The sequence below is a fragment of the Salvelinus sp. IW2-2015 genome, linkage group LG30 (genome assembly GCF_002910315.2).
Source record: "Salvelinus sp. IW2-2015 linkage group LG30, ASM291031v2, whole genome shotgun sequence".
Classification (NCBI taxonomy): domain Eukaryota; kingdom Metazoa; phylum Chordata; class Actinopteri; order Salmoniformes; family Salmonidae; genus Salvelinus; species Salvelinus sp. IW2-2015.
In genome coordinates this window covers 1,988,178-2,116,250 of record NC_036869.1, presented here as the reverse complement: position 1 = coordinate 2,116,250, position 128,073 = coordinate 1,988,178, and the positions used below count along the sequence as shown (strand labels likewise).

General features: G+C 41.9%; 10 protein-coding genes, 1 long non-coding RNA gene and 1 pseudogene across 24 annotated transcripts in view; 6 read left to right on the top strand and 6 right to left on the bottom strand.

Annotated features, from left to right (window-relative positions):
- Positions 1 to 11,226: 11,226 nt before the first annotated feature.
- Positions 11,227 to 28,806, bottom strand: LOC111955213 (uncharacterized). Of its 2 annotated transcripts, none has more exons than XR_011474422.1 (2): positions 28,351 to 28,806; positions 11,227 to 12,118 (listed from the first exon to the last, which is right to left on the bottom strand). It is a non-coding gene; the product is annotated as an uncharacterized lncRNA (long non-coding RNA). The 2 variants fall into 2 exon arrangements; XR_011474421.1 differs by lacking the exon at positions 28,351 to 28,806 and adding an exon at positions 22,706 to 23,316.
- On the top strand, positions 23,642 to 26,604 carry LOC111955212 (homeobox protein Dlx6a). Its single transcript, XM_023975360.2, has 3 exons — positions 23,642 to 24,687; positions 25,337 to 25,530; positions 25,841 to 26,604. The coding sequence occupies exons 1-3, from the start codon at positions 24,375 to 24,377 to the stop codon at positions 26,081 to 26,083; spliced, it is 750 nt and encodes a 249-aa protein (XP_023831128.1). The 5' UTR covers positions 23,642 to 24,374; the 3' UTR covers positions 26,084 to 26,604.
- Positions 28,807 to 30,525: 1,719 nt separating the features above from the next.
- On the bottom strand, positions 30,526 to 32,413 carry LOC112067876 (homeobox protein Dlx5a). Its single transcript, XM_024134703.2, has 3 exons — positions 31,954 to 32,413; positions 31,373 to 31,557; positions 30,526 to 31,122 (listed from the first exon to the last, which is right to left on the bottom strand). The coding sequence occupies exons 1-3, from the start codon at positions 32,315 to 32,317 to the stop codon at positions 30,811 to 30,813; spliced, it is 861 nt and encodes a 286-aa protein (XP_023990471.1). The 5' UTR covers positions 32,318 to 32,413; the 3' UTR covers positions 30,526 to 30,810.
- Positions 32,414 to 38,411: 5,998 nt separating this feature from the next.
- Positions 38,412 to 73,036, top strand: LOC111954951 (protein argonaute-2). Of its 7 annotated transcripts, none has more exons than XM_070436063.1 (20): positions 38,412 to 38,668; positions 40,272 to 40,319; positions 49,839 to 50,019; positions 52,886 to 53,006; positions 53,280 to 53,461; positions 53,807 to 53,943; positions 54,289 to 54,423; positions 54,677 to 54,764; positions 55,010 to 55,157; positions 55,374 to 55,493; positions 55,721 to 55,843; positions 56,936 to 57,069; positions 57,306 to 57,490; positions 57,741 to 57,900; positions 58,411 to 58,501; positions 59,028 to 59,222; positions 59,548 to 59,682; positions 59,789 to 59,890; positions 60,216 to 60,415; positions 60,763 to 73,036. In XM_070436063.1, the coding sequence occupies exons 1-20, from the start codon at positions 38,644 to 38,646 to the stop codon at positions 60,869 to 60,871; spliced, it is 2,619 nt and encodes an 872-aa protein (XP_070292164.1). In that variant the 5' UTR covers positions 38,412 to 38,643; the 3' UTR covers positions 60,872 to 73,036. The 7 variants fall into 7 exon arrangements, with proteins under 7 accessions (XP_070292164.1, XP_070292163.1, XP_070292162.1 ...); XM_070436062.1 differs by having other exon boundaries at positions 59,028 to 59,234; XM_070436061.1 differs by having other exon boundaries at positions 56,933 to 57,069; positions 59,028 to 59,234.
- Positions 40,535 to 43,840, bottom strand: LOC139023273 (piggyBac transposable element-derived protein 4-like; annotated as a pseudogene).
- A 4,496-nt stretch (positions 73,037 to 77,532) lies between the features above and the next one.
- LOC111955313 (chromatin accessibility complex protein 1) lies at positions 77,533 to 82,255 on the bottom strand. The gene is made up of 3 exons (XM_023975515.3): positions 82,015 to 82,255; positions 78,472 to 78,595; positions 77,533 to 78,145 (listed from the first exon to the last, which is right to left on the bottom strand). The coding sequence occupies exons 1-3, from the start codon at positions 82,165 to 82,167 to the stop codon at positions 78,066 to 78,068; spliced, it is 357 nt and encodes a 118-aa protein (XP_023831283.1). The 5' UTR covers positions 82,168 to 82,255; the 3' UTR covers positions 77,533 to 78,065.
- A 3,574-nt stretch (positions 82,256 to 85,829) lies between these two features.
- On the top strand, positions 85,830 to 90,923 carry gatad1 (GATA zinc finger domain containing 1). Its single transcript, XM_023975501.3, has 5 exons — positions 85,830 to 86,277; positions 86,460 to 86,582; positions 86,686 to 86,745; positions 89,573 to 89,756; positions 90,309 to 90,923. Exons 1-5 carry the CDS (start codon positions 86,098 to 86,100, stop codon positions 90,476 to 90,478), a joined length of 717 nt encoding a protein of 238 aa, XP_023831269.1. The 5' UTR covers positions 85,830 to 86,097; the 3' UTR covers positions 90,479 to 90,923.
- A 3,976-nt stretch (positions 90,924 to 94,899) lies between these two features.
- LOC111954705 (protein naked cuticle homolog 2) lies at positions 94,900 to 103,671 on the top strand. The gene is made up of 8 exons (XM_023974591.1): positions 94,900 to 95,128; positions 95,239 to 95,265; positions 95,364 to 95,449; positions 101,326 to 101,386; positions 101,638 to 101,732; positions 101,995 to 102,090; positions 102,208 to 102,487; positions 102,635 to 103,671. Exons 1-8 carry the CDS (start codon positions 95,104 to 95,106, stop codon positions 103,132 to 103,134), a joined length of 1,170 nt encoding a protein of 389 aa, XP_023830359.1. The 5' UTR covers positions 94,900 to 95,103; the 3' UTR covers positions 103,135 to 103,671.
- Positions 103,672 to 104,898: 1,227 nt separating this feature from the next.
- LOC111954774 (leucine-rich repeat-containing protein 14B) lies at positions 104,899 to 109,504 on the top strand. The gene is given in 12 exon segments (XM_070436001.1): positions 104,899 to 104,907; positions 105,251 to 105,425; positions 105,428 to 105,488; positions 105,490 to 105,517; positions 105,519 to 105,539; positions 105,823 to 106,305; positions 106,308 to 106,426; positions 108,667 to 108,767; positions 108,770 to 108,898; positions 108,901 to 109,020; positions 109,023 to 109,077; positions 109,079 to 109,504. Coding segments are annotated over 12 exon segments (1,449 nt in total). The 3' UTR covers positions 109,227 to 109,504.
- Positions 109,505 to 109,853: 349 nt separating this feature from the next.
- On the bottom strand, positions 109,854 to 111,974 carry LOC112067737 (cytochrome b-c1 complex subunit 7). Its single transcript, XM_023975048.3, has 4 exons — positions 111,878 to 111,974; positions 111,104 to 111,172; positions 110,804 to 110,970; positions 109,854 to 110,055 (listed from the first exon to the last, which is right to left on the bottom strand). Exons 1-4 carry the CDS (start codon positions 111,894 to 111,896, stop codon positions 109,978 to 109,980), a joined length of 333 nt encoding a protein of 110 aa, XP_023830816.1. The 5' UTR covers positions 111,897 to 111,974; the 3' UTR covers positions 109,854 to 109,977.
- A 233-nt stretch (positions 111,975 to 112,207) lies between these two features.
- mterf3 (mitochondrial transcription termination factor 3) lies at positions 112,208 to 119,241 on the bottom strand. Of its 3 annotated transcripts, XM_023975046.2 has the most exons (8): positions 118,977 to 119,241; positions 115,946 to 116,320; positions 115,691 to 115,843; positions 115,248 to 115,437; positions 114,544 to 114,691; positions 114,293 to 114,364; positions 114,033 to 114,194; positions 112,208 to 112,474 (listed from the first exon to the last, which is right to left on the bottom strand). In XM_023975046.2, exons 1-8 carry the CDS (start codon positions 119,101 to 119,103, stop codon positions 112,280 to 112,282), a joined length of 1,422 nt encoding a protein of 473 aa, XP_023830814.1. In that variant the 5' UTR covers positions 119,104 to 119,241; the 3' UTR covers positions 112,208 to 112,279. The 3 variants fall into 3 exon arrangements, with proteins under 3 accessions (XP_023830814.1, XP_023830813.1, XP_023830815.1); XM_023975045.2 differs by having other exon boundaries at positions 115,691 to 116,320; XM_023975047.2 differs by having other exon boundaries at positions 115,691 to 116,320; positions 118,897 to 119,015.
- Positions 118,516 to 128,073, top strand: part of LOC111955017 (phosphatidylserine synthase 1) — a 22,885-nt gene continuing 13,327 nt past the window's right edge. For 2 of the 5 annotated variants that reach the window (XR_002876060.2, XM_070436226.1), the window contains exons 1-4: positions 119,274 to 119,557; positions 119,863 to 119,954; positions 120,267 to 120,311; positions 120,416 to 120,540. Coding sequence is in view for 4 of the 5 variants with exons in the window: in XM_070436226.1 (XP_070292327.1) it covers positions 119,379 to 119,557; positions 119,863 to 119,954; positions 120,267 to 120,311; positions 120,416 to 120,540 (441 nt within the window). In the remaining variant the exon portion in view is untranslated. Of the gene's footprint in view, positions 118,656 to 119,272; positions 119,558 to 119,862; positions 119,955 to 120,266; positions 120,312 to 120,415; positions 120,541 to 128,073 lie in introns of those variants that run through there. The other 3 variants (XM_070436227.1, XM_023975051.2, XM_023975050.3) reach the window with 3 other exon arrangements.

Sequence of the window (128,073 nt, the reverse complement as noted above, 5' to 3'; positions counted from 1 at the left end):
TCTCTCTCTTTCTCTCTTCTCTCTTCTCATTTTGCCTCCGACCTGCCCTTCTCCTCTCTTTCTCTCTTCCTCTTCTTCCTACTATCTTGCTCATCCCCTCCTCTCAATCTTTTTTTTCAATCTCTCTCTCTCTTTTCCTCTCTTCTCTCCTTCTGATATTTCTAATTATGCTCTCTCTCTCCTTCTCTTTTCCTCTCTCCGATCCTCTCTCTCCTCTCTCTCTCCTTCTCTCTCTCTCTCTTCTCCTCTCCTCTTCTCTCTCTTTTTCTCCCTCTTTCTCTTCTCTTCTCTCTTTCTCCTATTCTTGCGTCTCCCTCTCCTTGCCCCTCTCCTTCTCCCTCTTCGCTCCTTTTCCTCATATTGCCTCCCTCTTGTACCACCGTTAACTCGCCTAGACCCTAACACAAGATTCCAGGTCCAATCATGAAATATTCTCGCTGGCAACGATGCCCACCACAGGGTTTTTTCCCCCCAACTTTACTCTAGTCCTTGGAGAACAAAACAACACATTGCCTTGTTCTCTCCTTCCTCTTAATAATGCACTATAAGTTGATAATTATACGTTGAGCCTTTTAACATGTTTCTTTGGTTTTCATGGTTGTCAGAGAAGAGAAAACCATTGACTTGACTTGCCTCGTTTGGGATGGGCTGTTGAGAGTGACTACAGCTAAAACTCCCGTCAGGCTTGTAAAAGTGAGGAAACAAGCGCGGATCAATTCTCTCTGGTTGTTAGAAATGTGTCCAGAATCCACCAGGCAATTACAGCCTTAGGGCCATTGAGGAACCTCATACGTTGCTCCTAATCATTCCATAACTATTGGCATATTGCACCGATTAACGGGCTCTGCAGAGAGAGCGCCACCGGAGCCCGCCCAGACTTATTGGGTTTCTCTGTGGTGAAGGAATCGTTAGATAGAAATAACAGTGTTGGCTGACACTGAAATGTCCAAACATCCGTGTCTGCTCTGCCAAGGAGGGAGGAAAAAACCGCCAAACGAACGATCCTGTGCCAGAATCTTGCGTTGACATTCTTGCTCTGTTTTGGCTGAGTTTGCAAGTCATCTCTTCTTCGTTCGTGAGGACAAAAGTAAGTGATGGGTCAATGTTCATTTTAAATGATGTTAGTTTGATTAGGATGTTTTAATTGGAAAATATCGAGTTTCAGATCAGATCCGGAATTGTCTGACTGATATGACTCTAACCCTGGTTGAAATCATTGTGTTAACTGTTTATTCATGATAGGATATTCTTTTTCTCAGACTAGATCTCTTACAGTGCCATCTTGTGTACCAGTCATGAACTAAACCTTTACCATGTTTATTTTGAATGATTAAAAACTAACCTGCGCCTTGCTTAGTGATGTCATGTTCTAGTCTAGACCACCTGCAAAGGATTTTGTCAATTAGAGTTAGATTCTGACTTGTTGGGTCAAAAGGATATATTTGACAAGCTTTGGGAGTCTGGAAAGCAGTCAAACTCTTGGTTAGGGCCTGGAAATAGGACTGATGGTGGATTTGAATGTTGTCTTCTTTCGATCATGGACTGGATGTGGATGTGCAAATCAAAGTCCACGTTGTATGTACTGTAAACATCTATTCCAGAGAGAGAGAGAAGAGAGAGAAGAGAGAGAGAGAGAGAGAGAGAGAGAGTGGAAGAGAGGAGAAGAAGGAGAGAAAGAGAAGAGAGAGAGAGAGAGAGGAGAGAGAGGAGAAGGAGAGAAGAGAGATAGAGAGGAGCGAGAGAGAAGAGAGAAGAGAGACGAAGAACGAGCTATGGAGAGGAGAGATGAGAGAGAGGAGAAGGAAGAGGAGAAGAGAGAGAGAGAGAGAGAGAGATACGGTTCATAGGAGAGAGAGAGAGAGAGAGAGAGAGACGAGAGAGAGAGAGAGAGAAGTTTAAAGAAAAGAGCAAGCGTTGTTACAGGTGTGTGGGCGAGTGTGATTGCTGCCGATTACATCCCCTCTGTGCAGCCCCTCTAGACTCCAAGTCCTCCATGCTAACTTATTGCCTGTTTCCTCACCCCTGCTGCCTGCTGACCCAGCGCTTAGTGCTTAATGGACTGCTTCAAAACCCCTCGCTCCACCACCACCCATAGACCTACCAGGCCTCTAGCCACCAGCTGACAGATGACCCTGTCAGAACAAAACACTACACATTATCCCCCCCTCTTAACTCCCTCTCTCTCTCTTCTCTCATTCATGTGTATACTCTTCTCTCTTTCTAAGTTCTACCCCCCTCTCTCTTTCTAACTCTCTTTTCTGCTCTCCCTCTTACTTTCTCTCCCTCCCCTCTCTCTTTCGCCTCTTTACAGGTGGCTCTGTCCTGGCGTTCCTCCCACCACCCCAGGCCGATGGCTCTAAAGCACTCCTCTGGGACCCCACCAGAGACCAGAGACCAGAGAACCAGAGAACCAGAGAACCGAGAACCAGAGAACCAGAGAACCAGAGAACCAGAGAACCAGAGACCAGAGAACCGAGAACCAGAGACCAGAGAACCAGAGACCCAAGAACAAGGACCAGAGAACCAGAGGACCCAGAGACCAGAGGACCAGAGACCCCAGAGGACCAGAGACCAGAGAACCAGAGACCCAGAGGACCAGAGACCAGAGAACCAGGCATACCATGGTGCTGCTCTCTTCATGTAAATACAGCTCACTTGAAATTGAATATCTGAGAAAAAAGCTGTGGCCCACTACACAATTTTTTCCCCTCTCCGTCTTCTTTCATGGCAGTGTTATGTTTGGCTCTCCTCAGGACATATGTCATTGGGAGAGTGCGTGCAGAGGCTGGATATATAATGCTACCTCAAAGCAGGCATAAAAAAAGGGGGAGATATTTATTAGGTAGCACTTTAGCTGCTGTCATGAGTGCATGTCAGGCCTGTAAAACAAAGTTTGAACGAGCACGTCAGAAAAATATAGTAGTGTAACTACTGCTGTTGCTGTTGGTGCTCCAGCAGAGAAATCCCTCACTCACAAAGATGTCCTTGGTTTTGCTCTGAATTTCATACATTACATTTACTGTATGAATAAATTGTGACTAAAGGGTTTCTCCTTCTCCCATCTTGTTCCTAGCGAGGTATGTATTTGTTGTAATCAAGTGGACATAGTAGTGTTTGTCCCCTGGTGCCCACGCCTCCTCTAATAGGAAGGGGATGGGTTGCAACCCAAATTGCACTCTATTCTCTATATAGTGCACTACATTTGAGTCCTATAGACCTTGGTCAAAAGTAGTGCATTACATAGGGAATAGGGTGCTTTTTGGGACAAGCACATGGAGTGAGTTTGTATACACCAGAAGCGTCTGCTAATGCATGATCATTTATGAAGGCCGTTCTCTTGGTGGTTATGTAAGCAAAGGATTGTTTAATTTTCTGCTGGAAGCTAATAAATCCCAATCTCAGGTTGGTGTGAGTGACTGAGCGTGTGCATGAGGTACCTGTCATTGTGACTAAGATCAGCTCTCCCCTTCAGCCATTTGTCCCTTTTGCACATATTGGTCAAGGGTGTAAGCATTTTGAATTGTGTCGTATTACGCCGTACTCTGTGTCTCTCTGCAGCTCATTTTCAGAGGTAATCCCTTCCTCTTTTTTCTTTGTGCTCTTCCTCGCGTTACATCTGCCTCTTTTGTCTTTCTCTATTATCTCCTTTGTCTTCCATCCTAACTTCCTCTCCCTGTCCTCCCCTTCCCTCTCCACATGTTTGAATATTAATCATTCCTTCCTCTTGTATGTAATAAAATCCCCATATGTAGAGAAACGCTGGCTTCCACCTATCCAACCGTATTGGATCAGTAATTCATTCAAGGGAAAAGAGGAAGAAAGGATGCATGTTGTAAGTATTTCACCAAGGCCCTATTCCCGTTTCTCCTCCTCCCTGGCCTGGGTGAGAGTGTGGCTGGCTGGGCTGTGGCTGGGCTGTGGCTAGGGTGAAGGTGGTGCCAGTCGAGGGCACGTGATAAGCATTACCTCTGCGAGTTTGGTCCAGATGATTATAGTTTAGAGGTTTTTAATGCTCATTAACGGTTCTGGCTCCTTCAGYGTGACTACATGGTCGTTCTTTACTCCTGGCTGCTGCAGACCCCGTGGCAGAAGTCCCACTACATCGCTCTTAGAAACCACACATATGCGCATGTGTGCACGCAAACACACACACACACATACTCACACATACATGCATGATGCACACCGGCATGCTTTCTCTCTCTCTCTCTCTCTCTCTCTCTCTCTCTCACACACACACACACACCACACACACACACACACACACAAGTGGAGCCCTGCAACACCTACACAATTTCTACACAACTCACATACACAACATTTCATATGCAATAGGCCGTGTTTAATCAAAAAGGTACCCAGGTTTCAGAGATAGTTAAAACATAACATTATCCCTGCGAAGGGAGAGACTAGGCTTGAATTGGAATGCATTTGAGTATCTTTCCGGTTCACACTGTAAACGTTATTTATATTTCAAACCTGTATTCTCACAGCATAACCTGTAAACCTGATTAGATTTAGGGCTGCACTCATCTTGCTCATAACTATGTATTTGCACAATATAAAGGGAAAACAAGTCCTTGACTTGAGTTTTCTGAACACATCTCCAAAACAGAAGCATCCTTGACAACTGAATATTCCTCCTCCTATGTCTAACGTCTTCCAGACATGAAGAAGACCAACATAAAAGGGGATGCATTAGAATATACAGTGTATAGTGATTTATTGATGTGTTACTAATGGTTACCTGTCAGAATATGGCAATTGATTTTACATCTAGTCTTCACGCCCCTTTAAGACTTTATGTATTGGTCCCACTATAAACCAACAACAACTTAGTCTTTATGAAGCCTTAATAAACCCTTCAAAAGACCTTCATAGATGCTACACAAATCATTTATAAGCAAATGTCATACTACATAGAGGGTGGAAAAGTTCTTTCCTGGAAATGTCACAATGACTGTGTTATATGAATACATGAGTGTGTAGAATTTTGCTCCTGTGTGAGTGGCCATTGAGCGAGTGCCACAATTCCCAGATATTATCCAGACACTCTAAAGCCTCCATAAACCTAGACATAGAAAGCTGCTACTGGTATTTATATAAGACCACTTAAATAAACAACTTTTCACACGTTATGTACAATTTGTCACAGAGAGACTCAAAGTCATGAATTAACTCAATACTAAAGTCATGAATTAACTCAATACTAAAGTCATGAATTAACTCAATATTAAGTCGTGAATTAACTCAATACTAAAGTGCATGGCATACAATTAACTCCAATACTAAAGTCATGAATTAACTCAATATTAAGTCGATGAATTAACTCAATACTTAAATCATGCATTAACTCAATACTAAAGTCATTGGAATTAACTCAATACTAAAGTCATGATTAACTCAATACTTAAAGTCAGAATTAAACTCAATACTAAAGTCATGAATTAACTCAATACTAAAAGTTCATGAATTAACTAAATACTTAAGCTGTAAAAATTGTGTTTCATTGCTATATAAGCCTACACATTATCACTATATTGATGCCAATAGTACCAAGAAGGGTCATGGACACTATTAAGAAAAAATGTGCTATCTAGACCTAAAGGGTCCTTGGCTGTCCCCATAGAAGAACCCTTTGAACAACCATTTTGGTTCCAGTTAGAACCATTTTGGTTGCAGATAGAACCTTTTGGGTTCCATGTAGAACCATTTCCACAGGGGGTTCTACATGGAACCCAAAGGGGTTCTACCTGGAACCAAAAAGGTTTCCACCTGAAACTAAAAAGGGTTCTCCTACGGGGAAAGATGAATAACCCATTTGGAAACATTTTTTCTAAGAGTGTGGTCTTTAACAAACCATGGCACTTGTGTCCAATTACTGTGCATCCATTCCATTCAAATAGCATCTTCTACTTGAGTTTCAAGTTTATTTTAAGATACTATGACATAATATGGTTTAATATTAGTAACATTGTTGTCATCAGCACAGTGCCGTGGCCTTCAAAGCACATAAAGCACATATTTTCCACACGGTGTTAATGAGTGTAAATGCGTAAATGTCATCATGGTAAAAGCAGCATGATTACCTACAGTATATACAAATGAGAAAAAGCTCTATTACGTTATTAAATGTATGGCTTTTCTTAGCTTTTTATGAGCCACAGTATAATGCAGCCCCAGCTCAATTTAAATCTCCACCCGGCTATATGTCCTAAAGCTCTCTTCATTTAGAATAAATAATTTGCTGCTGGCTGCTGCATACTTCACTGGAGACATTTGAGCGATTAAAAAAATATATATCTTAAAGGGCTCCGTCTGTGTTGGTCAATAATCCTAACAGAAATCCATAAAAACAGAATTCCTCACAGAGTCTAAAATATGATTTATGACACTTCGCCCCTAAAGCCTCAGACCCTTCCCCTTTAAGTTGAATTAGCAAGAGCCGGTAGCTTGAAAGTTCTCTGCACAGCAGAAATGGTAGCCTTGCGGCCTTGCGCTCCTTCTATTTGTTTTGAGTATCAAAAAGAGTGTTGTCGTTGATGCCAGACCCTGAGACATGGAGAGGAAGGGTTTGACCAAACCATAACATGGACCTGCCCACTAATCACAGGGTGCTAAACCAGTTCTTGATAGCTGCTGTATTTATGAACAGGCCGAATCAGCAGGGGACTTAGAAAATAGTCTGCTACCAACTAAGGCCGTCGTGCCTATTGTGCTTCCCTTGGTTAACACAAGGCTTCATGGTTTTCTCTCTGTTTCTTGGACTTGTTTTTGGAAGTTGCATCAAGATACTGTATGTCACTCTCATGGTCTGATGTTTCTCCTGACCATGTGATCAGACCAAGAAAGACTCTTGGCTTTAGTTATAGCCTTTAACTGGAGTTTTTCTTAGTCAGGTCAAGTGGCCAGGAAATTCCCAGACCCCGATTTATTCTCATTGGTCAGATTTCTACACTCTATTGTCTACCATGGGTGAATGGGTGTYCATTAAATTAAGTTTAGATATTTCAAATGTCTCTTGCATTAAATCCAGGTGAAACTGATACTGGTGCATTAACACAGAGCTTTCTCTCACAGCACTTAGCACTCTATTAGTCCACTTAGCCGCTCCAGGCCTGGAAACAACTGTTCAACATTATTTTGGCTGGCTACTGTCTCTTTCTTTACACACGTTTTCAGTCCAGACTAGACCACTACCCAAGCAGCTCCTCCCATAGCAGCYCTCACCGCTCTGAGGTAAAGTTTCCTCTTGGTACAGATCTAGGATCAGCTTCCCCTCCCCCAATCCTAACCGATGACCTTATTGTCCCCTTCTGTCTGGGCTCCAGTCAGGTGAGTGTGGAGTGGGATGAAGTTGCTCCAAGATCCTGATCTTGGGTCAGTTTTGCATTTCCTCCACAAATGGTTATGGGTAGGATCGGGGAAAATGCAAAACTGATCCAAGATCAGGGTCTAGGAGCAACTTAATCCCACTCCTCACTCACCTGCCTGGAGCCCAGACAGAAGGGGACAATAAGGTTATCCAGAGAGAAAGAGAGATGAGAGAGAGACAAAAAGAGAGTGATAAGAAGATGGACTGAGGAGAAATATAGGACAGAAGGCAGCCGGAATCATCATAATTAGTAGTCAGTGCCCCTCAACCCCTAGTCCTTGGACTACCTCTGGTCCTTGGACTACCTCTGGTTCTTTGACTACCTCTGGTCCTTGGATTACCTCTGTTCCTTTGACTACCTCTGGTCCTTGGATTACCTCTGTTCCTTGGACTACCTCTGTTCCTTGGACTACCTCTGGTCCTTTGACTACCTCTGGTCCTTAGACTACCTCTGGTCCTTTGACTACCTCTGGTCCCTGAGATGTTGCTGATTGGTCCCTCAGGAGGCTAGCTGTCACCAGTTGATCCAGTTCTCAAGTGCTAGTATTAATCCAAGCTGTTATCAGAACAGTACAGTATGTACTCAGCTACTGTGTCTTACAACTATTAACACTGTTCTTGTCTGGCAGCAACTCCAGAAGAAGTATTATGGTCGGCCTCCAAAACGAAACACTCCCAACTCCAGTACTTCATCAATGGATCTGATTGATGGTCAACTCTACATCAAACAAAGATTCAGTCTGCAGGTTTATGAAGCATCTGATTCTGATAGGATGCGGGTGAACCCTCCCCCTCCTCTGGGTCTTTTGTTGATTAATTAATACCACAAGTGCAGCAGGCCACGCTTCAGTAGATTTATTCAGCACAGAAGGCTAATAAACATATTATTGAGAAGACAAGGTTGAAAAATGGCAAAGGGACACATCAGGTTTGTTTTGGCCTGGGTGGCGCTTGTTCCATTCTCCAGAGAGCTGCAGATTACTGGTCTACCGGCCACCCTTTATTGACTATTCAATGTGGGGGGAAAAATGGCTTTGTATAATAACTAACCAACCCTATGGCGGAAAGAAATGTTGGCTGCTGTTTTTGTGCAGAACATAAAAAAGAGAGAGAAAGACAGAAATAGAGAGAGAGAAAACGTTTCTGACTGCAACTCATAAACCTCACTTTATTTAGACTGACTCGTACACATTATTTGTTCACAGGGAAAGCTTTCTGTCTCAGGGAAATATGTTCCAGCGTTTTCAGCTATCTCTGTGGGGGAGGCGAGGGGTAGTAGGGGGGTGGAGGAGGAGAAGAGAAAGGGTTGGTTGGATGAACTCTTGCCAGGTGTTGTTGCCATGGCATTCCATTAGGTGACTCCATAGAGCCTCATCAATAGCTGAATGCCAGAGGGAGGGTTCTGAGGAGTGACTGAGTGGTTCTAGAACGTTCATCCTCATCTTCTGGAGCAGTGCATCATGACATGTGATGGCTGGAGGAGGCATCAGCCACTGGAGGGTTGGCTTCTCACTGATGTTAGGTGTGTCTCTGTCGATTCTCCACATGCTGGGGAGGATGTGCTGCTGAATGATGCTTGTGTTTGATTGGGTTTGAGCATCTCAATTAGATCAATTATGTGCTGTGTGATGGATTGTGGGTAGGATTGTCTGGATGTATAGGGCCAAGGCCATGAATGTGAAAGGTAGTATGGATTTAGCTTTTTATGTAAGATTTTTTTGGGGTGCAGCATTATTACATGTTTGGCAGGATCTATTTTACATAAAGCCTATGCCTCAAATTCAAAATATCAGTGTCACTTTGTTTTAATAATTTCATTACCATGCATGATGCGCTAAAACATTATCCAGATTAAGATTCAGATTATCAAACCCTTAGTCAACAACAGTATATCCATAGTCTTGAAGTTTGGGGCATATTATGATAATTAGCAAATTATGTGATATTGTCACAAATGTGATGATAATTGATATACAAAACAGCCCCATTAGTTCTATCCGCCTATTCATACTAGCTCAGATGATATAGCGGTAACTGTGCATATTACAAAAACTGAATAAGCCTCTCTCATAGCTAGTCTTAGCAACTGTTGCTATGTGTAACATTGTTGACCTCTACCTCTCCCTCACTCTTCAAATGAGGAGGACAAGCCCATCGCGTAACGCTGTTGAAAGCTTTCCGCCGCCAGGCCTCTGGAGCCAAGCGATGACCTCTGACCCTCTTCTCCATGTTTCCTCATTACTTTTTAATGTATCCACGGTTACTTTAGCTGCCTTCCACACTATTCTCCCTGCCTGGCAGCCTAGATCTTAATGGGAGGAAGCACCTCGCTGTTCTTCCTTTGCATAGGGTCTACAAGCAACACACAATTTGTGCTTAATTTTTATTAACCAAAACAGCTAGCTTCTGGTCTGCGTTGCCAAAGCTCTCCCCAGGCAGACGGCCGCCAGCCCTATTTCCTGCCTGGTGATGACAGAATAAGCCCCTGCAACAGTAGGAGACCAGGATGCCTCAGAGGCCCTGGGAAATGCTGCTGTCGTGTGTGAGTGCATGTGTGTGTGTATGCGCGTGTGTGCGTGTGGTCTGTGAGATAAGGAGTGTCGTCTCACCAGCGGTGGTGTTTTGAGCTCTCTGAAATGCATTCACTATCATAGCGACGTCGTGTTTACCGCAGTGGGAGGCAAACACGGTGTCACAGAGGAGAGCCGGGGAAATGTGAGACACAGTAGAATGAGCAAAATACATACATTAAGACTCTCTGTATTCACTCCAGCACACAACAGAGATAAAACTAATTTCAATATAAATGGAAGACATGTGTGTCTTTTATGTCGGCTTTTTGAACATCACTTATGCTCACCAAGGAAATCTCAACTAGCAGAAGCTTAGTTTTGCTTGGAAGTCAGGATGTCAATGTTAATTCTCTCCCCGTTGCTAAGGAGACACTCTCTGAGAGGGCGATGATTTCATCCCCCTGGTCACCGAAGCTTTCAGTCAAAGGACTCTTTCTGTGGACAGTGTTCTCAGTGATGCAGAAATCTCTCTCTCTGTGTTGTGCAATCAGATACAGAGGAACATCTCCAAATCAGGGGTTCTCTCTGTAGGCATTGAGACCCGACACAGAAGGCCGCTATTGATTTTCTAATGGTGGAAAACGTCCCCCCTGCAAGCCTATTTAGAGTAGTTACTTTACGGAGTGCCTTCTCACCGGGATTGTCATGCCGGTGTGACGATGGTAGGCTATAGTTATCATTTCCCCTCACATACAGTAAGCAACGGCTCAGTTTCTTTAAGTTATCAGTATCAAAATGCTGACAAGGAGAGAGACACATCAGCGGGGAAATTGTCAACTTCAAGACAAGTTGCTAGGGAGCTATTGTAAACACTAAACATTTCAGGCTGTCAAACGTTCAAAGGTGGAAATCAGTGACACAAATAGCTGTTATGCACTGCCTTCAAATGAGCCCTCAGTACTTCACCTCTCTGACTGCCCCGAGCTGCCACTGAACATTCTGTAAAGGTCGGAGTATGGGGAGGCTGGAAATGACACATGGCATAGCACGCATACTTCCACTTCATGAATATCAAGAGAGTTGTTCTCCCTCTACAGGGATAGAGGAAGTAATATACAGTATATCTCCATCTTTGTGTGTACCTGATATTGGTCTATCTTCATTGTTATGTCTCTACCATTGGTATGCATAATGTATAGTACCTTTGGAGTTGTCCTTTGGTTCCAGTCAAGAGTCCTCAGAGGCTGCTTCCATTGCACCACTGTTGTCTTTGTTTACGTATAGAACCACAGAACACACGGCCCCAACATGCCCAGTCTTAGTAAAGAGAACTGAGTATCACATTCTTTTCTGAACTATTTATTTAGATTTAATACAATTAGATTGAAATATTAAATATTACATTCAATGCATTTCAGGAGCTGTAATATTATTAAAAGAAAAAGCATGTCAGAAAATAGTTTGTCTTCATTCTACACAGGCCTACACAAATAGATTGAAAGTATATGTGGTAGTAGAATAGACGCAATATTGCATTCAAATGTGTACTGAAATAAGGGTATTTATTACTCATTATTCAGGTATTCAATACTTATCCTTTCACTGTGAAAATAATTTTATTTTTTACCAAAAAAATCATTTTTACAAAGAATAACATTGCACATAACCCAGCCCAATCACTGGAAGTAAAACAACATATAAGACGAGACCTCAAGTGATGTCAGCTAAGTCCATATGCAAGTGACAGAGAATCGAGAAAGAGAGTGCGGCTAAGCAAAGGACAAGACAAAAATGACAGGGAATTTTGCGCCTGAATCCTTTTAGTAGCCCAGTGACACATGAATGAGTGGAGAAAGAAAGAGAGAGAGGAAGGACGGAGAGGCAGAGAGAGAATAAGTGAGAGAAAAAAAGTAGACAACCAATTTGGGAGTAATGCAACTAAAAACAGACAAGTGTAATTTCATCCATCTGGGCTGATGTGTAAAAGCGCTGCGCCGAACATTCCCCATGATTCCCACTGATTGATCTCCTCCCTGGACTGAAACACCTATTATTAGCCACGAGCCTAATAGCACCAGGATGGCCCGCCGCTCTCCGAAGGGCCAATTCTCTGGTCGGTCATCTCTCCCCTCACTCTATACAGCTGTGGAAACCAACAAGAGAGAGAGGGGGTGGGGGAGGGTGGGGGATGGAGTGAGAGAGCGAGAGAGGGAGTGGGGGGCGAGGAGGTCTGGGTGAGAGTGGGAGAGAGAAAGGGGGGGCAAAGTGAGGTGGAGGAGATTGAGAGGGGGATGAGGGGGTGGTTGGAAGAGAAATAGGATGGAGATGGGAGAAAAGAGAGGGATAGGAGGATTGGGTGATGAAGAGAAAGAGAAATATAGGGTTGTGGAGGGTGACAGGCAGTTGTGGTGGTAGTGGGGTAGAAGTAATTAAAAACATTCCAGGGTTGAAACGGAGAGAAGAGAGAGTGGAGAGATGGTGAAACAACAATGAGGAGCGGGAAATGCAATACAAACGGTTAATCATACAATTTGATTGAAGTATTTGCCATTTATCTTCTTATGTCATGATATTGAAACAACAAAATGTCTTTGTTCCATTTCAATCATTGCATTTCCCGTAACGATTTCACCCCTCATTGTTCTTGTTCAAATTCAAGTGGAGTTGTGCTCAATATTTATTTTGTAAAACGGTCAATTCATTTAAGAAAATGTGAAAACACTCTGACTTCTAAAGATTTCATGATTGAAGCTGCAATTGGACGTGATTGCCATCATGATGACAGTACTCACGTGACAGGAAAAACAACCAGCCCTAATAAATGTGGTTAGACATAGCTTACTCCTACTCCATATCAGAAGTTGGCTGGCTTTCTTTACATCTAGCTGGACTGATATTAGCTTTACAGGTTATATAATACAGTATACCCCACTCTGAATACAAAGACAGAGGGTCACCAATTTGTTGAATGCATCAAGATAGTATCTAGTTTGCAGGTTGATCCAATGCAACCACTCATGTTTCAACCCAATGGAGACCAATGGTGTCATAGCTACATGTATGTAGTATTGAAATATTTGATATGAGAGAGGTGAATGAGTCATTTTTGGTTGTTGTTGCATCATTGACTTTTGGGTAATCGTAGTCATGATTTAAGGTCTTTGGTCCTTAGTTAAGCACCCATTCAGTCTCTTTTGAGTATTTTTTAATGAGCCCTTTGGTGAAGTTTGTTGCATTTCAAAGCACACTGATCACAATGATTGGCTAGTTGGGTCAAATGGCCAGAAGTCTAAAAGTCTAAAACCCTCAACTTGAAAATGGCAGTTGAAACTAATGGAAATAAGAGCTTGGGTACTAAGGCAATGCATTAATAACTAAATGATATGGCTAGCAATTCCAGAGTGACCATAAAACCAATGCCCTCCTTATTCTGTGATCCAGAGCTCCGAAAGTCAAATGTAGTTTATAATGGTTCAATCAGTAGTAAGGCTGGTTGGAATGGCTAGCTCGCTGTAACTTCATTCAGTAAGGCTGGTCTGAATGGCTAGCTCGCTGTAACTTCATTCAGTAAGGCTGGTCTGAATGGCTAGCTCGCTTTAACTTCATACAGTWAGGCTGGTRMGAATGGCTAGCTCGCTGTAACTTCATTCAGTAAGGCTGGTCTGAATGGCTAGCTCGCTTTAGCTTCATTCAGCAAGGCTGGTCTGAATGGCTAGCTCGCTTTAACTTCATACAGTTAGYCTGGTCTGAATGGCTAGCTCACTTTAACTTCATACAGTAAGGCTGGTCAGAATGGCTAGCTCGCTTTAGCTTCATTCAGTAAGGCTGGTCTGAATGGCTAGCTCGCTTTAGCTTCATTCAGTAAGGCTGGTCAGAATGGCTAGCTCGCTTTAGCTTCATTCAGTAAGGCTAGTCTGAACGGCTAGCTCGCTTTAACTTCATACAGTAAGGCTGGTCTGAATGGCTAGCTCGCTGTAACTTCATACAGTAAGGCTGGTCTGAATGGCTAGCTCGCTGTAACTTCATACAGTAAGGCTGATCAGAATGGCTAGCTCGCTGTAACTTCATACAGTAAGGCTGGTCTGAATGGCTAGCTCACTTTAGCTTCATACAGTAAGGCATAACATAATGAACATAGTTTCCTATTCTACAGGCATTGTGGCATACATAAGTACATAAGTGTTTACAAACGTTATCATCTGCATAGCATCAAGTCTCTCTTCCTCTTTTAATATTAGCCACGTGCAGAATGTCATTCACCTATATTACCTTATCTACCCTATAAGCAAGGCACAATAATGTGCATTCCTCACACTTGCTGTTTATCCAATGGTCACACTTTTGCAATTATCACCTTTCTCTCTCTCAACCAATGGCCATAAATCTTGGAATGTATTTATATGTCAAATTTACCCATGTTTTCTTACTTGCTGCATTACAGGAAAAGAAACCGACAACCCTCCACCTCCCCACCACCATCACCAGCTAAGGCCCATCACTGGAACTCCTTCCTCCCAGCGCGGGGGGATTGGATGCCAGCTGCCCCTCATAGGACTACCTGCCATAACAGCATCTGGCTCCGAGCTCGGAGATGAGGCCATTCCCCAAACTATTTCATATTGAATTTTGCCTCTGTTGTTCATTCAGTTAATGAACGACAAAACCTTAAACTCGATTGAACATATTTTCTCCAGATCCTGTTGAGTCCAGTTAACCCACCTCTATAAAGAGGAATATTAGGCTGTATATTAATGTATTGTCATCTCCATCCATTTTGTTGTGGCTTATGTCTTTTAGGAAAATGTATATTTAGCATTTTACTGTAGCATTGGGATATGGACAAATAAGACTATTTCTCCTAGAATGTACGTGAAAACAATAAATGCATTTTGCAATCAAAGCCATGGTAACTTTAATTCAGCTTTCAAAACATTGGCCATGAGTAAACTCCTTGTTCAAAATGCAGTTTCAGGTAGGTGTTTTGGGGGGCGGTGTAGACAATAGTTAGGAAATATAATCTGACAACTCCTGCATTGTCGTTTTTATGAGAACCATGGCAGCCCAGTGAATGAGTTGGGCTGTCAGTCACAGTGCACATGACCAGGTGTGAATTTTTTTTCTTTGCTTTTTTCCGCCTCAGGTCACTCTGTGCTCTTAAATTACATGCTCCTTTTGTTATAGGCATAAATGCATTGTGTGTGCCACTTCCTCAATGGTTCCCACTTTAGTCAGTGCAAGTTCTCTTGTTTAAGCAAATGTAGGTCAATTTGCTCAAATTTGATTGTGAATTGTGTTTTCTGCTAGGTGCAACTCCTGTTCTGTCCAACTGCAATGTGCCGTTGGTTCTGTTGCATCAAGGATTTTAATTTCTCTCAATTTTGTTGAAATATTTTTCATTTTCGATGTTATTCAAATGTAAGCCTTTCCCAACCACAGGAATATTCCTTATTTTACTTTTTAGAAACGCATTGTAGGCTCCTTTTTTTCTGAAAATGTACAGAAATGCGATTCTCATAGTAATTTTGCATAACGGTCTGTTAGCCGTTATCCTCTCTACTGAATAGTGTAATATGTTTATGTTCCGTACTGTATGCCACATATATCATTAGGTCTGAGGTTTTTTACATTACATCCGTTCACTTATCCCTTCCAGTGGTTACAGCGTGATGTAGATTACTTTACCCACAACAGCGTGGTGCAGGCTAGAGGATTTTACCCACCAGTCGACATGCATGCACAAGCAACTCAGTCATATCAGAATTTAGCTAAATTCTGAATATGATGAAAAACTGATTATGATAACTTTCTAGTGAGAATTTAAAGGTTTTAAATGTTTTTTGTTGTTGTTTTTTTACCTGCCCAGCAACTGTGAATTGGGCCTAGTTGTTTTGTTTTTAAACTACAGCACACTGATGTGAAAACTGTTGATTTATTTATGTGCACTATCCCAGTCCCCATCAACTAAATTGCATAAATATGTTTCATAGTTTTCCATATCCATCTTCCCAACGTTTGTTACCCATTCGTTTGTTTTGTATTTACTAAAAATGTAATTACTTCTATTTTCTGAGATGAGGACAGCAGACCTTACTTTATCAAACCCCAAAGTGTGCACTGATCTATCTATCTCGTGAATTACCAGCTCATGACCCCAATTTAGCATCCCATGATTTGTCATAGAAGTATTGTCTCTCGCACCGTGAGCCATGCTGCACAGTGTATTAACTATTAATACACTCCAGTGATTGTAATACATCGCAGTATGGAGTAGAGATGGCATTGCGGACAACTTTATAAGAATACCCTGTTGGAGTTATAGCCACCTGCCTGTTCAGACTCAAATATGCACAATAACTCCTCTTCAGTGGAAGGCCCCGCCGCGGGATCTCCGAGATGAATATGTAGATTTTTTTGTTTTATAGTTGAAGATCAAAGGTGCAGTATCGTAGTCTGCGCGGATTAAAGGGTTCTTCAAATATGATCAGTTGCAGCACCATATTAGCCTAAACTCAAACCAGGAAAACGTTTACACGGGGAGCCTACATGCAAATAGGCCTGTTATTGTCACATGATTTCTGCTTTGTCACCCGTGTCCGTGTGTGTGTGTGTGTGTGTGTGTGTGTGTGTGTGTGTGTGTGTGTGTGTGTGTGTGTGTGTGTGTGTGTGTGTGTGTGTGGTGTGTGTGTGTGGTGTGTGTGTGTGTGCGTTTTGCCGTTTGCGTGCAGGAGCTAACAACAATATGTAATAATGTCATAATACAGTGTAATAATTCTGATGTTAATGTTATGTATAAAATAATTAGCCTATATTAATAGAAAATAATGTATTCGATAGCAATTCTATGTGAATATATGTGAAATTGTGAATATGTATATATTGTTTTGGGATGTAGACTACAACAGTGATAACACTATTGAGGCATTAAAATATGAATGTAGCCGTGACGTTTAGGGCACCATTGACAGTTCTAGGATTTTCGCACACATAGGATTTTTTTAACCCAAAATATGTCATTGCATTTATTGTTGACATTTGTAAGTTGCACGTACTAGGCTATGCATGCTTACTATTCTTCAAGAATGGCAAAAAAATGTATATTTACAGTATGGATATAGAGGATAAAAGACATATAACACCAATTATATTTCAGGAGGTTTGGAAATAATTTAGCTATTGCCTTTGAAGTATATTAGAAGGATATGTGATTTGCAAGTGTTAAACCGAAGGCCTTACCGCTGTGGCTGCAAACGAAAAAATTACGAAATGAAAAAATGGCTCACGGCAAGAAAAGGAATCTTTGTTTGTCCCCCTTTGTTTACCAGGAGGACTTCTTCCTCCCATTTTACTAATTCATTTTAATGGCTTTCAAACTGGAAAATGGAAATGTTGCTCTTGCCCTCTATTTCGACAGCAGCGTCCTGGCAACATAACACTTTTCTATCATCAGGGATAAACGGCATCGAACAGTACATTCTGATAAAAAAAAACACATGATTGCTGGCCTTCCTGTCTGTCATCTCTCGGGGAAATCCTCTCCTTCAAACCCGAGCTGTGTGCTGTCAGACCTAATAATGCCGCGCATTAAGTCGAGAGAGAGAAAACGCATCAAGAGGGAAGCCACAGTGTTCTTATTTGTCCCCGTCGAAGATAAAAGGTGTTCGGCTCAGCCAGCAGCATAATTACGATTAATTGCTGCGTAGACATCTTGGTGGAATAAATCGACCAATTTGTAAATTAGTGATAGGCCTGACTCATTATGCTCTTCCTGTAAAAAACACTATGCAAATAACGTTAGGCCATATTGTGAGATGGGTTTGTATTTGCATAACCAATATGACCATCACAATAAGTAAATGTTTATCCTCAGTATAGGCTATGTGTTTACTATTAGATAGACATTCACTTGATATAAACCATCAGGGAGAAAGTCAACCTCATGATAAATTCATTTGGGAAAAATGCTTGTTTTTTAGATGTTGGGTTGGCACCTAACAAATGGTGTTCATGTAGTGACCACTTTCTCATATTGACCATGAATAACCTCAACAAAACAATGTATTCTGAGTGTTTCGGTCATTCACAATTTGGAGAAAATGATCAGAAAATCGCTTTATTGGTGTTTCTTAGTTGTTCGTTCGTTTCCAAAGATCGGTCTTAGCTTCAGGCTGTTTCAGTCAACGGAGTAATCATTAAAAAAGTAAACATCGAGTGTTTCCAGAGATGGCGAGAAGAAGAAACAGGCGAGCTTAATTAGAAAATGTGGTTTGTGTGTGTGAGTCACCTTTTAGTGCAGTAGTTTGGACTGTGTTGAATAAAATCAATTTGACTACAGAGGGTAATGGTGCAGCTCCTTGTTAATGTTTAATAATTGAGGCCAAAACTAGTTTTTTTTCGACCACACTAATTGCCAGTCAGTCCCTAGTTGTAGCCTATACCTTCACCTACCTATCCTGCTGTTATGCTATTATAGAAATCGTAATGTTTGGGTTGAGTCTTCCTTGTATTATATGATTCTGATGATTGAGAAAGATCCCTTGGCTTCAATTGAAATGAGTCAGATCAGTGAGTGTAACACAGGGATGGGCAACTTTGATGGGGTTGGAGGACACAAAAATATCTGAACTCATGAGGGGCCGCAGTTGCTCAAAATATTTAAGTTGTAGAGTTGATTTCGTCCAAATCTACACATTTTGCCATTAAGTGTAGAAAAAATGTTGCTGTTTTGCGGCAATTCTATACATTTTTCCATGGGGCGGAGAGAAAATATAGCAATTTTATAATTCATTTCATGCACATTTTTAAGTTTTAGAGTTRATTTCGTGCAATTATACTCATTTCGCCATGGGTGGAGAGGAACATTTATAGCTTTTTTGCTGGGGGGTTGATCCGAGGGCTTTCACCGCCAGCTGCCCATCCCTGGTGTAGCCTATTCATTTTAACATGTAAATAAACAGCAATGTTTTGTTATTGTGACCGTAATACTGTATASTCTATATGGATGCCTGGATGATTTACGTTCCAAACTTTTACGCAGAGTCGTTGTGCGTAAAAGTGCGTAGGTTTTGGTGAAGGGTTAGCCTAGCTCTGCTATGAGCAAACAAGGAACGCCGTTTGGTGATGTTTGGGGGACTGTGGATGCTCATTGCTCCCCTTCTGATGGATATTACGGTCGGTGACCCTCGTTAGACAGCTGTGTTTCGGTGACCCATCTAAGACAGCTGCGTGTGGTATCTATCTGCGTTCGCTTTCCCCTCGCCACTTCCCACACAAAGTAGCGGTGGAAATCCATCGACGCCTGTAAGTCTGTGAAGAGCCTATGGGTTTGAGTTCTGGAGAAGAGAGACACTTTTAAATGCTTCTGCTGGACTAGACTGGCAAGTCCCCACGTCCCAAACGTTTATGAAAACAGAGCTCTACAATCAAGGAGGTGACATTGCATACATATATCTCTGCAGAGATATGAATGTGTTTTCTGCGGGCTACATGTTAACGCTCAATTACGATTAAACATATGTCGATATGTTCAACACAGAGAAAATCGTCACAAACACATGTGACTCAAAGACATACAGACACAGACACACACACGCGCGCAGACACACACAGATGCGACAGGCTAGCATAAAGACAGGCAGCCATAGTCATACACACATGCACGCATTCACACACACACAAACACACACACACACACACACACACACACACACACACACACACACACACACACACACACACACACACACACACACACACACAGTTCCTGTTCGAAGAGACTTATAAGGCAATAGGCCTTTACCTCAGTAATAATGTTTGATAGTAACCACTGTTATTATTATTATTAGTCATAGTAGTATTAATATTTGTAGTATTAGTATTATTATTAGTAGGCTATAGTATTTATTTTAAAATGTGTTGTATAGGCTATTCATATTGTGCATTATGTTTCTCTAAAAGGCAGACTTTTTGTGCAAGTAACTCATGCAGTTGCAGTTTAGGAATCCATGCCTATTCCCAGTGGTTTGACGTTTGAGTGATTTTAGAGAGTGATCTATTACCGTTTGTAGGACAGCTTGAATTAAAGACCACTTCTGTAAATCATCACAACCATTGATTTCAAGCTGAAGGTCAATCACCTACTACTCAGCCCAAAGCTAAAATATTTTTTCATAGCTGCCATTTGATCATTATAATATAAACATTTGGTCAATTTGAGGCATAATCTCCCCTGAATTAGGCCCCAAAATAGAAATAGCTATAGCCATTTAGGTATTGAAAAGAGAGCAACATATGTAACTATGCCTATCTATTTTTTACATGTATGTGAGTATGTAGCTATGTACGTATGCCAAGAGTATTCTCACAGTCTCATGTCAGAATTAGAAATTCATCCATGTTTCTCAAATGTCAAATTTCAAATTTGTTCCAAATGTCAAATTTCGAAGTGTTTAATTTTAAGCTTAGGCATTAACTCAAAATGTTGGAATCAGAGGCAGATGCTTGTGCCCATCCACCATCCCCGTCCACAAGGCCCTAGCAAAACCGAACCCTACTTGAAGGTAACAGCACTCACTGTTGCCCCTAGTGGCCGGTTTCCACGTCATCGCCCGAGGTCCTCAGACATGGATGGACGTCGAATACTGATTTGTATCACAGGTGATCTAGCTGTGTATGTATGTACAGTACCAGTCAAAAGTTTGGACACACCTAATAATTCAAGGGTTTTTCTTTATTTTACTATTTTCTACACTGTAGAATAATAGTGAAGACATCAGATATAACACATGTGGAATCATCTAGTAACCAAAAAAGTGTTAAACAAATCAAAATATATTTTAGATTTTAGATTCTTCGATGTAGCCACCCTTTGCCTTGATGGCAGCTTTGCACACTCTTGGCATTCTCTCAACCAGCTTCATGAGGTAGTTACCTGGAATGCATTTCAATTAACAGGAGTGCCTTGTTAAAAGTTTATTTGTGGAATTTCTTTCCTTCTTAATGCTTTGAGCCAATACGTTGTGTTGTGACAAGGTAGGTGTGGTATACAGAAGATAGCCCTATTTGGTTAAATACCAAGTCCATATTATGGCGAGAACAGCTCAAACAAGCAAAGAGAAATGACAGTCCATCAATACTTTAAGACATGAAGGTCAGTCAATCCAGAACATTTCAAGAACTTTGAATGTTTCTTCAATGTTTCTCAACATCAAGTGTTCAGAGGAGAATTGCTGAAAATAAACCACTACTAAAGGACACTAAGAAGAAGAAGAAATTTGATTGGGGCAAGAAACACAAGTAATGGACATTAGACCGGTGGAAATCTGTCCTTTGGTCTGATTAATCCAAATTTGAGATCTTTGGTTCCAACCGCCGTGTCTTTGTGAGATGCAGAGTATGTGAACGGATGATCACCAAATGTGTGGTTCCCAACGTGAAGCATGGAGGAGGAGGTGTGATGGTGTGGGGGAGCTTTGCTGGTGACAGTCTGGGATTTATTTAGAATTCAAGGCACACTTAACCAGCATGGCATCCACAGGATTCTGCAGCGATACGCCATCCCATCTGGTTTGCGCTTAGTGGGACTATCATTTGTTTTTCAACAGGACAATGACCCAACACACTTCCAGGCTGTGACCAAATAGGAGAATGATGGACTGCTGCATCAGCTGACCTGGCCTCCACAATCACCCAACCTCAACCCAGTTGAGATGGTTTGGTATGAGTTGGACCACAGAGTGAAGGAAAAGCAGCCAACAAGTGCTCAGCATATGTGGGAAATCCTTCAAGACTGTTGGAATAGCATTACAGGTGAAGCTGTTTAAGAGAATGCCAAGAGTGTGCAAAGCTGCCATCAAGGCAAAGGGTGGCTACTTTGAAGAATCTAAAATATATTTTGATTTGTTTAACACTTTTTTTAGTTAATGCATGATTCCATATGTGCTATGTCATAGTTATGACATCTTCACTATTATTCTACAAAGTAGAAAATAGTAAAAATAAAGAAAAAATCTTGAATGAGTAGGTGTGTCCAAACTTTTGACTGGTACTGTATGAATGTATGAATGTATCTATGTATACTTTATGAAATTGTTCAGCATCAATATAAGCAAATATACTTAATCTGAAAAAAATTATGATTATAGCAATTGTGTACATTGCATTTATAGCTTACTACTTAGAAATATAAATGCACCACATCATCATATTTGAAATGTTATGTTTCCCCCAAAAAAACGATAGCCTACGTCCATCATCACACTGTGTCCTCAGAACATTTAAAACAAACAAATCCAGTGATCTTTCATTATTTTCATCACCTCAATAATCTCCACTGGTGTACAGCTTCCTATCACGCCTGCGGGACACTATACGTTACATTTCCACATTTCACAGAAAACATGTTCGGAGGTCATACAACTGTCACGGTAGGTAGGTGATGCTTCGGTCTCTCCAAAAGGTAATGAATTATAATATCTTAAGTGTTAACTAATAAAGTACCGAGATAGTGAAGCAACAGCACGGAAAAGCCCCTCAATGTTTGGCTTGTGCCATTCAAATCCGATTAGATAAGGTATGGATCTGGTTTCTGTCCTGCGTGTTGAGGTGAAACTCGGGATGAGGCATTCAGGGATGGCGACGTCTAGGCTGTTATATCTCAGGTAAAGCCTGTTCTAATTCCCTTATTTAGGTTCCTAAGAATTGCACTGATTTAATTTATCTGAATAAATACATAAATCCCCATATAGCCTTTACCAAGAAAAATACGAAAWATTGTCAAATCTATCATGCAGAAGACGTGTCTTTCTCTGGGGTCTCTTACCTTTATGATGTCCATATAGAGGTATCCTAAAATGTCTCGTTTTTTTATGAAGGCCTTGGTTTAAAATCCGATATCAAAAGGCATTTCATATATTTCATATCTACCAACTGTCTCTGTGCTTCTCGCTTGGTCCACTGCTGGAAAATGATTATCCGGCTGGGTTGTGCACTTTTTAAATGCCACAAAGTAAATAACAAGCCTGGCAATAATAGCAAGGTACCAAGTTCTTGTTATAGAAAGGGAGAAAATTGAAACTAAACGCTGCATTTAGACAACCATTTTTGATAAGAGGATAATTGAGGCGACACTGGCGTATAATTAGGGGATAATTTATGCTATATACAGTTTTATTCCACCTTCCCAAAATAAACCCAGTCCATAATCATTACAGGCGAAATGGTCTTAATTTTATAGCTCCAATTGGAATGATGTGTGGTGTTTAATCAAAGAGGTTTTGGTTTTAAATGATTGCGACAATAATTGCCTTTTCATCACCATTTTGAAATAAATTAATGCCACACTTTGGGAAAAAACGTGTTGACGATAATGAAAAAAGAAATAATGTGCCTATGTGAAAGTAAATTTAAAGACCGTTTTATTGCATTTGCATTGATAGTTTATATTGCAACAGATTTTGCCAAACCGCAAACTGTATAATTTGCATGTATTTCATACACTCTTAGAAAAAAAGTATCTGAATTGAACCCAAAAAAGATTCTATGCTTGCTTCATATATGGCACCCCTTTAGGTTATATATAGAACCGAAATTGGTTCCATATAGAACCCTATATGGAATCCAAGGGTTCTATGTGGAACCAATTTTGGTTCAGTGAAGAAGAACACATGGGGTTCTATATCGAACACTTAGGGGTGCCATATATGAAGCAAGCAATAGAACCCGTTTAGGTTCTATCCAGAACCTTTTTTTCTAAGAGTGTAGGCCTACTGAATAAAGGATACAATCGGTTAACCACGACATCCACTCTTCCTATCTGCAATAGGACTGCATTGTTGTTGTCATCTTGTTGATTTGTTGCATGTCATTTTCTTTGAATAACCTAATCATTACGACAGTATGGAAATTGTGTCAGTATATTTCCAGGGTGGTGATACGGTGTGTTCAAAATTATATTCGTTCGTTAGGCTAAATCAAACCGTGGGCTGTGCGTAATTTGGGGTTGAGGATTCATCCTTAAACAAATTGACTATTCCAAAGGGCTTCTATAATTATTATACAAGCTTCTTGTGTTTGACTATTGTCTGTAGGACTTAGGTTATCCTAGTTGTGGCTGCGGTGGGAGTTGGTAAGGTGGGTTAACTTGCGCTGAAGTCTCCGTGAAGCACACAACTGATGACGTTGGGTTGAATGACCAATCGGAAGGCGCTGCCCTTTGGAGACAAACCATTTTACTTGTAGTGTCTGCATCAAGTCTGGAAGCAAGGATTCAATTTTAACAGAATCCACCTTAAATCTCTGCCTTAACTTTGCGCTTAACTTTGCGCCATACCGAGTGAGAAAATCAGAGGAGGAAAAAAATCGAAGAAACTAAGAAATTCAGGTGTTAATGGGACAATATCTGTCCGTTGAGGAGAGAGAGACAACAACACAGCGAGAGAACCCATTTGGACTTGAGAGAGGGGGTGAGTGCTCTCAAGGTAGAAAATTTGATGATGACCATGACTACGATGGCTGACGGTCTGGAGGCTCAGGACTCGTCAAAGTCTGCTTTCATGGAGTTTGGTCAGCAGTCTCACTCACAACAGAGCTCTCCGTCGATGGCCGCCAGCCACTACCCGCTGCACTGTCTCCATTCCGGGTCGCACCCAGCTCACCATCAGCACGATAACTCTTCGTACTCCGGAACAAATTCCTACAACAGGTCGCTACCGTACTCCTACGTGAGCCACCCCCACCACAGCCCGTACCTGCCGTCCTACCACAACAACACAACTGGCGGCCAGGCAAGGTTAGACGGCACAGGTAAGACTCTTTCCATTCATGAGAAGAAATATGCTGAATGTCGTTTTCATGAACAGCGATAAAAATGCGAATGCTTATTTATTTCTTATCAAATCGGTCAAGAACGAGATAAAGCCAAATAAACGTCCAGCAGATCATTGAATTTCGAAATAATTTTGAAATTGTGTCTGAATTACATGTTATCTGTTGACTCGTTTTTTTTCTACATCGATGTTTATTTCATGGTGTCTCTTGCTTTAGAACACTCCCCCAGATCCCATTCTATGGCCATGCTTTGCACGGGGTATAATGACAAAAGACGAATCCTCACGAATTATTCTTGGAATTAGGCGGTCTACTCGCTTTGAAAGTTGTAATTAGCATTTAATTGACATGTCATTATGAGCAATATCCTAAATATGACAGAGGATTCAAGGATGATTACAATCAGATTGAGCAAATGTGACATGTGAATATGTATTAGTGGTCTGGATTTAATATAACTAAATGTATCATATTTTCCTTATTAGATAGACCTATTTAGCCATTTAAATTGGAACTTATTATAATCTACGAAATGAAAAAACATGCTTTGGGGAATTCTTAACAATTTGTTGTGTAATATTTTTGGTCTTATGTAGTGGACTAACATTGCCCTTTTTTGTTGCAGAGCAGCAAAAAACAACAGTGATTGAAAACGGAGAAATTCGTTTCAACGGGAAAGGCAAGAAGATTCGCAAACCTCGGACGATTTATTCTAGTTTGCAGCTTCAAGCTTTAAATCATCGTTTCCAGCAAACACAATACCTTGCCCTGCCAGAACGCGCTGAGCTGGCTGCATCTCTCGGACTAACACAGACACAGGTATTTACAACACAAGAATTATTATACAGAAGGGTATAAATTATGGTATTATTATTAGCCATTTATTATCATGTATTACTCGTATTATTATTAGGCATATATCATTAGCATGTATTATTATTATTACTACCCAACAATTGCTCTGGGTGTTGTGTTGCATTGTAATACTGTCTTGTAGATGTTCTAATAATATTCAACATTTCTATTGGTCTATAAGCCTATTTATTAACATGTTAATTAATACATATTTTAATGATTGTAACATTATCTGTTATCTGGTCTTCCGTTGCCTTCCTGTTATCTCGTGCAGGTAAAGATATGGTTCCAGAATAAAAGGTCAAAGTTCAAGAAGCTGCTGAAGGCAGGTGGCAACCCGCAGGAGAGCGACCCTACTATGCCTAGTTCCATCGGCCTGTCTCCCCGCTCTCCAGCAATTCCTCCCATATGGGATGTTTCAGCGTCCAGCAAAGGAGTAAACATGGCGGCCAACGGCTACATGCCCGGTTATTCTCACTGGTACTCCTCCCCACATCAAGAGACAATGCAGAGATAGACTGCGCAAAGGGCGGGGAGGCCCGAGGCCTGACTCGAGACTTTCGAACCTTTATAGTTTTACCTGCACAATTGATTTCCATCAGCCTCGAGACAAAAGTGTTGTCCCATTCGAACAGAGATTCCTTGGCGAAAGGGTCTGCTTGTGAAGGATACTTGGGGACAAAGTCTCTGTGATATGACACACGATAAAGGAACTAACCGTATTAACTTACCAATGACTGTTCAGTGGGATTGCCTTTGTTATGCTTTCATTCATGTCAACATCTGACTGTCAATATACCAAATATAGGCTATCACTGACATTTAGCCCAACACTTGGGCACGGAATGGAGTACACTTGCGGGTTGAACATTATGCCATCTTATATTGTTGAAATCTAAACTTCACTTTGACTGAGTGTTTTTCTCGAACATGCAAAACAAAGCATTCTCTCTGTATATATATTCATCAATTTTAGTTGTACATACACTTTTTATGTTTTGTCTTTCATAAATGGAGTAAACCTTGACTTAAAACAAAGTTTCGTGTTTTGTACTGAAAGATAACATGATTGATATATGTCATACATGACTGATGAGCCCTTCCTTGTCGAGGTCCTATGGACGGTCTAAAATGTAGGTCCCATAGGTTTTTCATTCAAATATTACAGGCTATCCATCATAACACTATGTTTCCTCTTCATAAAATATAAATGTCCAACGCACTACAAACGAACAAAATAGCCTATAGTCAAATACATTAAACAACACTTGAGGAAATGAACTTACCCTGTTCCGCTTTATCAATTTATCCCGCTAAAGATGGTCGCTCCATGTCCAGTTAATCTTGTGATTTTCTGCCTCAATTATTAGAAGTATTGACAAAATGTTTTTCTCCTCTCTGCCTGTCCTAAAGCAAGACGCTAAATGCCAAGCTCCACGGGATCGATCTTTAACAAAGCATCCAGCTGCAGTCCCGTTCAATATGAAGGAGATATTTGGGACAATTTATGTGTTTTATCCAAGTGAGGCTTTTTTTCCATTCTCATAAATGCAGGCATAATTAGGGTAATTTTTGATGCAAGCCCGCTGATTACAACGTTTTTACCGTCAAAGATAATTACCTGTAATTTTCTACCACTTTTAATACTAAAAGGCATCTTTATTTGGATTTGAGGTAGCACAGACGGAACAAAAGAGGGAAATTATTAGGTTATTCATATACAAATTGCTGAGAGCAGTGAACGGTTGGGATATTATCTGAAATTACAATGTTGAAAAGAAGAATGTGAAAGTGTCTGCAGCTGTCAAATCGTGGATGCCCCACTGGCACACAGTATACCTGCATGGGCCCCACTTAACTATATGCCTATATTTGCAAATATATATATATAGTTTGATTTATTGCCCAAACTCTCGTAAACAACCTTTCACTTAAAAAGTTCCTATATTTACCGAGAGTTACTCGTAAAGCAGAAAAGTGCGTGGTGTGCGGAATTTCTTCTACCAAAGTATTTTCACACCCAAAGGACTGCCCGCAAATCACTTGCTTTTACAATAAATAAGCTTATATCGTCATAAATCTGTCATGCATTTTAAAGGATATTTTGAAAATCGTTGCAATAGGAAGAGTCAATGTGCATCAGAACTGTGAAAAGGCTCAAACAATGCACATGTTTAATATTATGTAAGTCAATTGATTAATATTATATGAACAAAAATATAGAGCTCAGATAGAAAGCAGCTGGAAGTGACAGAGGGAACAGAAGACATAATGAGAAAATCAGAACTAGCGCTAGAAAGGGGGGGTAAGGGAGGGAGGGAGGGAGATGACAACACTCCTGTGTGGTTTTCTGGCCAAGATATAGATTGATGCAATATGTTCCAGGATAACCTGATCATATTTGATCAGTTTGGCTTCTTGATTGCAATTGATGATGAAATCTGAATTGGCAAAGGTTCTCTTTGCATATAGGCCTATGGAAATAACATTGTCCGAAACGCCTGGCAAATACATAGGCTAGAATGAAAGTCAATATTTACGGGCTAGTGTTGAATGCATGCTTCTCAGATTTGATCCATTGTCGTTGTTTTATTTAGCGCGTAAGACATGGGTTATTTATCACAAAAATATAAGAATATATTCAAAATGTAACCTAGAATAAGGTAGGTTAAATACCTTTAGCCTAGGCTATACAAAACGAATGCAATCGGTATTTAAAAATTCTAAAACGAAAGGATCCAACAATCTTTCATCAAGTGATTCACAGAGAAAAAACAGCCTTACCTTCATATGATTCTTTAGCCTACAATAGTGTTAGCAGTGGTCAAAAAGGTTGGACTTCGAATGGGAACACTGTCTGCGACAGTACACGGTTCTAGTGCTCGTGGTTGAGTAAGCATATCCAGGTGTGAAAGTGCTTGAACACCCCGGTACCTCTTATATATTGCCTGCAAAATTAGCTGTTATTACTGTCACTGTTTAGTGATGGTGAGCTAGAAAAAAGCCTTCTGCAATCAAGAAGCAAGCGCATCTTTGCAAATTATAGGTAATTGTCAATGTCCAGATTATGATAATGGAGGCCTAATCCTGGAGTATAATTATTTTTGAGTGTTACGGTTGAAGCTGTCCAGTAAAGCTAACTGTCATTATTTAGACTCGATTTGTAGGGGAGTGGAACATGTTCAGTTGGAATTTAACGTGGCTCTTGATATAATGGCATGGTGTGTGCGTGCGCGTGTGTGTGTGTTGGGGGACGGGGGGTGGAGGGGGCATAAACAGTAATATGAAAATCAAACGTAGAGTTCTCGAGCACTGGCAGTGTAATTATGGGACCACGTGCACTACGTCGAGGTTTCGGATTAGCGTTCAGCAAACCATTTTATTTTTTGCACAATGATTTCAGCTGAACATTCCCAAGTGCATTAGTTGTTTTCTACGGCTATATTCAGCCAGMACAGTCAGGTCCGTGGGAAAATCAGAGGAGACGGGCATTCAGTTGCATGCACACCATGTTAACATTGGTGTATTGTTTATTATGCATTGTGTATCCTTAGGTCAGATGCTTCGCAACATTATTTTGTGTCCAGGCCAGATTTAGTTTGTGGTAAACGTGTCCTCTCCCTGTGTGTGTGTGTGTGTGTGTGTGTGTGTGTGTGTGTGTGTGTGTGTGTGTGTGTGTGCGCGCGCGCGCGTGTGTGTGTGTGTGATTGTTTCTTGGTTGATTCGTTTAAATAGGCTATTGGTGCATAATGATAACATGTTTTATGTAAAGTCTGGAACAAGAACCCAATTACAACACATTCATAGGCCTTGATTTTCGCTTCAGTGGAGTATAGTTTGTTTAGTGGTATTCAGTGGCAATACTCGTTGTAGGAGGCCTACTGCTGGTAGTTAATGATATGTTCAAATGTTGAAGATTTTATTTTACCCGGAAGGTCTGACGGAGGTGGGCTGTGGCCGGGAGTGGCAGAGCTCTGGAGCCGGTTTGCCCCCACAGGAATGCAAATTGTCTCAGATCTTCGTACCGCCCATTCGCCTCCTCTCTGCCATTCAAAGCAACTAATTCTAGGGGACAAAAAGAGAGCACGGCTGCAGACTGTCTGCCAGACCGACACCCACATTCTTTGGGGGAGGTTGAAATCCAGATGCAACTCCAAAACACGAGACTGAAATGTGCTAACATGATTTAAAGAATAGGCATAATAATAATACATGTATAGTAGAATTAACCTGCAAGAAAATAGTATCAACAACAATGTCTGTATCTTTACAATAATCTGATTTAAATCGTGTGAATTATTGATTATTTTGTTTGGTTTTACATCTCGTTCACCACGGACAACAAGAACAAACTAAATAATATGTTTTGTTATGACTGTTTAATAAAGTAGTAACAACAGCATACCATTCCTTGAATATTTGTCTTTCAGAGGAACATCATTTACAACTCTAATAATGCAATAGTAGGCCTGTACCTGCAATCAATTCATCCACATTTAACTGGATGTCAAAACCAATAGACACTCATAAACTATGATGCTCTCTTCGATACGGTTCTGTTTCAGTCCGTTATGGATCCGCTCAAAACATAATGTACTCTGGGCATGTAATATGCGCATAACCATAAAACAGGTTGTAGTACTAAACATGAATAACTACATGACATGACACAAAACAAATCCAGCCTAACCTTTTGGCATACCAGCAGGTAACTCCCCCTGAGAATTCCGCGCTTGTTGAAAATGAAAAATAGCCTACTTGTAGGCCTATAGCTTAAGGTCAGTATACACATCTCCTTGTTGATCGTTTTGTCCCCAAATTAATATTTAAAGTCAATCACAAATGTGCAGAACTGACCAAATATGTCACGCAGACAGCCCAGGCAATTCATCTCGAGTTTGATCTGTACGTGGATTTAAAGTGTCTCAGAATGTGGGCAAATTTTGTAATGTTACGGGGTCATTGATTTTCCGTGCGAATAGCCTAATTATGAGGGAGGACTTGTGGGAGGGCTATCAGTAATTGTTTTTTGTCTAATTCATAATTCAGGAGTGCGCCATTAAAAGTCTCTGGGTTGCATTGTCGATTTAAAACGTTTAATTAGTCTTCCAAAATGCAATAAATTACATGCACACATTTACACATTATACACGTTCTTCTATGACTGTCATCAATACATTGCATATTCCTCTGGACATTTTAAACACGAGTCCCATACAATGTAAATATTTGTTGAACTGGGTTTCAGTATAACGTCCCAGATCCAAGAACCAAAGAGTGCTGTATCGAGTTGGGGGCCTGGAGGTGAGAATTCATGGCACCAGCCGTGGAGTACCAAGACGCGGAGTTTTCCAAAAAGGTGGAGGCCGCGGGGTTGATGTTCTGCGCCTGGTGGCTGTGAGGCCTGGACGGGCCATGGGTGTCCCAGACGGCGGGGGACTGCGGAGAGTTGCATGCCATAGGGTCGCTGGAGCTCGGACTGTGTTCCGGTGGAAGCTCACCATTCTTCATAATTTTCTTCAGTTTCGACCTTTTGTTCTGGAACCAGATCTTGACCTTGGGATGGATGAGAAATATGTCAAAGTGAGTTAAAATAACAGCATATTAACATCCCAGAATGCCATTATACAAAAGTATGCATACGAATTAAGCTTTCGATCATTTTTCAATAATTCATTACGCACACTTTACGCATTACATGTATATTGAAAACACAAGGCAAATTTGAACTGATAATTTTGATTTAAAAAACTAAAACAGAATGAAACTGAACACTCAATGAAAAAGAGAAAAGTAACCTATTTACCTGCGTTTGCGTGAGTCCCAACGAAGCCGCGAGCTCTGCTCTCTCTGGCAGCGCGAGGTACTGTGTGTTCTGAAATCTCCGCTGCAGGGCAGCTAGCTGAAAACTGGAGTAGATTGTCCGTGGTTTTCTGACTTTCTTGGGCTTTCCGTTTACCATCCTCACTTCAGGTTCTGCTACTTCTTTTTCTGAAAGAAAGAAATCAATTGCTTTATCTGTGGTGTACTAACAAAGTATTTGCATAACACAGTCATATTTCCTGGGTATTCCATCTATTTCAGAGCGATCAAATCAAGAGTACATCTGTCGATTTATAGGCGGATATTGAAGCCAATGCGTCTCGCAAAGAATCTAACGAGTAAAGGAAAAGTACGTCCTTTTTACAGAATAACTTCGGTGAAAACTTTGTGCCCCTTTACCAAATTTGATTTCAAGAATTTTACCATGATGAAAAAATAGCCTACCCCAGTTTGAAATACACGCATGTAAAAATGGTGTGAGGTCGAACACAACACATATTTGATTCAATAATAATAATAATAATAATAGCCTAATACAAATTCAATAAAACATTGTGTAATTACCTTGCGGACTTAATGGTTGTGGTTGTACTCTGCTATAAGTTCCAGCATATTGGTGGTAAGCAGAGGCTGTGTATGCGCTGTAGTCTGGGTATGTTTTTGCAGGGTAATTTCCCGCAGATCCGTTTACGCCGTGGTACTGGTATTGATAGGCATTGAGAGGTTTCCCATACGAGGTGGAATTAGGCGAACAATAGCCATGGTGCACTGCTCCAGCCGGGCTATAGTAGCCAGAATCCGTGGCCGTAGACTCGGGTAGCGTGGGGGATTCCTGAGACGGGTGGTGCATTGTGGTGGAAACCTGAAAAGGGTTCTGGAAGTCGGCAGGTTTGAAACTCGGAATCCTTCGGTCGAATACTCCAGTCATAGTTCGAAAGCAGCAACGTTAAATGGCAGTCTAACTCCAATGAGACGTCTGAAGACTGACTGAAGACTACACTTGCATTGTGTGATATGTGCTTACACCGACGGGGTCTCTCGAACTTCTGCCAGCCCCTCAGCAAAGACTTGGTTAAATCCTAAATTGCGCTCTTACGCACTGCAGGGAGGATCTGGTTCCATTGGCCAAGGCGCGCAGACAGCATACACCCCAACTCGCTCGACCAGTTTGCCATAGGCGATATACGAGTCAGGCTACTTTGTTGTGTTTTTACTATCAATCAAAACGGGCAATTAAACTGGGTGTCATGTCATCGATTGACAATTTAGGGTGGTAAATTGCAGTTTCCAAAACGTCCACAAGAATATATCAGTCTATCATGAGCTTCAGTATTAAAACATTACGACTGTTGTGTTGCCTGCCATTAATAATTCAGCTTTCGACAAGAAACGAAACAAAAAAATGAAATTACTACAGTATTTATCTTAAAATGTCTCATGATTGGACTTAATGCAGAGACAGAAATGAAACAGTTTCGATTGTCACAACATAAAATGCAGGTGATGCAACGAACAGATAAAACTAGATCTGTGTTTTACTTGCATATTCATAAATGAAGAAGAAACAAGTGTTTTTGTGTGATTTTACCCCATATTGTCAGCCTAAAGGCCTATATGCCCATTCATTTGTAGGCCTATGTTAATTTTAAGGTCACAGCAAGGTCTACCTCATCCTCATAAAGATGAACATTTCTGCATACAATTTATTATTAGGCTATATCACACATTTCTCTTACCACGGTGGAAAATCTATGGAAACTACCTAATTAAACTCGATTATTTGTCCGTCAACAACGGCCACGTTTAACCACACCGAAAATGCATTGAAACAACGGAAACAGACAACATTAATTTATTTTATCACTATGTTCACTAAGCTCTGTGGATGTTGCACGCAACTGAACAACGCGCGTATTGTAGTAAAATGGCGCCGCTCGGTGGTGAATGAGGGAACGTATGATCACTTTGTGCGAAGCAGGAATCAGTTTAAAATGGCGCCGCTCGGTGGTGAATGAGGGAACGTATCATAACTTGGTGCGAAGCAGTGGAATCAGCGTCAGCCACACGCGACAAGACATTCCAAGAAAATATTTGGGGACCGGGCATCATTCGTAGCCGGATACTCAACGTAGTTGGCTATTGTTGCATACTGTATGTAATCAATCAATTAAGACTAAAACATGCCAAATCCAAAATAATGAAGGTTTCTTTAATTGTTATAGGTCTATTCATTGTAGACCTACTCCATCCAGCATTTTGGATTTGAGATCAAACGTTTCATATGAGGCGACAGTACCGAATGTTAACTTTATTTGAGGGTATTTCCATACATATCTGTTTTACCGTTCAGAAATGTTGCCCAATATTAACTGAATGGTGAATGATGACTGGAGTCATTTTCTTTCTAAGTCTATAATAAAGATGTTTCTGAACACTTCTACATGAATCCTGATAATGTCATGAAAAATTAATAGGCCTAATGAGTGAGATGCCATTCAGAGGCTACAACAAAACATGCAAACTTTTCACCATTACCTAACAGGGGAGGTTAGCATTATTATAAAAATAATGGTCCCATTATTATCCCATGTTTCATGAGCTGAAATAAAAGATCACAGAAATTTTCCATGTGCACAAAAAGCTTTCTCTCAATTTTTGTGCACAAATTTGTTTATATTCCTGTTAGTGAGCATTTATCGTTTGCCAAGATAATCCATCCACCTGACAGGTGTGGAATATTAAGAAGCTGATTAAACAGCATGATCATTACACAGGTGCACCTTATGCTGGGGACAATAAAAGGTCACTCTAAAATGTGCAGTTTTGGCACACAACACAATGCCACAGATGTCTCAAGTTTTGAGGGAGCGTGCAATTAGCATGTTGACTGCAGAAATGTTCACCAGAGCTGTGGCCAGAGGTTTGAATGTTAATTTCTCTACCATAAGCCACCTCAAACGTTGTTTTAGAGAATTTGGCAGTATGTCCAACCGGCCTCACAACCGCAGACCAAGTGTAACCACACAAACCCAGGACCTCCACATCAAGCTTCTTCACCTGCGGGATCATCTGAGACCAGCCAGCCGGGCAGCTGATGAAACTGAGGAGTAATTCTGTCTGTAATAAAGCCCTTTGTGGGGAAAACCTCATTCTGATTGGCTGGGCTTGGCTCCCCAGTGGGTGGGCCTGGCTCCCAAGGACACCTACAGCACCCAATGTCACAGGAAGGCCAAAAAGATCATCAGGACAACAACCACCTTAGCCACTGCCTGTTCACTCCGCAATCATCCAGAAGGTGAGGTCAGTACAGGTGCATCAAAGCTGGGACCGAGATGCCATCAGACTGTTAAATAGCCATCACTAGCACCTTAGAGGCTGCTGCACTATATACATAGATTTGAAATCACATGCCACTTTTATAATGGAATGCTAGTCACTTTAATAATGTTTACATATTTTGCATTACTCATAAGTATGTACTGTATTCTATTCTATTCTACTGTAATTTAGTCTATGCTGCTCCGATTTTGCTCGTCAAAATATTTATATACTCTTTATTCAATTCCTTTACTTTAGATGTGTGTATTGTGTGTATTGTTGTGAAATTGTTAGATATTACTTGTTAGATATTACTGCACTGTTGGAGCTAGAAACACAAGCATTTCGCTACACCCACAATAACATCAGCAAAACATGTGCATGTGACCAATACAATCTGATTTGATTTGAAGTGGGTGGGGCTATCCCCTCCCAGGCCCACCCATGGCTGTGCCCCTGCCCAGTCATTTAATATCCAAAGATTAGGGCCTATTAATTTATTTCAATTGACTGATTTCCTAACATAAACTTCAACTCAGTAAAATCGCTGAAATTGTTGCATGTTGTGTTAATATTTTTGTTCAGTATAGAAGTTTTCAAAAACATATTCTAAACTCAGCAAAAAAAGAAACGTCACTTTTTCAGGACCCTGTCATTCAAAGATAATTCGTAAAAATCCAAATAACTTCACAGATCTTCATTGATAAGGGTTTAAACACTGTTTCCCATGCTTGTTCAATGAACCATAAACAATTAATGAACATGCAGCTGTGGAACGGTCGTTATGACACTAACAGCTTACAGACGGTAGGCAATTAAGGTCACAGTTATGAAAACTCAGGACACTAAAGAGGCCTTTCTACTGATTCTGAAAAACACCAAAAGAAAGATGCCCAGGGTTCCTGCTCATCTGCGTGAACGTGCCTTAGGCATGCTGCAAGGAGGCATGAGGACTGCAGATGTGTTCAGGGTAATAAATTGCAATGTCCGTACTGTGAGACGCCTAAGACAACGCTACAGGGAGACAGGACGGGCAGCTGATCGTCCTCGCAGTGGCAGACTACGTGTAACAACAATTGCACCGGATTGGTACATCCGAACATCACACCTGCGGGACAGGTACAGGATGGCAACAACAACTGCCCGAGTTACACCAGGAACACACAATCCCTCCATCAGTGCTCAGACTGTCCGCAATAGGCTGAGAGAGGCTGGACTGAGGGCTTGTAGGGCTGTTGTAAGGCAGATCCTCACCAGATATCACCGGCAACAACGTCGCCTATGGGCACAAACCCACCGTTGCTGGACCAGACAGGACTGGCAAAAGTGCTCTTCACTGACGAGTCAAAGTTTTGTCTCACCAGGGATGATCGGATTCGCATTTATCATCGAAGGAATGAGCGTTACACTGAGGCCTGTACTCTGGAGCGGGATCGATTTGGAGGTGGAGGGTCCGTCATGGTCTGAGGCGGTGTGACACAGCATCATTGGACTGAGCTTGTTGTCATTGCAGATAATCTCAACGCTGTGCGTTACAGGGATGACATCCTCCTCCCTCATGTGGTATACTTCCTGCAGGCTCATCCTGACATGACCCTCCAGCATGACAATGCCACCAGCCATACTACTCGTTCTGTGCATGATTTCCTGCAAGACAGGAATGTCAGTGTCCTGCAATGGCCAGCGTAGAGCCCGGATCTCAATCCCATTGAGCAAGTCTGGGACCTATTGGATTTGAGGGTGAGGGCTAGGGCCATTCCCCCCAGAAATGTCCAGGAACTTGCAGGTGCCTTGGTGGAAGAGTGGGGTAACATCTCACAGCAAGAACTAGCAAACCTGGTGCAGTCCATGAGGAGGAGAAGCACTGCAGTACTTAATGCAGCTGGTGGCCACACCAGATACTGACTGTTACTTTTGATTTTAACGGGACACATTATTCCATTTCTGTTAGTCACATGTCTGTGGAACTTGTTCAGTTTATGTCTCAGTTGTTGAATCTTGTTATGTTCATACAAATATTTACACATGTTAAGTTTTCTGAAAATAAATGCAGTTGACAGTGAGAGGACGTTTATTTTTTTCTGAGTTTATTCTTACTTACAATAAAACTGGCACCAAATTTGTACAGGACATTATTCAGTTCCTATTTGGCAAAACATAATCCAAAGCACAATCAACTGCAAATGCATCCAACGACTTTGTAGAGTCACAAGCTTGACGTAGTCATTGCTTGCTAGGAATATGGGACTAAACACTTAAAATGTTGACTCCTTTAATACACTAAAAGTGAATTTATTCAAATACTTCAAATGGGGAGACTAGATACATAAAGTGCTTTCATTTCTAAATGGTAAAACAGATAGGAAAGGGGGATACCTAGTCAGTAGTACATACATACATACTGTATGTATGAAAATACCCTAAAATAAAAGGTGATATTCTGTACTGGCGTCTAATATGAAACATTCTAGCTCAATTCTAAAATGCTGGAGTATAGAGTAAGACAACAAAATGTAACTTCACTGTCCAAATACTTATGGAGTGAAGTGTAAATAGGCCTATGAGGTAGTCTAATGATTMGATTTGTTTGTTCATATTGACCTAATAAGTTAATGGGATGAGTCCTCTGAATAGAATAGGATTAGTGTCCATTTTGTGAAATACAGAAATATGTCTATCTCAACCCCACCAAATACACACACTTGGAGAGGCACACGGTTAGCCACCAGGGAGCAGCACCCCTGGATCAAGAGCAGTTTTAGGTAGTTAAGTGACTTGCTCAAGGGCACAATGGCAGGAAATGGTGCCAGGGGTAAAACGCAGCAGCCCACAGCAGGTTGCCAGTTCAGTTCTGTATTTTTTCAGAAATTTCTGGCTACTGGTCTGTCTCTCCAACCTCTAGGCCACCTGCCACCCCATTGATGTTGATCTCTTTCTGGTAGGCCTAAGTTTACAAGTGGAAGTGAATTGTTTTGAGGAGTTGGCTGGGCCCCTAAACTCAGTTTAGCATGTTAGGCTGCCCCTACTGGTCAAGCCACAGTTTTTATTTATTTAACTAGGCAAGTCGGTTAAGAACAAATTCTTATTTACAATGATGGCCTACACAGCCTGGATATACAGCCTGTATAACCAGGGTGTCTGTGGTGACGCCTCTAACAATGAGATGCAGTGCCTTAGTCCGCTGCGCCACTCGGGAGACCATATTTGAGGAGGATAAGTAGGGGGACATAGGACATATGGCATGAGAAGGCTGGGCTGCCTAGGCCTACACACCTTCTCTACCAATGTGTACAGTAGGCCTAGGCCTACTAGCTACACCAATACAAAATCAATACAAAATCATCCAGTAACAATAATGAATGTTAAGCTAGTTCGCAGGACTTTTGTGGAATCCACGAGATGGGTTTATCAGTGAGCATTTATTTCAAATACAACATGCCCCGAAAAAGACTGCTGTTTTTTCTTCCAGCGAAAGGCATTCGGCAGTGGCCAAATTAAGTAAAATTACACATTTGGTTGGTAACGTTACAGCTATTTTAATATTGTAGTGTTTACAGGGCCTAAATGAAATACATTCATTGCACTTTGGTTGATTCATCTTCCTCTGAATTTCGCAATGTTGTAAAATGAACACGGCCAAGGAAAGACCGCGCGGGGATAAGAGAGTGGACTGTGCGTGTGACATCACACAGATCCTTCGCTAGCCTCTCTCGGCATAGCTCCGGTTTGTGTTGGGGGGATGGTGCCGTGCCGAGGATGATAAAGCTATCGTGGTGTTGTAATTTACTGCTTGGCTAAAACCTTCCACTTCCTAACAGAGCCGCCCACACTGTTTTATATATATAGTACCCATTTACGTATGTATTTTGGCGACGTTTGAGAAAAGTGGAGTACCCGTACGTACGACCACAGAGTGCACGCTGAACAAACGATAAAATGTATTCCAGTGGAGCAGCTGGAGGTAAGTTTAGCATTTTGCTAGTTAGCAAGACGGATAGCGAATAAATGTGGTGATAGTGATAGTTTGGTCTTTGGGGCCTCCAATCATTTACACGGTTTTGTTTTCATTTTGTAACATTGTTCGCCAAGCTCAGTTTAACATTTCGTCCCTAGTTAGTTAGCTAGATCTCGCGTTAGCAAGCCTTGCCACCGTTTGCCTGGCCTGTTGTTGTTAGCTAGTTAACTAATGTTAGCTAAGCCTGTTGACCTGGCTAACGATAGTTGGAAGTCGATTAACTTCAATCTTGTTCAAGTCCAATCCTAAAGCAGGAGACATTTGTATAAATAGCAAATAGTTACAAAAATATATATCAAATAGATGGTTGGCCAGTAACTAGCTACTGAGCTAGCTCAAACTCATTTTTAGTAAACTAGCTAACGTTAGCCTGCTAACGGGTAGTCGCCTTGTTATCCAACGGCGGCTTGTTAACCTTTTCAAATGTTAGCTAGCTAACTTGGTTTGCGTTCTAATGAATTAGTTAGCTACCTGTTAACATTGCTTGTTGTCTAACTTTCTAGCTGACTAACCCGCTACATTTCGGAGACTGTTTGCACCGAGTTATTCTCTTTGCCGTTAGCTACCATTATGGGTACCAGTCAACGTGCTATATACTGAGCAAGCAACAATACTTAAGTTGTGCATCATTAGCTAGCTACATTTAACTAGCTATTGAGTTGAAATTGAGAATGGGGAACTAATTGTTTGATCACTAACAAAATGTCGTTAAGTGAAGGCCAATTAAAGAAAATATCCTCTCCTAACATGCTGTTTTAGTTTGCAAGTGGGAACATGGCCTGGTATTTAGGTTGGGAAAAGCATCCATGGTGACTAGTAGCGTTAGCGAACAGATATTTTATGCTATACTACTAGTGGGTAATTTTTCATTACTCTTAAATTGTTCAAAGTGGAGCCAGTTATGTGAAAAATAATATTTGCTAGAAAATAAGGTTGCACCACTGATGCACTGGTTGACTATTTCCAGTTAATTATTTCCAATCCTTCAGTTACTGAGAATGATGGTGACCAGTTTCAGGAAGATGGGTGGTTTTAGGAGTGGTCAGATTGCCAGATTGCTGAGCTGCTGGTGTGTACTTGTTGATAAGGGAGATGAAAAATTGGCTCAGCAGTTGTACATGATTCTGTTCTAATGCTGATAAGAGGGTGAGGCATTTGGAAATGGGTAGTCAGTGTGCCAGAAGATGCAAGCAGGTACGATATATGGGTTGGAAAACCTACCTCAATGCAGGGATGAGTGATTCCACTGTAGTCCAAATTGTACCTTTATCCACACTACTCCATCAAAGATTGAAATACTGCTAGTTTTCTGGTGTAAACAAGTGTACTGGTAGGGTCTGTAGTTGCTAGCTATGCAGCAATAAACTATAGGGCATGAAAATGAACATGGAGAATGAAAATGAACATGGAGAATGAAGTGACAAGGTTTTATTTGGGCATTATGGATAGGAGGAAGTTCTAAGAATATTACAGAACATTTTGTGATCCATGCAGCCTTCATCTTAATCATTGTGAGTCATGTCAATTGACAAATGTTTTTCTCTTCTAGCTGCTGAGATGCTTGAACCACCTCACTCCTCGGGGTCAATTGGCTCTGGTAAGCTTCTTTCACACCAGTCTTAGGGTACTTTAACTCTTGGGAATACCCCTCCCCCCCTTTTCAATTTCCGCCTGAAGACATACCCAAATCTAACTGTCTCTAGCTCAGGCCCAGGAGCAAGGATATGCATATTCTTGGTACCATTTGAAAGAAAACACTCTGAAGTTTGTGTAAATGTGAATTGAATGTAGGAGAATAAAACACAATAGATCTGGTTTTGATAATACAATGAAAAAAACCATACGTTTTTTCATTTTAATTGTTGTATCATCATAATTAAAATGAACAAGATAAAACAAACATCTAGATATGAACATGGGAACAATTTCAGTGAAAAACATAAGAAGGCAACAGTACTTGTGCAAAGTTTCAGAATGATAACTTCCAAAATGAGTGTGCTACATGACATTTATCATGAGGTCACCCAGGTGTCCCACACAAGTAGCCCAAATGTACCCAAGTGGCCAAATTGGTGAAGGTATACATTCTGAAACAAATAACTATATACAAAATACCAAAATGGTATTCTAACACGCCCCACAAAAAAATTGAGGGGGAAAAATGAGGAAAAAAATTGGATTTTTTCTTATAAATTCTTTTCCCCAAAAAATAAATAAAATATACATTTACAAAATAACATGGGTGACTATTTACACTTTCAATATTTGGAAGACCCTCAGTCCTCTATCAAATCAAATGTATTTACATAGCCCTTCCTACATCAGCTAATGTCTCAATGTGCTATACAGAAACCCGGCCTAAAACCCCAAACAGGAAGCAATGCAGGTGTAGAAGCACGGTGGCTAGGAAAAACTAGAAAGGCAAAACCTAGGAAGAAACCTAGAGAGGAACCAGGCTATGAGGGGTGGCCAGTCCTCTTCTGGCTGTGCCGGGTAGATATCACAGTGGTTGTAGAGGGTGCAACAGGACAGCACCTCAAGAGTAAAAATGAACAGTTTAGGTAGGGTTCCATAGCTGCAGGCAGAACAGTTGAAACTGGAACAGCAGCAAGGTCGGGTGGACTGGGGACAGCAAGGAGTCATCATGCCAGGGGGTCATGACGCATGGTCCTGGGGCTCAGGTTCTCAGAGAAAGAAGGAGAGAAAGAGAGAGCATACTTAAATTCACACAGGATAAGACAGGAACAGTACTCCAGATATAACATAACCCCACCCACTTTGCCAAAGCTCTACACAATATTCTGCTGTCGATGCCAGATGCTATAGCAGTCTCTTTCTGATGTAAAGCAGAGGGTCACCGAGCATGTGGTGCATGTGATGGGCGACTTCATCTTACAAACAACACAGCAACGCCTCCATGCTGTGCCCTTTTGGCCCTTAGGCACATRCATGTCTGCACAAATATATCTGGGCAGATGAACACTTGTGGCAGGAGCAGAAGGGACAGGGCTTGGTGCAGTGGTGCTGTAGGCAGCAAGCTCCTTGATGAGCTGCTCTCTGAAGGCTTTCTGTGTGAGGAAGGGCTTTCCACAGCTCTTAGCCATTTCCTTCTGTAGGATGAATGCATTCACCACAGCAATGTRGACGAAATGATAGAAGAACGTCTTYTACCATTTCATCGTCTTATGGAGAACATTATAATAGCCTATCAGCGCATCTGATAGGTCCACACCTCCCATGCTCTTGTTGTAGTCCTTCACTGCAGTTGGAATGGGGACATTTTTGGTGSTCCAATTCCCAGTYKCATCCTTGATACGCCGGGCAACATGATCCCCATTGAAGGACTTGTGTATAGTTGAACACATCACGACTTCCCGGGTATCCATCCACTTTACAAAAAGCAGGCCATCTTCGCGTATCCATCGCATGGCCCCCCGCTCAGCCRGCTTAGGCATGTCYTTCACCTTGGTCTTCGGAAAGCCCACCCGGTTGGTGRGAATGGTGCCACAAGCCCACACTTCCCGCTTRCTCAGGTCTGTGAACAGMGTAGGGCTTGTGTAGAAGTTATCCACAAATAGTTTGTAGCCCTTCCCCAGCAGTTGGAAATCCAATAACTCCATCACAGAGTCATAGCTAAGTCCCTTACCAGTCGCACAAGTGTTCTTCCCCTCATAGACAAAGAAATTGCATGTGTAGGCACACACAGAATCAGCCAAAACAAACAGCTTGTAACCCRACTTGGTTGGCWTGTTACGCATYTATTGTTTGAGGCCAATTCTGGCCTTTGAGGCTACCATCCTCTCATCGATYGACAGGTTCTGGYCTGGCTGAAAGTAGGTCTTGCAGGCCTCAACAATGCTGGAGTAGAGAGGTTTGATTTTGCACAGTCTATCAAACGTTGCTGTGCCTTTCTTCTTMTCATTCTCTTCATCAACCTTTGGGTCACTGATGTGTAGCGCCTGTGAAACAACCAGAAACCTTTTGCAGGACATAACAGTCATGGGGAAAGGCAGTTGGTATAGTGATGACGTCTTCCAGTAGTCAGTCAGGCTCTTCAGCTTCACCAGCCCCATGTAGATGACCATTGAAAGGTAGCAGTAAAAGTCTGACATGGATACAGGCTTCCATGCTACCTTTTTGCCTGCCTGCTTCTTCTTCCCAAACTTATTCGTGTTAGACACGAGTGAACCTACAACAGAATGGGTGAAAAACAACTGGAAAAGCTCAAGGGGGCTGTAAGTTGTGGTCGAGTTCACCTGAGGTCCAGGCTCCCTTTTCGGCCGAAAAGTTGGCTGGGGTGGCTCCACATCATCTTCCAGGACAGTGTGCCAACGCCCTTCTGTCCCTTTGTTAGCAGGTGGCACACTTCCCCTCTTCCTCTTCTTTGTCGGCGCTTTCACACCGGTAGATGGCCCAGAGACAGCAGGGGTCCGGCTGGAAGAACAAGTTGGCGCTGGGGGCTCCCAGTCGGAATCAGTGCCACTGTGAATCAAAATTTTCAGTTAGAATAGTTTCACATATGAGCCCTGTATCAACAGGTATAATAAACATATACATTTTTATTTAGAGAGAGAGAGAACATGGAACTAAACAATCACTGGTTTCAAATCATATCTGAGGCCATGCTACCATAATATATTGTCAAAGTACAGTAGACATACAGTAGACATGCTACATGCTATACAAACGTACCCTCACTCACAATGAATAGACCACGTGTACGTTACACATTTCATAAAATGTGCATATATTGCAACTAAAACTAAAAACAATCGCTAATAACATTTTATATTACAAACAACGGCATTAGCATGACAAGAACTTACCAATCCAAAACGATATCCTCTCCTTCTAAGAAATATGCCTCCGTCTCAGAATCAAATGAACACGCTCCAACCGATTCTTCCTCAGATAACATTTCTGTATCTGTATCACGATCAATTTCTTCTAAAATTGCCTCTACATTGCTAAATCTAGWCTTGGACTTAGCTTTCCCAGACTTATTCGCCATGATGTTCGATGAAATTAAAGTTGAATAAAGTTGAAGATGCGCGTTGCCGAAATACCGCTGTGCGTAATAACTTTCAGACCTTCCTCGTTGAAATGCGRTTTGAAAAGACTTCTSTTGCGCACACGTTCTCCGTGTGAGTTAGTCTCCAAACAAATTACCATTTGATAGTGCAATTTACCTCTGTTCATTGGCTATCTAACCAGCTAGATTTCAAGACGATGAGTGGTCATTGGGTTAAAATACAGTCAATCAAAGAGACAGTGGTCATCCGATTGGTACGCAAATGAGGTCGGAGGTCGATGTCTTCCAATCGTTTTTTTCGGATCAATACGTCCCGCAAAATGACCCATCATGTTTGGTTGTGTTACAGACAAACAGTTGATTTCAATGCAACCAAACTTGACTGGATAACGTCAGGTTTAGTCAATGTATTTAGGTCGGATGTTTCGCCGAAAATTTAATGACATGAAATTCAACGACATAAGCGTTCACAAAATGTTTKGTGTTAGGCTATAAAAAATGGATTTAACCGAACAAAAGACCATTCAGTGTGTAACAATGAGCCTTGGGATTGCAAACAGAGAAAGATTTTCAACAGGTAAACCATTTCTTTCAACACAATCTGTGATAATGTTACGCTTGTGCTGGTTGAAAAGTATTTATTRATGGAGCGCTGAGCTCAGATAATCGCATCCTATTCTTTCGCAGTAAATCATTTTTMAAATCTGACAARGCAGTTAGATTAGCAAGATTCGAGGCTTTTGAAGCATGTGAGACACTTGTATTTTCAGGAATGTTTAATATGACTATTTGTGGCGAACACCGTATGTTGTCTATTTTCAAACCCGGATCCGGGATCAGTACTAGGTAAAGGTTAACACTAAATTGGTTTGGAGTGACTTTTCAGAACTGTGGCATGTTTTCCCCCCTTTAGTTCGGTTTGTTTGGACTGGTGTGAACCAGGGCTGTGACTATACCAGTGTCGCAATATTTTTTCCCATGGCAAAAATGAAAACAAAGCAGAACAAGCTCTTTGGTCCTTTAATAATCTGCTGTATGTAAAATATTGTGTGCTATAGCTAGTGTTGAGCGACTAGTGCATTTTGAGGTTTATGTTAGATTATAAAAATAAATCACAAATCGGGGTGTAATTTTTTTAGAAGTGTGGGTTGAATGCTGTAAAACAGAATAAAACAATTGAAGTCCCATGATGGTAGTGACTGCCCATTTACTTATTACCCATTTACTTATTACTTACTTACTTATTCACTTATTAACTATATCATTTATTCACTTGAATAAAATATTTAAATTGTGTATTACATTTGTTTTATTTGACTTTATTTAATTCCAAGTCAGCATCTCATTTCTATAGAGCTATGCTGTCTGGCAAAATCACAATTTTGTATACTGAACAAAAATATAAATGCAATGATTTTACTGAGTTACAGTTCATATAAGGAAATCAATCAATTTAAACAAATTCATTAGGCCCTAATCTATGGATTTCACATGACTGGCCAGGAGTGCAACCATGGGTGGGCCTGGGAGGGCACAGGCCCACCTACCTGGGAGCCAAGCCAATCAGAATGAGTTTTCCCCACAAGGGCTTTATTGCAGACAAATACTCATCAGTTTCATCAGATGTCCGGGAGGCTGGTCTCAGACAATCCCGCAGTTGAAGAAGCCGGATGTGGAGGTCTTGGCCTGGCGTGGTTACACGTGATCTGCGGTTATGATGCCGGTTGGACGTGTACTGCCTAATTCTCTAAAATGACATTGGAGGTGGCTTATGGTAGAGAAAGGAACATTCAGTTATCTGGCAACAGCTCTGGTGGACATTTCTGCAGTCAGCATGCCAATTGCACACTCCCTCAACTTGAAACATCTGTGGCATTGTGTTGTGTGCCAAAACTGAACATTTTAGTGGCCTTTTATTGTTCCCAGCACAAGTTGCACCTGTGTAATGATCATGCTGTTTAATCCGTGTCTTGATATGCCACACCTGTCAGATGGATGGATTATCTTTACAAAGGAGAAATGTTCACCAATAGGGCTGTAAACAACTTTGTGCCCAAAATTTGAGATTTTTTTTTTGTGTATTGAAAAATTCTGGGGTCTTTCATTTCAGCTCATTAAACATGGCACCAACACTTTACTGAACAAAAATACAAAATGCAACATGTAAAGTAAATAAGTCATACTTTTATGACTGCTGAATACCAACTATCAATCACTTAGATCATGTATTTTCAGGTAAATGCCTCGTGAAGCAACAGCTGCTCTCTATCACCTCACGATTGAGCATTGTTCTATTCCGTGGCGGTCATAAAAAATGCAGATTGGACAAGTACCCTAATAAATATTATATACACTGCTCAAAAAAATAAAGGGAACACTTAAACAACACAATGTATCTCCAAGTCAATCACACTTCTGTGAAATCAAACTGTCCACTTAGGAAGCAACACTGATTGACAATAAATTTCACATGCTGTTGTGCAAATGGAATAGACAACAGGTGGAAATTATAGGCAATTAGCAAGCCACCCCCAATAAAGGAGTGGTTCTGCAGGTGGTGACCACAGACCACTTCTCAGTTCCTATGCTTCCTGGCTGATGTTTTGGTCACTTTTGAATGCTACAACCCACACAAGTGGCTCAGGTAGTGCAGCTCATCCAGGATTGCACATCAATGCGAGCTGTGGCAAGAAGGTTTGCTGTGTCTGTCAGCGTAGTGTCCAGAGCATGGAGGCGCTACCAGGAGACAGGCCAGTACATCACGGATGACGTGGAGGAGGCCGTAGGAGGGCAACAACCCAGCAGCAGGACGCTACCTCCGCCTTTGTGCAAGGAGGAGCACTGCCAGAGCCCTGCAAAATGACCTCCAGCAGGCCACAAATGTGCATGTGTCTGCTCAAACGGGTCAGAAACAGACTCCATGAGGGCCCGACGTCCACAGATGGGGGTTGTGCTTACAGCCCAACACCGTGCAGGACGTTTGGCATTTGCCAGAGACACCAAGATTGGCAAATTCGCCACTGGCGCCCTGTGCTCTTCACAGATGAAAGCAGGTTCACAGTGAGCACGTGACAGACGTGACAGAGTCTGGAGACACCGTGGAGAACGTTTTGCTGCTGCAACATCCTCCAGCATGACCGGTTTGGCGGTGGGTCAGTCATGGTGTGGGGTGGCATTTCTTTGGGGGCCGCACAGCCCTCCATGTGCTCGCCAGAGGTAGCCTGACTGCCTTAGGTACCGAGATGAGATCCTCAGACCCCTTGTGAGACCATATGCTGGTGCGGTTGGCCCTGGGTTCCTCCTAATGCAAGACAATGCTAGACCTCATGTGGCTGGAGTGTGTCAGCAGTTCCTGCAAGAGGAAGGCATTGATGCTATGGACTGGCCCGCCCGTTCCCCAGACCTGAATCCAATTGAGCACATCTGGGACATCATGTCTCGCTCCATCCACCAACTCCACGTTGCACCACAGACTGTCCAGGAGTTGGCGGATGCTTTAGTCCAGGTCTGGGAGGAGATCCCTCAGGAGACCATCCGCCACCTCATCAGGAGCATGCCCAGGCGTTGTAGGGAGGTCATACAGGCACGTGGAGGCCACACACACTACTGAGCCTCATTTTGACTTGTTTTAAGAACATTACATCAAAGTTGGATCAGCCTGTAGTGTGGTTTTCCACTTTAATTTTGAGCTTTGAATGTTTCTTCAAGGGCAGTCCAAAAAATAAGTTAWTTAGTTACCAGACTCAGAAATTGCAGACCAAATAAATTCTTCAGAGTTCAAGTAACAGACACATCTCAACATCAACTGTTCAAAGGAGACTGCGTGAATCAGGCCTTCATGGTAAAATTGCTGCAAAGAAACCACTACTAAAGGACACCAATGATAAMAGACTTGCTTGGGCCAAGAAATGCGAGCAATGGACATTAGACCGGTGGAAATCTGTCCTTTTGTTTCTGATGAGTCCAAATTTGAGATTTTTGGTTCCAACCGCCATGTCTTTGTGAGACGCAGAGTGGGTGAACGGCGGATCTCTGCATGTGTGGTTCCCACTGAAGCATGGAGGTGGGGGGGGTGCTTTGCTGGTGACACTGTGATTTATTTAGWATTCAAGGCATACTTAACCAGCATGGCTTCCACAGCATTCTGCAGCAATACGCCATCCCATCTAGTTTGCATGTAGTGGGACTATCATTTGTTTATCAACAGGACAATGACCCAACATACTTCCACGCTGTGTAAGGGCTATTTGACCAAGAAGGAGAATGATGGAGTGCTGCATCAGATGCTCCTGCCTCCACAATCACTTGACCTCAACCAAATTGAGAATGTTTGGGATGAGTTGGACCACAGAGTGAAGGAAAAGCAGGCAACAAGTGCTTAGCATATGTGGGAACTCCAAGACTGTTGGGAAAGCATTCCAGGTGAAGTTGGTTGAGAGAATGCCAAGAGTGCGAAGCTGTCAAGGCAAAGGGTGGCTACTTTGAAGAATCTCAAATATACCATATTTTGATTTGTTTAACACTTTTTTTTGTTGGTTACTACACGATTCCATGTGTGTTATTTCATAGTTTTGATGCCTTCACTATTCTACAATGTGGAAAATAATGTAAAAATAAAGAAACCCTTGAATGAGTAGGTGTGTCCATACTTTTGACTGATACTGTATGTGTGAAAACACCCTTAAGGTTACTACAAGCTTCATTCCGTTGATCTACTCGCTTGCGTGCCCAGGGGTGGAGTGGGATTTTTGGAGCAGCGGACAGCTTTTGGTAACATGATGTCCCGCTACCATTTACAAGGGGGCGATGTGAAAGCAAGGAAAAGTAGCCTGCCCTTGGTAGCCTTTAGAGCTTCCCACATCTTTAAATGTCTTGATTCTGGCAGGCAAAGGAAATTGGATATAAAATAGGGCAAGTATAACTGTGGGAATCAATTAGGTAGTGTTTACCGGCAAGAAACGCTGGACAACAGCTGACTGCACTGGAGCACATCGGCCATGTCCGAAATCTGTCTTGCCTGCTACTTACTAAAAGGACATACTGTGTACTAATTTTACTGCATCCTATTAAGAACTAATGCAGTAGGTAACATATGAAGATACTAGGCTCACCCATCCTGAGAATGCGTCATGTGCACAACTTTTGATTCCTGCCATTGGGTACAGGGCGTCCCCTTATCTGATTATCAGCTGTTGTCAAACAGACTCAGGAATAACGATTCTCTTCTTCAAAAGTGTGCAGTGAATTCTAGTAGATGAGCCAAAATGAGTAGAACATCGACGCATTTAAAGCATACTCAATTTAAAGATTCACATACTATTAAAAAAWATATATATCGCATTCCTAAAATACCTATTTAGAACGCAAGTCAGGTCGTGTCCGAATAACCATTATTTTCCAAAGGGACTTGTTTTACATCATATGTCCCGAATTTCAGGGGTCTGATATCCCCTTCTCTACCTATTACAACAAAGCTGGTTATCACGTGGGATGCCAGTTATTCTTAGACATGCTGATTAGAAGTTGAAAATTTGACCCTCTCGTCATAGAAGCTTAGCTATCTGAGGAAACACACATAATCCCTAGGATTAACAGACCGCTAAAGAAAAGACTGACTTTGAACCAGTTTTGCCAAGGCAGCAGCTAGTCTTCCTGGGGTCCAGCAAAATTAAGGCAGTTATATACATTACATTTCATAACTTCACAACACATTAAGTGTGTGCTCTCAGGCCACTACTCCAATACGAAATCCATGTGGGTGTGAGTTATCGTGTGTGTGTGTCTCTTCACAGTCCTCAGTGTTCAATAAGTTGTCCCAACTTGGTCAGGGCTGACCAACCAAATAGTTCAAGCATGGAAGTCAAATGCTTTGAACATCCAACTATTCAAATTCTAAAAAATAATATTCTAGAACAATCTTGTTGTGCGTTAGCGCAAACAGGGTGTCTTGCTAACTTGTGATAATGAACATAGGAGTTGGAAAAACTGCACAAACACATCTGGGACTAGGCACAATCCATTCCATCTGTACAGTTATTAACTTGTTTGTTTGTTTGCTTCCTACCCCTGACCCCTCTGATCCAGATCCCCCATCTCCCCCAGTGCCAGAGTATGTGTTCAAACCCCCCTCGCGGCCAGACTTTGGCACCATGGGCAGGACAATCAAACTGCAGGCCAACTTCTTTGAGATGGAGATCCCCAAACTGGAGGTCTACCACTACGACATCGACATCAAGCCAGAGAAATGCCCCAGAAGGGTCAACCGGTATGGAACCGTTTTATTTGGTTTACAGGCTTTCACCTGAGTATTCAATTATCTAGTTAGAAGTTGCCAAAGTTCCAGAGTATATCTAAGTATTTTTTTAACCTCCCGCTTTGGGCTGGTGGTGTTAATGTGTAGTTCATAAAATTGTTTTACCACAATTAGCCACGAAATCCCTAGTTTGAAAGAGACTGTTTTTCTGGAAGCTGTGCTGCGCCATTTTTCCCATGTGAGCTAGGGATGGGCATGAGTAATCGAGTACTTGAACGGACGTCAAAACTTTACCTTTAACCAGAGATGATGATATATATATTTTTTTTTTAAAGCAAAAAAGCTGTACAACTATTTGGTGTATTTTCTTTTTTTCTTGAAGACTACGTTAATTTGCTTTTACTCTAGAGTTCCATTTGTACATATGCATTTGGGCAACACATCAAAAAAGAAGCCAAGTATCACACAATTCTGATCCCTAAATTCCCTTACCCTTCCATGTCTCACTTACTCAATTGCGTTCCGACTGCTCCCTCCACACATGCGTGCTGAGTGGACTTAGAGAAATAAATGCCTATTAAAGACGTATCTTACTGATGGGATACACAAGCTACATTCCTTGCCAAATGATGACAGTTTCATCACAAATTCAAAATGGACTGGCTGACTGAAGGTGGGAAATATGTGTTAAAATAATGAGCTGAAATTTTGGAACAATTGCACAATTTTCTGCGTGGGGTCTTAGCGGTTGTCACTAGTTACAACAGGCACAACGTCAATCGCTATATGTAACCGACCGGCTCGATTCAGTCCTATGTAGCAAAATTTGAAATTGTATTATTATTTTTTTTACATTGGATAAAAGTAGAGACTTGGCTAGAAAATGGTATGTCACACTACAGTTGAGGAACAATTGAAAAGTAATTCTGCTTTGAAAGTTGATAAACTTGTAACCCCACTTTTGAGAAAATGGCCCTTGAATGTCTTGGTACACCTACTGGAGAGCTCTTTGTCTACACTCATTCAGCATCGTTCACACCCTTAAGCCATAGCCCCACCCAACTTTTTAAGGATTCACATGTGAGGCCATGTGCTAAACAGTGAGTACGGTCGTGTACTAAACCACCAAAGCTTTCATAGCTTACGGTTGTGAGTGACAAAATAAAAGCAGGGCATTTTACCAGATCATTTTAGAACTTGGACACTGTCTCGTTGGCTTAATGTTATATCGTAATTTGACTTTGGTTCTGGTCATTATGTTCTTCACATTTAGTCTCTGGTAAACACACTATCAAATCCCAAGTTTATTTGTCACATACACAGGATACAGAAGGTGTAAACGGTACAGTGAAATGGTTACTTGCATAAAGGAGTCTTAAAAGAATATTGTGTAGCTAGCTAAATGATGAACCATAATCCCAACTCATAACGTTACCACCCTGCATGAATCTACAGGTAGCTAAACGCTAACCAACTAGGTTCAATGTTAGCTAGCTAACATTAGGCTATTGCTAGCAATGTAAATGTCTTTGAGATAAGAATAATATACATACACGTAACATTAGCCAACGTTGGCTGGCTCTCTCGCTAGCTATCTAACTGTATGCTTTAACTTGCAATGAGAACTACTTTTGGACAAAATTAGAAACGTATAATATATTAAATTGTAGCTAGCTAGACTCTTACCCGTATACACAAATGAACACTTCTCCCTCTGTCATGGATGCCATGGTTGCCTTCGTTTGAAGACGTAATCCAGAGATGTGTTTTATACAACAGCTTTCTGTGTTCTATTTTCAACTCCCTTGTAATCAAACGCCTACATTTTTCTCCTTAGCTATCATACTCTTGCTTCCAACAGGCATTCTACTGATTTCAAAACTCGGTCCTCCAGAAAGTGGAGAGCTATCATTCAAAATCTGCGTTAGAAAGGATTACCTACACATATTAAGCAGCTCATTATAGACCGAAGCGTGCTACATGGCAGACCAATCCAAACTCATCTCGGCATGTCCAATCCATTATCTCAGCCAATCATGGAAAGCGGGAAGGTTCCTGTTTTCTCCGTGGCTAAACCAACTAGGCTCATAATTTAACAATTGTGTTCGTATTTACAGATGGCATACAAGTTTGTTAATAAGGCACATGAAAGTTCACGTTCCAGAAGGCATTTCTGCCAAACGCATTTTGTAACAAAAAAAAATGTTAATGCTCAAATGCCTCTCCTGTGAAGTAGTGATGCGCAACATTCACCTAGTTTCCTGAAACGTGTCACATATCATGAAAACCAAAAGGAAAATGTTTGTCTTAGTATAAGGTTAGCAGTGTGGTTTAGGGTTAGGTTTAACATCTGATTTTTAAGAAGAGAAATTGTAGAAACAGTTGGGGTTTATGACTTTGTGGCTGTGGTAACCAGTGACGATCCTAGTCTGCGAACTGCTAGTGCCATTTACAATTGATTAGCCTAGGCTATAAACCCACTAAATATAGACAGGTTCCAGACTGAAAATATGAAAAAACATTAGTTTGATAAAGACAAAGATCAAATACGTTATGCATAGGTCTAATCACCAAACGGATGTCGTGGCCACAATTCATCCCCATGCAATGTTCATTGTGGAATTGTTAATCCCTTTAGAAAACTCGAAAGAACAGAATAAACTAAATCAAACGTCAATATCGAAAAGACCGATTTTTGGTTTGTAACCCTGAAATGTCTTTCAACTTTCCAAATTGAGCCCCCTTTCAAATGATCACTCTTTGAGAATAACTGTTCCCGATGCACATCACTTCTGTTATATGACATAGTACACAGTCCTATTTTATAGCATAAAAACTGTTGATAACGTCTCATATGCTCCATTTTTGTTCTTCTCAGTGAAATTGTGGAGCACATGGTACAGCACTTTAAAACGCAGATCTTTGGGGATCGAAAGCCAGTGTATGACGGGAGGAAGAATCTCTACACAGCCATGCCCTTACCCATAGGGAGGGAAAAAGTATGTCTCCCCATCTGACCTGAGGTGTCGGTGATGTAATTGTGATGTTATGGGACTATCGATGTGATTACATGCAATGTGATACTATATTAATGACATCCATGATATTGGATGGAGAGTGGTTTTACCTTGTGTATAGGATACATATTCCATGTAAGGTCTTGACTTGCCTGGTGATATGAAAAATATATTTTATTAAGCTTTTTGATGCTTTGACTGGGTAGTCATGCCAATTTTAAACACACTAAAACACCTGTACACGCACACTCACAGGTGGAGCTGGAAGTGACCATCCCAGGCGAGGGGAAGGACAGGAGCTTCAAAGTGGCCATAAAGTGGGTGTCCTGCGTCAGTTTGCAAGCTCTTCAAGAAGCCCTTTCGGGACGACTGCCAAACATCCCCTTCGAGACCATCCAGGCCCTGGATGTGGTCATGAGACATTTGCCCTCTATGAGGTCAGTCTTTTCCCCTTGAAAACTACCAGTATATTTTCGCTAAGTAAAATTGGTATTTAATGGTGGTATTTAGAGTTGCATACAACATTTTCAGACAAAATTTGCAAATAGGCTAAGCATTACCATGTCTGCTATAATACATTGGTCCACATACTTAATGACCCTCAAGTAATTTCTTCAATCTTTCTCTCAAATCACTGTTTTCTCTATACCTATGTACACACCATTTACATCTAGTGTATTTGGCTATGTTTATTCAAATTCCTCTGTCAGGCTCCTTGTAAAGGCAGATTCTGTTGAGACTGAGGTGAATCACATTGTTGTCTTCCCACCCTCTTCCACCAGGTACACCCCCGTCGGACGTTCTTTCTTCACCCCTTCAGAGGGATGCTCTAACCCCCTTGGCGGGGGCAGGGAGGTCTGGTTTGGGTTCCACCAATCAGTCAGGCCTTCCCTGTGGAAGATGATGCTAAACATTGATGGTAGGTTTCACACAGGAAATGCTTGCGTCCCAAATGGCACCCTATTCCCTAAATCATAGGGAGTGTGACAGACTAGAGTACGTCTCTGTGTAGGGTGTGTGACTGGAAGGAGGATAGAATCTCATTCCATGGTATGTTACAGGCAGTAAATAGATTGAATTCTTCCTAAAGTGCTGATTGGGTAGTGCTTGTACTTTTGAGGTGATGCCATAGGTCCTAAAAAGGTAAACCCAACTAATTATCCTCAATCGAGTGCAACCTACATAATCGTAAGTTACAGTATGTATTTGGAAGCCGGAGGATAGGTCTGTGAATCTCATCGCTGTGCTTGGTGTTTTGTTCCAGTGTCTGCCACCGCGTTCTACAAGGCTCAGCCTGTGATTGAGTTCATGTGTGAGGTTTTGGATTTCAAAAGCATTGAAGAACAACAGAAGCCCTTAACCGACTCCCAGAGAGTAAAGTTTACCAAGGAAATCAAAGGTAATCATTCATTACCAGGTAATCAATAGTTGCGTTGGGTTGGTTGTTTTGTCTGTCTGAGTGGAAATGCTTTAATACTTATACCCAACAATTCTGTATTATTATAATAATAATAAATATTGATATCTATTTGTGTATTGAAGTAAAATCTGATTTGAACTGTTATTTCAAAGTAGAATGTGATAAAATAGGAAAATMTTATTGTTCACAGTATGTGTGAATCTGACCATTGTTTTGCCGTTGTGATTCTCAGGTCTGAAGGTTGAGATCACTCACTGTGGTCAGATGAAAAGGAAGTACAGAGTATGTAATGTTACCAGAAGACCAGCCAGCCACCAGACGTAAGAAAGAACACCATAAAAGATTCACAACTACTGCCTCAATTCCTTTAGTATCTTGTGACATAACCAGGAATGGTTTGCATAGGGATGTAAAACAAAAGAAACTGCTTAACACATCTTTCATGCGCAGATTTAAGAGCAGTTACCAATCAGGACAAACAGAAATCCCCACTTGGGATCTGGAATACCTTTGAAAATCCAATCAAACATTTTATTCTTTATTTCTCTCATCTGTTTGACCTCAGGTTTCCTCTGCAGCAGGAGAATGGCCAGACCATAGAATGCACAGTAGCACAGTACTTCAAAGACAAGTACAAACTCATACTACGCTACCCCCACCTCCCCTGTCTACAGGTTGGACAGGAGCAGAAACACACCTACCTCCCCCTTGAGGTCAGTCTGCAGTCTCCCCTCACAACCTCAGATGGTTTACTGCTGGGTTCAAATTGTTACAAAGAATGAGGTCCCTGGCGGTATTATAGAAACTCCAGTTTGCCATTGAAACAGTGAAAATGCCTTGTATCTCTAGGGTATGGGAGATTAATCTCCTGGTCGATGATGCCTTCTTAATGTGTCCTTGAGGGTATTAATAAAGTTGTATGTGTCCAGGTATGCAACATAGTAGCTGGCCAGCGGTGCATCAAGAAGCTGACAGACAATCAGACGTCCACTATGATCCGTGCCACAGCCCGATCGGCACCCGACCGCCAGGAAGAGATCAGCAAACTGGTAAAGTTACTGTTACTGGAATGAACTCCAGCACTGAGTGTCTTGAAAGCTGCTTTTTTGCACTTAAAGTATGTATTTGGTTGTAACTGAATGTACAATGACTGAAATGCTGTTATTGAACCATTGGTGGCCTGACCATATGCAAATTATTTATTTCAGTCTTTCTGAAGTCCTAGTGTATACTAATCCCCTCTGAATTATTACCACTGAACCTTTACCCTTTTCAGATGAGAAGTGCCAACTTTAACAATGATCCTTACGTGCGTGAGTTTGGGGTGATGGTGAGGGATGAGATGACAGAGGTGAATGGCCGAGTCCTCCAGGCCCCATCTATCCTCTACGGAGGGCGGGTAGGTTTCTGCCATTTAAGCTGGATTGACTGATTAGGTAATTCAAAACCACTTGTTGCCTCTGATGCGTAAGAACAGTGCACTGATGAACCACAGTTCTGTAGGTATATTATGCAAAAATAAACTTGGTACTGAGCTTTTTGGAGTGTTAACGTTATATCATTTGTGTTTTGAATGTGAGACATATCCCAGTTGGGTGTAATTGTCTTTAAAAAAATGTAACGCTTAACCTGTGTAGACTTAACTATTTTTTTTTCTTCTTTTTTTGTTGTTGCCACAAGCTAGGTTTCCATCCAATTTGCAACAGATTTTCATGCAAATATTTTTAACATTGCATTTTCAATCAAACTGACTTTTTGCAGATAAAAGGCTATGGATGATGAAGTAGTGCACATAAAAATTACTTTTGCTATTAAATTCCCATGTACCGAATGAAAAATGCAAGTTAAATAGGTTTCCATCGCATTTTCAACTCAACAGTTTGTGACAAAACCATCAGTAGTGTTATATAGAGAATGTGCCCACTCTCTTGGTACATGCTCTCTCGCCAACAGCTGGCAGATAGTGTGGGTAGGCTACCTACATGAGATTATTATGGATAAGAGCCATATTTGTATCTGTCTAACAGCAGCCAAGCATCGATCATCATGTCACCAGAATAAGACTCAATATGTATTGGAAGGAGCATCAAGCTCATCACCTTGCACTTTCATCACCCTGTGAAGTTCATCATAACTTATTTCATCTGTAGACTAATAATTAATAAACTGCAGTGTAGTGGGAGGATCACAGAACATATCATCGTGTGACTCCAAGTTCGCTTCGATAGGATGATGGTTATATCAATATTTGCGCATAAAGGTGTTTCCACCGCCATTTCTTAGACACAAAAAGATCCAACCGTGTCGAACTAACAAATTGTCTGTTGGCATTTATAAAATTGTACTGGTATTTTATGTTTCCATTAGTCTAGTCGTGACTTTTTTTTTCATGCGTCAGGTAATTCATCCGCATGAAATGGTTGGCTGGAAGAGTGGTTACAGACAACTATTTGTTTCTGACCCTTACCTCTTCTCCCTTTTACTCAAGCAGAATAAAGCAATAGCAACTCCCATCCAGGGAGTGTGGGACATGAGGAACAAGCAGTTCCACACTGGCATAGAGATCAAGGTGTGGGCCATCGCCTGCTTCGCCCCACAGAGACAGTGTACTGAACTCCTGCTCAAGTAAGAACTGCATCTGCAAGGATGAGGATCTTTTAAGTTATTGTTGCAGAAATCTTGATAGTATTAAAAACCAGTCATTTCTTCTACCAATTCCTTGATGGTATTAAAAACATTCATTACTTCTACACATTCCTTGCATGTTTGCCCTTTATGATTTCCATATTTTCTGAATCTGATTAACGTATTTTAGGACTATTGTTTCCCCATCTAACCCCTGATAAACCTGTTTCTCTCAGGGCGTTTACAGACCAGCTGCGTAAGATTTCTCGTGACGCGGGGATGCCCATCCAGGGCCAACCCTGTTTCTGTAAGTACACCCAGGGGGCGGACAGCGTGGAGCCCATGTTCAAACATCTCAAGTACACCTATCAAGGCTTGCAACTGGTGGTGGTCATCCTGCCTGGGAAGACGCCTGTCTATGGTGAGGAAATTGGATAGTATGTTCCTAAGTGAATGGCTGTCTCCTGTTTTTATAGATTAACCTGTAAACCCTCTTGGTTCAGCTAGAACGCTGTGCTCTAAAAGGGCTTTTGTTATTTTTCCTGGATCATCTTTCCAACTGTATCAAATCTCATATGTAGACTTTCTAACACACACACACACACCGCTAGCTGTATATCTCTCCTGTTGCGCTGACATGGCCTGTCTCCCTCCCTCCCTGTGTGGTGTAGCTGAGGTGAAGCGTGTTGGTGACACGGTGCTGGGCATGGCCACCCAGTGTGTCCAGGTGAAGAACGTTCAGAAGACCACTCCCCAGACCCTCTCTAACCTCTGCCTGAAGATCAACGTCAAGCTGGGCGGGGTCAACAACATCCTCCTCCCACAGGGCAGGTCAGTGTAGAACCTCTCTCATTAACATGGGCATGAGTACTTGCTGGTTGTTGTCATCAATCAAATGGAGTGTTGTACATTTGTTCAAAATGTATAAACCGTTATACATTTGTCCATGACATCTGAGACTGGTGGCTTGTTTCAACATGCTCATTCACCTATACATCCACATGCAGGGCTCAAAGCTTTTTTACCAGGAGCACGTGTGTGCTTAAGTTGAAAAATATAGGCACACACAAAGGAATTTAGGAGCACAGTGAAAAATATTTGCGGTAATAATGCTAGAATCCTTAAGTATTATAGGCGCACTGGTGCTCCTAAATATAAATTACAGGTTGCACTGCAAAATATTTTGGCGCCTATGCAAGTGAAATGGTTGCACTGTAGAGCCATGACATGCCGTAAATGAGATGAATTTGTTTAAACTATAATGTTTCCGTCCATTCTTCTGTTCACACTTCTTCTCTAAGGATGGTTCTGGTTAACCTTGTGGGTGTCTTTTCTTCCCAGGCCCCTGGTGTTCCAGCAGCCAGTCATCTTCCTGGGTGCTGACGTCACTCACCCTCCTGCTGGAGACGGGAAGAAACCCTCCATCGCAGCAGTAAGTCAGACAGACCAGACTCTCCATAGGGCCTTGTGTCAACTACCAGGGAATGTAGGGGTGCATCTCAATAGTGTACAGTAGTTTATTTTACTATACCCACAACCATGTTCTGCTAGGGAGGCAGGGTGCATCTCAATAGTCTACTGTGGTTTCCTATACTATGTCAAACATCACCATCTGAAATGGTGGAAGCAATGGCACTGATAGTCTAAGGTCTAGGGGTGAATGTCAATAGTCTACTGTGGTTTATTTGACTATGTCCAACATCATCTAAAATGGAGAGGACTAAGGAAAACTATAGTCTACCACTCCACCTAGCTCACTGATGGGCTTTCACCTGACTAGCAAAAAATCTCCTAAGTGTGCCCTGTGCTTCCTCAGATGTGATTCTTCATGATTAATCAGCAAATCCTTCTTATCTAGCCATCCTCCATTCACATATAATTGAGATTGACCTATACCCCTAGCCAAAATCCCTGATGTGTAATTTTGTCCAGATCACATCCCTGGTCCTCTTTTCTAGGTGGTGGGGAGCATGGATGCCCACCCCAGCCGCTACTGTGCCACGGTGCGGGTACAGCAGCATCGCCAGGACATCATCCAGGACCTGGCCACAATGGTCAGAGAGCTGCTTATCCAGTTCTACAAGTCCACCCGCTTCAAGCCCACCCGGATCATCTACTACCGCGACGGCATATCTGAGGGCCAGTTCAACCAGGTTAGACTTGAGGTAGACTTGAGGAAATAGGATTTCAATTCAATTGCATGATCTGTAATTGTACTGTACAAACCGTGGGGCGTGAGTAAAAAAATATATTTTGGGGTTTTGTATTGGTTTCTGTTTATTGGTTACTGTTCCAATTTAATTCTGACTGCCCGGTCTTTGTCTTTACTGAGATCAAATCAGATATTTTGGTTGTTTGGGAGTTAATTTGTAATTGTTCCTTTTTGGTTTGCACTGCTGTGTTTCTATTGGTTACCGTTCTGACTCCTTGTTTTGAACTGGTATAAATGGACCTGCTGTCGTTTTGGGGTTTATCCAGGTGCTCCAACATGAGTTACTGGCGATCCGTGAGGCCTGCATCAAGCTGGAGAAGGACTACCAGCCCGGTATCACCTTCGTGGTGGTGCAGAAGAGACACCACACTCGACTGTTCTGCATGGACAGAAACGAGAGGGTTCGTAATCTCTCCAATTCATACTGACCACTATTACTGTAAAATAAATGTGCATATTAAATTCCTACATTGGGATATTATATGATTCCTAATGTGTTTTGTTCAGGTTGGTAAGAGTGGCAACATCCCTGCCGGCACCACAGTGGACACCAAAATCACTCACCCATCGGAGTTTGACTTCTATCTGTGTAGCCATGCTGGCATTCAGGTAAGAACCAGCCAGCATCCAGGGGTGCATCCCAAATGGCACCCTATTCCCTATATAGGGTACTACTTTGTGTGCACTATATGGGAATAGGGTACAATGTCTGACACAACCCAGGACACTATAGAGCTAGGTCGTGGAGAATGGACCCACCGCCAGCTTTACTAATATAATGTGCTTTTGAGAGAATCGAATTGTAGTTTCTCTGCTCTAAATGTTTTTATAATTGGGACTTTTCACATTTCTAGATGTTGGTTATAGTAGAGCCAAAAAGTAAATGACTAATCCATTTACAATAAACATTTATATAATTTGTAATTCCCCTCAGGGGACCAGCCGACCATCCCACTACCACGTGCTGTGGGACGACAACCATTTCACCTCAGACGAGCTGCAGGTACTGACCTACCAGCTGTGCCACACCTATGTGCGCTGCACCCGCTCCGTGTCCATCCCAGCACCGGCCTACTACGCCCACCTGGTGGCATTCCGTGCCCGCTACCACCTGGTGGACAAAGAGCACGACAGGTAAGAGACATCACCATGTCTGCTGTAGACCATGGCCCTGTTCTGATACCACCTGGTGGACAAGGAGCACGACAGGTAAGAGACATCACTATGTCTGCTGTAGACCATGGCCCTGTTCTGATACCACCTGGTGGACAAGGAGCATGACAGGTAAGAGACATCACCATGTCTGCTGTAGACCATGGTCCTGTTCTGATACCCTATTAAAGTAACTGATATTTCCATCATCACTGCACCATTCAAATTGTGGTAGATGAGTGATTACCAGAAGGTGATGAAGGAAGGTCTTTTTAATATATATATTTTTTTGAAGAATTCACTAACTCTTTCCCCTGTGATCATTCCAGTGCGGAGGGCAGTCACACGTCGGGACAGAGCAACGGGCGTGACCAGCAGGCCTTGGCCAAGGCAGTTCAGATTCACCAGGACACACTGCGCACAATGTACTTCGCCTGAAGCTCCAAGCCTGTGCACCGGGGTCGGCAGGGGTGAGACAGACCCCACAGGGAAGAAGCCTTCACTCCTCCCACCTAACCCCCTTACTGTGTCAGGTGTGGGCATCAGTGGGTTTGTGCCGTCTATCGTCTCTCCTCACCAGTAAGGGGGCATGATAAGTGTCATCCCAAACAAATTGGAATGGTTTCTTTTCCAAAATGTCCACAATTGTTTTCAAACCCACACATGCAAAACCACTTTCTTCCCCTCTCCCTGGCCTTACCCTGGTCATTATTAGGCAGTAGTATGTAAAATGATTCCTCAGAAATCGTTTGTGGTGGGGTGGACTCGTTTATTTGACATGTTGTACATTTCGTTTGTATTTGTAAATTAGTAGTTTATAGAGTTTGAGCAAAGGAAAAACTTTTATTAGGAAATACTTCTATCAAAAACTAGAGGGCAGTATCCTCACACTTTGATTGTTTAGAATCTAGACACAAGGTCACACTAAACCGTTTTCTCCATATTTTTTTTATAGGGTTAAAGGGAGGTGGGCATATCGAAGATAAGGGCCCAATGGAAGGTTTATAATCATTCTTTCTCTTCACAACTTTATTATTTATCAGCCAATCAAAGCAAAGTGCACTGACCAGATGGATACTTTGACCAGGACACAAATACTTAACATGTTGTCTTTTCATTTGTATGTACAGCTATGAATTGAACAGGCCTGTGTACAGTACCAGTCGCAGAGTATTTGTCCATCAACACTGGTGACCAACACACGTTTTTATGCTGCATCTGATGACAGCAAGCATTAGATTTTCATTAGACTTTGAAACTGTTCACACTTATTTTTAATCAAGACCTATACAAATTAGTAATATGAAATCTAAACTGTCGGCAATTGTCGCTCTCTTGCCTTTTTTACTTGGACTGAGTCGTTTTGTCAATCTATGGTCAGTGTTGCAAGAGAAACTTACTAATAGAATGGGACTGGTTCCCAACAGACACCTTTTTATGTTCTCTGAGCCTTGTTACATGTTAAGACATCTACATTAGGGGGGAGGTCAAGTCTCTTCAAATTACATTTTTGTATCCCCTTATTTTCATGTTGTCTTTCTAAAAAAAAAWWTTTWAAAAAATACGAATTTGTGTGTAGATGAGTCACACAGTCGATTTGGATATGTTAACCCTATCTGTAGTTTTGATCTTTTTAAAATGGTTTCAATCATGGTTTTCTCCCTGCTGGGGGGCAAGTCGTGTTGCTGGCATCTTTAGTACAGGCGTTGGTGTATGAATCGGTACAGTAGAGTGAGCCTATGCTCCAAGTGTCACACAGCTTAGGGACTGAAGAATGGGGTGGGGTTCTATTGGGTGGAAAAGGATTCCGGAGACGGATATGTTCTCTTCATTATTGCTCAGCAAAAAAGGGGGGCAATTATTCGTAGTCAAGCAAAGGTTTTGTTTTTTAATTGTGGTTCTTTGTAGCATAGCCTTGAGGGACATATGGTATATTTTGAATAAGCTTTTAGAAGAGGTTGTTAAAATTATAATATAATTTTTTTATTGGCCCATATGTAGTTGAATTAAATTAAGTCAAATTGGCTTTATTTGTATACGCAGAACTTTCATGCAAAAAAAATGTAATGCCTTCCAAAACTGAAATMATACTGATCTTTAGTATATTTATTTTTATTCCCTTTTCTGTTCTCCTGAATAATTCGATTTTAGCAGGGAATTCTTCATGTAGCCTAGATGGGCTGGCTTTTATCCCTCTTTTCTAACTATGCATTGTTTTTAAACAAGACATTTTTAGCAGTGATGTTTCTCAAATATGAATTTAGGGTATTTGTAGTAATATTTTTTTTTTTTGCTTGGTGCATTTAATAGCGTTTGTAGTGCTTATTCCCTATACCTTTGTAATGGTATGGGGGATTGTATTTAATTTGTATTGTATGTTTGCTAGCACAAATTCGGTATATACTTTGTTTTACAATCTTTCTTCTTAGCCAAACAAGATTACACATTTTGTACATTGACGCACAAAAGGACAGCTTAATTACAGGTGCTAGACGTTTTTTCTCCTTCACTGTAATGTCACCTTAAATCCGCGATGGACTTCACTTGCCGTAAGTATGGTAATAGATTAAGCTTTTTTTGAACAACTTTTTTTTCTTTCTCCCTCAACGATATTCATTACTTTAATTTCTAATTCCCTGTAAAGTAATCCAAAATCTGACTGTTTGTTGGGCATTCTTAGAAATCAAGTACTTGATATTTACTGTTATGTCAATATTATTATTTGGTGCTGGTCTTGCGACTTGTAAATTTGGATGCACTTTTCATAGAAGTGAACTTGGTATGAATTCCATTGATTGGTTGATCCAAGCAGGAAACTCGAACGTACATTATGAGTCTGGTGCAATTGTGTTGAAATGGCTGTGTGTTCTACCTCTTGTTACCTGTTCAAGTGTTATGGTAACGTCACACTGCTGGTCATTTCTTCATAATTACACAGGATATTATATCTGGTAGGCATCATTTGAATCTTACATTGTCACGAAATGGAATGATTTTGAACGTTTGTCATGTGACAGTCGGTGAACCTGCGTTCTGTAATCATAGTTCTTGTGCACGATCCTAAAGCTGCTTTTTTTTTTTAAGTGGTTAGAGAGCTACATGATCTTTAGTGTTGAGCTGAAATTATGTTGGTCCAACCAAGCTTTTGACTTGGCCTTTTTTTTCCTATGCGCCCATGGAACAGCATTCATTTAGCACCTTTTTATTTGTGGTAAAATGTTTTAAACCAACCAATGCAAAACATAAAAAAATATATCACAATAACATCATTGCATATCCTTGGAGATGGATGGTATGTTACCTAACTGACTGCTGTGAAACATGTTGGTCAAGCCACGCTAATAACAATTATAGCTGCTCACCCACAATTTGACGATTTACTATTGTAGCCTATGTCATGTCTTTTAAACTATTAGCTTGATACTGAATATGCAACATGTACTGCTGTGTTCCCATAGATACACATGGGGTACATGGAAAGGCATCTCCCATGTTGCTTTAATTTGGTTCATTGAATGTAGCTGTTCAATGAAATATTGACATTTTTGTTTTGGAATGCATCGTCTAAGCTCTGCCTCACGTTTATTCAGGTTATTGTTTGCTACAGTCAATCGTACAGAGGGCAGAAACATGTAGTCAAGTGGACTTGATGTTATTGATAACTTGAGTTTGTTTTTTGCTATGGAAACTATGATACAAGATGTGTGCTTGTCCATTGAAATGTGAATATTTCCCTTTCAATGTGGATAATGTTCAATGTTTCATACTACCATTTTTCATCGGTTTTCCCAACCTGTAGTCTGCCCCACCCTTTGTTCATCCTAAACTTGTTTCTTGGGAGATGTGGTCTTGTTTTTACTGCTTATACGTGTTTTAAGTTACCTATTTATACACAGCACCTTAGATTATATCGGACCTGTACAGCATTGCTTTTCCTGAAAATATCCAAAACATTTAATAATGTTCTTTTTTGCACTAAAATAAAAAAATACTTTTGGAGCTGTTGTCTAGTTGAGTCACTAGTGTTGTCTCAGACGGAATGAGAGATGAGATCAGATGAGCTGGTTTGATTCATCATGATGCTTACATTGTTTAATAGCAGGCTAGTTTGTCTGGTGAGACCATTAACTCATTGCATTGACAACTGGTCCCAGATAAACACACGTGCACTTCGAAGTCAGACATTCAGATGGTTACACCTAGGCCTATTTGTTGAGGGATTCTCCCAGCCAACCAGCGTACAGTGGGTGATTCACTGAAAATAATGCCTTTTAAAGTCTTTGTCAGATAAATAACTGCCACTGGGTTGTGATTGAAACTCCTCCCAGAAGAGGGTGCTATTCATGCATTTATTTGTTTTGAGCTTTTGTTTCTATGGCCATGCTTGAAGGTTGTGAGTGATAGCTTGAAGGTTGTGAGTGAGACAACAGCATATGCAAAGTAACAAAGATGAAACTGACATCTTACCATGTATTAGGATACTGGGTGGATGTCTGATAGTTGTGATTTGTATATTGTACTGGTTGTGTAAATGTGTAGCTATAGTCTGATGCCAAAGTTTGTGTGTGGAATGTGTTCTGCAAGTTGGTTGTTAGTTATGTATTATTTGCGTTTATGGTCGCCAGAAATACGACTTCCATAGAGAAATCGCATGCATCAACGAATGTGGCAGAACTAGCGTTAGTGTCATATCAGTATGTAGGAGTTATCTGCAAACCTTAAGCTTTTTTTTTTGTAAACATACATGTAACTGCCAAAATAATGGTAACATTTCAGGGTTTTTTTCTGGGTCAAAATGGGGCTTGGGTGGTTGCGTGGCACCCGGAAATGTTAGAGGCCCTCCTGTTGGCCGCAGTGACAAAATGTTGCTGTTTTAGGCACATCTTCTGCATTTCTACACATTTTGCCATGGCTTATGCTATTGTGTTATGTTTGAGTGACTCAAACATAACACAATCAATGGGGGCCTCATGCCATGACAAATACTCCTGAAAGCATCATTTTGGGGATTTTAGATTCTCCTTGACTGTAGCTTTTTATTTTGGTGATTTGTTGGTTCTCAAAAGTTATATAAAAAAAGAAAGTGTGTGTATGGGATACCTAGTCAGTTGTACAACTGAAATGTGTCTTCTGCATTTAACCCAACCCCTAGGTCTGTTTTTTGCATACTTTATCTGGTTTTAGTCATTTTATGTTTACACTGAACTTTTTTTTACTGTTTGGACATAGGCAGCCTGAGAAAAACCCACTTCTATGCAGAAAAAACTCTGCACTTGAGTAAATGAGGGATACAAAGTATAGTGAAAGCAGATGCTTCCACATGGGTGTGGTTCCTGAGTAAATTAAGCAATTAACATCCCATGCTTAGGGTCATGTATAAAGATTCTGGGAAGGCCATTATTTTGGCTACCAAGGCTATGCCTCCATAGATTGACAATGCCGCCATAGGCTGACAATGCCTCTATCCACAGGGCACGAATGGTTTGATGAACATTATGTAAACCACATGCCATGGCTGTCTGTCACCAGATCTCAACCCAATTGAACACGTATGGGAAATTCTGAGGCGGTCCCTGAGATGGCGTTTTCCAACACCAAATGGTGGAATTTCTCATTTGAAGAATGGCGTCACATCCCTCCGATAGAGGTCCAGACACTTGTAGAATCTATGCCAAGGTGCATTGAAGCTGTGCTGGCTTGTGCAGGCAACAACGCCCTATTAAGACGCTACGTTGGTGTTTTCTTTATTTTGGCCGTTCCCTGTAGTTATATAGCTATTTACAGTCTTTTTGAGCCAAATCAGGAATGTACACAAGTGAGATACAATTGCCATAGGGAACTCAAAAGTTCATGGGTATGGTGTGGTACCAAGAAGAACACTAGTGGCTAGATTGAGTGAACTGAACAATGGCAACCCCAAGTAAATAATGATGCAAAATAACATTTTAAATTGTGCACCTACCATCTCCGGTTTTTAATTATTACCTGAAATCCCAAGATGCATATTGACCTCCGCCTAGTGCTTTTCTGGGGAAAAGACCACATTTACATGCACACAGTATTCCGGATAATAGTTCATATCCCGCTTAAGGTCTTATTCGGGCTAAGCTGTTTACATGCACCTTTTGATATCCCGCTCARGAGTATCACTGTGTCACGAGTATCACTGTGAATAAACAGAATATTCCTTATTTTAAGTTCATAGAGGTTAAATGGAATAGTAAGTGGAATATGGACACTGACTGTAGGCCTATAACCTCTCACATGTAGAGTAATATAGTAACTCCTGCAGAATGATGCATTTATTGCAGTAAAATTATAGAACAAATGTTAATTTTGTCTCGAACAGGAGTGGAGAAATTTGATTTCTTTCTTTCAGCATCTCTTGACAAAAATGTGACTGCACGTGTAATGTGTTATCTTTGACACTACTGCAAGCAGACAGTATTTGCACCACAAAATATGTACCCAAGTCTAATCAGAAACGTGTTTAATTGTTTTCTCAGCTTTTAATTTCCTTAAAACCGGTCAATCTTATGACATTGGTCCTTTGCAAAATGTACAAATCTTTCCACCTTTTTGAAGTTATTGCGTTTTTCTCCCAGGTCCCTGAACTAAATAGACAACTTTACCGGTGTTAACTAGATTACTAATGCATTAATTCTATCAATGTAAGACATTTATTCTGGTGAGCTCTACTTTATTTAGTCTTCTGGGACAACAAGTTATGCTGCATGTATCTAACTATAGTTGACAGACATATGACCTACCAAATGTTGAAAATTATAATTTGGCCTACTAAATGTCAGAAATTATAAGCAGAAAGTTAGAGGTGAAAGTAGGCTATACGGTCCAGTACGGAGAATCAGAAAAATATATTATTATGGAGGATGGAGCTGCACAGGTAGCCTACTTAAAAATAAAAAATAAATAAAAAGTGATTTGTTTGACAATCAGATGACATCACACAACACCCATGAGATTTAAAACTGAGCCTGTGCAGACCAAGAAAAAAAAAAAAAGGTAAACGGGATAAGATATTTACATGCCACAGTATCCCATCTAAGCTCAGCATATCCCCGGTATCTTATCTGGATTTCTCATAACCGGGATACAAGCTTTTCGGGTTATTGTAAACGGGATATGTTTGTCAACTCAAACTGAATACTTGAGTATCCCGAATAATAACGTAATATTGGTGTGCATGTAAACGTGGTCACTGACTAACAAGTATGTTGATACATTTTCTAGAATTAAGACATATCACGTCAATAGATCATTGGAACTGACCATACATTCTAGTCCCAGGCCCTTGCAGAAAGAGGTGCTCTCCTTTATAAGGCTGGGACAACGAGTCCTATTGGACTGTCTTTGATTATAATAGAATGTTGATATCAATATTTTTTGATAAAAATCAATGTTGAGCATTTGCCACCTGATTTGTACTGTCAGCATGAGTATTTCAGGAACACAGATATTGATAACTAAAGGTTGTGAATAATAATTGATCTTTTGGTATTTTGTCTCAGCCTAATACATAAAGATAAATATTGGATCTATTCTCATTTTATCATGCTTATTTGAGTTGTGTGTGTCCATTACATTTTCAAAGGTATTTGAGATGGTTTAGTTTCTTCATTGCTTAGCTTTACCCCATATTAGTTTTTGCTTAAGTGATTGTATAGCTTTGATTTGGGCAGAACATTGTCTAGATGTGCTGAGTGTAGTAGTATGGATCCATTACTTTTCTATCTTATCCAAATACAGTAATGGCTCCTGCATCAGAGGTGATACAGACAATGTAAATGACAACAGATGTATCTGTTTGCGCTATTGTATACTGTGGGCAAACGAAACCTTTAGAAAATATAAAATCAGACTTGTATATACAGAAAGGTCTATCCCCTTTGCCTTTTCCTGTCTTCTCTTGAAGGTCTACCGTTGAAATACCATCCCGGTTTAGTAGAGTAGAACTTATTTTCTTAACTGAAAGGTTACAATTTATGTAGTTAAAGCCAGTGTATGTCATTAAGAAATGTATCCACCTGTAATATGGTTGTATAAAATAATTGTTATGCGTGCTCATTAACTTCAATCCACAAACCTTAAACCGATTGGCTCCTGAAAGTGGGATGTAGTCAAGTCAGTCTTTGTTTTCCTAAGATACTTATCCTTAGCATAGGCTAACGGCACATATTGTCAAATCATTCATTCCACTTCAGTCATCAATTTCTTACTCAGATGACTATTCAATATCATACTGTACATCTTATCACTGGTCATCAGATTGCAAAAGTTTTCTTTCTCATTTAATATCTTTGAACTTTGTTCACTTTTGGATATATCATGGGAACATTTAGACTTCTATAAAACAAATGTTTTGGCTACATAATTACATACATACCTGTGTATCACACAGGTGCAGTTTTTTCTTGTGAGGTGCTGTAATATTAGTGATTTTGGCTTCTGCTTGTCTTCGTTTTGTAATTCCACTACAATACACACTAGATTAGGGGTATTCAACTCTTACCCTACAAGGTCTGGAGCCTGTTGGTTTTCTGTTCTACCTGATAATTAGTTGCACACACTTGGTGTCCCAAGTCTACATCAGTCCCTGATTAGAGGGGATCAAGGTCCATAGTTGAGTTTGAAGGCACTAGAGACTAATGCTGCCTCAACCAACATTTATTAATTTTTTCTTGGAATTTGTCAAAGTTCTTATGACACAGATGACCTCTGACACYATGCTTCATGAGCAGCTGTTAGTGGTCTACAGAATGTTCTATTGAAGTCATAGATGCAGAAGTTGACGAGTTGGCTTTTCTTTTGTTTTACTTTTTTGATGGAAATATAGCGTTGTTTTTAGGATTAGATGTATTTTCTTTCCACAAACTCTGTGCGATGGCTTCAGCATGCCCAGCTAAAAAATCCCATATTTCAGTCATCTCTCCCCATTAAGTAGATGGCACTGTTGTTTTTGAGTATTATTTGGTTGAGCTGATTCCAAGCCCTAGCCCACGATTGTTGTCATACTAAGCTTGACCCCCTATAACCCACAGCGATGCTGTCTTGAGATCCTATTTAGAAAGAGAATGGAGAACCTTGAGAGCTTCACCAAACGAATGCCATATAGCGGAATTTCTTGCATATAACATGCAATACTGACATGGGTATTTTTGTATCCTTCTAAAAGCTTAGAGGGCTTCAGAATGACTTGGCTTTTTATATACCAACTAAAGCCCTGTTTCCATTGGCACTTTGAAGTCAGCCTGGGTTGGGCTGACATTGGTGGGCTAGCTCGAATTGAGTTTCCTCTGCCTCCAGAAATGATAAATTATGTAATGTTGCTAGGTAGCCAATGTATAACGTTAGCTGGCTTCGCTAATATTGCTTGCTAGCTAACTATCACGACGTTGAAGAGTTCAATTCACTCTCACCATGCTGTAACTAACATTACCCCATACCGTTGCCAGTCAGACTCAGTCATGTATTTAGCTTGCTAAAGTTAGCTAAATATCTAAACAGTTAGCGTCATCGCTAGCATAATTCCTACCTTGCTTTTGCATTGGCTATTAGCTAGCTAGCTAACCAAGCAAACCAGATGACAGTTTTGATATGATGTAGCTAGCTTTCAATACGACCTGGCCAGCAAAAATTCCTGCTAGCTTGTTTAACTCTTGAGTTGAAAGCTAATGTTAGGTAGCCAGCATTCGAGGGCTGACTGTTCTCAACGTATTTTGTAGTGAAAAAATAAAGGATACAGCAATGGTGGTAATGTGTGTAGTCGGACTACTGCAGTACTGCTTGTCCATGTGCTAGCTAACAGCAACAAGCCCATACAAGCTAACTAAACGTGGTGTTAGCATTCTAATCGAGCTGGCACCAGTTGTGAAACTGCGCTGGCCCAGGTTTCCCTCGACCCAGCTTGAATTTGAGAATTCCATTTGAGCTCGAATGTGGTCCTAATTTGAAGTGCCAGTGGAAACAGGGATTTAGTAAACTACCTCAGAACGGTCTCGGGTGCTAGCGTTGTATATCCCTAATTTATGACGAAAACAAAGATAATTTATACTGACCAAACAACACAAGTCAATACTGTGTATTATATAGACGTTATTATTTTACATTAAAAAACGACAAATTTACGGATAAACTTTGTTTTAGTATGTAAAGTTCAAGGGACCAAATTTTGTAATTGGAGTTGGTCTCAATGTTCTTACATGCATGTGAGTCCTCTCTTCTTCTTTTTATGTAGTGATAACAAAAACAACCAATGAACACTAACAAAATGAGTTGGGATTCGTTCATGTGGCAATATAAGCTGTAGTCATGACTGAATGATATATTGGCGTGCCAATGGAATGGCTTTTTAGATCGACGATTAATCGATATTCCTGCAATGGTTTTTGGGAGTATTAAATAGAAATAGTGGGCTGCAGATGGCGAGAAAGAGGCTTGTCAATGGGATGTTGTATGCAGAGCAATAACTACTAAAGCCCAAACTAGGGTTGTGATTTGCTTGACTAGGTTTATTAGGGGGCCTAGTCAAGGTGTATGGCAAGTCTCACCTAGTGAGCTACATGAACCTTGGCTTGTGGTCTAGTGTGACATCTTTCATTCAGCATTTAAGAGATTGCAAGTGGATGTCTGATAAATGGAATATACTTAACAAACCTACACTACCAAACATAAATGGTCCACAGTTAAAGCTGAGTGTCTGACATGATCTGCATCTCTAAGTGATTTTATCCAGTATCGCAATAACCCAGAAAAATAAACTATTAAGCTATAAATTAACATTTGGTAATGTTTTTGATGAAGATATTGTCTTTTTGCATGCTACATTTTACAAGGGGAATCAAAATTTGAACTATACTTTGATCAATACATTGTGACATGAGATATATATATATATATATATATACACACACACTGATGTAGCCTACTGGGATATTTCAGTCACTCAAGAAAAGGTACAAAAAAAGGTTGTATGGAAATGTAATTCAAATTCTTGTGTCATTATGGTCATCTGAACTAAAACCATCCTGTTTTTGTTATCGTTTTGTGTGTGCCTTTTTTTAGAGCTCTTTTCCACCTCATATGGGTTGCTTACACATTTTGATTCACAGAGCCACAAAATACTTTCTACATGAGTTATCGTGCAACCTTGAGTGAACATGCTGCATAGAACGATCAGTATTTGTGTTTTGCACTTTCAAAGCAGCTTGAGGCTGGGCGGACAGAAAAATAAAAAGGTATTTTATGCCATCAATAGGAATTATAAGGAATAATATGACTTTGAAGAGCTTTTCTAAAATAAAAAAAAGGAAAGATATAGATATATATTCATGAAGTACCTCATAAGCCTGATAAATGCTGCATTGACTTCTCATTTAATCTTTTTCTATTGTCCAATAAAATGTCAATATCCCCCCCTGGGAGGTTTGATTGTCACACAAGGCTGTGCATATGCCATGCAAAACCTGCTTTCTGACTCGATGGGTCTTGTAGGATGTTCTGCATGTTCACTGTCAGAAGTGAAAAGGTATTTTCTGAACCTGACGCCAAAAGAAATGGTTGTGTGATTTGTGTGTCTTGTATGCACTTGTTAACAAAAGATTTGATCATCTGAATAGTTGCATCCACACAGTTACCATGTTTTGCTTTTGTTAGGATGCTGTGAGTGTCCATAGAACCTAAAACAATGGGTTCAGTCAGTGACGAATTCATGTCATTTTTCCATCAACAAAACGCTGTTCAATATGACTGTTGACTCAGGTATTGCCATAAAAGGGCTGTATCTGCAACTGTTTATCCTCTCTATCCTACTCTCCCACACCTTTGTCTTAAGATAGCCTTAGAACTTCAAATGGGGTACATTCTAGTATATTTGGCCTTAAGTACGAAATTATGCACTAGAATCCACAACTTGTGAAAAAGCTTGATTCCCATAGACACCTTGAAACCATGTCATGCCCCATTGTCATACATCTACCTCCTATGAATGTAAGTGTCCTAAAGATGCAGTCACTTGATGAATGTATTTGTTCTGTTATTATTTCATAGACATTCATCCTCAAATTCTAATCAATGAACTTTTTTTTAAAGCCCAAAATGTCCTGTCTTTACTTATTTTCACAGTAAACAGAATTTTCAGGGTGCCGTTTTAACCCGTCATTGAGGATCTTTTTTGTTTCTTTAAATGTCAATGTAAGCCACGGAGGAGCAAAGTTTCTCTTCGCAAAGTCAGCCCTGCACAGTCCTGTGAACTCAAACCTCCTCGCCTGTCATTTAGATTTTCAGTCTCTCTGTTTTCTTTTACCACATGCCAAAACTGAATTTGCTGTCATTCCAATCATGGAGATGTCTTTTTGTTGCTGGTTTATTTGTTTTCGGATCCACTGCTAAGCTCCTCGTTCTAGTTCTCGTTGTCGTAAAGTGTAAGTGAGCTTTGATTTTTATTTTACTTTGTTAACAATTATGATTACAAACACAAGCTATGCTGTAAACCCTGTTAGGAAATAATGTGAATACGTATTACTTGATGTAGTTCACTTTGGCTTGACTGTAAATTGCATTAATTAATAAAAAGGTTTGAAGAAACTTCACATGTCTGTCTTTTACTATGCATATAACAATTTGCTTAAAATATGAATGGTTTAATCTAGTCCCTTATGTATGTTTTGAATAACTAGTTATAGTTCTTTATAGGTGGACATCATCATCGATTCTGCAAGTTATTCATTCAGTAATACACATTTTTGGCTTCTTGAACCACATCAAATGTCACCATCTTATTTACTTACGTCAGTGGTAGAGTTCTCCAAAGACATCCCTTGTTTTAAATTTTACTGACAAAAAACCTCAAACCGATGGTGTGACTGGAGATTAATAAACACCAAAGAAATATACATATTTAGTGCATTTAAAGTATTCAGACCCCCTGACTTTTCACATTTTCTTATGTTACAGCCTTACTCTAAAATTGATTCATTTTTTTTATTTTTATCCCTAACCCAAAAATTGGTGTTGAGATGTTAGCAAATTCATTAACTGAAATGTTTACATAAGTATTCAGACCCTTGACTCCGTACTTTGTTGAAGCACCTTTGGCAGCGGTTACAGCCTCAAGTCTTTTGGGGAATGACGCTACAAGCTTGGCACACCTGTATTTGGGGAGTTTCTCCCATTCTCTACAGATCCTCTTAAGCTCTCAGGTTGGATGGGCAAAGAAACCACTACTAAAGAACATCAATAAGAAGAGACTTGCTTGGGCCAAGAAACACAAGCAATGGACATTAGACTGGTGGAAATCTGTCCTGAGTCCAAATTTGAGATGTTTGGTTCCAACCGCCGTGTCTTTGTGAGATGCGGAGTAGGTGAACGGATGATCGCCATGTGTAGTTTCCACCATGAAGCATGGAGGAGGAGGTGTGATGGTGCTTTGCTGGTGACACTGTCAGGAATTTTCTTTTGGATTCAAGGCACACTTAACCAGCATGGCTACCACAGCATTCTGCAGTGATATGCCAATTCCATCTGGTTTGCGCTTAGTCCCACTARCATTTGTTTTTCAACAGGACAATTACTCAACACACCTCCAGGCTGTGTAAATGCTATTTGACCAAGAAGGAGAGTGATAGAGTGCATCAGATGCCATGTCCTCCACAATCACCCAACCTCAACCCAATTGAGATGGTTTGGAATGAGTTGGACCGCAGAGTGAAGGAAAAGCAGCAAATAAGTGCTCAGCATATATGGGATCTCCTTCAAGACTGTTAAAATATTCCAGGTGAAGCTGGTTGAGAGAATGCCATGGGTGTGCTACGCTGTCACGGCAAAGGGTGGTTAGAGCCCTGAATGCTGATTGCCTGAAAGCTGTGGTATATCAGACCGTACACCATGGGTATAACAAACAAATACAATTTACTATTCTAATTACGTTGGTAACCAGTTTATAACAGCAATAAGGCACCTCTGGGGTTTGTGGTATATGGCCAATATACCACGGCTACGGGCTGTATCCAGGCACTCTGTTGCGTCGTGCCTAAGAACAGCCCTAAGCCGCGGTATATTGGCCATATACTACACCACCTCAGGCCTTATTGCTTAATTAGACCACCCTACTAGCACACAGGAAAATGTAGGTGAGTTCTTGAAGAACGGATAAAAGTTACTATGAACTTAATGCAATGTCCAAAACAAAGAGTCCTGTGGTTTGGAAATGGGCTCATGTTTTCCTGGATGAATGATTCAGTGCTGGCCTTGTTTGTTTCTAGCTGCACTTATTAGGCCTATCTAAATAATAATGCCCTTTTACATTACTCCTCAGCCCAGCTGCCTCACTTACCAGGCTAATAGAAACACGGCTGGGGAACAAGACTGGTACAGTTCCATCGTGGTGTAGTTGCTCCAGGATAGAACAACGAGCTGAGTTCTGCCTGTCCTGTTTCCTCCTGAGTGCCTGGTGCCCGGRGCGGGCGGGACCAGGATAGTAGTAGGCTTGCACAGCAGTAGGCTTGTGCTAGGCTTTGCTCCTAGAGGGAATATTCAAGCAGTCATATTAATGCCCTTTTACCAGTGGTGTAAATAAACTAAGAAAAAGTACTTAAGTACTACTAAAGTTGTTTTTTGGGGTATCTGTACTTTGTTTTCCACTTATTTTTACTCCACTACATTCCTAAATAAAATGTGCGTTTTACTCCCATACATTTCCTCTGACACCTAAAAGTACTCGTTACATTTCAAATGCTTAGCAGGACAGCAAAATTGTCCAATTCATGGACTTATCAAGAGAACGCGCTGTCATCACTACTGTCACTGATCTGGCAGACTCACTAAATTATGTCTGGCTATCTCTAAATTAAAACAAATATTGTGCTGTTTGGCTTGCATTTTAAATTAAACTTTTACTTTTATACATTTAGAATTTCTCAAGTATTTTACTGGGTGACATTCACTTTTATGTGAGCCATTTTCTATTAGAGTATCTTTACTTTTACTCAAGTATGACAATTGGGTACTTTTCCACCACTACCTTTTCCACAGTGATTGTTATTTGTTATTATAGGCAAGGTAATACTATTGAGAAACGAAATGGTTGTAGAAGTTAGTTGATCAAAGGTGATTGAGCGAACTTCCTCTAGGGGCTTGTGCAAGGAGAGTAGGGGAGTAAGAGAACAAAGAGGAAAGGTAATATTGAGCTTTCTGCTCCCAACCAGAATTGTGAATTCCTAGCGTATGAAGTTATGCATGATCAGCCAGTAGTCAAGTTTTAATGCCACACGTACAATGGAATGCCATTCTTGCAAGCTCTAAACCCAACAGTGCAGCAATCAATATAGTATAGAAGCTGTTCAGGAGTCTGCTGGTGGCAAACTTGATGATCCGGTACCGCTMGCCGTGCAGAAGCAGAGAGAACAGTTTGTTCAGGACCTGTCACACGGAGGGGTCCAAAAACAGCGGAAACGGTTATCCAGACGTCACCTGAATAATTGCAAATTTTGTACATCTTCAGTCCTCCCCACATCTTTCTAGTACGATACAGCTTGAACCAATCCCACTAGTAACCTCTCAGATGTAAATATTTAGGAGTTCCATGAGTGCATCGTTGCGCAAAAGGATTGTTGGACTAGGAACCCGTTTTTAGGTTAAGAACCTTTTGCGATTGATTTTATGTTGTGTTTCTAGTATAAAGGAGCACATTGCCAACACACAGGACTCCAACAGGAAAGACCATGTGGCATCCCTCCTAGAGAAACAGTTCTCTAGCCTAGAGGTCTTTACATCATGCAACTCCGACTTGAAAAAATGTCACAGTGAATATGTTCTTTAGGCATTTTACATTGAATGAACCGTACCATGTAATATATTCCACTAGCAATGCATGCAGATTCAGGGCAGGAAACCCTGTACAAACAAGAGGTGCACTTTCTCTGTATATGTACTGTATTCTTTGCCTTTTATTCCTCCATAGCGTCACATTCCTATTAGGTGCATTTTAATCACATGTACCTAAAATCCAAACTGTATGCAAAGCCTACAGCATCAGGGGTATTCTGATGGCAATAAAATCTGGTTATACTCCCAGGCTTTAGACCTGTACCATAAAGAGATGTTTTATTGAATGAAGTACAGCTGCGTGAAACACTCAGTGTATGGCATAACATTGTTGCAACGAGGCAAAAACTTGTATCTACAGTAATTCAACATGAATAGTCTGTAGCATGAAGAGGATTTCATTTTCATTAATAAAACTACGGTACAAAAACATACAAAAGGCAAGTCTCATTACTTAGGTGGGATCGAAATTGCTGTTTTTCACTCTTGTAGAAAAAATATATTCATAGCTGTTAAAAGTAACTGTCCAGCGTTTCCTGAATTCTGTTAAATATGACCTATAATTACAAGTGATTGTTTTCCTCCCAAAAAAAAGGTTATTTAATGGTTATCAAGTTAAGTACCCCAACAACAGAATGGTGCAAGTAGATTGGCCAGCTCATCCTCCGGAGGATGCACTGTCGAGAAGTCAGGAGTATGCATTTGAGTTTGAGGTGTTTTTTGTGTGTTTTCCCCCCTTCAATTTCATGCTTTGGCCACAAAGAGTATAGGATGAGTCAACATTTATTTGGGTATGAGTTAACAGAATATGATTAAGTTATGTTTTAATTGGACAGTTAGGCTACTTCAGTGCATTCTTGAGACAGGACGTTGCTTTGTAGTTTCATGGCACACAGACACACAGCAGCATATTTTGACTTTGATTCAATAAATGTAGTAAGTCTGTATGATGATTTCACATGAAAAACCTYAAAATATGGCAATGCCTACTGTAGCATAACTTACATTGCAATCGGAGGAGCTGTTACAAAAAATGAAACAAGAGAAGATTTAAATAAGTGCTGCCTGCAGCCAGCCAGGACTGAAAGTACCTATTAGTAAAGAAAATAGATCACACTAAACACTGCAAAAATCTAAAGTCTGTATATTCCTTAGTCACATACTCCATTCAAACACAAAGAAATCAGTTTGCATGTCTATATTTCTGCAGATTTCATTGGGTATATGAATAAAAGGAATTAAAGTCCATTAGCAAAGACTGTGAATAGGTGTTCCTCTTTATAAAAGGATACAACCAATGAGCCAACTTTATTTCGACCTGAATCGCTTGTATGGAAGACATTGTTGAAAAAAGAAAAAAAAAGCACCTGATCTGTTCACCCTTTGCTTCAAGGTCTCCTGTAAAACATAATGCCCAAAACAAATGAAAGCCCTCATCTCTGTGCACTATTTGCATCAGCTGGCATCAAAACCTGGGGGAGTACAGAGCTTCTCTTTGGCAGCAGGTTATTGCTGTGGCGGGGGGGTATCATAGTCAACATATATTTATGATTATAACGCTTTATCTGTAGTCATTTCACATACTGATTCTTTCTGACCCAAACTGGATGCTCAGCATGCAGATGACTAGGCAACTTAATTGTAGTAAACATAATATGCTCTAGTAAATCTCAGATCAAGACGTAGGCCTACACAATGCCATTGAATGGAAGTGGTATGAATGTGGTCTACTTCAGGAATGAGCTGGAGAAAAATATTCAGACTCCATGCTAGCAATACAACCACTGTTGCTTCAATTGTCTGCTTCCTCAATTGGATTTTCTTCTAGAAGCTTCAGGTAATCCCGAACCAAGATCTTCTTTGGTAGGATATCTGCAAACGGTATACGGAACAGATACAAATATTTGCTTTCTCAGTGTCATGATCGCCCATGTTCATTCAGAGAGAAGAGAAGGACAGTCAACTGGTGGTGGTGACGAATGTATTAAATAACATTTCATTCAAAACAATTGTGTCAAATGACCAATTGGCAACCCATCCCTTATGGGATTAATTGACACAAACATTACAATAATTCACTATGGTAATAAAATGATAATTATTCTGGTGTTCTCTGCATTGCGCAACGCATAAAGAGTGAATTTATTTTGTAAAAATCAATACATAATAAATAAGGTTATCTGTGAGATCGTTCTTACCTGTGAGAAACTGAAAAGTCTCTTTCTCCTCAACAGTATTGGCCAGATCACTGTACAAGAGGGTCTGGTCTTTCCCTGATCCATTGTTGAATGAGGACAGAGCTAGGTGCTGAACAAACAGTTCCTAGAAGAGAGATGAGGGTGATGAATCAATTTATTACATGGGACAGTTCCATATCATTACCAGTGACTCCATTAGGATGGAGGGCAGTCTTCCCTTTACAAGGCTCTGATGGAGGTTACACTAAAGCCACGTAAAGTAAGTTGAGGGGCATATCACATTTTATTGGTCACCTACACATATTCCACAGATGTTATCGCAAGTCTAGCGAAACACTTCCTACCTCCAACAGTGCAGTAATATCCCCAACAATAAACGAAAATCCCAGAAATGTAATTAAAAAAAGATTAGAAAGAGCAACGTCAGAGTCTGGAATATAAATACAGTTGAAGAAGTCGTAAGTTTACATACACTTGGGTTGTAGTCATTAAAACTCATTTTTCAACCACTTCACAAATTTCTTGTTAACTAACTATATTTTTAGCAAGTCGGTTAGAACATCTGTGTGCATGACACAAGTAATTTTTTCAACAATTGTTTAGACTAATTTACTGAATCACAATTCCAGTGGATCAGAAGTTTACATACACTAAGTTGACTGTGCCTTTAAACAGCTTGGAAAATTCCAGAAAATTATGTCATTGCTTTAGAAGCTTCTGATAGGCTAATTGACATCATTTGAGTCAATTAGAGGTGTACCTGTGGATGTATTTCAAGGCCTACCTTCAAACTCATTCCCTCTTTGCTTGACATCATGGAAAAATCAAAAGAAATCAGCCAAGACCTCAGAAAAAAGATTGTAGACCTCCACAAGTCTGGTTCATCCTTGGGATCAATTTCCAAACGCATGAAGGTACCACGTTTATCTGTACGCAAGTATAAACACCATAGGACCACGCAGCCGTCATACCGCTCAGGAAGGAGACCCGTTCTGTGTCCTAGAGATGAACCTGAAAGGCCGCCCAGCAAGGAAGAAGCCACTGCTCCAAAACCGCCATTTAAAAAATCCAGACTACGGTTTGCAACTGCACATGGGGACAAACTCATACTTTTTGGAGAAATGTCCTCGTCTGATGAAACAAAAATAGAACTGTTTGGTCATAATGACCATCATTATGTTTGGATGAAAAAGGAGGAAGCTTGCAAGCCACAGAATACCATCCCAACCATGAAGCACGGGGGTGGCAGCATCATGTTGTGGGGGTGCTTTGCTGCAGGAGGGACTGGTGCACTTCACAAAATAGGTGGCATCATGAGAAGGAAAATTATGTGGACATATTGAAGCAACATCTCAAGACATCAGTCAGGAAGTTAAAGCTTGGTCGCAAAAGGTTCTTCCAAATGGACAATGACCCCAAGCATACTTCCAAAGTTGTGGCAAAATGMCTTAAGGACAACAAAGTCAAAGTATTGGAGTGGCCATCACAAAGCCCTGACCCAATCCTACAGAAACTTTGTGGGCAGAACTGAAAAAGCGTGTGCGAGCGAGGAGGCCTACAAACCTGACTCAGTTACACCAGCTCTGTCAGGAGGAGTGGGCCAAAATTCACCCAACTTATTGTGGGAAGCTTGTGGAAGGCTACCTGAAACAGTTGACCCAAGTTCAACAATTTAAAGGCAATGCTACCAAATACTAATTGAGTGTATGTAAACTGACCCACTGGGAATCTTTGTCCCCATGTGCAGTTGCAAACCATAGTCTGGCTTTTTTATGGCGGTTTTGGAGCAGTGGCTTCTTCCTTGCTGAGCGGCCTTTTTAGGTTATGTCGATACAGGACTCGTTTTACTGTGGATATAGATACTTCTGTGCCCGTTTCCTCCAGCATCTTCACAAGTTGCTTTGTTGTTGTTCTGGGATTGATTTGCACTTCTCGCTCCAAAGTACATTCATCTCTAGGAGACAGAACGTGTCTCCTTCCTGAGCGGTATGACGGCTGCGTGGTCCCATGGTGTTCATACTTGAGTACTATTGTTTGTATAGATGAACGTGGTACCTTCAGGCGTTTGGAAATTTCTCCCAAGGATGAACCAGACTTGTGGAGGTCTGCAATCTTTTTTCTGAAGTCTTGGCTGATTTCTTTTGATTTCCCCATGATGTCAAGCAAAGAGGCACTGAGTTTGAAGGTAAGCCTTGAAATACATCCACAGGTACACCTCCAATTGACTCAAATMATGCTTCTAAAGCCATGACAACATTTTCTGGAAWTTTCCAAGCTACTTAAGGCACAGTTAACTTAGTGTATGTAAACTTCTGAACCACTGAAATTGTGATACAGTGAATTAATCTGTCTGTAAACAATTGTTGGAAAAATTACTTGTGTCATGCACACAGTAGATGTCCTAACCGACTTGCCAAAACTATAGTTAGTTAACAAGAAATTTGTGGAGAGGTTGAAAAAACAGTTTTAATGACTCCAACCTAAGTGTAGGTAAACTTCCGACTTCAACTGTATGTCAGGAGAAGTGTAGTATTATCATAAGGATATGTATACTTGGAATACAGATGAGGAATGGAGGGAAAAAGAGGCAGAGGAGGTCTAGTCTAGTAGGTGCTGTAATGCAACATATTTTGGATGCCAACCGTGGTTAAGCCTCATCGAAGAAGAGATAMWAGCTGTTTTTCGGTCCTCTACTGTCTACACATCCTACATGTTAGAAAATACTAAAAATAGTATTTAACCAGGCAAGTCAGTATTTACAATGATGGCCTACCCCAGACAACGCTGTGCCAATTGTGCGCCGCCCTATGGGACTCCCAATCACGGCCGGATATGATACAGCCTGGATTCGAACCAGGGATTGTAGTGACGCCTCTTGCACTGAGATGCAGTGCACGTTTGTGTATCACAGCCACTGTGGCCGGTAGATACAGGCAGTGTTACTGCGCGAGGTGGGATAGATTTGGCGTTAGGATTCAGAGCTTTGTGCATGACCAGATACGAAACAAAAACGAGAGAAATACTTTACACAACTGCAGCGTTTATTTTGGTATAAATCACAACGTACCCATACTTGACTAATTTTATTAAATACTCGCAGTCAGAGCCCTGAGTGTGGCCACCCCGCCAACATGGCTAGTGAATTAGAAATTCTTAATCGCCAATGCCAAAATCTTCCCGTACTTGGCGCGTGTTAATTTTAGGCCTTGCATTCATTACGGGATAACTGTACATCCTATTTTAGTTTAAGTTAAAGCCAAATATATTTCCACTATGTGCAACAGTAATGTCACTTCGGGGTGAACGTTAGTTAGCTAGTTAGCTAACTGTTACAGCCATTCAGGGTTAGTTACCTACCTTGACAAGTACAGTACATTTAGAGATTAAAATTCCAATTTATGAAAGTAGATAGCTAACACTGTCTGTATATGTATACATTCATTTCAGACCTTACTGCAAAATTACCTTGTAGGCCTAGCTAATACGTACCGTTAGCTAGCATAGCTAAACCAATAAACAAACTGCCGATTGAACTAAACTTACTGTTGCTTTGGTGGTGAGGAGAAGAGCCTCTTGGTTGATGCTTGAGACGTCGGGAGAACTTTTCATGATCAGTTTCACACGAGTCATTGGAAGAGAGATGCCTTTGCTGTTAGATGCATGATTCACTTTCTCTTCCACGTTGTTGCCCGACATCTTAAGTATGTTTCTCAGTAATAAGCGCACACCGTTGATAAACACTCGCGAAGAGCGGAAGTACCCCGCTACTTTTAGAGCAGTGACGTGGGCGTGGTTAGTCTTTTTCTTCTTCCATTTCCCCCCAAATCCTTAACAAGTATCTCTACCAGTAGAGCAGGGTTCCCCAATTTGCGGCACGCGGGTCAAATCTGGCCCACCAGAAATATGATTTGCCCCCCAAATATATATATATTTTTTAATTAAATAATTAAAAAATAAAATTATAATTTAAAAAAAATCAAGGACTCGAGCTGCAAAAACTCCCAAATGCAATGTCTCAAGAAGGAAGTTACTCTCCCTAAATAAGGCAAAAGTTGCATTTTAACTTATTTCATGAGGAGAGAGAATACAGGAGACAGTCATATAATAAAGCAGGCAGCGGACCATTTTGTGGTGCTGAAAGGTAAAGCTGCAACCGCAGTGCAATCAATAGGAGGGGAACAGCGCCTGGTGCTGAAAATATAGCTAACTTGTTATGCAAGTGTTGCGCAGCAACAGATTGAGAAAACCTACATCAGTCGAGTAATCCATTTAAACAATAATCTTCATTTTAATTTTACTTTACAAACAATAAGAGTTGCAGCTATCAAAAACATATGGAAATGTCTGCTCTACCCAAAATTACAACCAACTAATTGCAGCATTACCACAAACATTGAAGAGGAAAGTGGAAGGGGGAAAACTGGTCTGTCGGCCCTGCAATAAAGATCATCATTGGTTAAAGAATATTGTGATAAATTWAAAAAAAWATCAGTTTAATTTATGTTAAAAAAAATTGACAGCTGTGCCATATAGATTGCAAAATAGTTGGGAAGAGATCTTTGACGTACCAATTCCATGGCACATGGTTTATGAACTGACACGCAAAACGACGCCAGATTCAAAATGTAGAATTTTTCAATTTAAATTATTATACAAAATTCTCTCAATAACTAAAAGAATGTTATTTATATGGAGGATACAACCTTCCCAGCTCTGCAGATTTTGCTGTGAAGAGGCTTAATCATTAGATCATTTGTTTAGGTACTGTTAATATGGTACATTCCACAAATGTACTTGTAAGAAGGCACACCTGTTAATTGAAATGCATTCCAGGTGACTACCTCATGAAGCTGGTTGAGAGAATGCCAAGAGTGTGCAAAGCTGTCATCAAGGCAAAGGATATGTTTAACACTTTTTTGGTTACTACATGATTCCATATGTGTTATTTCATAGTTTTGATGTCTTCACTATTATTCTACAATGTAGAAAATAATACAAATAAAGAAAAACCCTTCAATGAGTAGTGTTTTTCTAAAACTTTTCACCCGGTAGTGTGTGTGTGTGTGTGTGTGTGTGTGTGTGTGTGTGTGTGTGTGTGTGTGTTGTGTGGGTTGTGTGGTATATATATATATATATATATATTGTGGCAGACCAGGGGGTTTGGTCAAGAAGTTTACATTAGATCAGACACGGACAGAGTATGATTAGCTCGGTTTCAAGGGTGTTTATTAAATAATAAATCAAAAAGAAAAGAACAGGTCTCCCCATGAGACCCTCTCCGGGATACCTTCTCCTGGCCTCCGGGTCCTCCTGAATCCTGTCGGGCACACAAACTCAACTCCCTCGTCTTAGCTCAGGTAACCGTATCCAACCACATGGAAGTCCCCTCACTTCCCCTAGTCCWCCTGTGTGCTGCCCTTCTGGCAGCTTTATGGGCCTTGATTACTCACCAGCTCCCAATCAGCCCCAATTAGTCCTGTCTAGAGCCCGTCGAGACCTGGCACGTCCAGCAGATGGAGCCATCGCCTCGTGATGTATACTCCACCTGTTACCAGGCCTTGACGAGTCTTCCCCTGGTGGCTGACCTGCTGTAGCCACAATATATATACATGTATATACATTTGCAAAAGAAAATATGGGGGATTGGACGTGATGCAGACAATTACATTGATGGTAGCTACAATCTATCTGCAGTATTAAATCTGATCTAACCCTAAATATTTTTTTAAATAAAAAATAACAACAAGAGTGCTTAATTGTAGTCTATTTCTTCCGAGTCTAGGCCTATATAAAATATATAAAATACCTTAACTGGCTGAGGTGGGCTATTAGGCTTAACAGCATCTTTCACAATAACAAAAATAAATGGCTTAATAGAAGTGGGATCTTTTTATTATGCGTACTTACAATTGCAACTGGCCAAAAATGTAGCATCCTACATAAAACAATCATTTAAAGATAGCCTGCTCCTTTAACGACAGAACAAACAGAAATGACTGTCAGTTTGAGACCTAAATATCCCTGGAAAAGCACTCACAATAATGTTAGTATTTACTAAATACTTTCATATAGGCCACTAAGTGACTTACTCAATGGGAAAAGTTGCATTTCCTCTCGGACACGATCTTGTGTCCGCAGGCTGTCCTCGATTGAAAGCTGGTTCCTGTCATGAGTCTATATTGCGTTCATAGAGGAAAATGAGGACTTGATGTTAGTACATAAAATGCAAGTTTTTTTTATTGTGCTGTATTCCTCTGAGCATGCCACCCAAAGCGCACACAAGGATTCGGAGCGCATCCTTGATTTGGCTGGATGTCTGGAATTCAATCAGCTGAGTTTGAATTGCGGTCTCATCCAGCGAGGGTATCGTTTTCTTAGCAAGGGAGGGTAATTCTCCACTTGGGCCGACTGTGAGAGGATCACGTACAAATGCAATAATATCCTTGGGCATGCTGTAGTCTTTAAATCTGGTGGAGAAGTTATAATTTGTAAATTGAAATCTTCCATCACCTCTATGACAATACTGCGACATGGTCCCTCTGCCTCTCGTTTCTCCAGTGTGCTGAAGTGCAGTAGCCTTCCAGATGACCATTCCAAATCGAACAGCTCAAGCTTCCTAGTAAAGGCCTCAAGTTTTTCCACCATGTCCACGACTGTTTTCCCTCTTCCTTGTAACTGGAGATTTAACCCGTTTCAGTTTCAGTGAGAATATGCCATGTTTAGATTTATAATGACGTCTGAGATTGATCTGTACATTCTTCCCTGAAACTTCAATTTTCATTATCCACCTTTCTTTTGATACGTTTTGAGAGCGACATTTTCTGTTGCTATCAATATGATTGTTCTGAACAGAACGAATGTTGACGTTACAAAAGTAGTGTAGCCTACAGTAGACTACGTAGACCTTTTTTCCCCCTCCAATCAACGTACAGAGAAATAGACAAAATAATATTTGAATAGAGACATGGTGATTTTATGAGCGTAATCAGATCGAAAAAATGATGTTATTGTCACTGAATTTATTATGTACTAATCGGATTTGTTAAACATGTTGTTCAATTTGTAGTGTAGGCCAATTCATTGTGCTAATATTATATGCTAATTATGTTCTGACCCACCGACTATTAGCTCAGAAAAAAATTGGGGCCGAGGCCAAACATAGTTGACGAACCCTCAACAGTATGTACTCCCGTTTAAGACAATATGATTGTTGTTGTTTTTTTGCTTCCTTTTTGCTAAGAAGTAGCTGATAGATAGTTTATAAGCCTGCCTGTTAGATAAATATAATACCTAGATATAAGGCTGTCGATACACGCCATCACAGTAGGTGGAGCATTACACTTCGCTTAGTGCGGCCCACACTAGCTAGCTGAACATGAAAGAAGAAGACATTTTTACAGACTGGTTAGCTAGCTGTCTGGGCTAAATCGATGTAGCCATTTGTGTTGTTCCTTTAGATCTAGCTTATTGCTATTTGATTTGCATGCTGTAGTTGTCTGTCTAAGTCTGTCTGTCAAGAGCGGCTTTGTTGTTGTTGCTGATGTTGTTAGCCAGAATACAGTTAGCTGGCTAAATAGCTAGCTAGCCTCTGCGTTCATTTCGCTGGCCTACATTTTTCCTATCAAGATGCCGCTGGGTTTGAAACCATGTTGCGCTGTCTGCAAAACAAACTCATCGTCTATGTGGAAAAAGGGAAACCAAGGAGAGATCCTGTGCAATAACTGTACGGGGAAGAGTACCAGCAGTGGAGCATCTGGACCCTCTGCGTCCTCCAACACACAGCAGAATAATGTCGGGGGCAAGCAGGTTTGCACATATAAAATATACATAGGCCTGCACTGCACTTGTAGTGTTCTCCCCTTAGTGGCTGTATCTCCATATTGTTCTACTTCCAAGGCAAAGCAGAGATCAATCATATAGGCATGTGTGATCCACATTGTCATCCTGATGGAGGTGTAATATTGGTATTTGACACATCTTGCCCACAGTCTAAACAAGAGATCCACAGGAGATCAGCACGGTTGAGGAGCACCAAGTACAAAACCCCTGCTACCGAAAAAAAGGTCTCTACCAAAGGAAAAGGAAGAAGGCACATCTTCAAACTAAAAAATGTCAGTACCATTGGTTCAATACACGGGAATTCAGATATCTTTGTGTTGGATTGTCAGACAATTGTCCTAATTGAAGCTCCTCAAAATGTGATTTCTTCCACAGCCAATCAAAGCACCAGAATCTGTTTCCACTATCATCACATCAGAATCAGTCTTTTATAAGGTACAGTATGTTTACTTAAAAAAACAAAAAAACATTCAGTACTGTATGTTAGCAAACATAACAAACMTATCTGTTTATAACCTACCAGGTACCACCCCAAAGCCGTAAACACGGGCACCCTCATAGATATCATCCTAACCAACTTGCCCTCTAAATACACCTCTGCTGTTTTCAACCAAGATCTCAGCGATCACTGCCTCATTGCCTGCATCCGTGATGGGTCAGCGGTCAAACGACCTCCACTCATCACTGTCAAACGCTCCCTGAAACACTTCAGCGAGCAGGCCTTTCTAATCGACCTGGCCGGGGTATCCTGGAAGGATATTGATCTCATCCCGTCAGTAGAGGATGCCTGGTTATTTTTTTTAAATGCCTTCCTCACCATCTTAAATAAGCATGCCCCATTCAAGAAATTTAGAACCAGGAACAGATATAGCCCTTGGTTCTCTCCAGACCTGACTGCCCTTAACCAACACAAAAACATCCTGTGGCGTTCTGCATTAGCATCGAACAGCCCCCGTGATATGCTACTTTTCAGGGAAGCTAGAAACCAATATACACAGGCAGTTAGAAAAGCCAAGGCTAGCTTTTTCAAGCAGAAATTTGCTTCCTGCAACACAAACTCAAAAAAGTTCTGGGACACTGTAAAGAGAACTTGGAGAATAAGAACACCTCCTCCCAGCTGCCCACTGCACTGAGGACAGGAAACACTGTCACCACCGATAAATCCACTATAATTGAGAATTTCAATAAGAATTTTTCTACGGCTGGCCATGCTTTCCACCTGGCTACCCCTACCCCGGTCAACAGCACTGCACCCCCCACAGCAACTCGCCCAAGCCTTCCCCATTTCTCCTTCTCCCAAATCCAGTCAGCTGATGTTCTGAAAGAGCTGCAAAATCTGGACCCCTACAAATCAGCCGGGCTAGACAATCTGGACCCTTTCTTTCTAAAAGTATCTGCCACAATTGTTGCAACCCCTATTACTAGCCTGTTCAACCTCTATTTCGTGTCGTCTGAGATTCCCAAAGATTGGAAAGCAGCTGCAGTCATCCCCCTATTCAAAGGGGGGGACACTCTTGACCCAAACTGCTACAGACCTATATCTATCCTACCCTGCCTTTCTAAGGTCTTCGAAAGCCAAGTCAACAAACAGATTACCGACCATTTCGAATCCCACCATACCTTCTCCACTATGCAATCTGGTTTCAGAGCTGGTCATGGGTGCACCTCAGCCACGCTCAAGTCCTAAAACGATATCCTAACCGCCATGATAAGAAACAATACTGTGCAGCCGTATTCATTGACCTGGCCAAGGCTTTCGACTCTGTCAATCACCACATCCTCATCGGCAGACTCGATAGCCTTGGTTTCTCAAATGATTGCCTCGCCTGGTTCACCAACTACTTCTCTGATAGAGTTCAGTGTGTCAAATCGGAGGGCCTGTTGTCCGGGCCTCTGGCAGTCTCTATTGGGGTGCCACAGGGTTCAATTCTTGGACCGACTCTCTTCTCTGTATACATCAATGATGTCGCTCTTGCTGCTGGTGAGTCTCTGATCCACCTCTACGCAGACGACACCATTCTGTATACTTCGGCCCTTCTTTGGACACTGTGTTAACAACCCTCCAGACGAGCTTCAATGCCATACAACTCTCCTTCCGTGGCCTCCAATTGCTCTTAAATACAAGTAAAAATAAATGCATGCTCTTCAACCGATCACTGCCTGCCACTGCCCGCCTGTCCAACATCACTACTCTGGACGGTTCTGACTTAGAATATGTGGACAACTACAAATACCTAGGTGTCTGGTTAGACTGTAAACTCTCCTTCCAGACTCACATCAAACATCTCCAATCCAAAGTTAAATCTAGAATTGGCTTCCTATTTCGCAAAAAAGCATCCTTCACTCATGCTGCCAAACATACCCTTGTAAAACTGACCACTCTACGATCCTCGACTTCGGCGATGTCATTTACAAATAGCCTCTAATACCCTATATAATAAATTGGATCAGTCTATCACAGTGCCATCCGTTTTGTCACCAAAGCCCCATATACTACCCACCATTGCGACTGTACGCTCTCTTGGCTGGCCCTCGCTTCATACTCGTCGCCAAACCCACTGGCTCCAGGTCATCTACAAGACCCTGCTAGGTAAAGTCCCCCCTTATCTCAGCTCGCTGGTCACCATAGCAGCACCCACCTGTAGCACGCGCTCCAGCAGGTATATCTCTCTGGTCACCCCCAAAACCAGTTCTTCCTTTGGCCGCCTCTCCTTCCAGTTCTCTGCTGCCAATGACTGGAATGAACTACAAAAATCTCTGAAACTGGAAACACTTATTTCCCTCACTAGCTTTAAGCACCAGCTGTCAGAGCAGCTCACAGATCACTGCACCTGTACATAGCCCATCTATAATTTAGCCCAAACAACTACCTCTCCCCCTACTGTATTTATTTATTTAGCTTCTTTGCACCCCATTATTTCTATCTTTACTTTGCACAGTCTTCCACTGCAAATCTACCATTCCAGTGTTTTACTTGCTATATTGCATTTACTTCGCCACCATGGCCTTTTTTTTGCCTTTACCTCCCTTATCTCACCTCATTTGCTCACATTGTATATACTTATTTTTTTCTACTGTATTATTGACTGTATGTTTGTTTTACTCTGTGTAACTCTGTGTTGTTGTATGTGTCGAACTGCTTTGCTTTATCTTGGCCAGGTCGCAATTGTAAATGAGAACTTGTTCTCAACTTGCCTACCTGGTTAAATAAAGGTGAAATTAAAAAATATATAGATATGTTTAACTGTCAGTTATTGTGCAGGGTGTGTATTATCAGATAGGAGATGTCATCAAAGTTACAGATGAGGATGATGGGAGGCCATACTATGCACAGATCAGAGGTTTTGTCCAGGACCAATACTGTGAGAAGAGTGCAGCCTTGACTTGGTTGATACCAACCCAGGCCAGTCCTAAGGACCTGTTTGATCCTGCCACTTACATTGTTGGTGAGTGATGATTAAACTTACGTCACTTTTTTTTTTTACCCCTTTTTTTACCCCCAATTTCATGGTATCCATTTGGTAGTAGTTACAGTCTTGTCTCATCGCTGCAACTCCCGACTCAGGAGAGGCGAAGGTCGAGAGCCACGCGTCCTCCAAAACACAACCCAACCCGCACCAATGTGTCGGGGAAAACACCGTACACCTGGCGACCTGGTCAGCGTGCACTGCCCGCCACAGGAGTCAAGGATATCCCTGCCGGCCAAACCCGGACGACGCTGGGCCAATTGTGCGTCGCCCCATGGACCTCCCGGTCGCGGTAGAGCCTGGGCTCAAACCCAGAATCTCTGGTGACACATCGCACTGCGATGCAGTGCCTTAGACCATTGCGCCTCCCGGAAGGCTGAATTTGTCACATTTTTGAAAGTTATATTTGAGAATACAGAAATAAGTTATGTCTATCTTTGAACATTGTGTAAATGTGAGTAATGTCACAGTAGACTCAAACACCACAACTAGCCGATAATGTTTCTGTTACTGATTATCTGACTTTTATAGGTCCGGAGGAGGATTTTCCCAGGAAGATGGAGTACCTGGAGTTTGTGTGCCACGCCCCCTCYGAGTACTTCAAGTCCAGGAGCTGTCCTTTCCCCACCATTCCTATCCGTCCAGAGAAAGGCTACATCTGGACCCATATTGGACCCACGCCGGCCATCGCTATCAAATAATCTTTTGGCAACAGCAATTAGCTGCTGGGCCATTTACCATGAAGATATGAACTTTGTCTGTTAGCTTGCTAATGGACGCATGTACATTTTTGTAATATAATGGAGACAAGTTTTAGACTGTATAAGACACATTATTAGTCTTTGAATATGGAAACTGTGGATGTTTACAAACCAATCTAAATAGTAACATCTTGAACAGTACGATAACTACCCATGAAATGTTCATCCAGAGATGACATGGGATTGACTTTTATATTCAGTAATGTGGAAAATACGTTTTCAAAAGCTTTGTCTACTAGAATGCTTTTAAAACAACCAACTTAATTTTCTTTAGATATCTGTGTCATTCATGTGAAGTGTTTAACGAATATTTGATAGAGACCAACTAACATTTTTAAATAAAGAACATTTATTTAGAAATAAGCTGTTAATAGCTTCCAAGTTATATCCCTTTGAGTATATTTTTGAGACACTGAAACCTTTATGATCATTTACCCCCCCCACAAATCTCCAATCTTTTTGATTAAAAAAGCAAAATCCCCCTTGATTTCACAGTACATGGTCAACATTGATCAGCATGTGCAAATGTGTGCAGCAAGCATACAGTCTGACTTAACCATGTAATCTATCATTATCTTTGAGATCATTTCAGCTAATCAGTTAAAGGTGTGTTCAGCCTGTGTTGTGGTGTGTGCTGGGAGTGTTACTGTGTCCCACATCCACATGTGTAGAAGTAGACAGGTAGGATAGCTGGCTGTCCATGGACAGCCTCATGACGCATATCCCCCTGCTGGAACAGGTGAGGGGATGCTGTGTTCGAGTTGAGAACATATGAGCCCTAGGACCATGCCTCAGGACTACCAGGCCTGATGACTCCTGGCTGCCCACAGTCCACCTGGTCGTGCTGCTGCTCAAGTTTTAACTGTTCTGCCCGTGGCTATGCAACCCTGACATGTTCACCGGATGTGCTACCTTGTCCTGGACGTGCTGTTTTCGACTGATTCTACCGCACCTGTCTCGACCTCTAAATGCTCGGTTATGAAAAGCCAGCTGACATTTACTCCTGAGGTACTGACCTGTTGCACCCTCTACAACAAGTGTGATTATTATTTGACCCTACTGGTCATCTATGAACGCTGTTCTTCAAGATGTTCAAATCTGGCCTTAATTGCCATGTACTCTGAAAATCTCCACCCGGCACAGCCAGAAGAGGACTGGCCACCCCTCAGAGCCTGGTTTCTTCTTAGGCTCCTGCCTTTCTAGGAAGTTTTTCCTAGCCACTGTGCTTCTACATCTGTATTTCTTGCTGTTTGGGGTGTTAGGGTGGGGTTTTGTGTAAGCACTTTGTGCCATTTATAAATACATTGGATTTGATGAGCCTGACACACAACTGACATTAGTAACAGAACAGTACATATAAGGTTATAGACAACTCCAGGAAGAGTCATTGAATCTATTGAGCACCCATAAGGCTCTGATCAAAATTAGTGCACTATATGGGGAATAGTGCCATGTCCACTGCCTTCTTACCTTCTCCAGGGTGATGAGGGTGGACAGTATGTCTCCAGTATGGCCGGTGGCAATATCATTATTCAATAGTTTGTCCTGGAGGGTTGCAGTCATATGGTTCCTCATCATCATCACCTCTTGCTGTACGTTGAACGACAGGCTGTGCACCTCCTCCACTATACTGTGGATAAACACATACACGTGGTCTGAAATATACCTGCCATATCTCCCTGTAGGCAGCCATGTTCTTCTGCATAGCAGCCATGACAAGGGCCAGCTCCTCCAAGGTGTCCATGGTCAGGTTCTTCCAGGTCTTCTGGCAACGGGTCATGTTGGTCTTGGTTACCACCTCTGCCCTGGTCCGTCAGGACTCCCGTATCTTCCGGTATAATCTGTGGGAGAATGAAGGGGTTGAGGAGTGAGTTTGGTGTGGTGTGTAGGGAGAGAGGACTTAATACACAGGGTGGTAATATGTGATTGAAAACAACGAAAGAGGAGTGGTCGTATTGATGATTTTGAAAGGCAGCTTGTAGTAATAATCAGTATACAACAATGTGGAAGACACGCAATTCATCACACAACCCCCACCCCCCTCTGTCATCAACAACAGAGCCTTGGTATGAATAATACTAACGTGACATGGAAACTATAGGGGGAACGGAAAGAGTGACAGACTTACCGCTAGCCAGCGAACACTCGTTAGAGTTATTGTCGTCGTAGTCAGCCATCTATACCTCCAGGTTGGTGGTTACCACGGCGACGAGGAGATTGGTGAAAATGAAGAAGTAGAGCCGGTCCGTACATCAGCCCCTCATCACTACTGTGCAGACAGAAAGGACAACTCTTACCACATTGGGACAAAATACATAGAAATATGTCTACAATGTATTGGCATTTTCACATAAGCTTTTTCACTCTATTGCAACATTTTAAGCCCCATTTGATAAAGCAATCTCTTCTTGCTTTTCAAAATCTTTATCCAAGGACCCATACTGTCTGAACTGGATAAAGGAAATGTAGACTTTATCCAAGGACTCATACTGTATGAACTAGACAAGGGGAAATGTAGTCTTTATCCAAGGACACATACTGTATGAACTAGACAAGGGGAAATGTAGTCTTTATCCAAGGACACATACTGTATGAACTGGATAAGGGGAAATGTAGGGCATTGTGTCTCTTACTCCTCAAACTCCCTGTAGATGGCCATCCATCCGTCCTAGGGATGCAGAAGAACAGGGTGTAGAGGGCAGGTCGCCAAAGGCTGATGGAACAGCAGCACTGAACAGAGTCAAGCCAAACACTCCAAACACCTGACAGACACAGGCAGGACATCAACAGAGACATCAGACACAAACACAGAGGACCACTGAGCAGATGTTCCACCATCACAAACACGGGACAACTGAGCAGATGACTCACTCATAGAAATGGATTCTATTTCTATGGTCTCAATATCACTCCTTGATACATCACACACTCATCTGGGGCCATAGCAACAAACCAACATAACAAATAGTAAAAGAGGCAAGAACTGGGGCATTAATGTATAGTTGACAGTTCTAACGTTTCTTTTCTCATTCAAAGTTGGAGGAATGAGATGAAAAAGTGGGAATGGATTAAGATGACTGATAATGAAGTGTGTGTGAGAGAGAGAGAGAGAGACAGAGAGGAGGGTATCTACAGTACAAGCATMATTAGGAGGAGGACGAAGATATTGGTCATGTCTGGGATGGACTACATAATGATGGTGACCATCATAGCCAAACCCTCAACACCCTGGAACACAAACACAAGAAATAACACATTACAACATGGAGTAACAAAGCAGCATTACTAAAACCATCGGCGTTCTACATAGCTCACTAAGGAATGGAGAAAACAAGTGTGGTGAGGATCTTATTTTATGCCCTCTTTGGGATAAGAATGATGGGAGTGAAGGGTTGAGAAGTGAAGGGTGGGAGGGGTTGGGGAGTGAAGGGTTGGGAAGTGAAAAATAGTGGAGTGGGAGGGGTTGGGGAGTGAAGTGTTGGGAAGTGAAAAATAGTGGAGTGGGAGGGGTTGAGAGGTGAACATTTAGGGAGTGGGAGGCGTTTACCGCGTTTGTCTCACCAACCCCGTTAGAAATATTATGAAGAATGTTTGACCAGAAAGGGCTCGTTCCAGAAGATAGACATCATAAGGTGATAGGAACTGAAGTGGCGTTCTTAGGTCATTCAGTCCCTGGTCCATTATATGCGCAAATTACGCAGACACCTGAACAATCCTTATTTACAATGACGGACTAGGAACAGTGGGTTAACTGCCTTGTCCAGGGGCAGAACGACAGATTTTTACCTTGTCAGCTTTGTGATACGATCTAGCAACCTTTAGTTTACTGGCCCAACGCACAGGCTACCTGCCGCCCCAATATACAGTAGCCTATTTAGGGGGAAAAGCGATCTAGATACTAAACAAATAAAACGTTTGTATAATGAAGGGCTCTTATTTTATGTTTACAAGAAAGACACATCATGCACGTGTAACCGATGTGAAATGGCTAGCTAGTTAGCGGTGGTGCGCGCTAATAGCGTTTCAATTGGTGACGTCACTCGCTTTGAGACCTTGAAATAGTGGTTCCTCTTGCTTTGCAAGGGCGGTGGCTTTTGTGGAGCGATGGGTAACGATGCTTCGTGGGTGACTATTGTTGATGTGTGCAGAGGGACCCTGGTTCGCGCCCGGGTCTTGGCGAGGGAACGGACTAAAGTTAAACTGTTACACACGAGTTAAATAATGTCACTGTGAGCTCATTTGTTTTATGCGCTCAATAAAAATGTAGAAAATACTTTCCCCTAATGGCCAGCAGGGTGTGCTGTACCCTCTGTATATTGATTATTCGTTTATTTTCCATAATAAACTCCGCAAGTTCTCTCTGTCCAACATACTTGTGTGCACTTTCACGACGCTTCGGTCCTCTTGTCTAAGCTCAACCCTATAATAACTTGATGGCAAAATCGACATATCGGTGCATACAGGATACAACTGTCTTTGTTGTTATCAATGGGAGATGATGAAGACGTCTTGATCAATGCGCAAATAGATGAAAGTTCAAGGCACGAGAGGAAATATAAAAAAATATGGGCAAACTCCAATCAAAACATGGTAAGATTAGTATTTCGTTTCAGGGGGTACTATATATCTCTTAATAACCTAAATGTAACAATCTTTTCTTTCTCTCTTTTATGTTTCCATTCCATGCATAATTTGGATAGCCTGTAAACGCAGAGAAAATCCTGAAGGTAAGAATCACCTTTAGGAAAGTCTCAAATGTATGTCTCTCAAACATAGTGTTATGCAGGATATAGACTTCATTTTTTTATTTGTTTGTTTCTTCCAGGTGGTAGTTTTGCTGCCAATGTGCTCACCTGTCAGAGAGAGCTGGAATGTACGGATCTCCACACCCACAAAATCAGATTCAAGCAGGTATTGTACAACGCATTTTCCAGACATATTGAAATATGACTAACATTTCATCTGTTTGCAGATTTTCAGTGAAAGAGAAAGAGTCATCACACAGTCACTAGCCATATTTGGGGCGGCAGGTAGCCTAGAGATTAGAGTGTTGGACCAGTAACTGAAAGATTGCCAAATTGAATCCCAGAGCTGACAAAGTAAAAATCTGTCGTTCTGCCCCTGAACAAGGCAGTTATTAACCCACTGTTCCTAGGCCGACATTGTAAATAAGAATTAGTTCTTAACTGACTTGTCTAGTTAAATAAAAAATAAAAATACCCTGCTGCCAAATCCTTCTCACACCTAAATCCCCATAGGCCTACTTCTCTAGGACAGTTCTTTAGTTTGTCAATGCTAACAGTCAGTTGTTTACCAAACTCTAGTTTGTATTTTGCATCCTGGGGGGTTAGCATCCTTCTCTGGACCATGTTCATGATGCATCTGCTTCTGGCTCTTTCTGGCCCAGAAAGGCCTGTAAATGGAAAGCAACACAGACACATGTGTGTCATTAGAGTTGAGAGGCTTGAACTTGGATAATGACGCTAACAAGAACCAGAATGGTGGAGTCCTGTGAAAGGGTAGCTGAATGGAACACAGCCGCCCAGAGTGGAAGAGCTTAGAATCCTAATGAAAAGATGAAGGCAGTGTATCACACATCGCTTCTTATCTAAGACAAAGGTAAGCAAATTGACAATTCTCTATTGAATACATGGTGTTGTATTCATCAATCTTTATACAGAAATCACAGCCAAACTATGTACCATCTGGGTAAACAACAAATAACATTTTGAATTGCTGCCTTCTCAGTCTTGTTTACATCCTGATTCATCCATCGATAGAGGATTGACACTGTCAGTCACCACTTCATGCTCACATTGAGTCCACACTGGTGTTCGCACTAGGGTTCACTGACTCTGAATCACATGTGCATGATGTCTCAGCCAGGTCTGCTCCTCCCAGTCCCAGCCAAGGCAAAGCAACCACAGGATGATAGAACAGTATAAGCACACAGCCAAGCCAGGGACATGAAAGGTGTTTGGAGAGGGGCTTCCCCCCCCCCTGCTCCTTCCTTTGCTCTCTGTGAGAGGAGGCTGTCATGTCTGTGTGAAATGCATATGGCCGCTGTCCAGAACAGCAGGGTCTTTCATTACCGCCACACTGAAACCCCACATCTGGTGCTGGCAGGGGGAGACAAGGTCTGGTAGGCGGAGTGTCTGGTTGTGGGTGGAACACCTTCACATGTAGGCTTAGTACTGTTAATGAGATGGTCACATTTGGGAAGATGTAGCATAGTGAGAGTACAACATCTTGATGCTCATAACTCTTCTTTGACTCTTAACTGTGTGGCCACTCACTGCCTCACTCACATATTTTGAATGTCTTCTTTTCTCTCTCGTAATCATCTTTCAACACTTGGAAAGACCTGTTGGAGCCATTTTGAATGCCTGCTGTAGTGTCATTTTGAACTCATGGTGGGGAGGAGGTGTTAATGAAGTGTTGGTCCATGTTGCTGTCTCTCTGGAACCTGTTATTAGGAAAGAAAGGCTGAGCCTGCCAGGTTTCTGTAATGAGACCCAGGTCCTCCACGTCTTTTTAATGGCAGTTCAGTTGTTCCTGTGATTCTGTATTCCAGCTCCACCATTAGCGGCTCCATGGCACAACCGCAAATGTAACTGTCAGCAGGGGGCCTGTCTAGCTACAGTTTGTAGTGTACTGGTATACTCTATGTTATTTGCCTGGGCACTTCATGTGTGTGTCTGGCTGTCTAAGATTATGTTCATTGTTTGTCCTCTTTTCAGTAATGAAGCTTGATTATAGTGTCAACTTTGATGCCTTCATTGGGGTGTCCAGGCTGTAGCGGTCACACGTCCTTGATCACTTGTGTCAACATCCTGCAGCCTCAGGTCATAGACCCAGTGAGACACCAAAGCTCTCCGTCACCCACCCTGTTCACCGTTAGTCCTGCAGTGAGACACCAAAGCTCTCCGTCACCCACCCTGTTCACCGTTCCGTTAGTCCTGCAGTGAGACACCAAAGCTCTCCGTCACCCACCCTGTTTCACCGTTAGTCCTGCAGTGAGACACCAAAGCTCTCCGTCACCCACCCTGTTCACCGTTAGTCCTGCAGTGAGACACCAAAGCTCTCCGTCACCCACCCTGTTCACCGTTAGTCCTGCACAGTGAGACACCAAAGCTCTCCGTCACCCACCCTGTTTCACCGTTAGTCCTGCAGTGAGACACCAAAGCTCTCCGTCACCCACCCTGTTCACCGTTTAGTCCTGCAGTGAGACACCAAAGCTCTCCGTCACCCACCCTGTTCACCGTTAGTCCTGCAGTGAGACACCAAAGCTCTCCGTCACCCACCCTGTTACCGTTAGTCCTGCAGTGAGACACCAAAGCTCTCCGTCACCCACCCTGTTCACCGTTAGTCCTGCAGTGAGACACCAAAGCTCTCCGTCACCCACCCTGTTCACCGTTAGTCCTGCAGTGAACACCAAAGCTCTCCGTCACCCACCCTGTTCACCGTTAGTCCTGCAGTGAGACACCAAAGCTCTCCGTCACCCACCCTGTTCACCGTTAGTCCTGCAGTGAGACACCAAAGCTCCCGTCACCCACCCTGTTCACCGTTAGTCCTGCAGTGAGACACCAAAGCTCTCCGTCACCCACCCTGTTCACCGTTAGTCCTGCAGTGAGACACCAAGCTCTCCGTCACCCCACCCTGTTTCACCGTTAGTCCTGCAGTGAGACACCAAAGCTCTCCGTCACCCACCCTGTTCACGTTAGTCCTGCAGTGAGACACCAAAGCTCTCCGTCACCCACCCTGTTCCGTTAGTCCTGCAGTGAGACACCAAAGCTCTCCGTCACCCACCCTGTTCACTGTTAGTCCTGCAGTGAGACACCAAAGCTCTCCGTCACCCACCTGTTCACCGTTAGTTGTGAGACACCAAAGCTCTCCGTCACCCACCCTGTTCACTGTTAGTCCTGCAGTGAGACACCAAAGCTCTCCGTCACCCACCCTGTTCACCGTTAGTCCTGGAAGAATCCCTCTTTCTTCCAGCTTCTCATCTTCTGGCTGCTCAACTTCAAAGAGTGGAGCAAAATTCTGAATTAATGTGTGCTTTCATTTCCTGTAAAGATAATTCTGTGGTGAATCTACTCAGTGTGCGTATTTTTTTAAATCCCATTTCGATATCTGTAACACGACCTTATTTCCATCAGGATGTTAAACAATTTCAGACTTGTAGAACAATTAACCTCAATATTGACATACTGTTTCTGTTTAATTACAATGACTCAGGGTGGAGTGTTGACAATATCACCTGATGCAATAACAAAGGCACTTTTCATTAATAAACCTGTTTATCCAAGGCAGGTTTGGATCATGTACAGCTCAGTCAAGTGAGCCAGAGAGTTTGTAAAATGTACAAACACTAAGTATAAAAAAAGTTGTCTGATGAAATGCAACCAACCATATCAGAATCGGATTGCAGTTTGCATCACTGTCTCTGTATGGATTTGTATTTGGAACGACAGTGTTGGTTAAACTGGGCCAGTCATTCTCTTGGGTTTGGAGAAGGAATCTTCCTTCTAGTCCTCCTCTTATTGTTTCCACCAAGGTGTTTCTGTTCTGTTTGTTGTACCAGAGGTTTCTGTTTATTATTCTACTGTTCAGACTCTGGACTGTGATTATATTTGGGCTGAAATCACCTCCCAGAACATTCCAGCTCTAAGCCAGGGAAACCGATTTTCCCAAACACAGATTGGATTGTTCAGGTGGCTGGCTCTCCCTTTCATGTTTGGTTACCCACCTTGTTTGTTGGGCTGTAGCTCAGACATAGGATGAGAGAGAAAGAGAGAGAGACAGATAAAAACAGAGAGAGAAAGAGACCATGGTCATATCATTAGGTGGTAAGAACCCTTGGACATCTCTACCCACAATGATCTGAAAATTTCCCGCTGCTTTCCGCCCTCATGGCCAGCAGAACTGATTGGCCAGTTGGAGAGAGGCCCAGTTCTATAGCTAGATAGTCGTATAGACTCTGGCTCCAGCGTTTCCTCACCCAACCACAGCTCAACATCCAAATCCCTCCCTCAGTTCCCCTCCTCCAGAAATCWCTCACATCTGGTTTCTGTGAGCAAGGCCAGACCTCTGAAAATGAGAACTTCTTAATGGTTATTCTCTGACTTAACGTTAACTATTGCCTGAGCCTGAAAACAACCCCAACCCCCTTTACATTCTTTGAATATCTACTTGTATACCAACTTCAAGAGACTTATCTTCCTATTATGTATATAACAGAAGCTGCTTCACATAAACTTCTGCGATGAAGCAACCATCCTTCCCCATACAGCCCCACCCCCATACGATCAACCACCTATCCAGATATTGGTTGACAGGAAGAGAGATGATCAACCACCTATCCAGGTATTGGTTGACAGGAAGAGAGATGATCAACCACCTATCCAGGTATTGGTTGACAGGAAGAGAGATGATCAACCACCTATCCAGGTATTGGTTGGCAGGAAAGAGATTGTTAAAACAAAGCTCTGTACTGTTCTCTTCTCTTCTCAGGGCTCTGCGTTTGACTCTAACTAAAGGCGGGTGGGAGAGAGGGGGGGCTACAAGACAGGATGCAAAGCTTGGTGACACCCAGTTGAGTGCAGGAAAAGGCCCCCGCTCCTCTCCCCTCTCGGTCGGTAACCCGACCCCAGATGAAAGGGCCCGTAGCAGGCAGAGCGTGGCGGTCGATGGCAGAGGTTTGGCTGGTATGCTGGTTGAAGCCATCAGCAGTCAGGGTTATCTGTCAGCATGGTCCTCTCAGACTCCACAGGCTCTTTGTTACTCATCTGCATCTGTCAGAGCTGTGGGCGGCTGGCTGCTGGGAATGTCTGTGGTGGAGACAGTTAGACGCACAGATCTAATGTTTTGGTGCTTTCACTGTCCTTTTTTGAAGGGATGGTTTCTGACTTGTTGCAACAGAGGGTTGGATATCATATGCTCAGATCTGGATTGGTCTTGATAGCACATGCAATATGCTCAACAGCGTTCAAGGGAACACCTAGTTTCAAAGTGTGGGTACTCACCAAGCAACAACTACCCAGTGGATTTAGTTGAAGTTAACATCCGCCTTGAGCCCATAGGCATTATAAATAGGTTGTAGTCTCAGCAGGTTTTTGAACATAGTAAATGTATAGACTGTGTGTTATTGTTTCCATATGGGACGCTCAGTTGTACACATATATGGGAACTCTGTAGGTGATATTACTTTAATACCAAGAGTGACTTAATGCATTTACTTTTACTGGATATAGTGATGTCACAGCTGGCATGGTCATGGCATGAGCATGACTGCCTTCTTTTACAGTAAATGTACCCTTATAGGTTCTATTTTTCTCCAGTGCTTTATTTCCTCTCTGAGAACAGAATAAAATATAACAGATTATACTTTTTTTTTACCCTTATTTTACCAGGTAAGTTGACTGAGAACACATTCTCATTTACAGTAAAGACCTGGGGAATAGTTACAGGGGAGAGGAATGAGCCAATTGGAAGCTGGGGATGATTAGGTGGTACATCTGATTAGTTATAGAACACATATGGCTTTATTGAATTTATCGGAAGTTGAGGTGAACTTGAAAACATCAGCTGGGAGCTGGTTCTCAAAGTATTATTTACCCAGCTGATGACAAACAATAGGCCCCCAGATGATCAAAGATTTCCTGCTCTCACATCATTTAAACTTTCTTGTCTTTCTCCTTCTCCCTATCTCTACCCCCCCCCCCCRCTTCTGTGACTTTCTCTCCTAATTCTCACTTGGTCTATCGCTCCTCTCCCTCTTTTTCCAGGAGTTGTGCAGAAGGCAAGTGAAGGATGAGCAGTCCCTGAACGATAAGAGCCCCCTACAGGGTGAGTAGAAAAAGACGGCTCAGTGGATCAGGCTGATCACATTACTGTTSCACTGATTCTAGTCTAGCATGCATCATAAACTTAACATCTTAGACTTACTCAATGATTGACCTGTTTGATTCGGTATGGTTCATATCTTAATCAAAGAATTCCCCTTGCTTGTCGGGGAAACCTGGGATACTGTGTGTGTATTATCGTCTGTAAACAGCAAACACAAAGGCTAATGAGAATATACTTTGTTTGTTTTACAGTGGTACTGCCATCAGAGAAGGGAGGGGAGAAGGAGAGAGAGAGCTACATCCACGTTCCATTCAGACAGCCCAAGAAGAGGAACAGCCATGTTGATGTGAGTGGCTTTTGGTCTTTTACTGTCCTGTACACTACAACTACAAAAGGATTTGATCTATAGAATCTCTACAGAGTATGGCAGTGATTTGTTTGATGACCATAATATGGTACCTGTTGTGTTTGGTCCTCTGTAGCTCAATAAGTAGAGCATGGAACGTCAATTCTAGGCTAGTGGGTTCAATTCCTGGGATCACTTGTACGTAAAATGTAAGCACGCATAAAAGGGTCTGCATAATGGTGACAATTATTCATGGTTACAGGACACAGAGTGCAATGTGGTGTTGGAGGATGACACTCGACAGGAGTGGATCTTCACACTGTATCACTTTGACAACAGTGGTAAAGTCACCAAGGAGGTACGGTAGCTTCACACAGCTACAACAAGCAAATTTTGCGCATTATGAGTTTTCTCTTAAGATTAAGTCAACCCTGCAGCCTTACTAATGATGTGTGTGTGTGTCTGTGTGTTACAGGATATGTCCAGTCTCATGCAGTCCATCTATGAGGTGGTTGAAGTGTCGGCCAAGCAGCCTTCATGTAACAGCACAGCCCTGAAGGTCAAACTGGTGGTGGCCCCCTCCAGCAGCTCTGGCCGGGGCTCCAGAACAGGGGACAGAATGGAGGAAGTCCAGCAGGAGGAGGCAGGGAGCCCAGAGAGGACTTTTCACTGTGCGGATGAAAACACAGAACGCAGGAACCACTACTTAGACCTAGCTGGGATAGAGAATTATTCCTCCATGTTTGACYATGCAGGTAGGTACACAATGACCATTTATTTTCAGCACTTTTGAGGCACAGATCATTAAAGTCAACATGGTTTTTACTGAAAATACACCAAAGATGAATGACATTCAACAAAGAGAAATGACAGCATAACATGATGTTCTCCATCCTCTGCAGACGCCCCCTCTCAGGTTCCCAGACCGGAGGCCCGCTCAGACCAGCAGCGCCGCTCAGTGGTGGTGGGGGAGAAATGCGGCCCTACAAAGTCCAGAGGCAGGGGCCTTTCCTTCCTCAGGTCTCTCAGGGGCCAAGCCAAGGCAGTGGGGGGAGACAGAGGAGGGGGAGACAGAGGAGGTGGGGATAAATCAAGCAAGCTCCATGGCCAACACCCCTCCATATGGTGCCACCCCTCTCAGCCACACTCCCAGCCCCAACTCCCCTTACAGCACAGCCAGAGCAAGAGGCTTCGCTCCAGGGCCAGAGGGGCTGGGTCCCCCTCCAGAACCCTACTCAACGTGCAGCAGCCTGGTTCTCAAGCTCAGTCAGGGGGAGAAAGTGTGGTGCTGTCCAGCCTGCCTGCCTCCTCTGGGGGCTTGATCCCCCTGGTTCAGAGGCATGAACACCACCACCACCACGAGCACCACCACCATCACCACCACTACCACCCCCCAGCATGACTGCAGTCTGCACTCCACTCAGGGATACAAAGACTGAGAGACACACCTCCCTGTGGTTTAGCCTATAGCTATGGCCCTGAGTGGTTCCTGGTCAGATCAGGTGGGCCTAAATATAGTATAGGGCTGTGGGACACCATCACTCTCCATACTAAGGAATAATAGCAACTTTGTACAAAAATTAGCTTATGTGCCTTGTATTGACGACTGAGTTTCATGTTGAATGTGTCATGTTGAATATGCTACTCACCTTTCGAAGCCCTCTAGACTGAAGTTTCTTCTCAGGTTTCTATAGATTACCACTTTCATTTAATATAATGATTTAAACAGTTACATCTACATATGAGAGTATATGCAATATGTTTTGTATTGTCTGTATTTTGATGTATGAAAGCATGATACACTTTGCTTGTGATCATTGTAGTTTGTCAATTGAAAAAAGTCACAATCTAATGAAGGCTGACGCTTTCAGATTTGGGAAGAAGAAAAATGTAAAACAATTTGTAAGAAGTAATAAAGTGAAACACTTTGTTTACGTCATGTGGAAGCTGTCAAATGTAAAATGTGTTCTCTCTTATGGCAAAACATTCCGTGCTAAGGCTCTATGAATATTTAGGAAAATACACTGAACAAAAATGTAAACGCAACATGCAACAATTTCAAAGATTTTACTGAGTTACAGTTCATATAAGGAAATCAGTCAATTTAAATAAATTGATTAGGCTATAATCTATGGATTTCAAATGACTGGGAATACAGATATGCATCTGTTGGTCACAGATACCTTAAATATAAAAGGTAGGGGGGTGAATCAGAAAATCATTCAGTATCTGGTGTGACCACACGTGGTCTGCGGTTGTAAGACCGGTTGTAAGTACTGCCAAATTCTCTAAAACGACATTGGAGGCAGCTTATGGTAGAGTTCTCTGGCAACAGCTCTGGTAGACATTCCTGCAGTCAACTTGCCAATTGGATCTCTCTCAAAACTTGAGACATATGTTGTGTGACAAAACTGCACATTTTTTATGGAACCTTTATTTAACTAGGCAAGTCAGTTAAGAACAAATTCTTATTTACAATGACAGCCTACCCCAGCCAAACCCTGACCCGGACGGCCCTGGGCCAATTGTGCGCCGCCCTATGGGACTATGGGAATCACAGCCGGTTGTGATACAGCCTGGAATCGAACCAGGGTCTGTGGTGACAGCTCTAGCACTGAGATGCAGGGCCTTTTAGAGTGGCCTTTGATTGTCCCCAGCACAAGGTGCACCTGTGAAATGATCATGCTGTTTAATCAGCTTCTGGATATGCCACACCTGTCAGGTGAATTATGAGTTACCTTGGCAAAGGAGAAATGTTCACTAACAGGAATTTAAACAAATTTGTACACAACATTGTAGAGGAAGAAGCTTTTTGTGCATATGGAACATTTCTGGGATCTTTTATTTCAACTCATGAAACATGGGACCAACACTTTTATATTTTTGTTCAGTATATTTACAACACTCTGGGTGCTCCAGAGTACTCTCATCAAATGCATAATGTTTTCATAACCAGTCATGTTAGGCTAGTACATTATGATATCTGATCCGCCACTGCTTTGGTCTTGATTAACATCTAAGCCTTCAGTAAATCTATCATTTCAGTGTGGGCATGATGCCAATGTTACCCTGTACAACGTACATGCTATGTTTGTCTACATTGCTTTACTGTTATTGTTATCACTAGCGTCTATATATAGCTTTCTTGCATAAACAGGTCTTTTCAATGTTGGTGGTATGGAGGGAGATTGGACCTAATTTTGTAAGCAGTAGGAAAAGGTTGTTTCTGCTCTGCCCCTTGGTGAAAGATGCAAATAGATAACCCATTCGAGAGGCGAAGGGAATGAGACGGCTGTTTCTAAAAAATAGCCCTCCTACTCACCTACCTCACGCGCCAAGCCTCTCTTTCGCCACGCGATACCACAGCAAACGAGGTTCAGACAGATATACAGTACTAGCAAAGACAAAGAATCAACAGACAGAGAGACAGTCGGGGAGAGAGCAACAACACAAACACATCCAGTCACAAGGGCTGATTGGTTGATCCTAACACTTCAAGACCCAGACCTCGAGGATAGAACAGAGAAGAGAGAGCCACGAAGAGCCTGACGTTTCTTGCTGCCGAGGGCTTCGCTTAGAGTGACCCGAGCGCCATGGAGAACCTTAGCTGTTTGTTGTTCAATCTCTACCCGCTCCTCTTCAATGCCTGCTACCTGCACGAGAAGGCCTTCCTCCTCCACGACCTGGTCCAAATCTGCCTCTGCACGAGCTTAACCTGCAAAGGCTCCTGGGGAGGACGGTAGACTGCCAGGAGGATCTCCTGCACCTGCCGGCAGTGCCTACATGGCTCTGTTGACTGGGCTGAAAGTAGGCTAACTGTGTGTTCTGGTGTTGTGTTTAGAGGCGCAATCTGTCACTGGTCAAAAATGCTGCTTGTGAACTGAGGCACAGGATCTTGGACAATGTGACACGTTTTTTGTTTTGCTTCAAGTCTCAACGTGTTTGTAGTTACTTGAGTTGCCACTGGGGCAATACAAGGTCACAATGTCACCTTACATCATATAAGGGCCTATAACTTTGATTTGTAAGACAAATTCCCATTTGATGGCAATAAACAGTTATGTTCTATCTCTATCTGTTCCATCTCCAGTCCTGCGTGCTGCGGCCAACCGAGACCCTCCGTATGGTGGACCTGACTGGGCTGAAGAACACAGAGTACCATACCTGCGCCTGTGGATCCACTCTGGCTCGGTGGGCCCGCACCTGCATGTGCTACGAAGTCATGGTGGCCATCCAGGCGGGCGACGCTGCACCCTCAGCCCTCGAGACCGAGGTGGACGTGCGCCTGAACGGCTTTGTCACCGGGCGGAACTACAAGGTGGTAGCCCAGGCCTTCCTGCTACTCCGTCACTGCCCCTTGAAGCTGCGCTTCGTCAGGTCCTGAGCCAACTCCCTGGTCCTGAAACAGCTGTTCTATGTGCTGCGTGTGGCCCAACCGGAGGCCATGAGGAGACTACAAATGGTCTATAATGTTCACCAGGAGGCCCCGCACCTGGAGTTGCTGTTGTCCCGGATAGAATTCCCCCAGCTGCAGTCCCTGATGCTGCCCGAGGTGATGGACATGCGAAGGTTGTGGGCTCGGATGAAGATGACCTGCTCGCGACCATTGGCGATCTGCTGAGCTGGCTGACTGAGCTGACAGAGCTCTACATGGGCTTCTGCACCTTCATCAGACACCTGCGAAGCCTGATAAGGTTAGAGGCTCACCTCTGTGTTGGGAGAGAGTGTGTGTGTGTGCATGGSTAGAAGGTATTGATGTCTACTGTATACAGTGGGGAGAACAAGTATTTGATACACTGACGATTTTGCAGGTTTTCCTACTTACAAAGCATGTAGAGGTCTGTAATTTTTATCATAGGTACACTTCAACTGTGAGAGAAGGAATCTAAAACAAAAATCCAGAAAATCACATTGTATGATTTTTAAGTAATTAATTGGCATTTTATTGCATGACATAAGTATTTGATACATCAGAAAAGCAGAACTTAATATTTGGTACAGAAACCTTAGTTTGCAATTACAGAGATCATACGTTTCCTGTAGTTCTTGACCAGGTTTGCACACACTGCAGCAGGGATTTTGGCCCACTCCTCCATACAGACCTTCTCCAGATCCTTCAGGTTTCGGGGCTGTGCTGGGCAATACGGACTTTCGGCTCCCTCCAAAGATTTTCTATTGGGTTCAGGTCTGGAGACTGTGGCTAGGCCATCAGGACCTTGAGATGTTCTTACGAGCCACTCCTTAGTCCCTGGCTGGTGTTTCGGGTCGTTGTCATGCTGGAAGACCCAGCCACGACCCATCTTCAATGCTCTTACTGAGGGGAAGGAGGTTGTTGGTCAAGATCTCGCGATACATGGCCCCATCCATCCTCTCCTCAATACGGTGCAGTTGTCCTGTCCCCTTTGCAGAAAAGCATCCCCAAAGAATGATGTTTCCACACTCCATGCTTCACGGTTGGGTATGGTGTTTCTTGGGGTTTGTACTCATCCTTCTTCTTCCTCCAAACACGGCGAGTGGAGTTTAGACCAAAAAGCTCTTATTTTTGTCTCATCAGACCACAATGACCTTCTCCCATTCCTCCTCTGGATCATCCAGAGGTCATTGGCAAACTTCAGACGGGCCTGGACATGCGCTGGCTTGAGCGGGGGACCTTGCGTGCGCTGCAGGATTTTAATCCCATGACGGCGTAGTGTGTTACTAATGGTTTTCTTTTGAGACTGTGGTCCCAGCTCTCTTCAGTCATGACCAGGTCCTGCCGTGTAGTTCTGGGCTGATCCCTCACATTCCTCATGGATCATTGATGCCCACGAGGTGAGATCTTGCATGGAAGCCCAGACCGACGGTGATTGACCGTCATCTTGAACTTCTTCCATTCTAAAATTGTGCCAACAGTTGTTGCCTTCTCACCAAGCTGCTTGCCTATTGTCCTGTAGCCCATCCCAGCCTTGTACAGGTCTACAATTTATCCCTGATGTCCTTACACAGCTCTCTGGTCTTGGCCATTTGGAGAGGTTGGAGGTCTGTTTTGATTTGAGTGTGTGAACAGGTGTCTTTTATACAGGGTAACGAGTTTCAAACAGGTGCAGTTAATACAGGTATGAGTCGAGAACAGGAGGGCTTCTTAAAGAAAAACTAACAGGTCTGTGAGAGCCGGAATTCTTACTGGTTGGTAGGTGATCAAATACTTATGTCATGCAATAAAATGCAAATTAATTACTTAAAAATCATACAATGTGATTTTCTGGATTTTTGTTTTAGATTCCGTCTCTCACAGTTGAAGTGTACCTATGATAAAAATGACAGACCTCTACATGCTTTGTAAGTAGGAAAACCTGCAAAATCGGCAGTGTATCAAATACTTGTTCTCCCCACTGTATATAGCTTTGGGGATGTCTATTCAAGCTGATGCATTTCCACTGTGTAATATCATAGCATGGGGGCTGCAGTTCGCAGTACTCAGTTTCCGGTACTCAGTTTGCACTCAGTTGCATTTTGTTTTTGTTGCTTGGCTGTGGGGGAGAATGTAGACAGCTGCCTGCTGCTAAATCTGCAGGTTGGCCAGAAACCAGGGAACACTTAATGGTTGATATTGTTGGCTTCCCAAATCGCACCCTATTTCCTATATAGTGTACTACTTTTGACCAGAAAACTTTTGGACCCTGGTAGAAAGTAGTGCATTTAAAAGTGAATAGGGTGTCATTTACAGCTGACTTTGAAATAGCACTGAGGTCATGCCCCAAAACAACAAGCAGACACCTGCACTGTCCATTAATTAGGCATGCATCGTAAAGATTTCATATTGGCTTAGTTTTTTGTCAAGCTTGCGTGAAGTGAGGCGCACACCCAGACACACATTGCAAGCATGCACAAGTGATATAGCAAAATTGTGAAAATTGAATACAATACATTTGTGACTCTTTGGCCTTGTTCAGAGCCCCCTGACCACCCCACTGAAATGCCTGGAGCTGGCCAACTGTAACCTGAACTGTGTGGACATGGCCTATCTGACCAACAGCCTGCAAAGTGAGAACCTGGTCATAATGGTCACGACGTGTGCGGCCTCTTCCCCGCCACCCTCCACAGRCTCACCCTGGAGGATGAACACATGGACATCCTGAAGATACTGGGCAACCCTCTGAGTGCCACGGCCCTTCGCCGCCTCTTCTCGACTCTGGGTTCCCAGCCCTGAGGTATTTGGAGCTGCCAGTGCCCCGGGACTGCTAACCTGAGGATGTCACCTACCCCTTGGATGAGACGGTCCTGCTGCAGTACAACAGGGAGATGTTCCAGGCGGTCAACTGATGGGGATCCTTCAGGGGGTGGGGAACGTGGAGGTAGTCACCCCCGTTGGGCACTTATGACGCAGATATCAATTAGACCAGTAAGGAACTGGGGGTGTCCATGGTGAAATCCTTCAACAGCGTCATTGGAAACTTTGATACCATTTAGATCGTGGACAACAGGAGATCCAGAGGTAGATTGAAGTTCAGGTAGAATACCATACCAGAGGGTGGGAAAGAGAGGGTTGATAGATCAAGGGTGTGTGCAATACAAAGGGTTCATCTTTCTCAATCGTCTATTGTGGCTTGCAACATTTCATTTCCACTTATCCAAAGACGTCTAAGAAATTAGTGCAAATAAAAAGGAGACAACTTTAGCGTATTGTGATGCTTAAGGCCTTGAAAAACTTTGTTTTATATCCACCCATATGTACTGATTCATAAGTACTTGCAACAGATTTTGACAAATGTATTGCTCCATTATCACAAGATTTTTTAAACATGCAACTGCCTTTCGATTATAGTTTAGTCAATTGTTATTTCCGCCTTCCATTCATGAATGGCAGAGTAATGCATTCTATATACATTTGAGAATAGTACTACTTGTATACCAAACATGTATTTACATGTACTGTATATATATATATTCTGGTTTAGATGTTTCCTTGTATATTATGAAAATGGAATGAAAATTCAATTTTACAAAAGTGTAAAATGTGGGATTAAAGTGGATTCATTATAAATAAACATTACTGTGGTGATCAACATCCTGGTTCACATCTTAACCCAAAAGCTATTTTACCAATCTTGCAATGCTTCTTAAACTCTCCACACTTGTACATCTTTTCCAAAAATTTATATTTTTATTAAGCAGTCTTCCCACAGGGTACACTTTATTTTAAATATTACAGAGGACAACCATTCACCAGACCAAACAGAAGGAACATCAGCCCTCCACGTCCATCTCATTTCTTCGACCACTCCTCAACCTCTTTCCTCTCACGGATGACCTCTTTCAGGTAAGGCTCCAGGTAATGTACGTCCTGCAGAAAAAAAGGTCAAACAAAAACAAAACATTAGTTCTGTCAACTTTCTTCCACCAACTCTACCTGATGTGGTTTTTAGTATGTCATTTTTCAACATTAAACAGCTTTATAGGCATCTCCCAACTCAACTATTGCCCAATTCCAATCCAACCTTTAGTCTCTACTCCTACTTGCTTCATAATTTAATAGTTAAATCAATTCTCCTACTTGCTTCATTGATTCTTCAATTAGTTTAGCACTATCAATATCTCCACCTTAGCCTCAGAGGCTAGACTTTGCCCTTCATTCCAAAGTTACACTATAACCCTCAACTCTGAACCTCGAAGCCAGTTCCATAGCATTTAATTGTTCCCCCCTAATCAGGGACTGATTCAGACCTGGGACACCAGGTGGGTGCAATTAATTATCAGGTAGAACAGAACTCCAGGAGTTGATTACCTCTTCACTATAGCATCAACTGCTATGAAACTTTGGACATATCTTCCATTTCTCCAGTGGCAGCGCAAAGCCATTTATGTACAAACTAATGTGTGAGACTATATGCACTGTACCTCAGACCTGGGTTCAAATATTATTTGAATGATTTCAAATACTTTAGCGTTTGCGTTAGCCTGCCTGGAGTGCCAGATGAGTGGAGTTTGCAGTTTTAGGACCATTTTATTAGTCCATTAAACCAGGCAAGGTTGATCAAACACAAAGTACTTGAAATGATTTCAAATGACATTTGAGCCCAGGTCTGCTGTACCTCCTCATATTGAGTCCGCTGTTCCTTGGGGAGAACCGCCTGCTTCATGGAGAGGTCCAGGGCTCTCTTGAGCCTGAACATCCTGTCATTGTACACTTTCTCTGGGAGACGCCGCAGGGCCTCTTTCACGTCGCTATCCTCATGGATTGTGTCATCACGCATCAGACCTGGAACCAAAAATATCCACAAGGCGAGATCTAACTGAAGATTCTAGATGTTTAAGACTGAGTACATTAATTAGTCTTAAGACTCAGATGGCCCCAAATAAAATAAAAAAACATTAAGACTCCCAAGAGTTACCAATTTTGTTGAATCCAGCAGCATTGTAGTACCATTTACGAAAGCTGACCAGGAGTCTGCCTGTAGTTGCTGTGGTGGATACCAGAAGAGTAATTTGCATGTCAACAAGATTATTCACTAAAACAGCTTAAAATCAAGTTGCAATCACTGTAGCACAAAAGCAACGAGACACCCAATAATGTTATCCATGAATCTAAAAAGACACGAGTGGATCCACTAGAAATGAGTGAATTATAGAAGTAGGGACTGGAGGGAGGATTTGACAGTAGTATTATTTGGGCGAACTTAGAAGTGCACTCAAAATGCAAATATTACATTTGTGCTGGATAAGTGGATAGATTGCTAGTAAATCACATGACCTACATATTACTAGCTAGGTGGGGACTGCTAACGTTAGATGCTGTTAGATAATCAAGTTGCACTGGCGTGGCGTTTGAAGGTTGATCAGACCATAGAAGATTATTATAACTGTTATAGTACTGCTTTACCTAACCATTAGCCAACTGGCATAGATTTAATTTAAAAGCGCAATATGTCACTGGCACAAACCAGATTTCCATAATTTGCCATAGCTAGCTAACAACATACTTCTTGCCTTTCGCGGTGACACAGAGGACGCCAGAAAGTCCTTAAAAACATGGATTTGAACACACCAAAACACTCCGCGTCGTCTTGGTGTTTTCACAAATCAATATCCCCTATACTCAACAATATCTGCAATGTATCATCTCGATTTACGGGTAAAGAAATGCTTAAAAGACAGGTTGTATTTACCTGGTGCCCTCGACGCCATGTTGTTCTGTCAAAAAAAAAGTTTGAGTGGAATTGTGGGTAAAATGACGTCCTGAGAAAGAGGTCATCCGCGGTTGCGCAACTTTGCACAAAATGTAAGAATTTAATTATCATTGAAATTATCCTCGCTATTTTTCCATTTATATATTTACACGTTAGTCCTTATGAAGAAGGCTAGCTACATTTATCAAAGGTCCAGTTCAGTTTCATCCAAAATCTCAACAATGTGTCGAAATGTGGCCCTCTTCTGGTACATCTTGGTACAAACATGCTCATCGGCTCATTCAACCAGTTCAATATTAAACAGCAATATTCAATTGTAGAATATCTTCAACATATTTATAGACATAACACACATATACAGAAACTGTAGTGTTTTATCAATTACATTGTCTTCTGAAACAGTTCAAAGTCCTTTAGTGTGGCTGATGCCACTTCAGTGCAGTAGGCCTCATCTGGCAGGGAGACTAGCTTGTCCAGACAGATGTAGTTAGGCTTGGCAGGGTCATACTGAGCCCTATCCAGGTATTGCAGGAACAGGTGTCTTTCTTTGATACGAAGGTACTTTGCATTCAGGACCTGTAGAGAGGACAGATAGACTTGCTATCACCTATTGTCTGACAAGTTAACTGAATCTGTGACATGTATAAAGCTTACGTGACGTAATTAAGCTTATTAAATATCAGTGATACTATCAAGAGCAGTGTGCGGTTAACTTTTTCCTTCATCTTGTTCAACTGTTGCCATGCACCTGCAAATAAGATTGCTCAGATGTGCGAGTGCCTTTTGAATTTAGTCTCTATGGGGGTGCCACAGGGTTCAATTCTTGGGCCGACTCTCTTCTCTGTATACATCAAAGATGTCGCTCTTGCTGCTGGTGAGTCTCTGATCCACCTCTACGCAGATGACACCATTCTGTATACTTCTGGCCCTTCTTTGGACACTGTGTTAACAACCCTCCAGACGAGCTTCAATGCCATACAACTCTCCTTCCGTGGCCTCCAACTGCTCTTAAATACAAGTAAAACTAAATGCAACCGATCGCTGCCTGCACCTGCCCGCCCATCCAGCATCACTACTCTGGACGGTTCTGACTTAGAATATGTGGACAACTACAAATACCTAGGCGTCTGGTTAGACTGTAAACTCTCCTTCCAGACTCACATCAAACATCTCCAATCCAAAGTTAAATCTAGAATTGGCTTCCTATTTCGCAACAAAGCATCCTTCACTCATGCTGCCAAACATACCCTCGTAAAACTGACTATCCTACCGATCCTCGACTTCGACGATGTCATTTACAAAATAGCCTCCAACACCCTACTCAACAAATTGGATGCAGTCTATCACAGTGCCATGCGTTTTGTCACCAAAGCCCCWTATACTACCCACCACTAAGACCTGTACGCTCTCGTTGGCTGGCCCTCGCTTCATACTCGTCGACAAACCCACTGGCTCCAGGTCATCTACAAGACCCTGCTAGGTAAAGTCCCGCCTTATCTCAGCTCACTGGTCACCATAGCAGCACCCACCCGTAGCACGCGCTCCAGCAGGTATATCTCTCTGGTCACGCCCAAAGCCAATTCCTCCTTTGGCCGCCTCTCCTTCCAGTTCTCTGCTGCCAATGACTGGAACGAACTACAAAAATCTCTGAAACTAGAGACAGTATTCTCCCTCACTAGCTTTAAGCACCAGCTGTCAGAGCAGCTCACAGATCACTGCACCTGTACATAGCCCATCTATAAATAGCCCAAACAACTACCTTATCCCCTACTGTATTTATTTTATTTATCTTGCTCCTTTGCACCCCAGTATTTCTACTTTGCACATTCATCTACTGCAAATCTACCATTCCAGTGTTTTAATTGCTATATTGTATTTACTTCGCCACCATGGCCTATTTATTGCCCTACCTCCCTTATCTCACCTCATTTGCTCACATTGTATATAGACTTATTTTTCTACTGTATTATTGACTGTATGTTTGTTTACTCCATGTGTAACTCTGTTGTTGTATGTGTCGAACTGCTTTGCTTAATCTTGGCCGGGTCGCAGTTGTAAATGAGAACTTGTTCTCAACTTGCCTACCTGGTTAAATAAAGGTGAAATAAAATAATAATAAAATAAAATAGCTTACCTGTGGGAACTTTACAATCAGGCCATGGGGTATGTTCATGGTGTTGTGGATGTAGTCAAATATCTGGGTCAGTTTCCTCTTGTTAGCAGTAAGAACTTTGGGGATTACAGTGACAATGTGCTGGAGCTCATTTTCACGYAACCCCATCTCCAGTTTGCATATCTAGGATGAAAAAGACGGATTCTGAGAATGAATCCTATTTTTCTCTCCAAGAATTAAGACATATCACAGTTAACAGTTAATAGCGTTTGTTTTCATACCTTAAGATTCTCCTTAACTGGCTCCAAGCTCCCACACAAAAGTCTGGGAAGGCGAGCCACAACATCCCGTGTCTGAAAGATACGAATGTATGGGTGAAATGATCTTATGCATTATCTTACTGTCTGTAATTTGGGGTGTGAATAATGTTCTATGACAAATTTAGTGGGACATAATGTGACCAATTTCTGTTATCTCGGGTCAATCCTTACACGACTTTTACATTTAATTGTTTACTCAATTCAGACCTGACCTTCTGAGCACTAAGGCCTAACTGCTGTTGGTAGAATCCAAGGCGGTTGTCCATCCTCTTCACACTGAAGTTCAGCAGGTACGGAGCTCTGGACACCATGGAGGCCACAGACTCTGCGCTGAACTTCTTGGACCTAAGATATGCCACCCTAATGTGAAAGAGAGATTATTACCTCATTTTATACTACAGATGATTTGTAAATAATGTAACAATGAAATGTATCACCTGTCATAGTCCTATAAGAACTGAAGCTGACAGACAAGAGATAAAACGGGTATATCAGTTGGAAACACCAAGTTTACTCTCTGTCCCTAAGATAGTGTGGTGAATATAAAAAAATAAGGATCTTCTGGAGTCCAAGTAAAACTAAGATTATTTCTGAGCTCAGAGGGAACAGAGTTATACAGCTCAGTGTAGACAGTCTGAATTCCGAAGCATTGTGTGATAAGCACATATCTTTATAGTTTCCTGTTCTTGGGCAGGAATTTCAGTTTTCCTTTCATCTCTACAAGGACACAGGAGCAAGCTGGTTTGCAACACATAATTATACTCAGAAGAACAGTAGATTATAATAGGACAGTTTCACAAGGTTAGTTACATGGACACACAATTTAAAATGTCCATTACAATAGTCAACCCTGTGTGTTGCTGACTGTAGAAAATGCAACCTGCCAATACAACAACCATCCCCTCAACTCTGGTACCTGGCCTGCAGGTTCTCCAGGCTCTCTGTGAGGATGAAGGGGTTGTGGCTGATCAGATAACCCAGGCGAGAATCCTCCACTCCCAGCTGCTTCAGGAAGACCAGCCGTGGGGTCACGTCTGTCTGGAAGTCTAGCCTCAGCAACATGGAACTCACATTAGGCCTCTGCTCCAGTTTCCATAGCTGAACACCTGAAGAGGGAACCGAAGGGTTAACACCAGGGTCACATTCATTAGTGCACAGCGTATATAAATGCTCTGCAGTGGAAATCAAAAGCAAGTGTTTATTTTTGGGCTCTGGTAGTCCCTCCCCATTTACTTCAGTTTGATGCCTAGTGAATACGATCCAGAGACATAGATATACATGACATCTATTGCTCTTGTACATTAGACAGTGAGGGAATAATGGCTAATCAGATATAAACCCTAAATGGACCCAACCTACCTAGCTGTACAAGCTTTCCAAGCGTCTCTGACTCGTTGACATAGTCTTTCAGGGAGATGGAGACAGGAGGCAGGGCAGCTGGGATGTCCATACGAACTGCCTCCTCATGACTGATCTCCTCTAATGCAGAGTGGCCTGGGGCATCATCCAAATCTGGAGAGGACAAAAATATTAGGTAGAAATTACCACTGTGTGTGTGTGTGTGTGTGTGTGTGTGTGTGTGTGTGTGTGTACACACAGGGGTGGCATTAGTACCTAAAGCTGTCTGCCACTCCTTCAGAAGCATCCCTCCATCTATGAGTTGATGGGAGAGAGGATTCTGATATGACACCATATCAGTCCCAGGTAACTCATCAGTATTCCTGTGTTTCATTTGAGATGGTTGGACCTTAGCATGAGATTCACAGTAACGCCGCACTCCTAGATTCCACCTCTCTCGCGTCTGAGATGGATTCGGACTTCTCTGGAGCACAGAGGGCAAGACTGGAACAATGAAATAATCCCAGAGGGCTGCAGGCCAATGCTGGGCATCTGTGGAATACTGAAGGGTGATGATACCAACACTCCTTGACCTCAGTAAACTGGTGCATCTCTGACAATGCTGGATACAGGTTAAAGCCATGTAGAAATCTGTGATAAAAACACAGGACATTGTGACATGAGAAGGGGGTCTGTACATTGAATGTAACTAGAACACACCATCATGCAAGTACTTTAGCCACTGCTATGAATTTTTAATTGAGCTTGAATGATGGGGATGGGTGTTGTTGAGTAAAGAATCAACCAATAGATTATAAACAATGAATAAGGGGCTAGCCAGCAGATCCGACCCACTTACTCACAACTGCACTAAGGATGGACAGCCTACCCTGTGTATATTAAGACACCGCGGAGCCAGCGGAAGATATGGCTCAGTAAACATACCTCAATCCAGGGATGAGATATTAGTTCTAATCCGAATTATTGTTACACCGAGAATATGGAACGACTACTAAAGGGGAACTGACAGCGTTTTAGCAACATGGAATCTTATTAAAATCTGTTCATATAAACCTCCAGGAAGAATGACACCTTTATTAAACATTTTCTGAAAAAGCGAGCACTTAGATATGGTCATTTTAACGTTTTCATAAATTCATAAAAATTTTGAGAATGACCTATAAGGCATTTGTGAAAATTCGATTGCAATATAGAATGGGAAAGCGGCTGTGCGTTTGGACAATTAATAGACACTGCAGTAAATAAACATCTGTCTTGTCCAGAACCTACGCAGACCGGTGTGCCATAGCCATTTCATGCCGTCCCTAGGAGGGGTGCGTCACTTGAGTGGGTTGAGTCACTGACATGATCTTCCTGTCTGGGTTGGCGTCCCCCCTTGGGTTGTGCCGTGGCGGAGATCTTTGTGGGCTATACTCGGCCTTGTCTCAGGATGGTAAGTTGGTGGTTGAAGGTATCCCTCTAGTGGTGTGGGGGCTGTGCTTTGGCAAAGTGGGTGGGGTTATATCCTTCCTGTTTGGCCCTGTCCGGGGGTATCGTCGGATGGGGCCACAGTGTCTCCTGACCCCTCCTGTCACAGCCTCCAGTATTTATGCTGCAGTAGTTTATGTGTCGGGGGGCAAGGGTCAGTTTGTTATATCTGGAGTACTTCTCCTGTCTTATCCGGTGTGAATTTAAGTATGCTCTCTCTAATTCTCTCTTTCTCTCAGAGGACCTGAGCCCTAGGACCATGCCTCAGGACGACCTGGCATGATGACTCCTTGCTGTCCCCAGTCACCTGGCCGTGCTGCTGCTCCAGTTTCAACTGTTCTGCCGGCGGCTATGGAACCCTGACCTGTTCATCGGACATGTTACCTGTCCCAGACCTGCTGTTTTCAACTCTCGAGAGACTGCAGGAGCGGTAGAGATACTCTTAATGATCGGCTATGAAAAGCCAACTGACATTTACTCCTGAGGTGCTGACTTGCTGCACCCTCTACAACTACTGTGATTATTATTATTTGACCACGCTGGTCATTTATGAACATTTGAACATCTTGGCTATGTTCTGTTATAATCTCCACCCGGCACAGCCAGAAGAGGACTGTCCACCCCTCATAGCCTGGTTCCTCTCTAGGTTTCTTCCTAGGTTTTGGCCTTTCTAGGGAGTTTTTCCTAGCCACCGTGCTTCTACACCTGCATTGCTTACTGTTTGGGGATTTAGGCTGGGTTTCTGTACAGCACTTTGAGATATCAGCTGATGTAAGTCGCTCTGGATAAGAGCGTCTGCTAAATGACTTAAATGTTAAATGTTAAATGTAAGAAGGGCTATATAAATAAATTTGATTTGATACCGGAGCGCCAAGTCTAGGTTCAAAAGGCTCCTTAACAGCTTCTACCCGCAAGCCATAAGACTGCTGAACAATTAATCAAATAGCCACCCGGACTATTTACATTGACCCCCCCCTTTGTTATTACACTGTTGCTACTCACTGTTTATTATCTATGCATAGTCACTTTACCCCTACCTACATCTACAAATTACCTCGACTAACCTGTACCCCCACACATTGACTCGGTACCGGTACCCCCTATGTATACTATATAGCCTCGTTATTGTATTGTGTTACTTTTTTACTTCAGTTTATTTAGTAAATATTTTCTTAACTTGTAAAGACCTGGTTTTGAAGCATAAACTGGGAATTTCATATTTTATTATTGATATGATTGTTTGTTTCATATCTTTAGTTAAAACGCTGTCAGTTTAGTCTTCATTCTAACTATCAGTAGCAACAACATCCATTATGGGATGGTATGTGGTGTTGAACAACAAATGAGCTGATTGACTGACACTGCCATTCCAAAATGGCTGCTGTGGCTTTTGCTACCCATCATGAGGATATCTTTCAAAACTATCAGTTGTTAAATCTTCTCAGTGTAACAGTTGGGATAATTCGGAATATAACGCATTTCTCATCCCTGGATTGAGGTATGTTTTCTGAGCCATATCTCGCGCTGGTTCCAGTGTCTTAATATACACAACAATGTTGTCAGACCCTAGTGCAGCTGTAAGCAAGCAGGTCGGAAATGCTGCCTAAAAGAGTGTATGTCTCATTGAAGCAGCAATGGCCAGCTAGATTGCGTAGAACAATCATACGGGGTAGCCAGCTAGCGGATAGAAATAGTGGTTTTTGCTAGTACAAAATGGATGACATCATGCAATAACTTACAAAAATATGGGTCAAACCATGAATATGTCCCCTGAACAGGCGTAAAAACAACAAGATAGCGCCAATGTCAATCTACTCACGTGTGCACTCTAACCGAAGGATTACGGAAGTGTCCCTATTTTGGCTGTACCAAAATAGGAATACAGCAAGGCAATAAGGCAGCTCAAACAACCTATGAGGGACCGATAGAAAAACTCCCTCTTTCATCGGGAATTTTTTATGTTACAAATAATAAAATATAAAACTCTATCCGAAGAAAAATGGCAGTGAATGAATTGGGAGTGATGGTATTGGAATGTGCATTCCTACTACACCCCTATATTTTGTTGAGTTGGTTGCGCCGCTGTCTGGTTTGCTCAGTACTCTCTCTGCCCCTTGTCGTTCCCAGTCCTCATCCATGTACTTACAGGCAGACAAACCTGTCCTGTCTGGAAGTGCTGACAGATACTTAAAAAAAAAGAAGAAAGTCCTTAGCCCTCGCCATGGCACCTGTTTTGGGGTCCCGGACATTAAGCAAGGATGATGTGAATTACATGTTACACTTTCGGATGATTAACGAGCAACAGGTGGAGGACATCAGCGTCGACGTTTTCTACAAGCCTCACACTCTCACTCTCTTGACGTTCACTGTGGCTAGTTTGATTTACTTCGTATTTTCCAGGTAACCCAATGACAGTAGAGAGTAGACGGCTCATTGGACCAGCAAGTAGACCTAGTGGTTGTGATAACTTTGCCTATTAATCTAACCCAAGTGTAAACTCAATTGTATAACTGAACTACGTACGTTTAGACATTTTAATGTTCCTTATTGTAATAAATACAAAAATCAAGCAAACTTTTTTTTAAATGTCACATTTTCGGTTTACTGTATCATAGTAAACCTCACTTTATCCTCTGAGAATAAGGTACATATTGCATATCTCAGCCAATGCTTTTTTAAATGTTAAACCCTGCTCTCTCTGCCAGGGAGGATACAGATGCTGACAACAACCTTCGAGTGGGTCTCCTGTTGGTTGTCTCTTTCTTCCTCATCATCAGTGTCCTGGCCTTCCCCAATGGTACTCACTCAGTCATTGCCTTGTACTTGACAATAGCCCAGCCCAGCACCTGTTGTTCTAGTGTAGATCATTGGTCACATAATAGATGTTCACGTCTTTTGAGTTCTTCAAAGATTCAAAACTAGTCTCAAGCATGGCCTTTTGCAGCTTGACATGGTTTTGATTGTACGAGTGAATGGGATACCCACTGTTTGCAGTATATGCTACGTTAACTTTGGAAGTGCAGTGTATGAGGATTTTGGTAGAGCCACTCTTATAATGGTAGATGCATGTATAAGTGTGTAAATGCAGTATTTAATTTAACCACTTCAGGTCCATTCACCCGACCACATCCTGCGATTTGGCGCATGGTATTTGGTGAGTAGGCCTACTGCACAGTATATGTCATCATAAGGGGTACTCCTCTATGGAGCCATGTTCATGGAACTCAGCTCTGATTGGTTCCTTCCTGTTGTTGTCAGGTATGAGTGTTCTGTACTTCCTGTTCCTGGTCATCCTCCTCTTCCTGAACTGGGCTCAGGTGAAGAGACTCATGTACTGGGTGGACCCCAACCTACGCTATGCTACCCGTGAGGCTGATATCATGGTGAGTGATTWAAAAAAAATCTAAATATGTTACTGTATTCATTCACCGCATGCCGGACACCATATTCGGTGGGTGTAGTTGCCCCTAGACGCTGATCTTGGGTCAGTTCAGCATTTTTACAACTAATGTGTCAGGTTATGATTGGGGGAGGGGCAGCTGTTCCTAGATCTATACTCTGGGGAAACTAAACCCTGGAGCTTGTATTCAAGATGATCCATGACTCCCCCTCCATTCCCTCTAGCATTTATCCTATTACATCCATCCTTTAGTTTAAATCCATGCTATGTTTTCACAATGAAAAAGTAGGCTAAATTCTGATGAAGTGATCATGGTTTAGGTTTGGAAAGCTCTCCAATCCGGAGGGTAATGTAATCCAATGACATTTGCGGGAGACAGAGGTGCAACTTTGGTTTTAGAAGTGGGACACACACGTATGTATGTATGTATGTATGTATGTATGTATGTATGTATGTATGTATGTATGTGTATATATGTATGCATGTGCGTACACACACACTATTGTTCAAAAGTTTGGGGTCATTGATCCTTGATTTTGAAAGAAAAGCAACATTTTTGTCCATTAAAATAATATCAAATTGATCAGAAATACTGTGTAGGCATTGTTAATGTTGTAAATGACTATTGTAGCTGGAAACGGCTGATTTGTTATGGAATATCTACATAGGCGTACAGAGGCCCATTATCAGCAACCATCTCTCCTGTGTTCCAATGGCACGTTGTGTTAGTTAATCCAAGTTAATCATTTTAAAAAGGCTAATTGATCATTAGAAAACCCTTTTGCAATTATATTTGCACAGCTGAAAAATGTTGTTCTGATTAAAGAAGCAATAAAACTGGCCGTCTTTAGACTAGTTGAGTATCTGGAGAATCATCATTTGTGGGTTCAATTACAGGCTCAAAATGTCCAGAAACAAAGAACTTTCTAATGCAACTCATCAGTCTATTCTTGTTCTGAGAAATGAAGGCTATTACATGCAAGAAATTGCAGAGAAACTGAAGATCTCGTACAATGCGGTGTACTACTCCCTTCACAGAACAGTGCAAACTGTCTCTAACCAGAATAGAAAGAGGAGTGGGAGGCCCCGGTGCACAACTGAGCAAGAGGACAAGTACATTAAAGTGTCTAGTTTGAGAAAACAGACGCCTCACAAGTCCTCAACTGGTAGCTTCATTAAATAGTACCTGCAAAACACCAGTCTCAACGTCAACAGTGAAGAGGTGACTCCGGGATGCTGGCCTTCTATCCAGAGTTGCAAAGAAAAAGCCATATCTCAGGCTGGCCAATAAAAAGAAAAGATAAAGATGGGCAAAAGAACACAGACACTGGACAGAGGAAGATTGGAAAAAAGTGTTATGGACAGACGAATATAAGTTTGAGGTGTTCGGATCACAAAGAAGAACATTCGTGAGACGCAGAAAAAATATAAAGATACTGGAGGAGTGCTTGACACCATCTGTCAAGGCAATGTGATGGTCTGTGGGTGCTTTGGTGGTGGTAAAGTGGGATATTTGTACAGGGTAAAAGGGATCTTGAAGAAGGAAGGCTATCACTCCATTTTGCAATGCCATGCCATACCCTGTGGACAGCGCTTAATTGGAGCCAATTTCCTCATACAACAGGACAATGACCCAAAGCACAGCTCCAAACTATGCAATAACTATTTAGGGAAGAAGCAGTCAGCTGGTATTCTGTCTATAATGGAGTGGCCAGCAAAGTCACCAGATGTCAACCCTATTGAGCTGTTGTGGAAGCAGCTTGACCGTATGGTACATAAGAAGTGACCATCAAGCCAATCCAACTTGTGTGAGATGCTTCAGGAACCATGGGGTGAAATCTCTTCAGATTACCTCAACAAATTGACAACTAGAATGCCAAAGGTCTGCAAGTCTGTAATTTCTGCAAATGGAGGATTCTTTGACGAAAAGTTTGAAGGACACAATTACTATTTCAATTAAAAATCATTATTTATAACCTTGTCAACGTCTTTACTATATTTCCTATTCATTTTGCAACTCATTTCATGTATGTTTTCATGGAAAACAAGGACATTTCTAAGTGACCCCAAACTTTTGAACGGTAGTGTATATATACAGTGGGGCAAAAAAGTATTTAGTCAGCCACCAATTGTGCAAGTTCTCCCACTTAAAAAGACGAGAGAGGCCTGTAATTTTCATCAGAGGTACACTTCAACTATGACAGACAAAATGAGAAAGAAAAATCCAGAAAATCACATTGTAGGATTTTTAATGAATTTATTTGCAAATTATGGTGGAAAATAAGTATTTTGGTCACCTACAAACAAGCAAGATTTCTGGCTCTCAGACCTGTAACTTCTTCTTTTAAGAGGCTCCTCTGTCCTCCACTCGTTACCTGTATTAATGGCACCTGTTTGAACTTGTTATCAGTATAAAAGACACCTGTCCACAACCTCAAACAGTCACACTCCAAACTCCACTATGACCAAGACAAAGAGCTGTCAAAGGACACCAGAAACAAAATTGTAGACCTGCACCAGGCTGGGAAGACTGAATCTGAAATAGGTAAGCAGCTTGGTTTGAAGAAATCAACTGTGAGAGCAATTATTAGGAAATGGAAGACATACAAGACCACTGATAATCTCCCTCGATCTGGGGCTCCACGCAAGATCTCACCCCGTGGGGTCAAAATGATCACAAGAACGGTGAGCAAAAATCCCAGAACCACACGGGGGGACCTAGTGAATGACCTGCAGAGAGCTGGGACCAAAGTAACAAAGCCTACCATCAGTAACACACTACGCCGCCAGGGACTCAAATCCTGCAGTGCCAGACGTGTCCCCCTGCTTAAGCCAGTACATGTCCAGGCCCGTCTGAAGTTTGCTAGAGGCATTTGGATGATCCAGAAGAAGATTGCGAGAATGTCATATGGTCAGATGAAACCAAAATATAACTTTTTGGTAAAAACTCAACTCGAGGACAAAGAATGCTGAGTTGCAATCCAAAGAACACCATACCTACTGTGAAGCATGGGGGTGGAAACATCATGCTTTGGGGCTGTTTTTCTGCAAAGGGACCAGGACGACTGATCCGTGTAAGGGAAGAATGATGGGGCCATGTATCGTGAGATTTTGAGTGAAAACCTCTTCCATCAGCAAGGGCATTGAAGATGAAATGTGGCTGGGTCTTTCAGCATGACAATGATCCAAACACACCGCCGGGCAACGAAGGAGTGGCTTCGTAAGAAGCATTTCAAGATCCTGGAGTGGCCTAGCCAGTCTCCAGATCTCAACCCCATAGAAAATCTTTGGAGGGAGTTGAAAGTCCGTGTTGCCCAGCAACAGCTCCAAAACATCACTGCTCTAGAGGAGATCTGCATGGAGGAATGGGCCAAATACCAGCAACAGTGTGTGAAAACCTTGTTTGAGACTTACAGAAAACGTTTGACCTCTGTCATTGCCAACAAAGGGTATATAACAAAGTATTGAGAAACTTTTGTTATTGACCAAATACTTATTTTCCACCATAATTTGCTAATAAATTCATTAAAAATCCTACAATGTGATTTTCTGGATTTTTTTCTTCTCATTTTGTCTGTCATAGTTGAAGTGTACCTATGATGAAAATTACAGGCCTCTCTCATCTTTTTAAGTGGGAGAACTTGCACAATTAGTGGCTGACTAAATACTTTTTTGCCCCACTATATATATATATATATATATATATATATAAAAACGTGTGTGTAGTACCTTTCAAAAGTTTGGACACACCTACTCATTCAAGGGTTTTTCTTTATTTGTACTCTTTTCTACATTGTAGAATAATAGTGAATACATCAAAACCATGAAATAACACAAGGAATCATGTGATAACCAAAAAAGTGTTAAAGAAATTTTAAAATATTTGAGATTCTTCAAAGTAGCCACCTTTTGCCTTGATGACAGCTTTGAACGTTTCTTCAAGTGCAGTCAAAAAAAAAAACATCAAGCGTCATGATGAAACTGGCTCTCATGAGGACTGCCACAGGAAAGGACAACCCAGAGTTACATTTGCTGCAGAGGATAAGTTCATTAGAGTTACCAGCCTCAGAAATTGCAGCCCAAATAAATGCTTCACAGAGTAAGACACATCTGAACATCAACTGAATCAGGCCTTCATGGTCGAATTGCTACAAAGAAGCCTCTACTAAAGGACACCAATAAGAAGAAGATACTTGGTTGGGCCAAGAAACACAAGCAATGGACATTGGACCGGGGGAAATCTGTCCTTTGGTCGGATGAGTCTAAATGTGAGCATTTTGGTTCCAACCGCCGTGTCTTTGTGATACGGAGAGCAGGTGAACGGATGATCTCCGCATGTGTGGTTTCCACCGTGAAGCACGGAGGAGGTGTCATTGTGTGAGGGTTCTTTGCTGGTGACATTGTCAGTGATTTATTTAGAATTAAAGGCACACTTAACCAGCATGGCTACCACAGCATTCTGCAGCGATACACCATTTCATCTGGTTTGCGCTTAGTGGGACTGACATGTTTTTCAACAGGACAATGACCCAAACACATCTCCAGGCTGTATAAGGGCTATTTGACCAAGAAGGAGAGTGATGGTGCTGCATCAGATGACCTGGCCTCCACAATCACCCGACCTCAACCCAATTGAGATGGTTTGGGATGAGTTGGACCGCAGAGTGAAGAAAAAGCAGCCAACAAGTGCTCAGCATATGTGGGAACTCCTTCAAGACTGTGGGAAAAGCTTTCCAAGTGAAGCTGGTTGAGAGAATGCCAAGAGTGTGCAAAGCTGTCAAGGCAAAGGATTGCTACTTTGAAGAATCAAAAATATATTTGGATTTGTTTAACAATTTTTTTGGTTCCTACATGATTCCATGTGTGTTTTTTCATAGTTTTGATATCTTAATGATTATTGTTCTTCAATGTAGAAAATAGTAAAAATAAAGAAAAACCCTTGAATGAGTAGGTGTCCAAACTAAAAAACGTCCTCTCGCTGTCAACTGCGTTTATTTTCAGCAAACTTAACATGTGTAAATATTGGTATGAACATAACAAGATTCAACAACTGAGACATAAACTGAACAAGTTCCACAGAACATGTGACTAACAGAATTTGAATAATGTGGCCCTCAACAAAGAGGGGGTCAAAAGTAACAGTCAGTATCTGGTGTGGCCACCAGCTGCATTAAGTACTGCAGTGCTTCTCCTCATGGACTGCACCAGATTTCCCAGTTCTTGCTGTGAGATGTTACTCACTCTTCCACCAAGGCACCTGCAAGTTTCCGGACATTTCTGGGGGGAATGGCCCTAGCCCTCACCCGCCGATCCAACAGGTCCCAGACGTGCTCAATGGGATTGAGATCCGGCTCTTCGCTGGCCATGACAGAACACTGACATTCCTGTCTTGCAGGAAATAACGCACAGAACGAGCAGTATGGCTGGTGGAAGTGTCATGCTTGGAGGGTCATGTCAGGATGAGCCTGCAGGAAGGGTACCACATGAGGGAGGAGGATCTCTTCCCTGTAATGCACAGTGTTGAGAATATCTGCAATGACAACAAGCTCAGTCCGATGATGCTGTGACACACCGCCTCAGACCATGACGGACCCTTAACCTCCAAATTGATCCGCCCCAGAGTACAGGCATCGGTGGAACGCTCATTCCTTCGACGGTAAACGCGAATCCGACCATCACCCCTGGTGAGACAAACCGCAACTTGTCAGTGAAGAGCACTTTTTGCCAGTCCTGTCTGGTCCAGCGATGGTGGGTTTGTGCCCATAGACGACGTTGTTGCTTCGGTGATATCTGGTGAGGACCTGCCTTACAACAGGCCTACAAGCCTCATTCCAGCCTCTTTCAGCCTATTGCGGACAGTTTGAGCACTGATGGAGAGGTTGTGCGTTCCTGGTGTAACTTGGGCAGTTGTTGCTGCCATCCTGTACCTGTCTCGCAGGTGTGATGTTCGGATGGACCGATCCTGTGCAGGTGTTACACGTAGTCTGCCACTGCGAGGACGATCAGCTGCCATCCAGTCTCCCTGTAGCACTGTCTTACGCGTCTCACAGTACGGACATTGCAAATTATTGCCATGGCCACATCCGCAGTCCTCATGCCTCCTTGCAGCATGCCTAAGGCACATTCACGCAGATGAAGCAGGGACCCTGGGCATCTTTCTGTTGGTGTTTTTCAGAGTCAGTAGAAAGGCCTCTTTAGTGTCCTAAGTTTTCATAACTGTGACCTTAATTGCCTACCGTCTGTAAGCTGTTAGTGTCTTAATGACCGTTCCACAGGTGCATGTTCTTTAATTGTTTATGGTTCATTGAACAAGCATGGGAAACGGTGTTTAAACCCTTTACAATGAAGATCTGTGAAGTTATTTGGATTTTTACGAATTTTCTTTGGAAGACAGGGTCCTGAAAAAGGGACGTTTCTTTTTTTGCTGAGTTTATACACTGCTCAAAAAAATAAAGGGAACACTTAAACAACACAATGTATCTCCAAGTCAATCACACTTCTGTGAAATCAAACTGTCCACTTAGGAAGCAACACTGATTGACAATAAATTTCACATGCTGTTGTGCAAATGGAATAGACAAAAGGTGGAAATTATAGGCAATTAGCAAGACACCCCCAATAAAGGAGTGATTCTGCAGGTGGTGACCACAGACCACTTCTCAGTTCCTATGCTTCCTGGCTGATGTTTTGGTCACTTTTGAATGCTGGCGGTGCTCTCACTCTAGTGCTAGCATGAGACAGAGTCTACAACCCACACAAGTGGCTCAGGTAGTGCAGCTCATCCAGGATGGCACATCAATGCGAGCTGTGGCAAGAAGGTTTGCTGTGTCTGTCAGCGTAGTGTCCAGAGCATGGAGGCTCTGGACACTAATAGGGAAATCGTTCTTCTTGCAAAGCATGTAAACGTTTTAATCAAACTATATTATATTAGAGTATTCACAATAAGCGTATTATTGTGTTCATGTAAATGTACCCATTGTCTATGAGGCCTTCTTCCCAAATCTTGACTCAACTATACGTGAGCGAAACCTGGATGTCAGAGTCTAGAATCATCATGACTCACCATACTGCTGATCCACTTGAGCGTTGGGCCAGTAACCGAAAGGTTGCCAGAGCGAATCCCCGAGCTGACATGGTAAAGATCTGTAGTTCTGCCATGAGAAGGCTGTTAACCCACTGTTCCCTGGGCCCCGAAATGTGGATGTTGATTTAAGGCAGCCTCCCGCACCTCTCTAATTCAGAGGGTTTAAATGCAGAAGACACATTTCAGTTCAAAGCATTCAGTTGTACAACTGACAGGTAATCCCCTTTCCCACCACTGTATTATGTCTTATCTGCCTTTTCTGTGTTCATGTCTTACCTGGCCTTTCTCCTCCTGCAGGAATATTCAGTGAACTGCCACGTGTAACCTGGGAGCGGATCCTGAGCCACTTTGACATCTTCGTGTTTGGGAATTTTGCGGGCTGGGTCATGAAGGCCCTGCTCATCCGCAGCTACGGCGTCTGCTGGATCATCA

What these genes read in the sequence shown, in the direction of transcription:
- LOC112067737 (XM_023975048.3), bottom strand. An exon ending in TGCTGGATTCAACAAAATTG is followed by an intron (nt 110,971 to 111,103) that starts GTAACTCTTGGG and finishes TTTTGGTTCCAG; the next exon opens with GTCTGATGCGTGATGACACA. An exon ending in AGCGGACTCAATATGAGGAG is followed by an intron (nt 110,056 to 110,803) that starts GTACAGCAGACC and finishes TTTTTTCTGCAG; the next exon opens with GACGTACATTACCTGGAGCC.
- LOC111955212 (XM_023975360.2), top strand. Translation starts at nt 24,375, where the DNA reads ATGATGACCATGACTACGATGGCTGACGGTCTGGAGGCTCAGGACTCG. An exon ending in GGCAAGGTTAGACGGCACAG is followed by an intron (nt 24,688 to 25,336) that starts GTAAGACTCTTT and finishes TTTTTGTTGCAG; the next exon opens with AGCAGCAAAAAACAACAGTG. An exon ending in TCGGACTAACACAGACACAG is followed by an intron (nt 25,531 to 25,840) that starts GTATTTACAACA and finishes TATCTCGTGCAG; the next exon opens with GTAAAGATATGGTTCCAGAA.
- LOC111954951 (XM_023974914.2), top strand. Translation starts at nt 38,644, where the DNA reads ATGTATTCCAGTGGAGCAGCTGGAG. An exon ending in CTCGGGGTCAATTGGCTCTG is followed by an intron (nt 40,320 to 49,838) that starts GTAAGCTTCTTT and finishes CCTCTGATCCAG; the next exon opens with ATCCCCCATCTCCCCCAGTG. An exon ending in AGAAACCCTCCATCGCAGCA is followed by an intron (nt 58,502 to 59,027) that starts GTAAGTCAGACA and finishes CCTCTTTTCTAG; the next exon opens with GTGGTGGGGAGCATGGATGC.
- LOC112067876 (XM_024134703.2), bottom strand. Translation starts at nt 32,317, where the DNA reads ATGACTGGAGTATTCGACCGAAGGATTCCGAGTTTCAAACCTGCCGAC. An exon ending in ACAACCATTAAGTCCGCAAG is followed by an intron (nt 31,558 to 31,953) that starts GTAATTACACAA and finishes TCTTTCTTTCAG; the next exon opens with AAAAAGAAGTAGCAGAACCT. An exon ending in TGGGACTCACGCAAACGCAG is followed by an intron (nt 31,123 to 31,372) that starts GTAAATAGGTTA and finishes ATCCATCCCAAG; the next exon opens with GTCAAGATCTGGTTCCAGAA.
- LOC111955313 (XM_023975515.3), bottom strand. Translation starts at nt 82,167, where the DNA reads ATGTCGGGCAACAACGTGGAAGAGAAAGTGAATCATGCATCTAACAGC. An exon ending in TCCTCACCACCAAAGCAACA is followed by an intron (nt 78,596 to 82,014) that starts GTAAGTTTAGTT and finishes TCTCTCTTCTAG; the next exon opens with GAACTGTTTGTTCAGCACCT. An exon ending in GACTTTTCAGTTTCTCACAG is followed by an intron (nt 78,146 to 78,471) that starts GTAAGAACGATC and finishes TACCGTTTGCAG; the next exon opens with ATATCCTACCAAAGAAGATC.